A 109704-nucleotide genomic window follows, 5' to 3' on the forward strand; every position below is an offset into this window, starting at 1 on the left:
GCCGTCGGTGCTACTACCTTCGTCGCATAATCATAACCGTTCATCTTCATTCCCGGAGGAGGAACCTGCTGAAGTGGCTTTGGACATAAAACGACACCGTTTTGATGCGTTTGATGCTGTGGTTTCTGGTCAACAGCAACGGGTGCCCGACGAAACCTGGCGTGGCCCGTCCGAGCCCGACCCAGAAGTGAAATAACCTTCTTAAACCTGAAAACGGCGTCGTCTGCTACGGCTTGATAATTGGAATCATTCTCCATACTATTATTATTATTAGGAGGAGAGAGAAGATGAAGAAAATTATGAACACTTTGAAGACCAGCAGAAGTTTCATGAGCAATGGCTTCTTCCATTTGATGATGATTTGAAGAGGAGAGAGAAAGTGAGAGGTTTGAAGAAGATGAACCCAGCATTAGATCTACTGCCATTTTTCAAAAACCATTCCTTCAAAAAATAAATAAAAAAGAAGAGAATTAGAGAAGAGTAACGTTTATGTGTTTGTTGATTGATGAGGAAAAAAGAAAAGAAAAAAGAAAGAGAGAGTATGTATTTGATGGAGTTTCTTTTTTCTTTATAGATTGATGATGGATATGTGTTTGTCCTAAGTTTTGGTCAAATTAGATGCCATCGGCTATGTTTAAAAAAGGGAAGAGAGAGAGAGAAAAAAAGAAAGGGGGGGTCTACTGTTGGATGACTGACCTCATACTTTAAGACCAATTTTGATTTGGTTTTGTCAAACTTAGGTAAGAATTATGAACGATCAGATTCATATCATATCCCTATGTTTATGATTTTTTATACGGTGTTTGATTTTTTATGCGGTATAATAAAACATGGACTAATTGATATTCTTTCCCTTATTTATTGCTCGTTAGATGACATGTTTTGAGTTTCTTCTTGTAAGTAAAATATACTCCTTATTCACATTAACTTTTATATTCACTAGGGTAGCGATGCACACACATAGCTAGTCATATTCGAAACTCTTTCAATTGTATCTTACATTAAAACTTTAGTTGTTGTCAACAATAATGAAAGGAAATATGTAAATAAATATGTATAAGGGTATAAATGTCTACGCACTATTCTTAAGAATTAAAAAAAAAAATTAAAGTTAATTATCATAAATGAGGGTAAATGAGTAAATAAACATTTTAAAATATATAACTGTCCAAATAATATTGATTAGAAAAAACCTATACATATAATGAGGGTATATATGTAAATTAATATTTTGAAGGTATAATTGGCAACACACTATTCATAAGAGTAATCTTGTACTTTTTATAAGACAGGGATTCGTTTTGATTGACTTTAATCAATCAATCAATATAACTAAGGTAGTAGCTGAGGTATTTAGAATGAGATAGTACGGTTAAATTTTTATTGAAACAAGGGATTCTTACGCGCGCGATGTGGTTAGCCCTTTGAGGAATATTCTTACCGGTGGTCTTTATGCCTTATGCATATTTGTATGACATTTTATTATATCTATTTGCATATAAGTGATAAGAGTGTTGGGTGTTGTGTAACTGTGCAATGTTTGAAACTTTAGTAGATCTACTTTGATTTAGCAAGGGAACAGTTAAAAAAATATCGAGTTCTAGATGTATAAACGTCTAATAAATTTAATTACTTATTGAGATGAATTGAATAAATTAAACATGTTATCACACAATTATATACTCTGTAATTTTTAAGTGCTTATTGAGACAAATTAAATAAGTTAAACAAATCATCATACAATTATATACTCCGTAATTTTTGTACTCCATATGTATTAAAATTAATTTGGAATACTTTGTATTAAATAGTGTTTATATTCCAAATAGAAAAAACAAAAAAATGGAGAGACTAAAAGATGCTTTAAATATTAAAATAAACACAAATAATTAATCAATTTAGGAGATTCAAGAGACATTTTTAAGACATTTGAATTTAATGGCGGCAAATATGTAAAAGAACTTTTTTATGGATATAGATGTCCATGCACTAGTTATAAGAGTTTTGTTAAACTTTTTATAAGGTAGGGAAATAAGGTATGTATGAGAAGTAAACAAATACAAGTAATATGAAAAAAGTGACAGTGAATTTGAGTGGGAACCTTTTTTGACGGGAGGAAAATATAATAGTAAAATGTACATTTGTTTATCAAAAACGCAATTGTAACACGGCCACTTTTTAAAAACATAACACTTGCAAACAAAGGGAGTAGTCTTGCCCCCTTTTTTTTTTTTTAAACGGTATAACAGTAAGAAAAAAGGAAGGTATTAAGGAACTTATTGATACTCCGTAATAACTAATGATATCAACGGTTAGAGTTATGTGTCAACAAGCATGTCTAAAAAAATTACCCCCTCCGTTTCATTTTGTTAGTTTCAATTTGGGCGTTTCAAAATGATATAACCATATGAAATATTTTGGGTGTTAAAAATTTCACACACATTTTCATATTCTGTGAATAATTAATCTAATTGGGTGTTCAAAATGATATACCCATATAAAATATTTTGGGCGTTTAAAATTCACATATTTTCATAAACTGTGAATAATTAATCTAATTGGGTGTTTAAAGAGTCAAATAATTCTGATTGGTTAATATATGTGCTAGGGGATAGCTAACATGGCAAACTCTTCCAAATCAAGATTTATTATAGGCAATTTGATTACAAAGTTACAGCCAATTCCCATAAATAAAACAAATAAAATAGGAAAGGACAAAACATTAATTACAAAGCTGCAATCAAATTTCAGATTATTATAATTTTTCTTCTTTTAAGTGATTGATTCCAAAAGGGACTAATAAAGTGAAACGGAGGGAGTATCAATTAAGCAACAGATGAAATTTTCTTAATCAATAAGTTGTAAATTAAATGTGGGAATTATAATGAATTTATTCCAAAACCCAAATGTTCAATCGAAGTCAATTTTCATATACTACCTCCTTTTCTTTTTATTAACAACAAAATTAAATATGAGTAATTTATTTGTGAGATATAAAATATTTTTTTGTTGTAAAAAATAAGAAATAGAGGTAGTATAATCCCCTTGTAGTCCCACTCAAAAATTAAATAAATATACTCAAAAATTAAAAAGAAAAATAAAAATCATATCCCATCAAATCACCCACAAAAGATTTGAACATAAAAGGTCAACATTTGACCAAGTTATTAAGGCAAGATAAAGCAGCATTAATACCCTTAGTTATTCATGGGAAAAGGAATAAAGAGGTAGATTGAAAATCGATATCGAATAAAAGGCATATATAAAAATAAATAAATAAATAAATTAGAAAAAAATAAGGAAAAAAAGAAAAAGGAGTGTGCCAAATGGTACTTTAAAATGGCTTTACCTAAAAAAATTAATTGAACTGAAGGGTAATAATTAAGGGAAATTCAGTAAATAAAAAAAATATCAAATCAAAATCATTTCCGAAGAAATACGAGTACTAAACTGAATCGAATGATAATTTACTAATTTAATCGAATGATAATTTACTAATTTATGACAGTTAAATGAATCACGAAAATATCAAATGAAATCAATTTCAAGACATATGAAACAAGTGGAAGTTATTCTTTATAAGATATGCATGACATATAATTTCAGTTGCCAAAATAGTTGAGAACTTGTGATACCAAATCACACATTCTAGTGTATTGGCAATCAATAGTCAATTACTTGTCTTTTATCTATATTTAATCGTCTTTTTTATAAATTTTCTAAAAAAAAACATAAGCATTAGCTTGGACATGGAATAGTTTTATCTTAATCAAAAGTAAGGCCTTGTTATTTTGAGCTGCTGTGATTTTCTCTACTAAAATCTGCTCTTCTTACTATAAATAAATTGTTTTGTTCTGTTGACACCTGCTCTGCTGAAATCTGCTCTAAACTCAAAAGAAAAGGACCTAACAAGTTAGAACCCCTAGCCACGTGCCCCCGTTAATATTCATATAATACCGTTTGTTTTGGGGTTTTTAGAGTCCCTCGGAAGAATTACGACACTAAGCTTGGATTCTGGGCCTGTACCTGCAAGATAACGGAGGCTCCGGGTGGTAGGAGCTCCGCCTCCGACGATCAAGTTAGAACCGATCGAAGAATCTAAAAAGGTACGGAAAAGATAAAGTGAGATCTCCTCGGATTCCGAGATCAGGTGTTTTCTCTGATATAAGAGAATTTAGTGTTTGTAATAAATGAACGTGTCCCTGAAATGGGAAAAATCTCCCTATTTATAGGGTCATTGGAAAAGGTGCCTTTTCTTAGGTCATCTTGACGTAGATTTGGTGGACTGCGCCGTTTTACGGCTTTCTCGAGAATTGGGCCCTGAAGGCTGCCTTTTTCCTTTGCTAATTGGGGATGCCACGTGTTAGCTGGTGAGTGGCCCTTATTAGACCTGTCTTGGGGTGACACATGCCACGTAGCATGGGTATATTTACCCAAATCATTTGCCCCTCATAGAGTTGACGTGGCGTGCCACATGGTGCCTGTGACGCGTGTCACTCTGGAAGTGGTGAACAATTTTTAACTGTTCATCTTCCGAGGAAATTACAGGTATGCCTCCGTTTATACCCCTATATAAATAAGCATTTACCCCCCTTCCTCCCTCATCTTTGACATTTGAAAAAGTCTAGAGAGAGAATTCTAGAGAGCGAGACTCTGGTTGCCGCCTGCTGTAACTTCCACAAAAACTTTTGTCTGCTATTTTTGTCAACATAACCGATCAACGCTTGAGACTCGTTTCAGCAAGCTACATTAAGGTAACCGTCTCTCCCCTTCTCATATCTTTCAAGCTTTTACCGTTTGTATATATATATATAGCTTTCAATAAATGGATTCACCATCAGCACACACGACACAACCTAGGTCAATAATCAGTCGGTCTCCTGATACGGCTGAGTCTAGGACTGGGGGTGTCGTCTCTGGGCGTTTGGATCTGCCTTACTCATCCCCGAATCTGACCGTCTCTATGTCTGCGCAGGACACAATAGCGAGGGTCAAACAGACAGCTACAAGGCCAAGACATAGAAGGCACACTTTGGAAGTGCCGGCAGATGAGATTACGCCATCTGAGGAATATGATAGGCCGGATGAGCAAGAGGCAGATTCTTCTCCGGGTGCCCCCATCACTCCCAGTGATGGGATTTTAAATGAGACAGACGATGAGGAATCTGTCTCTGTCCCTAGTGCGCAAAATGAATCCGAACAGGAAGACGGCGAAGAGGTCGTCCAACGATCTGATTCTGAGGTATCAAGCTCCCTACAAGCGGATGACGACTGCCAAGAGGGTGAGTCATCAAAGGGGCCGTCTATGACCAACCCGACTGAGACACGCATGTCAGCTAGGGATAAAATTACCCTAGAAGCTAGCTTCGAAGCTTTCAGGGACAAGTGCCTAATGGGGAAAGGTTGGGAAATAATTGTGCCACCAGCAAAGGCGACTGTCGTCTGGGAGGACGATATTGACCATGCCGACAACTATTTTGGCTGCTATGAGGCGGCATTCAAAGTCGGCCTCCGCTTCCCCCTCCACAAAAGGAATTAGAGCCATCTAGAGGGGTTATGAGTTAGGCGTATGGCAACTCACACCAACTTATGGGTGAACATTCTGAGCTATATCGCCGCGTGCGAGATGCACAATCTTACGCCCAGCGTTGAGGCGTGCGCTCATATGCATTACATGAACCGGGCTCCAGGCGGCTGGGGGCGTGGTATACTCTGACCACACTCCCGGAATACATGATGACTTTGGACAAGCCGTCCAAGTGGACCAACTGGAAGAGCAAGTTTTATTTAGTCTCTGCGACACAACCGCTTCCTCCGCCGGTACAACAAGGAGCCGACTCACTTAGGGAAAAAGTGTGCCCTTCCACACGTTCCTGAGATAGCCTGGGCTGAAATAACTACACCCCTAGACGATGGCTCGGAAATAATATTGCCCAAGAATTGGGTACCCCATCCGGACTGGCTCAAGGATGAGGCGTTCCTCTCCGCCTGTGGTCCAGTACCATGTTTGAGAGACGTACGTTGACCATTTAGCCGGCGTTGTATTGCCGTTTCTATTATTGTGATTTTTGTTTTGTCTAATCAACCGGTTTCTTTTACAGAAAAAGGTCTAGAAATGGTGGATGCTGAAAAGACGCCTGCCAAGTCTGCGGCCCAAATTCGGAAAGATCAGCTTGAGAAGAAGAGGGCCCAACTGGCGGCCAAGAATGCTGGGGTAAGTTCTGCCTGCATCCCTTAACTTGTGTGAACTTTTATAAGCATCAGACGATTGTCACCGGCCTGTAACCCATTTGTTCCAATTTTAGGAGGGGGGCAAACACGTTCCACAATCCACTTCCAAAGTGAGGAAGGTAAATCCAACTCAGACGGATTCATCCCTGCTGCCTGTATAAAATTGACCAACAACCAGAGGCAAAGGTCCGGAAGGTTTGAAAGCGCTCAGTCTTAGCGCTGAGCTGGCTGGCAACCAGTCGGACGTCCCAAGGACGTCAAAGACTTGCAAGTCACTCGGTGCTGCAACCGGTTCTGTAACGGATGTGGGTGGAGAGACCCCTCAGTCTAAAAACCAAGGTATGGACGACTGTTTTGAACTCCCATGGCCACTGGAGCATATGCAAGTCAAATCTCAAGCTACCCAATCGAGAGATTCGTCATACAGCCGGCACAATATAGGTTCCGCTTATGCTGCTTTCTCACCACATCCTTCTTCTGGTGCATATCTCTCTCAAAGGTGGCTAGACCTCTAGCAATACTCCAAACGGATGTTGACGACCCTCACCCGGTCAGAGAAAGACCAGGTTCCCGGGCTGTAGCAGGTCAACTTTGATCGCATCCTCGCCTTACTGGCTGAGGTAACTTAGCTTTCTTTCAAATTCTTGATTTTAACAGTATATTAACTACCCCTCTTTTAACCGGCTGTGTTCTACCTGCGATGTTGAGGGTGGACGGGCTCAAAATCCCGTTTAGAAATAAGCAAGAGGAGGTAAGAGATGTCTGTGCTCAGCTCAATATAGCAACACGTTGAATGATTTAAAGTTTAAAGCCTGAGATATGAAATAGGAGAGACTGATTAAGGAGCTCACGACTGCTGTCCAGACGGCTAATAACAAGGCGTCTGATCTTGAACTTGAGCTGAAGAATGCCAAGTCAGACCTCAAGGCATTGGAGAGGGCTGACCAAAAGAATACCAAGCTTAGGGAAGACGTCAGCCGACTCCAAGTTGAGATGGTGCAGATGCAAAAAGACCACAAGGCTGAGCTTGCAAAGGAGCGGGATCAGCTGGTCGCGGAGAATGAGAGCAACTGCGAGGAGCGCATGAAAATGGCGTGGCAGCTCATTCATCCAAACACCGACTGGGAGTTCTTCAACTTCAGATATCAGCATGCCACTGAGGTATACGATGCCCAGACCCTAGGTCTGGCAGCGCTGGCTCCGTTCAAGGAGTGGGCTTGCATCGTCTCTGATGAAGAGGAAGAGGAGCTCGAGGAGCAGTAGGATGAACAGGCCCCGGTTGACTCTAACAAGTACAACCAGGTCAAACTAAAGGCGAGCTCCCCTCCGGCCAAGACCAGCCGGTGCCCTGCAGCAGCAGACTTAGAAGGATTAGATTTCTCTCGGCCAAGAGCCGTTTGTATTTCCGGCCTGTGAGCCGAGTATTTGAATGTAATTTCAAAAATCTTTATTTCCTGGTTGTGGGTCCGGTTTGACAATCACTCTCCCGACCCTTTGGTCGGGCTTTATTTTATGAAATTTCCGACTGAGTCGGTTTTGTTAAATTTGCTTCAATTTTTGCAATTTTTGATTTGATTTTATTTGTTATATATATATGCTTGAATTTTTCCTAACTTGTTAATTGCATGCGACAACTAACAAACCGGCTGGCTCTTTTGCCCCAAGGCGGCTGTGTGGTTGGTTTCAAAAACTTGATTGATTGACTTGGGGACTTTTGATAGTTTTAGGAGTATAATGAGTTCCTAAGTCAATCAATCACAACCATAATTGCACCAAACCAAGTATACAGCCGTCCAAGATTAAGGCGGTTTGAGCCTAGAACCCAGGCGGTCTTCGGAGATTGCTTAGTCTATTGGAATAAAATCATTTTAACCGTCTAGGGTATTTGTAACCCATTCATATACTCAGGCGCCCTTCTACCCCATGGGGGGACTTTCAAAAGTATATGATTCTTAATGCAATCTAAGTTGGAATAACGGTAGGTTACCGGCTAATGTCTACGGACACGTGATAAATGCGTAATATATCACATTTTATTCCTAATATTAGTCTTATAAATGGTCTTATAATAGTTATTTTATGAATGTATTTACCGTAGTCATTTTAGATTTTATTTTAAAGAGTTTTTATTTTATAGCTAATTTTTTACAATTAATACTTAATATTATTTTTATGTGTGTTTTTGTAGGAAGACAAGAAAAAGGAAATAAAGAAAAGCACGTGAAAGATAAGAAGGAAGTCATCAGATAAAAAGACTTAGCAACAAAGTCCACTAAAATAAGGAAGAAGCAAACCAAGATAAAGATGAAGTAGCAGCTCTTCCGTGAAAACCGAAGTCCAGCAACCTTCATCTTCATCATCAAAAAATTAACCACTTATCCTATCTAAAAGCAAGGGGATCCTTATCCTAATGAAGGATTTTTTCTTTCCAAATCCCAGAAAATCGATAGATTATAGGGTATATTAAAAACCCCTAAACAGACGAGAAGAAGGAAGCAAGACGGAGAGGAGCAGCGAAACAGAGGAGTACAGTGCAGGAGGAAGACGAGTTCATCTTGATTGGGAGTTTAATTCTTCCTCATTCTTTTTAACTGTTAAACTTTGATTAATTATTATGTCAAGTATTAATTTGTCATCGTTATACAATTGGGTTGAGTTGATTTTTATGGCTTGCTAGATTTCTTTGTTCTAGGTTAAAGGTGTAGTCTTTTATTAATTTATCAATGGATTGAAGTATTTTGTTTGGGTTTGATTTACATTATTGCAATTTGACAATCTTGATTTTAATTCGTATAATTTATTTGGCCAATTGATTGTACGTTTAAGGTATTAAATTATTAGCGGGAGTGAAAGTTTAATATTAGTTCGTGGGATTATCAACGTCAAGTAGAATAATTTTAGGAATAGTTATTCACTTGAGGTGGTCTTTTATATGAAATCATGTTCTTAATGAGTTTATGTTAATTGTTATGATCGCGGAAGTAGACATAAGATTGATATAGACATACGTATTCTACCTTGGGAGAGGAGAATATATACCATAGGAATTTCGATCATTGCAATATTTTATTTCAACCCTACATTTAGTTTATATTCATTGGTCGAAAAGTAAAAGGTGAACCCAAAACCTAGAACTCCTTCTCATATTTGATTACTTTTCCGTCTACATATTCAGTTTTTAGTTTTTAGTAGTAGTATTTTAATTTTAATCCAACCATATTTTTATCGTCTAAATAATATTATAGTTTCTTAATTTGGTATTTGATTAGACTTCCTTGAGGATACAATACCTTGCTCACCCTAAATTTACAGTAATTGACACGTCCACTTGCGGTAGATTTAGAAATCGACCAACACGCGATTTTAGTATACCGTCTAGGTTTCCTTTAGATTGCTTATGTGAAACGGCTATGAGTGCGCCTCATTCGGCTAATCAATCTTTGCCGTTTGCGATAAGTTTATAAAGTAATGTACCACCCGGATGGAGTCTCTGCGACGAATTCACCCAGATGGGCGTCGTCGGATGCCTACTCATGTTGGAGTAGACGATTGGTTTTAATAAAGGTTTGCACATTGCACAGACGGTATTCCCATTGGGAGATGTATATAATTAAAGCAATAAATAAACAGAGTTGAAAACAAAAAACAACTTTTTCATTGATAGGCTTTTTATTTACAAAAAATTACAATTCTTAGAAATAGTACTTTTTTAAATTATCTACATTCCAAGTTCTGGCTAGCTGTCTGCCGTCTGGAGTTTCCAGGCGGTAGGTGCCGCCTCTCACTTCTTCATAGATCCGGTAGGGGTCTTCCCAACTGGGAGTAAACTTTTTTTTATTCATTGGACCTATCGCTTGCCTCCATTTTCCGTAACACAAAGTCCCCTACTTTCTAGGGCTGCTTGTGTACTCTTTTGTTATAGGCTCTTGTCATTCTCAGACGGTAATCTCATGACGTAAGGAGGCATTGCCCCTGCGCTCCGGGAGTGAGTCCAATGCTAGCCGCATGGCCTCCCAGTTTGCCTCTTAGTCATATAGCTCGACTCGAAGAGTCGAATTATAATGTTCAATGGGCAAGATGGCTTTTGCGCCGTATGCCATGAGAAATGGGGTTTCACCGGTTGCCCCTTTTGCTGTTGTTCTGATGGGCCATAGGACATGTATTAACTCTTCTTCACATAGACCGCCAACCCTTTCAATTTTCTTTTTTATGTCGTCTGAGATAAGCTTGTTGAAGGCTTCAACCTTGTTGTTTTCTTGGGGACGGCCGACTGATGCAAAGCAGTGAGAGATCCGTTGGTCTCCCAACCAATTCTTGAAGGTAGGCGTTTCAAACTGAGGGCCATTGTCAAAGACCATAGACATAGGTACCCTAAACTGGGTGATGATATTCTTCCAGATGAAGGAGATAATATCATTTGTCTTAATGCCTTTGACCGCCTCTACTTCTACCCATTTGGTGAAGTAGTCAACAACGACTAGAATATACCACCGTTCGCCTGGCGCAGGCATATACGGACCCAGAATGTCCATGCCCCATTTAGCAAATGGTACTAGGCTATGAATGACCGTCATATCAGTGGCCAGACCGTATATGAGTCTGCTGAATCTTTGACACTTATCACACTTCTTCACCATTTCCATGGCGTCTGCCTCAAGAGTAGGCCAGAAGTAGCCTTGTCGTCTGACCCTTGCTGCTAGAGACCTGTCGCCTATGTGTGAGGCACAAAAGCCCGAATGTAAGTCCTCCAGAATTTATTGCCCTTTTTCAGAGGTGATACACTTTAATAGAGGCATCAAGAAGCCCTTCTTGAAGAGTACTCCGTCTTTGATCTTAAAGTTGGCCGCCCGTTTTTTCATTGCGACCATTTCTGGATTTGTATCTGGCAGAGTGTCGTCTATCAGATAGGCCCGGATGCCGTCCATCCAGGTTGAGCTTCGGTCAAGTACTCCAATGGGATCTTCTTCAATACTTCGCTTTTCCATTACTTCCCAGAAGAATGACCGAGACGTATCACATGAGGCAGATGAGGCCAATTTGGACAGAGCATCCGCCTAGTTGTTCTCAGATTTGGGCACCTGACTTAAGTGAAATTCATCAAGTATCACAGCTTCAGCTTTGACCGCCTGCAAGTATTTTATCATGGCCGGATGGGTGGCCTCATAGTCACCACGGTACTGGCTAACGACCAATTGTGTATCAGAGCAGTCGTTAATTTTTCTTGCCCCTGCGGATACCGGCTAGCAGGGCTTCATATTTTGCCTCGTTATTTAAGGCTTGAAACTGAGACCGTAGTACATATTCATACTTGTCCCCTTCAGAGGACTGTCATATAACCCCTGCACCATCGTCGTTTAAAGTAGAGCTCCCGTCTACATACACTTTCCAAACCTGGTCAAGATTATCCGGCTTAGCCGGCCTTGTCATTTTGACAATGAAGTTGGCAAACGCCTGACCCTTCACTGTCTTCCTTGGTTTGAAAGAGAGTTCAAGACTTTTCATTTAAATAGCCTATTTGAGCATCCTACTGGATGACTCCAAGGTTTTCATTAGCCGCTTGAGGGGTTGGTCTGTGTAGACCACAACCGGATGTGCCAAGAAGTAAGACTTCAACTTCTTGACTGCCATGAAAAGAGCCAGGCCAAATTTTTCAACCATTGGGTACCGTAGTTCAGCATTTCGAAGAACATGGCTAATGAAATAGATCAGAAGCTGGATGCCGTCTCTTTCAGCAAGGAGAACAGCACTGAGAGCATGGTCTGATACAACTAAGTACATGTAAAGCGTCTCCTTTGGCAGAGGGCTAACAAGCCTCGACAAAGAATGTAAATGTTCTTTCAATTTCTAATAAGTCACCTTAGCATCATCCCCCTATTCAAATCTAGTCTTCTTTCTGATAGCTTGGAAAAAATAGAGGCACTTGTCATCTGACCGGCTAAAGAATCTCCCCAATGCCGCCAGGCAACGTGTTAACTTCTGAACTTCTTTGACAGTGCGGGGTGACTTCATGTCAATGACCGACTGTATCTTCTTTAGGTTGGCCTCTATTCCCCTTTGATCAATCAAAAATCCGAGAAACTTCCCAGACACAACACCAAAGATGCAGTTCTTGGGATTGAGCGTGACCTTGTGCCGCCTGAGTGTGGTGAAGGTTTCTCAGAGATCAGCAAAATGATCTGTCTGTAGCTTGGATTTGACTATCATGTCATCAATGTACGCCTCTACATTCCTCCCAATTTAATTAATGAAGACTGTATTAATCATTCGTTGGAAAGTAGCAGGCGCAATTTTCAAGCCAAACGGAATCATAGTATAGCAGAATAACCCCGATCAGTGATGAATGTCGTCTTCTCTTGATCTATATTCCACAAGGGTATCTGATGAAAGCCTGAATAGGCGTCCATAAAGCTCATCAAAGCATGTACGACTGTAGAGTCGACTAGACTGCCGATCTTTGGAAGTGGAAAACTATCCTTCAAACATGCCTTGTTCAAGTTAGTGTAATCAACACACATGCGCCAAGTACCATTCGACTTCTTTACAAGCAAAACATTCGTAACCCAATCTGGAAAGTGACATTACCGAATGAACCCGACGTCTAACAACTTTTTCACTTTAGCCGTTGTTGCCTGACTTCTCTCCTCGCCGTGGTTTCTTCTATTTTGCCTAACCGGCTTCTTTTTGGGATCCACAACGAGATTGTGGACAGCTAGATCCGAGCTGTTGCCTGGCATTTCTTCCACTTCAAAGGCAAAGAATTCCTTCAACAAATTGTGCAAGTCTGCACCCAGCTTTGCAAGAGCAGCCGGCCCAACCTTAACAGTACGCTCCGAATGGCTAGAATCCAGAGCAATATCAACATGTTCACCAGCCGGCTGGGGACGGAGTTCATTTGACGATTCCCTGGTCAGTGATTGTTATTGCTTCTCTTTTTTAACGACCACCAACTAATCAGCCTTTCTGTTCTTGCCGGCTGCTGTTGGAGCAGGCTCGACTTCCTTGACATCGTCAAGGTCTATTTTCTCCTCACCCCGGCCAGCTGCGGCCACTGTAGACTTGACGTCTGAGAGGTAGCACTCTCTAGCCGTCTTCTGGTGCCCGTTCAGGGAGCTAACAGACCCATCATCCTTCTCAAATTTTAGCAGCATGAGGGATGGAACAATGACGGCCTTGGACTCGTCAGACGACCTAATATCAGATTATAAATAGTCATCTCCTCCACGACTAAGAACCAGACAACCATGTGGCGTCCCTCTCCTTTCTCCCCCAACTGGATGGGTAGTTCAATTCATCCGACGGGGTGCGCAACCCCACCCCCAAAACCAACCAAGAGGTGAGACACCTTGTGCATGCTGTCGGGCTTGTACTTCAGCTTTGACAAGCACTTGTAGCTGATGATGTCAGACGAGCTTCCGATGTCAATGAGGATCCGGCTGACCTTCAGGTTGGCCACTTTGCACTCAATGGAACTGGGGTCATCATGCTGTCGGCGAACCTTGCCCTGTCCTTTTCAATGATGATGAACTTAGAGATGATGTCAGTAGACGTCTAACCCACATCAACTGAACTCAACCAGCCGTCTGACATGGTCCTTAGTGCCCCTGATGGTTGGGCCTCCTCCAGCAAAGTCGCCTACTATTGTGTTGATCGGCTCTTTGTCAGTGTTCGAACTACTAGCAGGTTGGGCATCCTTTATGGACGACTGCCCGGGATTTGTCTTCAGGGTTACCTTAGAATTCAAGATGTAGGACTTCAACACCCCCTCATCAGACAGACGGTCCAACAGCCGCTTGAGATTATAGCAATCGTTGGTGTCGTGGCCAATATCCTCATGTAAGTGGAAGTACTTGTTTTTGTTCTGATTTTTGGCGAAACCTTTCATAGCGGCGGGCTTCTCTATGGTCACCCAATCCTTTATCTCCATGAGGATGGAGTACCAGTCTTTGTTAAACTCGTACTTTGGGACGTACGGTTTAAACTCTTTCTTTTTCTTTTGGGACGGCTAATCAGAGTTGTCAACCGCCCAGATCTCTTTTCTCTTCTTACTCTCTTCAGCTTTCTGAGCCGGTTGAGCTTGCCGACTCTCTTTTTTACCAGACTTCTTGGAGTTCGATTGCTTGCTGATGGAGCAGAGCTCGGTCGCCTGTATATAGGCTTCCAACTCCATCAGCGCTTCCTGGAGGGTGGCAATTAGGGGTGGCAAACAGATCAGGTCGGGTCATTTTAGTGTTCGAGCCATTTCGGGTTCATGTTGAAACCCGCCAACCTGAACCTGATCTGTTTAGCATTTTGGGTCAAAATTCTTAACCCTAACCTAATTTTTCTAGGTTCGGGTCAACCAGAAGTTGACCTGATATTTTTAATTTTTTTTTATATTGAAAAAAATTTATTACCAATAAAAATCATAAAAAAAAAACTACTAGTAAACAGGTCATTTCCGACAGAAATGAATTACCTTGAATTCCGTCGGAAAACCTTGTTCCGACGGAATTTCCGTCGGAAAGGGTTGTCGGAAAACCTGTTGTTGGAAAATCGACCTTTTCCGACGGAAATTTCGTCGAAATAGCTTTTCCGTCGGAAGAAGAATTTTGGTACCGAAAAAATCCGTCTAAAAATTCCTCCGGAAACTGGTGAAATAAAATAATAAAAAAAAAACAGGCCGCACTACTACCGGCGCGGCCTGTCACCATCTTCAGCCACCCAAAAACCCATTTCAACCCCACCCTCATTGTAACGCACCCAAACTACCACAACAACCATAAACAACACCAACCAAACCCACCCCAACTGCCCAGAATACCAAACCCACCCCATCTCCACCCATTAACCGTACCCACCACAAACACCAAAAACCTATATCCCCCAACCACCACCACCTAACCCATACCCACCAAACCCTAACCCCTAACCTGAACCCACCCAGCATACCCACCAAAAAACCACCCACAACCGCTCAAAAACCACCCATACCCACCCAAAAACCACAACCACAACCGCCCAAAACCACAACCACAACCCAAGCAACGGAACAATGTGTAAAAAAAATTAAAAAAAGAAAAGAAAACATGCCAAAAACCACCCACAACCGCCAAAAACCTCAAATTTGGTTTAATATGGCCAAATTCGACCATGAAACATCTAGATCTAGAGGTTTCATGGTCGAATTTGACCAAAAAAAACCATGAAACACCGCACCTCCATGATGCGAGAACCGCCACCGTAAAGCCACCGTAGAACCGCCACTGTAGGGTTATTTAATAGAATTTGATTGGAAAAATGTAATTACGCGACATACTTTAGCATTTGTTAACAAGAAATACGAGAAGAAGAGAGGGGAAATACGCGAAACCACAGAAAAAGGGAAATAGCATAAGAGGAAAGAGAAAGAGAAGAAGAGAGGGGAGAGAAAGAAAAGAAAGGCGGAGAGAAATGAGAAATAAAAGGGGAGAGGGGATTTCCAAGATTTTAGGGGTTTATTTTTTTGTTTTTTTTAAAAAAAAGCCATAATTCCGTCGGAAGGGCTTTAAATTCCGTCGGAAATTTCTGACGGAATTTAAATCCGTCGGAAAGTTCCTACGAATTTGAAATCCGTCGAAAATTAATTAACTTCCGACGGAAAATCCATCAGAAACTAAGTATTTTCTGACGAATTTTAATTCTGTCGGAATTTTCCGACGGACATTTTAGATTCGTCGGAAATCTCCGACGGACATTTTAGATTCGTCGGAAATCTCCGACGGAATTTAAATCCATCGGAAATGTCGTTTTTTCCGACGGATTTTTGAGTCCATTGGAACACGTCCGTTAAAAATTGACCTTTTTCTAGTAGTGCAAAATCAATACAAGTTGCATTTCAACTTAGATAAATCTGTAAATCACAAGTGAAAATAAACGTCTTAAATTTTCAGCCAAAACTTCAAATTAAAAGGATTTGAAACTTAAATTTACAACAAATTTTAACTTCTCAAAATCCTTCATATGCGTTCTCTGTAAATTGTTGTTCTTTCCTGCAAACAAGAACAAAAATACATTAATAAATATTCAAATCATCAATTTAGATTATACAAAATCAACTTTTAGTAATATGTATATTCAATTCCAAAATAAATCTTCTATTAACAATCATAACACCATAAACATTACGGCAAAGTAGTACATGTATTTATCACAAATTTCATAAACCTTCCTTGCATGCTTTGATTTAGAAATTGGTGACATAGATAGTCATCTTAAAACAAGAAGTATTAAATCAAACAAGTAGATCTAGATATTATAATACAAGCTAAGAACATCTTTTTAGTTAAATCAAAAAATTCAGATCTAAGTACAAGAACACAACATCAACAAACCATTAATAAGTTGATAATTATTTGCAAAAAAGTCGACCAAATTAACAAAAGAAAGACCAACCTTTTGTCACAAGGATTGAGTTGAGGACGTGGAGGTGGAGGTGACTTAAAGGAGAAATTTTTCGAGCTTCAACCGAGTATGCACAGAGTGTGGAGGGATTCAAACGTTTAATGGAAGAAAGAGATTAGAAAGAAGATAGGAGAGAGAAAAAAAAGGTATTTGTCTTTCAAACAAATGAAATGCAAGTCAAGAGGCAAGGAATGTGATAAGCTTTATATATATAGGGTTTATATTAGGTAAGGGCTTCAAGTATTCGTATTTGGGCTACTTTAGTTAGCCTAAATATTCAATAAATCACACCCTTTACTTCAGGTTATCAGGTCGGGTTCGGGTTGACCCGACTGGATTTTGACCCGAAGATAATTTCGGGTTAAGTCGGTTTTTTTTGGGGTTGGAATTTTCAACCTTAACCTAACCCATTTAATTTCAAGTCGGGTTTCGTGTCGACCCATTTAAGTTTTCGGGTCTAAAATCTCAACCCTAACCCGCTATTTTCAGGTCGGGTTCGGGTCGGGTCAGTTTTTGCCAGCCCTAGTGGCAACCCTCTTTCTGACGAGGTCAAACTTAAAAGTCAACCCGTCCTTCAGAACCTTGAAGAAGTCTGTATAAGCCACATCGTCAGACTGAACCACCTGACGTATGACCGAAGTCCTTCTCTATCCCTCTGCTGCACAGCACCCAAGTCAAGACTTGTTTTCTTGGCAGGTATATTCATAGAGAAGTTAGAAGCAAACAAAAACGCAAGCGTCTTGAAGCTATTGATACAACCGGCTGGCAAATTGCCAAACTGTTGTTGGGCGATGACCTTCAATGTAGCCGGGAAGCATCAGCACCAGGTGGCGTCATCCAACCCCTGCAAATACATGAGGTTGGTGTAGGCCATGAGGTGGTCTTTAGAGTTGGTGGTACCATCATAAGTACCCACCAAAACATTTTTAAACCTTGGCTAGTTGTGCCGCCTCGGTTATTTCCCTGGAGAACGCAGAAAGTTGTTCCCAAAGTTTTAGCAGACAGAGCTGCCAGTCCCAAGGTTGGACGTTTTGTGACGCCTGACCCCCAAAGAGGTCCGGTTGCATGTAAGGTTGTCCATTTGGCATGTATGGCTGCTGAGGCACATATGGGGCCGAATGGATCATCTGAGGGCGAGTGTGGACGGACGAGGCGCCTGACTGGCTCTCTCGTATAGATTGAGAATACCTCATCGAGGTATTCTTGAAGCTGTTTGGGAAACTCGACGTTGAAACCGACTCAGACAGTTATTGATTTTTCTTTTTCTAGGTGTAAAGGCGAGCATTAGAAAATGTCCTCTTGGTGCCATCTGACGAACATGCCGAATGACCTTCTTCTTCTCTTTCTCGGGGAAGCGGAACTTAGACAAATCAATCAAGGGCCGAGTCCCCTCGTTTGTGTTAGGATGTGGAGTGGGCTCTCGGTCCCTGACAGACTTGTTCTTCTCAGAATGAGAAGGCTTCTTGGCCAACTGACCCTTGTTGAGACCAACCGTCTTCTTGGAGATCAGGTCCTTCATTTTGTCATGAATTTCATGAACTCGTCTCGGGTGATGTGAGCAGACTGTCCTGTCGCTTGGGGCTGGTCGGATGACTTACTCGGACCTGCCTGACCATCGTCTCGTTCCTTGTTTTCTTTGGAACGGATGCGCCTTGTAATGAGGGATCCATCTGCGGCCGTATATGTTTCGACCTCTGATTCCGTATCATGGTCTGCCGTAGGCTGCTTATTCTCAGGAAGCGGTATAGTCTCTTGAGAAACCATCTTAGAGGTACTCTCCCCACAGACGACGCCAAATATTTCGGGGTTTTCTATGTCCCTCAGGAGAGTTACGTCACTAAGCCTGGATTCTAGGCACCTGTACCTGCAAGATAATGGAGACTGCAGGTGGTAGGAGATCCATTTCCGATGATCAAGTTAGAATCGGTCGAAGAATGTAAAAAGGTGTGGAAAAGGTAAAGTGAGATCAGGTGTTTTCTCTGATGTAAGAGAATTTAATGTTTGTAATAAATGAAAGTGTCCATGAAATGGGGAAAATCTCCCTATTTATAAGGTCATTGAAAAAGGTGTCCTTTCTTAGGTCATCTTGACCTAGATTTGGTGGGCTGGGCCGTTTTACGGCTTACTCGGGAATTGGGCCGTGAAGGCTGCCTCTTTCCTTTACTGATTGGGGATGTCACGTGTCAGCTAGTGAGTGGCCCTTATTGGACTTGTCTTGGGGTGACACGTGTCCCATTCTAATTGGGCCACATAACATGGGTATTTTTACCCAAATCACCATTAATATTCATATAATTTGTACGTAATGTCTTTTATTTTTTTGGTTTAATTTTTTTCATTTTTTTTTTTTTTTTGGTTTTTTTGAACCATCAATTTAGTTACAGTATCATAGTATGATCTAAAAAGTTATGTAGAGCATAATTATCAGCGGCAAATGTTTGCAAATCTTGAGCGTGAAAATTGAATACTAGTAGTAGTGCAGCAAATAATACTTTATTCTGTAATTCTGTTTAAGTGGACTAAACTTAAATTCTTAATTGCTGGAATACGGAGTATTAATCTGATTGCTGACAAGATTTGTCGGGTCTTTGACTAATGTTTTCAGTGGTGGGACCCACTAAAGTTGAATTTTATTTTTAATAAAATAAAACAAATCAAATGTAACGAAAGAAGTAGCGACAAACGACAAAGCATTGTGGGATGGGAGACTGCATGTTGACTTAAATTTGTCGTTTCAAATACGTAATTTTTTTTTTTTTTAAAATTAAGAAAAGGACTCAATTCCTTGTAAGTTTAGTCAGTACAGCTTCGCATGTCAATGTTTGAAAATAGAGAAAAAAATTAAGGAAATTGCTCTACTCTCAAACAAATGTAGTTGGGTGAGTCTCGAAATCGTGACCTTAAAACACAAGGTAAGTTTTCCACCGACAACACGAAGCTTTGCTTGGTCCAAACATATAAATTATGGAGTAGCTCTTTAATTTTTGGTTGTTCAATGCAGGGGCTATTTATAGTAAAATACTTATAATATGTTTTAACAAATAAGGAGTTTGAAAGGAAGACAAAGGGGTGAACCAACCAATAGAGTTAAAGAAATTAAGTCAGAGGAAATATGAATGAATTTAAGTTGGTTACATTTAATAAATTATTTAAAAGTACTTATTTTTATCATAAATTTTATACTTATACATTGTAAAAATTAGATTAAAAAAAGTAAAGGAGAGTATAACATGTGGTGCTATTTCTTTGCCTTATTATAGACTAGTATAGAGTAGTACTCCGTGATTTAGCACTATATATGTTTCATTATTCTCCTCATGTGTCATTCTTTTTAATGCATGTACTATGATTTTCAGTCATTTCAGATACTAGGCCATTATATGGAATTATGGAGTACATTCAATCCTCATGCTTTGAGATATTTGAAGAGTTCTGAAACAAATGTCAAAAAGATTTTATTGTTTTATTAGGTTTGACTGTTTGATTAATTGATCGATTTATAGTAGGTTGGTTGAACTTTTTCAACATTTCAACCATGCATGAAATTTTTGTAGTTGGGATTTAGAAGGAAGGATAGCAAGAATAATATCAAAGTCAAATAGCATAAGCTACTATTGTTATTATATATAGAGTTTGAATTCTTACACTCCCCTTTTTAAAAAAAGAAGTATGCATGGTAGATCGTACAAAGTAGTAATTAATTGCAATTATACTGTAATTAAATTTATGAAGTATGCATGGGATTTATAATCATGCACTATAATACTCGATCATATTATCGTTGACTTAGAGTTACTCAACTAATGCATCAAACTATTAATAGTGTTGTTATTTTTCCAATTTTCTATACTATAGAATGCCATACATAATTTTGAAATTTCATGTGGGTATTAAACTTGTTAATTTACTTTGTATATGGACTACAAAATATTTTAACAAACGATAGTTTCTTTTTTGACATATATACAAGTTTAAGTAATCAAATATTCAACAAGTATAATCATTTGATTGAATATGAAACTTTGATTTTTATACCTTTCTTTGTTATGACGCATCACGCATGATACCTAACTTTCGAGTTTTAATTTTATTTCATAAATTACACTTCTTAATATCATTTGCACAACGGCACAAGTGCATTATTTTACTCTGTTTTTGAGGAAAGTAGATGCGCTAATGTATAATGTGAACGTCTAATGCTTATGCTTAAGGAAAGGAGTTAACTTGCTTTATTAGAAACCCTCGATTTTAAATTTATAGATCATGTAGTTAAGCCGAAATTTATTTATTTGTACTAATAATTGGCCTCTTCTCTTAACATTTGTCACTTCGGTGAATAGAGAAGTAACTATTATAGCGCATATTTAGCTTTAAAATAGTATGACATCGTTGACTTTTTGCTTTTCTCGTGCCGAAGAGGGAGACATTAGTAGGGAAGACTCTTCTCATGGTAAAAAGAATTATCATATATTCTCAATTTAATATGGGATATATGAAAATTTATGGTCAAGTGGGGATTGATTGTTCGAGTCATCTGATCTATATATATTTTCATAATATTTATTTTTGTACACTTTTTAGCCTTTTATAAAATATATATAAAGATTAAGTGGATACTAAAAAAATGAAAAATAGTTGAACTATTTAGTAACGAAAGAAATACATCACTACTATATTATAGAGCGGTGAATAAGGATTTCTCTTTTAAAAAATTCTTCTAATTAACACATTAGACTAGATTATATAAATGAATTGTTTGGAGTTCAAGAATAATTTTGCTATCAAATATGATATAAAATTTTTTCATAAATATAAAATTATACTTCATATATATCAAACATGATTCAGGACGTACATACAATTAAATTTATAATATCGTATCACTATGTAGTGGATTTATTTTTAATTAATTATTCTTCATTCTAATTATATACATACTAATATACGGTATAATAAATAATAATGGTCCCCAAATCCGTGATTAAACTAATCAAGTGTGTGAAAGGCGTAGTCAAGTGCGCAACATGTTGGGTGGCTCAACCTTGAAGACATCGAGATGGAGAGGGATGTGTAAATGTGTAATAGATATGACCAAAAGGTCCACGTGATCCATGCACTATAAACATGACAAAACTTGCCTTAATAAAACTTTGTATTGGTCATCAGACAAAAATCTCAAGTCAAAGACGGCAAAGCATTCGTAAATTAAAAGCTGCGAAATTTCAAACTGCTCGCATATGTTTTTGTTTCAAAGAAATATATACGATGGCAGTGCCAGATTAATAAAGGAGTCTTCGTCGTCGTCGTAGAAATGCCGCCGAATTTGGAAAAGCGCGCAAAGAGAATACGTGATGGAGTTGGCTACTCCTACTCGTGTAACACCATGTCCAAATCGTCGAATGTTGTACATTTATTTTCGAGTAGGTCACTTCCAATTTAATATGCTTAACCCAAGTGATGGAAGTGGCATTCTTCATCCAAGAAATAAGCTTACATCATCTATCTGACTGTCTCTCTCCTAAATTAATATTTAGTACTCTGATGGAGTCTTAATATACATGACATGTACATGGATCGCACTGATTTGTACAAGTATAATAGTATAATAATTGTTAATTTTGAAGGTGCTTCTATCGGAATTTACCAGCGGAAAACCCAATTTTATTTTATTTTTTATTTATTTTATTTTTTACGTTTTTTTAGGTTATAATAATGTCTCCCTCGAAAGAAAGGGTTTATGTCTTTCGAAATACAATGTTTTTTTAACCTCCTTCGAAAAACAAGGTTTTATTTGCGCTTAATAGGGTCTCTAGTTGTACGGGGCTACGATTGATTATGGCTCGAATTCGGTTTATGAAATCAGCACAAGAAATTTCTTTCTCACAAAATTATGAAGCGGCGACGAATCCACTCAAAAAGTTGTATGATACCACGAATTGGAAATGTGCCGAAGTGTTGTATCTATGTATTAGGATTCTTAGCTCTTCCCCGATTAATTCTTGTTTGATTTTGTTATTTGTGTTTTCATTGTCATTAATTGTCAATTGTAGATGTCATATGGTTTTATTTTATGAAATTTAAGGTCCTTTAGGACTTCTTTCAAAAAAAAAAAAAAGGGTATAATAATATAGTATATATGACAATATGATATCATTTTTGAATTTTGACTGTTTATATCTCTAATTATGTCAATTGTAGAAAGTTATTGTTTTGATATGAAGTACTTTATAACATATATATATATATAGTTTCCCTACACATTGATATTCCTTTGGTTCTTTCTTTATAAATATTGTTATTTGATTAATTTGTTTGAATGAGTTACTAAGGCCCTATTCTTTTGAATTTTTGGGCAGAGCAGAGCAGGAGTTAGCAGAGCAAATTAGATTTCAGCACGGTAGAGCATTAATGTTGTTGTTGTTGTTGTTGTTGTTGTTGTTGTTGTTGTTGTTGTTGTTGTTGTTGTTGTTGTTGTTGTTGTTGTTATTATTATTATTATTATTATTATTATTATTAACAAGTGCACACCGCTGATTTAGGTGGATGAAATATTAAATATCAATAATTAATAATTATTATTATTGTTTTTTTAAACACATTATTTATTACCATTGATACAATATTAATTATTATTATTATTAAATATTAATTATTATTATTATTATTAATTATTATTTGAAAACAGAGCACAACAGAGTAAATTTGAGCAGAGCAGAGCAGCTCTAAAGAAAAGGGCCTAAGAGGAGAGATGATTCTAACCTATGATGCATACACGCCTACACGGTCTCTCAACCTTGATACGGACTACAAAATAGTATTTAGTACTTCATTCGTTTCTTAATATATGCAATAAGTTGACTTTTGAAATTAAGCAAGGAAAGAAGTAATTACTAAAAAAAACTTTTATTTAAGTTGAGCCAACAAGTGGATGCTGGATGTATATTTAAAAAAAAAAAAAGGCAACCTGGTATACCAGGCCATGTACCCTGTATAAACTCCTGGCCCTGGTTTATTAGCTGTATAATCCTTTAGCCATAATTTATTATGAGCACGAAGTAATACATTTAGTCACAAATAGTTGGACCTTGCCTGTCAGTCATTTGGTCATTACTCACTCATTGGGTCAAACGAGTAGGGTGGTCCAATAAAGATGTTACTTTTGCCGTTTACGAATATCAAATCCAAACAAAAAACGGGCCTGGGCTATTCTGTTTGTGTTGGCCCAGCCCATTGAATAAATCATTAATTTGTAGTTTGTATGATCTATGACTGTACTTCGACTACTTTTTTTTAATTATTTTTAAAAAAAATTTGATTTTCAATATTTTTAATTTATTTTTAATTAAATTTCTATGTTATATTGATCAATTAAAGCACTAAAAAAACAAATTGATAATTTTAGGCGACAAGGCGTTATGAAAGATTCAAATTCAATAAATTACTCGGTTAAAAATATAGAGTACTTTTTTTACCTTCGGTATGTCGTTCTTTATTTCTACTAATATATATCAATTGATAAGTTGTTTTTAACTTTTGATTCATACAAAGTACTGTATAAGCTTAGTAAAAGTGGAATTAATCAAGTGAAATTTGGAAAATGATTGAGGATAACTAAACATAATTATTGTTAAATTATGTATTTATTGATCATACTTTTTTTTCGTAGTTGATCATAAAATATTGTATTGCTATATGCCTATATGTACATCTTTTCCACACCAGCACATAAAATTAGCTAGGCTTTAGAACTAAGATAAGTGCGATATTGACTATGATGGTTGGGAATTTCTCAAGTTATGCCTAATGGGTTGTTATCAATAATCCAATGTAATGTGAATTAGAGATTCAATGATCCACGAGTATATTTTGTAGGGATGATATTAATTAAACCAAGTGAAATAAGTGTACTTAAGTTCCTGTGATTAAGACTGACCTATGGTTGTTTAAATAGATCTTTCTATTGGTAAGTTGAAACTTTGTTTTGTTCTGTAAAAAAAACATGAGCCTATTTGGCAATTAGTTATGAATTAACGTATAATAGTTGTTATTGCTTGTGTTTAAATGTATGGTAGATCGTTGTTAGTTGATAAATTCTTCATTGTGTAATAGGGCATTGGCATAATATGTATTACAGCTAGGTAAATTATAATGATTTTTGTTTAGTTTCAAACAAAAATGTTGTTTCACATTTGTAAACCTCTCCAAGTTTAACCTTTTGAAATCAAATCTTTCTCTAACTCCTCTTCTTACTAAAAAGTTTAATTTTTAATCTGTACCAATTAGTTTGGGCCTATATTTTTTACTAAAAGGCCCACACTTTTTCCACGAAAATGGCTTAACTCAGTCCATCAGTTGTGTTCAAGGAAAACGTATCGTTGTTTTAAGTGAAAAACAAACTTAAAGTAAAAAAACAAATGCACTTTAAAAATCTATATTTGCATTCATATTTTAGGCATTTAGGTTAACAAAAGCTCTCCAAACTCCTATGGCCAATATGTTCCCTTACAATTTACTCCGCATAGTCTATTTTTTACACTTGAATTTATTTTCTTCTTATATCTTAATTTATAGACATATTTACGTACCTCGAAGTAAAAGTTATTTTCCCAACTAATAATTTTCGTATGTGTTCAAAAATTTGTGCCCAACTCATTGTTTTATTAACAAAAGTATGGCTTAATTATGTAAAAAAAAACTGTGAATAGTAACCTTTGCATTGGAAATTTGCATTTTAGATAAAAAAAAATAAAAATAATAATAGCTTGCATCATCTATAATAATTGTTCTTAAAAAAAAAAAAAAAGAATCAGTTGCATGGATACAAACTACTAAAATAATTACGTAAATAATACAAATAAAGAATAATAGGATGCCAATTTAGATTATTGGACAGCAGGGTTTAGGACTTTGGGTCGAGCCGAATTTAATTTGAGTCATTCTAATATATTAAGGCAAAAAATTAATACCATATACGAAGTAGATCAAATTTCAAAATTTCATATTTGGCCGGAACTAATCGAATCAAGTGAGTATAAATGTATAATTAGAAACTAATGGACTCCTACTCCGTAACAAATTACTCGTACTAGCAAAATGTCGAAATTAGTACACGGAGTACATGTGAGTTGAGAGACTAGTGACTAAAAAAACCAACCCATTTTCATTTCAGTTTGATTGCTATTATCGCCACCCGAAATAAATTCTGGAAAATCTCTCTCCACTTTTGTCCGATTTCTTTCCTTATTTACAGATTTTCTTCCATGTCCAAATATTAAAAAAAAAAATCCCTTTTTTTGTTATTCAAACAATTTCTTCACCAATCTTAGCACAGACAATACCAGCAACAACACACAGAAAAGCAGTAGGTGCTAGAAAGTGACCATCAATCAAACTCCCCCCCAAATTCTCTCTCCTCCATTCTTAAATCTCAAGTTTTCTTCCAACAATTCTATTTTTCTGGTTGATTGCTTAATCTTACCCACCCACCTCTTTCCTACCGTCTCTTTAACTCCATCATCAACTTTCATCCGCCATTGTTATACCCTTCAAGCTCCCCCCATTAAAAATGAAGCAGCTCTCTCTGCTTCAACAACAACAAGCTACTCGCCGGAGTAACAGTTTCAGGTCAGTAGACGGCGGCGGAGTTGACGGAGCTATGAAATCTCCGGCGACATTATTCTGGGTTTTACTTCATGGGTTATGCTGCTTAATTAGTCTTGTTTTAGGTTTTCGATTTTCTCGTTTAATTTTTTTCCTTCTATTTTCATCGACTTCTACTTCTCCAAACTCTTCATCTTCTACTATTACAGTACCATTTTTCAGAACCCTAGAAACTCGATCTCCGGCGATTCTTCAACCGCCGATTCCGGCGAATCGGACGGTGGCGAGTCGGGTGGTTGTCGGGCGACATGGGATCTTGATCCGACCATGGCCGCACCCGAATCCGGAGGAAGTGATGCGCGCTCATCGGATTCTGGAAAGAGTTCAGAAAGAACAGAGGATGCAATATGGTGTGAAGGAACCTAGGACTGTAATTGTGGTCACTCCTACTTATGTTCGAACTTTCCAGGCTCTTCATTTGACTGGTGTTATGCATTCTCTTATGAATGCTCCTTACGACGTCGTTTGGATCGTCGTCGAGGCCGGTGGACCTACTAATGAGACTGCTACATTGATTGCCAAGTCCAGGTTGAAGACTATCCACACTGGATTTAACCGGCAGATGCCGGTGTCTTGGGCAGATCGTTACCGGGTGGAGGATCTTATGAGGGTTCAGGCATTGAGGTGAGTTGTTTGATTTTTAGTTGATTTATTGATTGATGTTTTGATTGGTGTTGGTAATGTTGAAAAATTTAGTGGCATATGATTTGAATTTTGTTGCTTTAATATATTTGTTGATTAATTGTATAATTCTCATTTGGAATTGGATAGATTCTGGAAATAGTATGAATTGTAATTTTTATAAATGTGGCATTTTGATTTTAATGTATCCAAGAGCATTGCTTATGTGATAATGTTAGAAAGTGTAATTGAATTTTGATGATGGTTAATTTTGTGCTGGAGGCAGATTGGTGAGAGACCGGAAATTGGATGGTCTAGTGGTTTTTGCTGATGATAGTAATATGCATAGTATGGAGTTCTTTGATGAGGTGCAGAAAGTGAACAATATTGGGGCTCTTTCTGTTGGGATTCTCGTGCATTCAGGTGATCCTAACGAGCCTTTGCAAACGGAGAAGATGGAGAACGAAGAGAGTTCATTGCCTATCCAGGGTCCATCATGTAATGCATCGGACAGTTTAGTAGGTTGGCACACTTTTGATACAAGTCCTTATGTAGAGAAGAGCTCGGTTCACATTGGAGACATAGGGACTGTTTTACCAAGGAAGGTTGAATGGGCTGGGTTTGTGTTAAATTCAAGGTTGCTTTGGAAGGATAATGTTGATGATAAGCCGGAATGGATGAAGGATTTGGATGTTTTGGCTGATGAGAGCGTAGAAAGCCCCCTTTCACTACTGAAAGATCCCTCTGTAGTAGAACCTCTTGGAAGCTGTGGCCGCAAGGTTTTGCTTTGGTGGCTTCGCGTAGAAGCTCGAGCTGATAGCAAATTTCCTCCTGGGTCAGTTGCTCACCTTTGCTTTTCTTTATTATAGTCATGTTATTGATGATTTTAAAATTATTATTTCATTTGACGTCCCTCCTTGCCTCAATTTACCCATAGTCCGTGCTTTGCTTTTGTTGAATCTTGAATAGCTGTTTAACCTTTTTAAATACCGGAACTGTTTATCATCTTATAAGATCTGGTTACCCCTGAACTGAAAAGGAAGGTAGAGGTTAGAAATATATTTCAGTTAAGATCAGCATTCAATGATTGTCCTTTTCAATTACTCCAGTTAAGATCATCTTGCAATTATTGGCCTTTTCAATTACTGTAGTTAGATCTAGGGGGTGAGCAAAGCGGGTACCCGGTCAAAAGTTTAGGATCCGAACCTGAAATTGGTTGGGACCGGGTCCTAATATTTGGAACCGGAATTGGAACCGGTACAACCGGGTCCTAAAATTTAGGAATTGGAATTGGTTCCACCGGGTAACGGTTCCGATTCCGGGTACCCACTTATATATATAAGTGTTGAAATATAATACAAATCATAATATTTTTTTTGGTGTATTTTTACTTTTAGCATTTAATACTTATATTTTTATATACATTAAACTATTTTAATTATATTAAATATTAATTTTTTTTTTTTATTTTACTAATTAGTTACGTTCAACATATTTTTTTGTTAAATATATTTTGTACAATATATGTTGGGTAACCGGTATTGTAGAGCGGAGAGAAAAATCTAGAAGTTTTAGGGTTTTGTTTGATAGTGGGTTCAGAGTTTTATAAGCAATTGGGCTTAGAAATTAAAATGGGTTGTACATAACTCTTTAGTTTCTTAAAAATACAAACAATCCACATACTATATCATATACAACCGGGTACCCAGTGGGTACCGGATCCAAAATTTTAGGATTTGGAACTAGAACCGGTTACGACTGGGTCCGAAATTTTAGACCCGGTCCTGGAACCGGTGAGACCAGTTCTGGGTCTGGACCCGGCGGGTCCTAACCGGTTCCGGGTCCAATACCGGTACCCTGGATCTTTGCTCACCCCTAGTTAGATCAGCTTGCAATTATTAATTGGCATAGCTTTTAACAATGTTTATGCATCTTATATTGTAAGGTAATAAAAAAAGCAATTATGAGTTAACTTGCTATTTGATATTACTTCTTTTTAGGGATGTGCACCCTTCTAACTCCCATTTAATTCTTGTAGATCTAGATAGAGCAGGAAAAATCTATATGATAAAGAATTAAAGATAAATTATATTGGTGGCTTGGGATTTGGTTCAATGAATATTTCAATGATGCTCAATGTTGTAATCCAACCTCTGAATGATTGATTACAAGGATACCCTGACTTTTGAGACTTTCATCTTATCTTTACTTGAGGTGGCATGACTAATGGGAGGGGTGGAGGGGAAGATGTTGACTAGAAATGATTCTATTGGTCGCGGGAAGTCGTTTGGTAATATTGTTGGTCTTGGTCATAAAAAGGTAAAATAAAATAAGATAATAGAATATGTGGATCACTCTAAAATGAGGTAGGCTAGGATGAAGTTGTTTAACTCGATAGCTGGAGAATTCAGTTGCTTGACTCTCAAACTCAAGCACCCCTAGGAGGAAATTGTGTTGTAAAGAAGGAAGTGGAAAATAAGTTGATATATGCTGTAGTATTTTGTAATTGCCAAAAAAAGGTTGACCCTTGGCTGTGATTGAAATGAAGCCATTAAGCTGACTTATAGTCTATATCTATCTAGAGAATTCTTAGCTTAGATGAGATCGTCTCACACTAATTTAAAATTATCAAGACTTTAAAAGTTACCCTTCAACATTGTAACAATCCTCCCCTGAAATTATATAAAGTCTCCCTCATATTAGAGACCATCTCATACAATCAATGTGGCGCTGCATGCTTATTCAAATATCACTCTTGTTTCTAGAAGAGACCGATCTGACAGTCATGTTTTCCAAATTTATATCCCTTAAAAAAATTAAGATTTCATCCATTTTACATATTCTGTCTAGAAATATATATATGCCCACGGTGTATGTGGATTTTATTTCTCGATGGAGTATATTAATGTGGCTTTGGTATGTAACATGGACTCGATTTCAGTGCATTCCGTTCTCGCTGGAATCTAGCCGAAATTAGACAGAGATTCCTTGTCACTTTGTGCGTGTGTTTTTTTTAATTATCTCGAATTGTTTTCTTGCCCTTTGGTTTTAGCTCTTAGGTTGATAACTGGGAAAATCCATTGTGAAATATTTGTCGACTCTTTAACAGAAGTCTATATCACCCTTGGATGTATTTTCCAGTACCTAATTTTTATGGCTCTCAATGTTTTCTTTTCCCATTTCATATCATTACATAGGCACTTAAGACTTTAGCTAAATTGGTTAGCCAAAGTACTTAACACATTTTCACCATCACGGAGCATCAAGGTCGTCTTTTGACAAGTCAGTTATTATTATAAAATAAATTTGGCAAATGCTTTGCATTTTTAGGATTTAGTACATATACTTTTTGTTTGATTTTCTCCATTTATGAAATATCAAATAGCCTACATGTGTAGCATTGAATGTTGATTACCTACTTTAAAGCCAATTTTATTAGATTTGTCTGGCTAACTTTAGACGAGATATGAACAATGAATAAAAAAAATTGTCATCTTTGAACGAGATCAAAGATTTCTCGTGTGCCCTTGGGCCTCATATTTGTAAATCTAGTGACATTTCAGATGTGCAACTAAATAAGGGCAGCTTTCTACGCATTCGGTGTGATATTTGTGCTTTTGGTGGTGATCTATCTTTGTAATTTTTAATTGATTGGAGATGAGTTGGATGACTCCTTCCTTAACGATGAATTTTATTTTGAAAAAAACACATCCCTGTTCCAAATTGACGTGTATGTATTGTTCTAATATTATGAACATATACTGATTTTAATTTAATGGTTGAGCACTTGAGCAGCAAAAATTAACATTCAACTCAAAAAATACGTACATAGCAATAAGTTTGTAACCTTTAAGCTATATGTTCATAATATTTGAACTAAATGATTATCTGGGACCAATGTCATGGTCCTGGGCTCATGATATAATAATTGGGTTTAATACATTGCCAATATGCGTCCCATTATATCGCTTGCTCCCAAGCCACTTCTTGTAAATATGTGAGCATTTGTCCTAGGCAAAAAAAAAAAAAAAAAAAAAAAAAAAAAAGTGTGCCAAGGCATGATAGCTAGTCTACCATCTAATTCAACGACTTCAAATTATTGAATTAATGTGTGGTATCTTTCAAAAATAATAATCATTGTGATAAACGGGCCTGGGCCGCACTCGCTACGAGTGTCCACTTACAAGTCCAAGAAGGTTCCTCCTCAAAACCATATAGCAATGAGGGAAGTAGCCCCTTAGCCTTATAAAGTGGACACAACTTTCTCTTTTCTTCGGATACACTTCCCAACACTTTTACACTCTTTTAATGTGGGACAACATTTTCACTAACATGTGGGTTTGCTCATGGGCTCAACACATTGAATAAATAATACCAAAAGACTCATTTCCTGTTTTTGCTAGATTTATTTCAAATTATTTATACTGCACATACACTATAAACATGTAGATTGACTGTCATTGACCATGCACATTTATCCTCCTTGCCATTGCTAGAGAATATGACAAAGGGCTTAGTTTGGAAATAACATATTCATACATACTAGTCTGGACTATAGACAGCCTGTTTTCACAAGAATTCTAAATGCCCTTGCATTTGCCTGAATGGGTTGAACAAGATTTTGAAATAATATGCTTACATGAGCACATGACTTTCAGCTAGTTGTTTGGAAATAATCGCCTGGTCAGAGGTAAAACATGTTCACCACCCTATATCTTCCTAGTAGTGAAACATTATTAGTTCTTGTTGTTGTATATTTGTGGATCTGTGTTTTATAATTCGGGATTTGGCTGCTCATATTCACTACTTGTAGTTGTTCTGCTTGATGGTTTGTTGCCTTGAGTGCTAAGGTCTAGAGATGGGTAGTGTTTATATAATGTGTGGTTTTGGGACGCTCTCTTAAAACTACCTCTAAAATGTTTGGCCTAATTACCTCATATACTGTGTTCCTAAAAATTATTTGCTGCTTTACCATCTTGTGTGTCATGTCAGGTATATCGTATGTGCTAAGAGTAGCTTGATATCTTGATAGGTCATTCATTATCTTAGCTTTGGGGAACTATCTTGCAGTTTGGCATTTTTTTTTTCTTCAGATTTTAACTGTGATGTTCGTTCTGTTTGCATGAGCCACACCTTTCACTGTAGTGTCATTGTTTGGAAAGCTACCTCTTGTGCAATGTTTGCAATCGTATACTCTTACTTGAGCTGGATAACGGTAGCCTAGTTGATAGTAAGACCCTTATAACCCGGTTATCACAGGAGAGGTGATAGATACTATACTTGGTGCTAGGGTGCCCTGAGCCTAGGAGAAGTGGGTTTTTTTTTTTCCTCTCCCTCTAGTATACCTTTGCCTTGTGATTATCAACTTTTCCAGTCTCCCAAACAATTAAAAACTGTAAGTTCCCCTTCTAAGGAGGTCTTCCAGTGTTGAGTGCGGATAGGGGTGCGTCCCTCATTCAACTCCTATTGTCAGTAATTGTATTGTAAATATTGAGGACATAAATATTGAGGACACTGCCTTCAGAATAAAAAAAATTATAATAATTAAAGGATGCTGCCTATAAATCCTAATTAGTTCACCTTGCCATCTATCTCATAATGTCTACTCTTCCTAGGAGCTATATGTTGGTAGAGCTTTGGCATAGAATGCAGGCAATTAAGATAATTTTCTTTCAATATTTGGTTATTGCTGAAAATGCTGCATATCCAAGGTGGATAATTAGTGAACTGTTCATGAAGTGTTTTCCCAAACATGATATGAAAGTGAAGCCAACTTTATGCCAAAATCATATTACCAACCAGCAGTTTAGCTGCCTCTGTCATCTGAGGACAGTTCAGCTGATTCCAGTTAGATGTATTTTTGATGTTCACACTGTTTATTGATGTCCCTTGGCATATCATATAACAATTCTTTGATTAGTAATTTAGTACGCCACTACATATTTGGGGGCTGTCTGTCTATTGAGAAGAATATGCTTTCCTTTTCTGCCTACATCTTCGTTCCAATCAGATATGAACATTTATTCAGTATATAATGTGGGGTTTTTTTTTTTTTTTTTTTTTTTTTTTTTTCTTTTTTTCATGCAGATGGGTAATTGATACTCCTTTAGAGATAACCGTCCCTGCTAAACATACACCATGGCCAGAAATTCCTCCTGAACTCCCGTCCAATGAGAAGGTGATAGCTACTGAACAGCAGCACTTTGTCGAAGAGCGTGTTGTGAAACGGCCTCCAAAAACTCGAACCAGAAAAAGAAGTTCACGCAGTAAGAAAAAGCGTGAAGCTAGAGTTGCAGAGACAAGATTTTCTTCTAGAAATACAGGAGATTAGTAAGAACCTTCTTTTTCAGGGATATCTTCTTATTGATTGCACCCTTATTGTTTAGTCCCATATTCCGAGCCCTCGTACATGAAAGAGATCCAGCGGAAAGCAGTCAAAACATATACAACCTAGTATATAAGCAGAAGTTCAAGATGAGGTTTTGTAAAATTGGGTTGGTTGATAGTGTGTATTTAGTTTTCATCCTCATTTGGTTAATTCTTTTTCTTTTTCTTTTCTTTTTTTAAATTTTTCTCCACCTTTCTGCATTTTTTATTTTAAATTTTGGTTGAGTGTTCTTAGGGTTCTTAAGCAAGGCCTGTCAACAAGTTAATCTACCTTCTTGCCCTAGGAAACCATTTGTATTCATACATCCTTCAAATCTATACATACCACCCCTTGATATACAGATTTACAGATTGGGCTTGCAAATTTCGATGAATGATTGATTATGCTGCTATGAATGAAAATTAGAAATGGGATTGTTTGTGCTCTTATTCCTCTTAATTAGAATGTTTGCATTGCTTTATTATATAGATTGGTACATGGTATATTACAAGCATAAAACGAAAGGGAGGCTACAAATTGCAACAAAATAAAAAAAAAAAAAAAAAGAAAGAAAGAAAGTTAACTACCTTAAACTTGAATACGATGTGTGCATTAAGTATTTCGTATTTGGTCATTGGGTCCAAATACCAATCATGAGTACATACTTCGTATGAATTATACATTAACTTGAGAATGGCATAAAAATTAATGAGAATTGAAATAATTGAGAAGAGTTGACGTTCGTTTTCTTTTTTAATGTTTTGGTATCAAAGTGTCCCACTATTTAAAGAGAGAACAGCGTTAAAAAGAGAACAACGTGTTTTCTATGTGGTAGACTGACACACATAACAAAACATTGACTGGGTAATCCCTGACTGAGTAATCCTTGACTGACCGAGTAATTCCTAACTGGATAATCGTTGACCGATCAAGTAATATTTGACCAAGTAACCCCTAACTAAGTAACCCTTGACCTACCGAGTGATCCCTAACCAATTAACCCCTGCCACATGAAACTTTGTGAATTCTTTTGAGTTGAAGATTTTGATAACCTTTTATTATTGTGTATCTAATTTTGTTAAATTACCAAATAAGGTTGGACTCACTTGGTATGCTTCTTGGGGGTAGAGATTCTTTTTCTTTCTCCTTTTTTTATTGGACAAATTCTTTCTCCATGTATTACAATTATAATATCTCCTTCATTTTTTTTTTTTGTTACATTAGCTTAAAAAATTGATACGGACAAATTATTAAGGCATACAAAAAGTTATGAGTAACTTGGCGAGATATTGCTATAAACTTAGTTTCCTTACAATAAAAATTTCCTGACCCTCAAAAAGTAAAGTATTTGAATTTATTTATTTAAATAAAGTTTCTTCACATAAAATGATAAGATATGATAATGTAATTTGAGCTACTAATGCGATAAATGAACATAAAATAATAAGAAAAGGTAATGTAATAGGTATATCAACCGGGGTAACCTAGAATCTCCAAGGAGGTTGATTTCCTTCACTAGGTTGTAAATCTATGGGAACCGACATATTGCAGATCAGAAGTTGCAGCGCATTTATTTAGCTAAATGCACAGGAAATCCAAATCCAGTTGCACCAGATGGGATCTCTATAGTGGGCACTTCAACTGATTTATATAAAACTTATAAAAAATAAAAAAATGAAATTATTTGTTACAGATCTTAGAAAAAATTATGGCAATAAGATAATTTAGTTGATAAAAAGAAAGTGGTTTATTGAAGTCAGTTTTTGGGAATGAACAACTAACTGCAGTTGTTTGCTGGGAAACACAGACAACGTTAGCAGCAGCCGCCCAAACTACACGATTGGCATGAAATTTAACAGACTGCAGAAAAATATAAAGATTTTTATAATAAGTAACCAAATAATAACGGTTGCTACACTTTCTGTTCAATTTGCTACTTGGTTGGGCGTGCCTTTGCAGACCAAAATAAGATGCACCGTCTCATATCACATGATCTTTTACCGAGTTTCATAAATACTTGTGTTCTTTTGGTGCATATTATCATCGTACGTGCATATATTTATAATCTAATTTTTTAATTCATGATTAAGATAAAAACATTATAATTGAAATTTTTATGAAGAAAGCGTACAATTTTTTTTAACATTTGGTCACTTATTGTATTTTGATCGAGTAAAATTGATAATAAGAGATAAAAATTGATAAGTCTATATGTTAGAAATGTAAGAGAAGAAAATATGACCATATAAGCAATTTTTTATAGCTTCAAGCAATATCTTTTTTGAAACTAGTGTAGATAGAGCAATGTTTTGAGGTCATTCACAAAAGATTATAATGCAAACAAAAGGAGTGGATGCAATACAGAATAGTTAAATAACTCACTACTTTTATTAGCCCATATCACATTATCTAAATGCTTCAATCTAATAGTATGATGTCATAATAATACATATCAAAAATTAATTATACTACATAGTCAACTATGACCCTAATACGTAAATACAACATACATATACATGATATAACAGGATGTACAATAGATACGTGCACACCAGACTAAGGAGTAACTAAAACAAAATCTTATATATGCAAATGGGTGAAGAAGGAGCTCGTTAATAGATTCAGAATCTATTTAATCCAATTATAGAAAGGATTCCATGAACATGGGGATGTCAGTTTATATGAAGAGCTTGTGAGTTGTGATGACGGCATGGTGGTTTTGTGTTTTATTTGCTTTGGAAGCTCATTTCTGACACTATTACATGCTTCTTGGACCTCATCTTTGCTCTTCGATCTCTTTCACAGTATATAGAAGATAATTGATACCCATACATTTACTCTAAAATCTTTTATTTACTTAATTAATGAAAAATAAAAAGATCTGCCGCCCATTAATAAAGATGGGTGAACTGAAATATTCATCCAAAATTTCATGAAAGATTCCAACAAATAGATAAGAGTAACACCAAAAGGAAGGGAAAAATTAGTCAGAATATATTAAAAAAATAAGGTGTATTATTAGTCATTTAATTAATTGATTAATTATGCATTTCTTGTTTGAAAATCATACTAAAATATACAAGTACATTTTCTTTTCTTTATTTTTTAATTGAAATGATATGGTTATTATTTTAGCGCAGTTTACAAAAGAAGTGATGCTCATAAAGTGCGAAGAAAGCAATAAATTGGTTAGCGCCAAACATTTTTTCTTATCAGTAGCTTACACGTAGATATAATAATATATTTTGAGGTGAGCCTGACGACCTAATAGCTACATTTGCTAAAAACGTAATCATTACTCATAAATAAGTGATCTTTTACCGATAAAATCATATTAAAAAGGTTAATAATACGAGTTTGTCTCTCAATTTATCTAGTCTAGTCATAAAATTAAGACATCCTTGCACGATTAAAGGACTTTGGATCCTTGGAAAGCTTCAACCAAACTCATCTAAGTAAATTGGATTGACTGAATCTGCAATCTACAATATGAAAGGTATGTAGTGATTTGGTTACAAGTGGGGAAGGTGGTGTAGTGAGCTTTGTGGATAGGATTCCCCCCAAACAGGTTGGGTTGCAGAGCTTCGTTGCAGTAAAAAATCTTTTTGTTGTAATTTATTTGGCTGCCGAAAGACTACTCTAACCCCAACTAACGTATGTAACCCTACTCTTTGGTTCAACGCTTGTTTATTTCACAAACAATGGGCGTGCTCTAACTTCCAACTAACACTGCAACGTCTGTAACTCTGAAATCTCTAGGCAATCATGCTATATGTATGCACGTCATATATAATAGTAAACTACGAACTCATAACCAAAAATTTACAAGGTAAATTTTGATATGGTAAAATTAATTACCATCTTTGACAAATTATTGTACTCTGTTTTATTGTTGCTTGGTAACTAAATGCGTCGTGCTGGTCAATTAACTTTTTGTCAAACAAAACTACTCCTTAGCTTGTTACAAAATACTCCCTCCGTCCCAATTGTACTTTTCACTTTTTTTTATGTACTTTATTCACTTTCTCCTTTCTAACTTTTGTCTATTATTGTAATTTTCACCTTTTTTTTATGTACTTCATCTATTTTTACCTCCCATTTCTTAAATATCGTGAAAAAAAACAAACAATAACTATATATTGGAACGGAGGTAGTAATTGTATTTTACTCATTATCTTAGAATTTTTCTAGGAAAATTTTGATAATCCTCCAAAATCCTAACCGTAGAACATAAGCGGTTAGTTAATGTGTGAGTCATACTCCAAAAAGGCATCCAAATTCACTTTCAAAATCGCATCACTATTGCGGACTTGCGGAGTACCGCTCTCCCCTTCCCACGTTACCAGCCTTTATACAAGTCCCTAGGGATATGCATATTTTATCTTCTCCCCCATTTCTTTTTAGGCAGTCTCATTTGAAATTTTTTTACTTGTAGATGTTTTTTTTTGAAAATTGAAGAATTACATACTGCCGTATTGGTATTTGGTAGTATTTGTTTGTTGTATTAACATTACTTTATACTTTTATATATATATATATGCAATTATTATGTATATTAATTAATCTATACTATAATTTTAAAACAGGAAGTTGAAAGGATACGTGTCTACTTTCTGTTTTTCATGATTAAAAAAAAATTAATCTCAGAGTGGTGTACTTTTCTGTTTTTTTTTTTTTTTCTTTTTTTTTTTTCCTTTTGAACCTATTATTTCTTTTTCTCTTATCAGTGTTCTTCATCTTATTTGGAAATTTGTTCTTTAATAGTCAGTTCCACATTCCCCTATCCTATTTATCTCACAATACACATGCAATTGATCTCTCCAACCAAATTTTGAGTTTTTGCTTGAAAGAAATTGGGTTTTCGTGATCGGTTTCATCTGATATGTTACAACAAGGTTTGTATTTTTACCAGTTTAAATTTTTGGTTTTAGACCTAAAATTGGGTTGTAGTGGTGAATTTCTTTGTATAGATTTGTGATATTATGAATTATTTCTTTTATTTTTTCAGAATTTATATTTTCTCACTCTCATTGTCTATCATTGTTAATTGATGCTTCTTTTTACTGTGTTTTAAGAACTTTTGGGTCGTCAAGTTTGTGGGATTGCTTTGGCTGATTTGGTCAGATTTTAGTTTATTTGCATGACAAAAATTGGGTTTATGGTATCTGACGACTAATGTGTTTGTGGGACGTTGAGAAGTTGTTTATTTTCCATCTCCAACTGTCACAAGTTTCATATCTGTTTGTGGGACGTTGAGAAGAAGTTGTTTATTTTCCATCTCCAATTATCACAAGTTTCGTATCCAATGGTCATAAATTCCGTCAAAAATTGTGAGTATTAGGGAATTGTTGTGATCATCTGATTATCCTTTTTCTTTGCAATGTTTATTTGGTAAGAATGTACATCTTTTTTGGTATTATGAATTTCGCTTACATATATTAATATTTTTGGGTAAAAATTTGCATCTTTTATGATTTAATGAAATTGGTTTCATATATTAATATTTTTGGGGATAAATGTTTAAATGGTATTGGTTGAATTTTTAAAATTTTATGAGAGTTTTTCGATCATTAAATCACTATACGTTCAAAAAAATATTATAATATATTAGACAGCCATGCATCACACGGGTTTAAGACTTGTTAATATTTAAACTTAGTCAAATAAGTTGATATATTATTTTGAGGATATATATATAGGCAATTTAGGAAACTACATAACAAAAGCTACTCGTATGTAGCTACGTTCTTAAACCATGATAACGAGAGATGGGCTAAGGCATAAATGGAACTTTTTCAAGCATCAAGTAAGACTCCTGGGGCTATTTGATGAAAAATTTTGGATACTCATATGCATAATCTTTCCAAGCCAAAAAAAAGTTATGCGGAGGCCAAAGTGTAGGTTGTACTTTACAAAACAAGGTCTATTTTTCAGAGATTTTGGGACCTAGTGTTGAAAACTTGAGTGATAAAAGGGATACATCTTGAGGTTATATAACGTTGTTTGAAACCAAATGCGACTATCAGTTGATTATCACATAAAGGTTCGTGATGATATTGAGTAATGGAAGAAGACACGTACGTTATCAACTAAATTGATAGTTTAAAGACAAAGTGGATTAACAAGAATAATCTTTATTGACGGAAAACCTCCATCAAACTTACTTTCTTTTCCCAACAATTCCCATTCATATTTCACTATTTTTCCCCATTTCTCCTCCATATTACAGACTATCAATTATTTCTTTTTTTAAAAAAATTATGGTTAATTTGAGTTAAAAAAAAAAAAAAAAACTTGAATTCCAATAAGTTCATATACTTTCCTTTTCCTCGGGAAAAGAAAAATCATACACTTTTTATATCTAATAGAGTATGGTGCCTTTCATGATATACTGAATTTTTTTTTTTTGAACAAAATTCATAATATACTAATCCATCCAGTATAAATATACATTAGATTAAATAGAGTCAATTTTTGCTAATCCAAATCATACTAGGACTATACACATCATCAATCATCCAGTTATATTTTAACATATATCTTGTTCATACTTCTAAAAATAATAATAATAAAAAAAAAAAAAAATTGTTGTAGAAACACCTATTCATACCAGGACTCATACATTCACGCCTATATAAACCTCCCTTCCAACACCTTCTCTTCATAACACAACAAACATCCTTAATCCTTTCCCTATTCTCCAAACATCTTTAATCCTTTCCTTTCCCAACATTCAAATCTCTCTTCTAACTTCTCCGACAACCATGAAATTCCGGCAAACATCCGCCGTGTTAACCACCATCCTTTTCTCTCTCCTCCTCTCACCACTAGCGTTAGCCGCGACGGAGCGGACTGACGCAGAGATCATGGGCTTGTACAAAAAGTGGCAGGCCCATCACAGAAAGGCCCGAAACGGCCTGCCAACCCCAGATGATCAAAAGAGGTTTGAGATATTTAAAGATAACTTGAATTTCATTGACGAGCATAACTCTGTGGACCGGACTTACAAACTTGGGCTTAACAAGTTTGCTGATCTGACTAATGAAGAGTACCGGTCCAGGTTCTTGGGTACCAGGCCCAAGTCCATTAGTATTAACCGGAAGGTTAGCCTTCGTTACTGGCCTCTTCCCGGTGACCGCTTGCCTATTGACGTCGATTGGAGGAAAACTGGTGCTGTTAACCACGTCAAAGATCAAGGCCAATGTGGTATGAATTCTTCACATTATTTTTATTTTTTCATTTAAAGATTCTTTATTTGTATTTAAACTCTTTAAAAAAGATTCGGTTTCCTTCTTATGGAGGTTTTTGTTTTTGCCTAGATTTTAAGTGGATGACGTTTTTTTTTTTTTTTTTTTTTTTTTTTTTTTTTTTTTTTTTTTTGGTTTCTTTCAATTAAGGTTAAACAATTAGATTTCCTTAAAAATAAGTTAAGTGATTAATTAGATTCCCTAAAAATAAGGATAAGCAATCAAATTGTGGACCTTAACTCAAATTACAAAGTATGTTTGATGAGTTGGTTTAATGTGATCAAGTATAGTTTGAACTAATTGTATTATATTGGAGCATTTTTTGATGGTATAGTTGTTAAGAAAAGATAAGTGATTCCTTTCTTGAAGGGATGAGTCCTTGAAATTAGGACACTTTTAATGGTAGTTTGTTTGTTGGAAATTGGAATTAAATAATCTCATTGAGAACTACTACAACTAATTTAATTCGAATGGTAAATTTACCAAAGCAAAACCTAACGAGAGTCTGGCGTTAGATAAGAGAACTAAATGTAAAAAATTCTAGTAAAATTAACATTAATTACACCGACACGTGATTTTGTCAAATATTTTTTTCAATTATATTGTTAGTATTCCTTATGGGCCGTGACCGGTCAGTTTAGACTTTTGGGCCATGAGTCATGACCTACCATTTTATACTTTTGGGCCGGCCCTATAGACATGTTTATCAGTATCAAATTAATTAACTGAACATCCTTTGCTTTGTTATTGTCCTGTTTTATCAGGTAGTTGCTGGGCATTCTCAACGGTAGCAACCGTAGAAGCCATCAACCAAATTGTGACAGGCAACCTGACCTCCTTGTCCGAGCAAGAGCTCGTCGACTGTGACCGAGCTGTTGATCAGGGCTGCAATGGCGGTCTCATGGACAACGCCTTTCAATTTATCCTTGAGAATGGCGGTCTAGACACCGAGGAAAGTTATCCTTACAAAGGTGTTGATGGCCAGTGTGATCTTAATAGGGTACGTGAATGCGACTAACTTTTAGTAGTCTGTTTCTTTACCCATCATTCCGAAGAAAAAATTGTATTCATCTCTTTGCAGTTTCGCTAATGTGTATTTTTTATCTTGGATTTACAGAAGAACAACAAAGTTGTGAGCATTGACGGATATGAAGATGTCCAGCCTTACAGCGAGAAAGCTTTGAAGAAAGCTGTTGCTCACCAGCCTGTTAGCGTTGCTATTGAGGCTGGTGGCAGAGCTCTCCAGCTCTACCAATCTGTAAGCATTTATTGATGTTTTTGGTCAAATTTGTCAGCTCTTTTATCATATATTTTACCTGTCATAGTAAAAACTGTTATGGATTCAGACTGTTTTTATGATTAAAAATCAATTTTTGTCAAGAAAAATTATTCAATCAATAACCGAATACTAGAAAAAACACAAGTGAATCAGTAAATTCACATCGTTGATATATGTAATATCAAAGATTTAATGAATATACATCCAAGTAATTTTATAACTAATCAGTTTTCGTTTGCTGTTCTTGTGTTGCAGGGTATATTTAATGGCCACTGTGGTACTCAACTCGACCACGCTGTAGTGGTGGTTGGATATGGAACGGAGAATGGGAAAGACTACTGGATAGTTAGGAATTCATGGGGCAGTGGATGGGGTGAGGAAGGATACTTTAGGATGCGCCGCAACACCCATACTTTCACAGGCAAATGTGGGATAGCAATGCAGCCATCTTACCCTGTAAAGCTAACCAAAGAACCCATCAAGCCTTTCTCCGTTGTCGAAAGTGATGATGGTAAAGTAAGCAGCTTCTGAAGAAAGAAGCTAGGAATTATTAAGGAAGTGGTTGAAAATATGAAGGGGATTACTATTTTTAAGCTCTTCTAAGAAGCCACTTTAATTCGAAACCAAGAATTATTTCCTGTTTTAGAGTATTAATAGGAGCCTACATGGCTGCCTCTATTTGTGTATATAAGCCTAAAGTTTTAGATTGCATCTCCTGGGGAAAAAATACAGAGGATGTTGCAAGCTTTTTAGTAGTTTAGGGTTCATTTGACATCGCTGCAGTTTTCTGTTTTTTAATTTTTTGTTTTTCAAAATCATAAGATATATGCCATATAATGAATAAAAAATTAGTCAAACTTATTAATATCATGGTAATTTTAACGATGCCAAATAAGCCCTAGCTCTCAGTTTCTTTTAATTAATGAAAGGTCACTTCTTTTCTATTTCATATATGAACAATGAACATGTTTTTATGTCCTGAGATTCTTCTATCTAATTCTATATATGAATCCAAAGATGAAAGATCAAGTTATAAAACAGAAAGAAGTAGAAATTCTCTTCAGTGCAGGAGAAGTTTATTTGGCAGTAAAGACCTCTTCTGTGCCGACTTAAGTTTAACATTAAGCAAAAGACGATGTCTTAACCCGAGTTAACATCCTAATTTTACATTAAGCAAAAGACATGTCTTAACCCGAGTTAACATCCTAATTTTACATAAGGAGTAATGTTTTCTCTCTACAACTCTAGGAGTAATGTTTTCTATCTACAACTCTTATCTCTTCTCTGTCTATAATGTCTGCACCTCGGCTTAATGTTCATCTTGAGCTAGAACGGAAGGAGGGAGATGAATTCATTTTAGTAAGGTTATCTGATCTAGGAACTAGGAAGGCATATTAAGTCGCTCTATCAGACTATCACTAAGCCTTATTTTCATCTCCTGGACTCCTATCCTATTCAATTTTATGCTAAATAGAATAATTAAAATTGCAAAAATGGAGATGCGGGGTATCGATCCCCGTACCTCTCGCATGCTAAGCGAGCGCTCTACCATCTGAGCTACATCCCCAAGTTGCTATTATAATTATTATTTAATTGATAGAGTAAAAGTAATTAAACTTTGAAATAGAATATGGGCTCAATATTACGGTATATGTCCAATGGCTAGGAAAAAAAAATGTATGGTCCCATAAACTAATAAACTACGTTCATGATATATCTTTTGTTCAGGACCAGAAGGTCAGCATGGAGCTGAGCTATTGATCAAACATGTTTTATTGTTTGTGATAATTACTCATATATAAACTTTCTAAGTTACTAGTATAGTAGTATGGACATACAATAAAAACCTAATGTTTTTAATATTGTGTTCCTCCATAAATTGATGTACCCGTGTATTGACATTGGTGCATTCTAGTTCACATTATTTGCAAGATGAGCATCTTTTAATTACGTTGACAAAATCATTTAAATCTACATAATACTATGTAAAAAAAGTCTTCTATAACAATCAATAAACCTTTTTTCATTTGCCCAAATATCAGACCTATAGCATTACATTGTGTACAGTAAAATCTGAAATTTTAGCCCTTTTTTACTTGCACAAATTCTAAGATCTTTTATCTCCAATCAATTTTATGCTTTCATGTGAAGTTGTCAATGTCATCACCCAATTACATCTAATTTTATAATTATAATTTTGGGGAGGTTACTTTCTTGTCTTTGTCTACAGGTATCATAACATATTGGATGAAATTAAACTTCATGTTAGTGTAGCATTATTGAATCATAAACGTGACAAATAATGCTGATTAATTATATAGAACCATATGGCTGTCTTAATCAATTGCACCTTCCTTTGATTGGGACAAATTATTTCCAGCTTGTAAACCAACCCTACCACAGTTGAGGAAGAAAGGAGGAACAAATTTTAAATTGTGATTCGAAACACAGCTGATCAACTCCTAGTTTCTTATCCTAATTACAAGAACTACCAACTCATTGAGCCGATTACTTAATATGGAAAATAAAATAAAGTCAATCTCCAAGAAAAATAATGTGTAAGCCATGGACATCATCTAAAGTGTCCAAAGTGTGTAAAATAAGCGGAATTGTGTTTTTGGTTTTCAATTTCTGTCCGTTTATTACTCTTGGTTATCATTACATTTATACACAAAGAGCTATGATAAATAAGGAAATACAGCTAAGCAGAATATATTCCTAACATAATTACAACCTAATTAACTCCTTTGATTAAGGAGAATCACTTATTTCCTACACTCCCCCTCAAGTTGGGCATCCAGTACTCCAATGCCTAACTTGCTAAGTGCTTCTTTAAAGGCCTCAGAGTTGACCGCTTTGGTCAAGATATCTGCCAGTTGATCTTTTGATCGAACAAATGGAAGTTCAACAATTCCCCCTTCTAATTTCTCTTTGATGAAGTGTCGATCAATTTCTACATGTTTCGTTCTATCATGTTGCACTGGATTTTCCGAAATCCTTATAGCTGCTTTGTTATCACAAAACAGTTTACATGCTGTCTTCTGAGGAAAGCCAAGTTCATTCATTAGCTTCCGAATCCATAGAATTTCAGTTATCCCTTTTGCAATTCCTCTGAATTCTGCTTCTGCGCTTGATAAGGCTACAACATTCTGCTTCTTACTTCTCCAAGTGACCAGATTTCCTCCTACCAAGGTAAAGTACCCTGAAGTCGATTTTCTACCATCCCGGTCTCCTGCCCAATCTGCATCAGTGTATGCAACTAAATCCAGGTTATCATTCTTGTCAAAGTAGATCCCAGTGGTGCTAGTATTTTTCAGGTATCTCAATATTCTCATTACAGCTGTCATGTGGTGAACTTGAGGCATATGCATAAATCTACTCACAACCCCTACTGCGTAGGCAATATCTGGCCTTGTGTGGGCTAGATAAATGAGTTTCCCTACAATCTTCTGATACTGTTCTCTGTTGGTTGCTTTCTCTCCTTCTAAGATTTGAAGTCCATGATTTGCAACAATCGGTGTTTCTGCTGGTTTACACCCTAACATTCCTGTTTCGGCCAATAGATCAAGTATATATTTCCTTTGATGAATAAAGATCCCTTGTTTAGATCTTAGTACTTCTATTCCTAGGAAATATTTCAGGTTACCCAAATCTTTCATTTCAAATTCCTGGAACAGTTTTTTCTTCAAATTAGTTATTTCTTCCTCATCGTCACCAGTAATGATCATATCATCCACATAGATGATTAAGCATGTGATTTTTCCCTTTGTTTTCTTCAAAAATAGAGTATGATCAGAGTTACTTTGAGAGTACCCAAAAACTTTCATGGCCTTTGTAAATCTCCCAAACCATGCCCTAGGAGATTGTTTTAAGCCATATAGAGCCTTCTTCAATCTGCACCCTTCTCCTACTTCAAATGTTTCAGCATATCCTGGGGGAGCTTCCATGTAGACTTCTTCAGCAAGGTTCCCGTGAAGGAAAGCGTTTTTTACATCGAATTGATAAAGAGGCCAATCTTGGTTTGCTGCAATAGAGAACAGAACCCGAATAGTATCTAATTTTGCTACTGGTGAAAAAGTCTCCGAATAGTCAATTCCATATGTCTGAGTGTAACCTTTTGCTACCAGCCTTGCTTTGTGTCTCTCAATTGTACCATCTGCCCGGTACTTCACAGTAAAAACCCACTTGCACCCCACAGTTCTTTTTCCCTTTGGGAGAACACATTTCTCCCAAGTTTCATTCTTCTCTAGAGCCAAGTATTCATCTTCCATAGCCTTTCTCCAATCCTTACTAGCAAGAGCTTCTTCCACTGTTTTAGGAATCTCAGTAGAGTATAGGGAAGCTGTAAATGCGATAGCATTACTGGCAAGATTCTCGTTGCTGATTTTTCCTATAGGATATCTGGATCGGGAATCCTCATATTCTGGATCATACCTCTTTGGAGGAACTCCTCTAGTTCTCCTAGGAGGTAACTCATATCTGTTCGGACAATTTTCACTAGGAACAACAGGATCAGTTATAGGTAAATCACAAAGGTCAGAATTTTCTGTGTTTACCTCACTTGATATAACTACATCCTCGGTTGGATGCTCAGTAGGTGAATCTGGTGTGGACTGAAGAGGAGATGAGGGAACTGTTACCTCTGGAGAAGCAACATCGGTGGTACTGTCTACTTGGGTTGTTGGATCCTCAAGGTCCATCACTTCTGGATATGTCAACCAGCTAAGGTCATCACTACTAGTCTCCCCCTGAGGACCAGGCTGGGTGTAATAATAGGATTTTTCAAAAAACTCACAGTCAAGGGTAGTGTGTATTTTCCTTGTAGTCGGATCATAGCATCGGTATCCTTTCTGGTGAACCCCATATCCGATAAAGACACATTTAATAGCCCTTGGTTCCAGTTTGTTTCTATAAATCTTTGGTAGGTGGACATATACAACACATCCAAACACTCTTGGTGGTAGGGAGTGAGAGGATGGGATGGTGGTGTGTGAAGAAAGGGTGTCAAGGGGAGTTTCGTAGTCAAGGGTTTTTGTGGGAAGTCTGTTTGTAAGGTATGTGGAGGTAGCTATGGCTTCAGGCCAAAGAAAAACAGGAACTCCCGATTCAATCATAATTGCCCTTGTAATTTCTAATAAAGTCCTGTTTTTCCTTTCTGCTACTCCATTTTGTTGAGGGGTATCACGACAGGATGTTTGGTGAACAAGTCCCTGGTCAGCAATATATTGTTCCATATCTAGGTTTATATATTCCCCCCCATTATCTGATCTAAGAATTTGTGGTTTTGCATTAAATTGGGTACGAATCATATTATAGTATTTAACAAATACATCAAATACTTCAGATTTGTGTTTCAAGAAATATACCCAACTCATACGAGTACAGTCATCCACAAATAAAACAAAGTATGAAAAATTATGGATTGCAAACTCTGGGGCAGGACCCCAAACATCTGAGTGAATAAGCATAAAAGGTTTGATAGCATGAGTCAAACTAGGAGAATAAGTATGTTTATGACTTTTGGCTAAGGCACACGATTCACAGTCCAAAGTTACATCAATGTTTTTAAAAGAAGGAAATAGTCGTTTAAGATAACCTACAGAAGGGTGACCTAGCCGGCGATGCCACATCCATAGTTGATATTCCGGGGACCCATGAGCAAGCAAAGCATTGCCGTGTTGAGTCGCCTCATCCAAGAAGTACAATCCTCCTCGTTCAGTACCACTCCCAATAATCCGTCCCGTCTGAGCTTCCTGTACCATACAACCAGAGGATGTTAGTAAAACAGTACAATCAAGTTCCTTAGTTAATTGACTAACAGATAAGAGTTTATGAGAAAGACTAGGAATTAAAAGACAGTCGTTTAAATGAATATTGGGTGAAACATCAACTTTTCCGGCTCGATCAATAGGAATTAATTCCCCATTAGCAGTTTGTATTTGGGTACGTTTAGTGGGATGGAAAGATATAAAGTCGGATGGGTCATAAGACATAGTGTCTGTTGCCCCACAATCTAAAATCCAGCCCATTGATTTACATAAGAGGCCCATATTTCCGGATTGGATAAATGAGTTTTCTGAATTTTTATCTGAATAAAAGGAATTTCTTGGTTGGGTTTCAATGTGGGTCGTGTGTTTTTGATGGGAATTAATAGGAGTTGAAATTGTGGGTTGTTTTATTGTGTGGGCCATAGGTTTTTGATGGAAATTCTTTGAGAAACCCTCAAATTCCTTTGCCTCCTCGTAAATAGTTTCTTTTCCAGAAACTTTCCCAAACCTTTCATCCTCTTCCGTCACTTTCCCTTTCTCTTTCATTGCTTCACCATGAAAATTGGCGATGAGGTTGATACCTGTACCTGTTGATTTTCCGGGTGTGTTTTTGGTTGTGGGTGAGCTTCCATCGTCACCGTTGATTTCCCTTTCAGAAGCAACAAAATTTGCCTTGCCACCGGTCCGGTTTCCGGTAGCCTTGGCGGCGGCTTTTCGTTGTCTCAATTCGTCCCACCACTCAGGGTAACCGATGAGTTTAAAACACCCACTCTTGGTGTGTTTGGTTCCCCCGCAGTGGCTGCATTTTAACATCGTCTTGTCTTCTAACCGGGATGACTTTTCCGACCGGTTTTGCGCCACCAAGCCACTCCCAATTTCTGAGGGACTCTGTCCCGATGATGAGTCGCCGGTCATTATGCCGCGACGGGCAATTTCCCGTCGAATTGTAGCATAAGCGGCATCTAGGGTTGGGAGTGGGTCTAAATACAGTAAATCCCTTTTCTCTTTGTCCAAAGAATTATCAATTCCGGCTAGGAATTGATAAAGCCGTTGTCTCTGAATGAAAGAATTGAACAGAGTAATGTCCTCTGAACATTTCATCGGATTTGGCATTCGTCTGTCAATTTCCTTCCATAATATATTCAGTTTACTGAAATACATTTCTATGGTGTCTCTCCCTTGTTTAATTGATGCTGCCTTCAAGTTCAGATCATAGATTTGAAGTTCGTCTCTCCCACTACTCAAGAGAGTCTCTATTCCTTTCCAGAGATCTCTGGAAGTTTTATAATCAAGGAATTGATTAACTAGATCTCCGTCGATATTCTCGATTATCCACGAGAACACTATTGAGTCCCGTTGGGCCCATTGGGCGTATTCTGGGTTGTCTGATGTTAAAGGGTTGCCTGTGATGTGGTCGAGTCTTCCTCGGCCACCAATTGCAATTTGCATCAACTTACACCATTTGGTGTAATTTGTGTAATTGAGTTTTTCTGAAATACGCACACTTTGTGCATTTCCAGATTCTGGGTTGATTGGGTTTTTGTTTAATTTTTGAAACATCTGGAACATTTGTTCCATCTGCTCTATTGAAATCAGTTTTTTGTTGTCGTCCGGTGAGTCCCCCATTTTAAGGTAACCTTCCGGTAGATGATGAGACTAAATAGGTTTCGGTTTCCCGAAGATCGGAACCTTACGGCTCTGATACCATGTGTAAAATAAGCGGAATTGTGTTTTTGGTTTTCAATTTCTGTCCGTTTATTACTCTTGGTTATCATTACATTTATACACAAAGAGCTATGATAAATAAGGAAATACAGCTAAGCAGAATATATTCCTAACATAATTACAACCTAATTAACTCCTTTGATTAAGGAGAATCACTTATTTCCTACACAAAGATCCAATTATGGCAACATCTCTTGTGTGGAGGGTATTCTAATGTTTTTATTTCCCCCCTAATCTTTAAAAAAGCTAAAGAGTGTAATGGCAAGATGCACAACTAAGGTGTATAATCTTTAAGTACTTAATTGCCCGTTTCTATACCAAAATTATTATCTCGAGATTTGACATAAATGCTCGATCCCTTGTAGTACCGTATTATGTCTCCAAAAAGTCCAAATGAAATGGAAGCTAATCTATAAACACACACATCACAACGACTTTTTGTCTAGGCAATATAAAAGGAGCCTAATTGCTTTATTTTCATGTAATTCATCTTCAGGTCCATTAAAATTTGTTGATCTTATCTTCAAATGGTACATTAGATCACACCTTTATTCTAATATTCCTATTAAAACCCTTTAAATCTCTCCTTTACATCTTACCTCCATTTTCAAAAAAAATCAGCTTAAGTTCTTTGTATAAGAACTTTTTAGAAAGAATCTGGAAAAAAAGTGGTCAGCAAAAGTAACTTCAAAAATAATTTAAGAGCTTAAAACCCCCTTTTTTTTTTCTTTTTTTTTAATGCTGAAAGAATAAAGGGCTCCTTTTAAAGTTTGTAGTGCTTTGGCTCTTTGGAGAAAAATAAAGAAAATGGTTGCTGTTTACAACAAAGAGCTATTGAGTTGGTATTTGATAACTCTAAAGCTCAGAGAAAAACTCCAAAATGCTGAAACATCAAAGCAACCTGAGCAGCAGCAGCAGCAGCAGCAGGCAAGGTTGCAACTCCCGTGCGAGCCGCTTCAAGTGATGATGGTCAATGGGGAGTGCAGAAAGCCAGAGGAGATGCAAATCTTGCAATCACCAGCAAATCCACAAGAGTCTGAATGGATAATCTCGATCAAGGAGAAACTCGAGCGAGCAAGTAATGATGATGTTGCTGGTTCATGGACTAAAATATGCATATACAGAATCCCACATTTCCTGAGGGATCAAGGGTTAGGGGAAGAAAAAGAAAAAGCCTATGTTCCACAAGTAGTTTCCATAGGGCCTTACCATCGTGGCAGTCAGCGTCTCCAATCGATGGAACGCCACAAATGGCGGGCCTTACACTATATGTTGAAGCGAAAGAGGCAAAGCATCAAGCTCTATCTTGAGGAAATGCAGGAGTTAGAAGACAAGGCGCGAGCTTGTTATGAAGGACCGTTGAGTCTAACAAGCAATGAATTTGTGGAAATGTTGGTGCTTGATGGTTGCTTCATTCTCGAGTTCTTTAGGGGGTATACCGAGGGGTTTGAGAACCTCGGTTATGAGAGGAATGATCCTATTTTTGCAATGAGGGGGATGATGTATTCCATAAGACGAGATATGATGATGATTGAGAATCAAATTCCTCTGTTTGTCCTGGATAAGCTCATTTTACTCCAACTGGGTGATCAAAACCAGAAGAGTGTTATTGCAGATTTAGCAATCATATTCTTTGATCCATTATCACCCATTGATGAGCCTTTAACTGCCAGGCAAATGACCAAGTTGAAATCATCTCTACACACGAACGCAGTGGCTTTTCATCCTTTGTCAGACCAGGCTGGCCTGCATTGCCTTGATGTGTTTCGGAGGAGTCTGCTCAGGAAAGGTCCCGAGGCAGTTCCTAGGCATTGGTTCAGGAAATGGTCCCGAAGAAACCTAGTGGCTGACCACCGCAGGACTCAGCTCATCCATTGTGTAACAGACCTTAAGGAGTCTGGTATTAAGTTCAAGAAGCGGAAGACTGATCGTTTTTGGGATATCAAGTTCAAAAACGGAGTCTTTCATATTCCTCGGCTACTAGTTCATGATGGGACAAAGTCATTGTTCCTCAACCTTGTGGCCTTCGAGCAAAGCCACCTAGATTGCACCAATGACATAACAGCTTATGTGGTGTTCATGGATAACTTGATCGACTCAGCACAGGATGTGAATTACCTTCACTACTGTGGGATACTTGAGCATTGGCTAGGGAATGATGCTGAGGTTGCAGACATGTTTAACCACCTTTGTCGAGAGGTGGTGTTTGACATAAATGATAGTTATCTCGCTAAGGTGTCTGAAGAGGTAAATAGGTATTATGATCATAGATGGAATGCCTGGCGTGCGAGCTTGAAGCACAAATACTTCTACAATCCCTGGGCTGTCATCTCATTCCTGGCTGCTGTTTTCTTACTGTTGCTGACTGGAGCACAGACCTTCTACTCTGTCTTTGCTTATTACGAGCCCCCCAATTGAACACAAAGAAGGCCCCTTTCTCCCTATTTTCTGAATTTCTGGCAGCAGTGATTAAATTTTTCCTGGAGTTGTACAACTACAGGTGATTTTGGTAGGATTTTACATGGATTGTTTGTGGTTCTTTAGCCTTATATATTGTTTATTTTTTTCATTAACTGTAAACAAGAGTATTTTTTCTGGATAATATTACCTCCATCAGCATTCCTTTCTAATACGAAATGTCATATCATGTACTCAGTACGTTTATACTCCCTTTCTAAGTAAATAATTGTCATTTCGTACCAATACTCCAAGGATTAAATATATAAATGATGACCATTTTACAAATGCATCATATCATCAATATTTTCAAGTAAAGGGAAACTCTGAGCAGATTTATCACCACACGGAAACTCTGAGCAGTCAATTGATGAAGAATTTCGAACTCACTATGTAAAAAAGACTAACCTGATTTCACTACCATGTTTTAGAATAGCAACTTGATGATTTGTAAGCCATTATTACAAGTCGAAAATGTTACAGCTACTTGAACAAATACTTGGCAAATATTTTCCCTTCTTGGATGCATTTTATGCACACACCTCCAAAACTCTCAGCAGCCTACCCATTGTCGGTTAAGGTTTTTCATAATGAACGAATGAAGCTAAAGGTTGAACCTAAGAAAATGCATGTCATGTGTTCACTCTCCGCTGCATGAGTCCAAAGCCGCAGAGTACAGAGTGCAAGCACAACATCCCATTGAGGATAAGATATGGAAAAAAATTTAAATGAAAAGCACATATCTGCAGCATATTTTTGTAATCTGTAATTGTACTTTTTCACTGTTTCACAATTGAAATAATGGTTATTTGCTCCAAAAAGAAGCTATGAAATCCATTAAGATTTGAAAAGCAACCTCATCAAGAATTGGTGATGTGGAGGAAAATGAAAGATATGTCATTTCATCTCCAATAAATCAAACTAAACGTTAAACGTTACAAGGCTTTTGAATAGAAATAAAATCACGATTCCTGTTGATACAGCCTACAAGAAACTCCTGATGTTTCCCTCTATACAAAATTGTAATGTCAAGAGGAAAGGAATAACATCAGCAGCCTCCTAGATTCAGTCAGATCAGTAATTGTTGCACAACGGAGCCTGCTTGAGTGATATGGATGACAATGAATCCTCTCAATTGCTAGAACCAGACACCAGAAAACTGTAGCTACCACTCCTAAAATTTTCCTGAGGTTCATTGAGCAGCAAGAACATATTCTTTCTGAGATAAGAGAACGAAATTCCAAGTGGGAGACATAAGGAACAGGAAAATTAGACCCATTACATAATATCATCCCTTTCATTTGAAATTCCAACCAACACATACAATGCAAAACTCCAGAAAAAACTCATGTTACAACTCATGCCTTGGGAATATTAACAACCACTTTATTACAATTTAACATTAAACATAATTAAAAGACAGAAAGAGGGAGGGAGGGGGGGAGGGGGATTATTTCACCTACCTAAAACATCAATCCCTGACAAGTGCAGCGCTATCTTCTGCAGCAGACTTCCTTCGATCATAACGCTGAGACTTACAGAGAGTGTTAAGATGACATTCCATAATATTCATATATACAAAGTAAAATAAAACATAGAGAATACATAAGGAATGAAGAGACAGAATATCAGATTAGCTATAAAGAGACAGATTAACATACCTTTTTCCCAAAGGAGAACGGGACATATCTGTATTTGATCATATGGTGTATTTGTCTTCTCATGGTGAGCGTGAACAAAACAACCCAGTAGAAGAGGAGTATTGGCCAAAATACGGGAACGTCAAACACACTTGAAAATGTCATGGCAAAAGCTATGCAGAAGGCTTTTGTTAGTGAGTACCTTCACAAATGAGAAGGGGAGATTCAGTCATTAAGTAAATATATGGAGTACTAAAATTCTCTGAGTAACAATATTTAAATTCTATACCAGGCCTCTATCATGTACTTTACAGTAGATACGTCTCATGAAAAAGAGTATTTCATATATGACCCTCGCATATGGAAAACTAGGAAAGTTGCAATTCCTCCCACCCAACCTTGGGAGGAGCCTTAAGAGGTATGGTAAGTGAATAATTCGGATCTGACGAAATTAAGGGAAATCATACCTAATTAAACTAAAAGCCCTTGATCCCCAATTTGTTCCTTAACATTTCTTTCTTTATCAAAATTGGCAAGTATAATTAAAAAAATAAAAAATAAAATAAAAATCTAATTGATCAGAAAAACATAATTTGTTGGACTGAAGCTTATGGGACGAGTCAGAGAGCAGCCAAGGTACCTCGGAATGCATGGACCACAAATCCAACCTTTTGTCTACCACAAAGGCAAGGTACAGAACTTGTTGCCTAAAAGTCTTACAATTCAAAAGAAGTTTTACCATACAGTATTGCACACAATTCAGCTTTGCCACCAACCTGCACTCCAATTTAATTCCAGAGATTTCTCTCATGTTGTTCCTTAAGACAAGATTGCTTCTCCTCACTTCTTACAAACCAGGTAGCCATAATCCTAGATTAATGAGCGTATGACATTAAAAAGAAACTAACAAAACACCATACTTCTAATCCTTCGAGTAATTGAAAACACTGTGTCAACAATCTTGATATACATGCCTTCCCTCCAAAAAATCTCCAATCTCCTTCCCACACCCCTCATCATTTCTCTAAGAAGATTTTACTTGCAATACTTCAGACAAATAAAACAAACATCGAGCAATAAATATTAAATAAGGCTACTACAGTTAGCCATAACCTTGAACAGATATGATCTGTTGCTGTCACAAACAGGTTCTCAGCCACACATTAGATCCCAACCAGTTTATCCATGAAGTGAAACTCCAGCTACATGTCATTCATCAACTAGCAAGGTGATACACACTTCAATAATACTTTGTTCTTCCACTCAAGCATCTAAAATCCTAAACTAATAAACTATGATCGGTACATACTCACTCCACTAACTACACATATCCTATTCAAAATTGAGCACAATCCATCAATCCCTGAATACTCAATAAAAGTCTTTACTTACAAACCATCATAACACTTACATCAACACTAATCAAACTAGACAAAATTGCTCTACACTCCCCAAAATTTAACTTCAAACTAGAATAGTAGAATGGTACGTCAACATTTCCCCATTAAATCAAAACCCATATCAAAATAAACTTGAAAAACAACCTAATCATACGGAGTAACCAAGATCTCAATTTCAACCTCAAACAAGAAAGAGACTTGATCAATCATTAAATCAAGTAATATCACATATTGTACTATCATAACTTCAAACACAGCATTCTATAACCAAGAATTATTTTACATCAACCCTAAATGCTAAATTACCAAATCTTTGCTTCAAATTATAGTGCAATCACATTCTATACATTGCATAAACTCTTTATTAAAATTTGAAAAAAAATAAATCAATAATCGACAGAAAGAATAGAGAACAGACCAGAATTTGAACTCAGGAAGTCGACGAACAAAGGGGCGAAACTCATCGGACCCCCGAGTTGGTAAAACGGGTCCATCAGTGAGTTCCTGGATCTCAGGGTCCACCTGAGGAGAGAGAAAGGCAATAAGAAGGTTAAGAATGTAAATTCCCAACCCATACGAGACGATGTAGAACCCTTGAACGAAGTAAACTCGAACAGCGTAGCCCAAAGCGATGGCGAAGAATGCGATCCAACGGTAGAGCATATGAGGCGTCGATTTGTCCAGATAATGCTGGAACCGCTGTGAAACCATGAAGCTCCACCGTGATGCGACGGTTGCGGGTGTGTCCGATGACGTTAGGGTTTCTCCGCCGCCGCTAACACCGCCGCCAGCCTCCATCATTTGGGATCCGAAGTGGGTTTACTCTCGGGAAACTAGATTGGGGTTGACGGGAGATTGCGAGGGGAATATGATTTGCAGATGTGAGGAGGAAGAGGGAGAAGAAATGGGATGCCGATATTTTTATTAATTAATTTTACTTTTTCTCCTTGCTTATTTTATTTTATTTTTTCCTTTCTTGTGCAGTTGTGCTAAAGAGGTGATTTTTGAGCTTTTGGAAGGTCTTGCATTCTTTCCTTTTTTTGGTCTTTGGTTTGGTACCTATGTGTCCATTTTGATTTTAGTTTCGGATTCTGAGTTCAATCTGATACGAAGCAATTTAACTTCGACGATAAAATTATATGTTGATCGGTGTATAATGTTATATCTCAGTTACAATTTCATTTTAGTTACTTAAAAGGAATAGATAGATCCCATCTGGTTGTTATATTCGTCAAAAACTTTTATTAGTGTATGTGACACATAAAAAACATAAAATTTTACCTAAAACCGCTACACAAACCAACATATGATAGTTCAATTCTTCCATATTTTCATATTAAGTCAATCTTTCATATTTTGTGGGACGAGCCACCCAACGTAACACAAGATGGTAGCGGTGCATAGACGCATAGTGACTTCGGCTCAAGGATATGGTTAGGAGTCGGGGCACAACCTTACAATATTGGACTAGGTTCCTTCCCTAACTGTTAACCGCACAGCCCATTTTCCGATTTCCGTGCGCGGTTGCCTACTCCGTACAACCAAGTAATTGGACAACAATATAAAATCCAAACTGGGTAATCCCTTAACAACGACACAAGTCCGCGCAATCAATTCAAAATCCTCTCTCCCTTCCCTCCCACATTCTCTCTCGACGGAGAAATAGCGCGCTTTTCCGGTCATAGTCGCCGCTCCAACCACCATTTCACATTCCAAGCATTGCCTGAACCCTAATTTTGCGATCATCTCAAGGATTCACTATTTCAACTGATCAACGCTGTCAAATCTCTGGTGAGTGATCTCTGAACTTGCTATCAGAATTTGCTTCTACCTACATTATGCCATTTTCTCTCTCCTCTTCAAGTGGATTAGCAATTGTTGATTGGATCATTGGATGGATGAGTCTTCATTGGAAAAGGGAGGGATTGTGGATGCTTTTTTTGGATCAGTTATAGTTAGCTCAAATATTAGATCATAGACAGAAATTAGATCGAATTTATTTTTTTAATTGCGTCGATTGATATTTTTTTTTTGTTGGAAGAAATGCTGTTTATAACGCCTTAATGTGGTTACATTTCATTGAAATTATGTTTTTTTTTTAGAATCAGAATTGTGGATTTGATAATGTCATGAGGTAGCTGCATTCTGGCATTCAATTGGAGAATTGGAGTAATTTGTGTGAACTTCTAGAATTTTATTTTTAAAATTTTCTGGTCAAATTCTATGTAATGGTTTATGTTGCCTGAATTATGCTTAAGAATCTTATCAACTTAATTAATATATGTTGGATTTAAGGGTTTAGTAATAGGTTACTATCAATATAAGGAGGATATGCAAGTAATGTGGCTTTAGGCATTGTTAATATGATGCGGTGTAAATAATAGTACCGTGTCACCGTGCATGATAAACATTACCATTATAGAGCTTACACAGCCATTATACCTGACAGAAAAATCTGAGCTTGAAGTTGCAAGGTATTTTAAATTTTATGTTTAGAATCTTTGCACAATTAGCTGATCATCAGATACGTTTAGTATATTTACATTTATGAGAGGCACATTTTAAGGATATTACTAAGTTTGCAGACCATTTAGCTCATTGGTTAACAGTTCAAGGCAATTTTTGCAATCTCCACTCATGAGAAAGGATATCATGTATTCTTATACAGAAAAAATAATTGTCAAATGTAGATTCTTACCACTTTTTGAATAAAAAGTTGTGGAGGGGAGGAGAAAGGCATCACTAAGTATTACTGCCACAAATGAGTGTAATTGACATTGGATTTCAAGCCGTTGGCAGTTAGGACTTGTATAGTTTGTATCTTGTATGTTCCTTTGATGTACTCTGTATTGATATCTAAGTTATCCTTACTACCTGCTACTTGGAAGTTCGGAAATGTATGTTCATTTTATAGACAACCTCGTTTTGTCCTTTTTAGTGAATAGCCTATTGGTTTCCTTTTTGTAATGAAAATGATAATTAGTGAATTGTTGTAGCCACTTCTCTTTGGACAGGATATCTTTCACTTATTTATCATATTAACATATTGTTAGATCTGTCATATCAGTGTTGGGCACCTAGGATCTTTGACTATATAGATCATTTTCCATATGAAATTGAGCTTGAAGTGCTTACATGGATATCATGCTTTCTTGCAGGGAACATGGAAACTGCAGATTCCCCGTCTCCACCACAGGAGAAAATTTTAGGTGTTCAAACTTCTGCTCCTGCTGCAAATTTTCCATCATCAGCATCATCATCTGCGTCTGGTATAGATTCTTGGGCCAAAAGCTTTAAAATACCACAGGCTTCAGGGGAGACTGTGGGAGAATCACAATCTGGAAGTGGTGCAAGATCGACCTTTGCACGTTTAACAAGTGGTCTTGGATTACGCTCACCTGCATCAAATCCTGTGGCTAGTGGAGATGCTCCAGCAGATACAGCACCTGCCCGAGCTGGTGTTTTTGATTCATTAACAAAAGGGTTAGTTGACTCATCTCGCAGTGCTGTAAAGGCTGTGCAGGCCAAAGCACGCCATATGGTCTCGCAAAATAAGCGGAGGTACCAGGTAGCCTTTCGTCTGATTTGTGATGCTAAGGTGTTGGGCTGATGGCATGGAATATGGGTCGTATACTTGGGTTTTTTTTATATTTTTATTACTATTGATCTCTTCTTTGTCTTCAATTTTTGTTTCTAGAAAGGAGGATTTGATTTGGATTTGACATACATCACGGAAAATATTATTGCCATGGGATTCCCTGCTGGTGACATCAGTTCTGGAATTTTTGGATATGTTGAGGTAGAATATTTGACCAGTTAACATGATTATCATGGCTAATGTTATTATGTTTAATACAATAGGGGCTTGATGCAGGGGCTCTACAGAAATCATATGGAAGAGGTGATTAGGTTTTTTGAGACTCACCACCAGGTATATGCCGCAATTTGAATTGAATCTTTGGTTTAGTGCCATAAATTTCTTTTACAAAGAAGCTCTCAAATGGTGTCTTAATTTCAAAATACTTTGGAATGGAGATTGAAGAATAAGGGTATATAATCTCATCACTGTAAAATTATTATATCTTCAAATAGATAATTTTTTTGGGTATGCATCTGGTAGGATAAGGACAATGTCACAATGATTAAAGTTGTAAATATACTTTGTATGTGCCATGATCTGATTTAAATTAACTGTGCATAATGTGGCCCTTTTCCTCCTTTGCTTGATAAAAGAATTAGTTCACATTGGAAGGGGGAGGGTTGGGGAAGGGGTGTGGGGGTGAAGGTGGGGGTGGGGGTGGGGGTGGAGGGAGTCTTTTATAACTGGATCATTGTAGATAAAACTTGAGATGGATCCTAACTATATCTTATTGGCTGGCTAATGTGCTTATATAAGGGGCCTAAGTCTTTTATAACTCATGCTCATTGTTTCCTTCTCTTTTTTGTTGAAAATGTTTTATGTAAATGTGTATGTGATTTCATGCAGGGCAAATACAAAGTCTATAATCTTTGCTCAGAGAGGTTGTACGATGCATCACTTTTTGAGGGGAAGGTCAGGATTTTCTCCTCCCATTAGAGTGTGAATTGCGTATGCTTGTATCATGCATGCATATATTAAGTAGGTTATATATTGAGATCTCACATGCACATTGCACACACGTTCACCTTCATCTTTACACTTAGTTTGGATAACAAGATAGTAGAGAAAGAAAGGGGAAGGAAAGAGGAGTAGGAAGGTGGAGCTCCCTCCAAATATTTCCAATTTTGTTAGATTGGTGTTTATTAAAAAAAGGGTGGGAAAACCCCTCCCTTTCCCCTAACTTCTTATCCTAGGTTCCTAAGAAAGTATTAGTTTCTTATTATGCCACTTTTCATGGATGTACTAAGATTGAGAAACTTGTTACTATGACAGAATCATAACATCCAATTTGGTGGATTTTGTGTCTCTGTTATGTTTTGGTTTTCACAACTAACAGTCTTAGTATAGATTTGACTTTTTCTAAATGGATGCTGTTCTCATCATCTATTTTGTCTTCTGTTCCACAGGCTGCATCATTCCCATTTGATGATCATAACTGTCCACCTATTCACCTCATCTCCTTATTTTGTCAAAGTGCCTATACATGGTTGAAGGCGGATGTTGACAATGTAGTTGTAGTTCACTGTAAAGCTGGTTTAGGGAGAACAGGACTAATGATTTCTTGCCTACTTCTGTACCTGAAGGTATAAATTCGGCTATACTGTTTCTGGAAGCATAACACGAATCCTGTTTCTAAATTGTATACTTACTGGCTTTGCAGTTTTGCCCAACAGCTGAAGAATCTATTGACTTGTTCAATCAGAAAAGATGTGTAGATGGAAAGGGTCTTGTTCATCCAAGTCAGATTGTTAGTTAACTGCTTCTAATAAATTTTTCATGATTTATGGCTTGAATCTTTCAAGATAGTAACTCTTTTACGTTTCTTATAGAGATATGTCAAATATTTCGAGCGCATCTTAAAAGACTTTCAAGGTGAAAATCCATCCAAACGCAGGTATATCTTTTGAAATTTATGTCCATGCTGCATCTTATTTAATATTTCCTCCATCCACTAAGATTGCCCCATACATTTTTGTTCACTGTTTTAAGAGTTGGTTCATTTGACAGCATGTAAGGTTCCTATTCTGTCCTTTTGTGGTTTCACATGGGTAGTCAAGCTGTAAAAATTTCTATAAAGGTTGTGTGTAAAAACTCATTAGGACGTCCATTTTTAGTATACGGAGCAATCTTAGTGGGATGTAGTACTTGTACAATATCAATTATGAGCTAATATAAATGCTGGCTCAGGTGCATGCTCAGAGGATTTCGACTTCACAAGTGTCCATATTGGATTAGGCCATCTATTACCATCTCTGATCACAACGGTAATTCTGAATTTCCCACCAACTTTCATTATTTATAGACATGATAGAGTTTAAATCTATGAAAAACATTTGTAATTTTGAAAGTATCTACTAGCCTTGCAACTATCATATATCGGCAAAGGATAGTGTATCTAACTTCTAAAATCAAGGCCCAAAATCCACTGAGATCCGGCCTCATGTCACTTCTATTCATCTCTGTTCCCACCCTAATCCCTAAGAACACCTATGTTTGGCTAAACGTGGATAGCATAATGCTTTAGGTGCTAAAAAAAACTTAGAATAAGAGAGAGCCGTTCAAGGTGGTTGATATCGCTTCCGTGAACATATCCATCCAAGGCGCACTGCCTGGGGCTATTGTTGCACGCTGCCAAAGAATGGGCGATATTGTTGCTACGCTACCAAGGCACGAGTCCTGCTGCTCAGTCAAGACACGCATCAAAACACCTCATCATAAAAAATAAAATTATAAAAAAAAACCCATCTATTTTTGGCAATTAAGGGTTTTGGCTTGACATAGGGCCAAGGCAAGGCAACGCTAAAGGTAAGCCAATGCAACACAAGGCCAAGGCAAGGCATTTTAAGACATGATCACGAGGGATGGTCTAGGCATGAATGAGATGGTTTCGGGTACCAAGTACTTTTTGAACCCATGGAAGCACTTGATGCATAACCTAGGTAGGTCCAAAAATGTTTTTCGGAGGCTAAATTTGGGATCCGGGGTTAGCCAAAAACTCAAGTGATGGTAGGAGAGGCATCCCAAAGTCTTATTATTGTTGTTTGGAACCATATCCAACCATTAGTCGATCACATACAAGCCGTGGCAGCCTTAGCCTTGAGATAATGAAAGGAGGCGTGTATGTAATCGACTAAATTGACAGTTTAAAGGCAAAGTAAATGGTTCTAAGTTTCTAATTACCCAAATGACCTTCCGAGGTCTCGTGAAGTCCATTACAAGCACCAAGACGTCTTTCCTTTTCAGATCCAGAATAGTCGAAAATTGTTCAAAACTTAAGGTATCCACGATTTGGATCAATTTCGGGAAGTTCTTTCAAATTTGAAGTGAATGTTAAATTGACAATTTAAAGGAAAAGTGAACGATTCTAACCACCCAAATGGCTTCCCAGAGTCTCGTGGGGTCAATAAGAAGCATCCAAACCTCTTTCCTTTTCGGGCTATGATTAGTTGAAAATTGGGCAAAATTGAAGGCTATAATCCACGCTTTTGGACCAATTTCGAGTTTTTTTTTTTCCCCAAAATTGAAGTGAATGTGTGGGGTGTCCCCTATGATCATAAAAGTTGGTTTGGAATTTTTATTGGTCTACTAAAAGTTCTATAAAGTCATGAGAATGAGTTAGGTTCAATTATAATGTTTTGAAATTTTGTTGCCTTGGTATTCAAGAGCTACAAGAGATGATTTCAATCGCCAACTTGGTATCATGAGGTCCTATTAAGGCGTTAGGATTCTTTCATTGGGTTATCAAACCGAACTCACCATTACTTACAATTTACATACTATTATTGATGCATGCATTACATGGTTTGTTTAAATCATACTTTCTGTTCCACAAATATTGCAACAAGGATGAAATTACGCATCCCAAAGCACATTTTATATGTTAAATACCCATAATTATATAAGAGTAAAAATTATAAAAAGTTGATATTATGAAAGTATTTTACGAGACGAATCTAACAAGACCCACATGACTATATTTTACTTTATGTATAAATTATAATATGTGGTCAAACAAGCGTGATAAATAGTGCAAAAGTTCGGTTGTTGCAATATTACTAGAACGGAGGAAGTAGTATATTAGTGTTTATGATGCACCCCATCACCCCATTATTGATGCATGCATTACATGGTTTGTTTATAATACATAACAAATGAAACCTTATCTCAAATAATCATCATAGATGGAGAATTGTCACAATTTCCCTGCTGCTCACCCAGCTAAGGCATGGGCATTATTGCTGCTGCCTGCTAGGCTTTGGGGTGCTGCTGCTCACACTGCCAAGGCGTGGGTGTTGTTGCTAACGCTACCATAGGCACTGCTGCTGTTAGCCAAGGCACGCTGCCGAGACACAAATGCATCTATTTTTGGAAATTAAGGGTCTTGGCATGCAAGGCAACCCTCGAGATCAAGCCAAGGCAACACAAGGCCAAGGTAAAGCAAGGCATCATAAGACATTATCACGAGGCTAAGCCAAGGCGTGAATGAGATGGTTCTAGACTTCTAGGCACCAAATAGGCCTCCCGAGGCCCTTTGGGAACCGATGTTACTTGGACTCGGGTACCCATATCCGACACGGATATGTGTCCAAGTGTGTCCAAGTGTCCGACCCAGCTATTTTTTGAAATTTTTTAATAATTTAAACTAAAATGAAGTGTCCAAGTGTCCCACCCATCTCCGAGTGTCGAGGGTCCGACATGGGTACGTGATGTAAATGAAGAGTCCGAGCAACATAGTTGGGAACTCATGGTAGTATCTTGATGGACAACCTAGCTTGGTCCAAAAATGTTCCCCCTCAAGGACAAATTTGAAAGCTATACATGAAATCGGATCATTTTTTGAGATTTTGAGATTCAGCTTCAAAAACTTAAGTAATGGTAGGGAAGACATCTTAGGGTCACATAATGTTGTTTGGATCCATATACGATCTCTATTCGGTCACATTAAAGCCTTTGGTGACCTTGAGTTTATGAAAGGAGGCGTGTACTTAACCGGCTAAAGTAATTGTTTAAAGGAAAAGTGGATGAATCTAACCACCCAAATGGGCTCCCAGGGTCTCATGGAGTTCATGGAAAACACCTCGACCTTTTTCCTTTTTGAACTAGAATGGTTGAAAAGTGAAGGCTATAATCCACGCTTTTGGATCAAATTGACTTTTTTTCAAAATTAAATTGAAAGTAGGGGGTGACCCTAGGGTCATAAAGTTTGTTTTAGTCACATAACAAGCCTACCAATATGTCCAGAAAATCTCAAGAATGAATTTGGTTTAAATATATGCAACATGAAATCAAACCATATTTGGAGATTTAGGGACTCAAAAACTCAAATGAAGTTAGGGAAGTTATCTTGGGGGTCATATAATGTTATTTGGAATCATATGCACCTACTAGTCGGTCACATAAAGGCTTGTTGTGACTTTTAGTTAATGAAGGGAGACGTGTATGTAAATGGTGAAATTGACAATTTAAAGGCAAAGAGAACGGTTTCAATAACTTAAATGGCCTTTGAGGGTCGCGTAGGTTCCATGGGAGGCACCCAAACTTGTCTCCTCTTCGGGCTTAGAATATTCGAAAATTGTGCAAAATCAAAGGCTATAATCTACAATTTTGGACCAATTTCATGATTTTTTTCCAAAATTGAAGTGAACGTGTGGGGTATCCCCTATGGTCATAAAAGTTGGTTTGGAATCATACTAAGTCTACTAATAAGTTTGTAAATGTTTCGAAATTTGCATTGGTAGTGAAAAGTGTTGCAAGAGATGATTTCAATTGCCAACTTGGTATCATGGGGTCCTATTAAGGCGTCAGGAGTCTTTCATTCGGTATGAAACCCAAGCTCACCATTTATTTACCATAACATTGTTGTTGCATGCATTTCATGGGTTGTTTATATTATAGTATCATGGGGTCCTGTGATTTTTTTTTTTAAATAAAAAAATTACGGAAAATTATCCATAACAAATGACACCTTATCTCAAATAATTATCATTGATGGAAATTTTCACTTATTTTATCCCCAACATTCCCATTGTTCTCTTATTTTTTTCTTCTTCTTATTCTCCCCATTTCTCCGGCCTTTTTTGTTTATAAAATAAATTACATAAATAAACACTATATTTTATGAGTAAAATATAGTTGTATTCTATATGTAAAAGATGCCAAAATGTCAAATAATCATTCCTATATTTTTCCCAAACTTATCCTTTTTTTTGGGGATTTTCCCCTAATTTTCTCACTTTCTCCCTTTTTACCCCCAATTTTCACCTTGTTAATATGGAAAAAATATATTTTTTAGATAAAAATTGTCCAAATTAAGCTGAATACCTGTATGTAGTAAATTTCTTAAACAAGCCTTGTATAATTGATAGGACATCTCTGCTGCTAACAGCAAATGGAGCTGCTTAAGAAAGTAAAACATCATTTAAGGCTTGCAAGGAGTGAATTCTGTCACGTAGCTGGTAAAGAGAAGTAAATCATTAACATATTCTTAGCTGACAGAGAAATGTGGGTTGATATAATAAATAATCTTTCCTGAAGTGTTGGTATAGTTCATATTTGGGACAAAAGGTAATCAGAGACTCTCTTCTCATAGGCTTTAGTTATTAAATCATATGGACTCATTCAGGTTTTATTTGGATATAATAATACTTTTCCTGCGTATGGATTGCCTCTTGCTTTCTGCAATGCCCTGTTTGTAGTATGACTGATGTCGCTATGTCCATGTACAGGGATTCTATTCACCACAAAAAAACATGCAAAGACCAAGGATCTACTGGTAATTTTTATTTGGATCTCTTTACTGACATTTCAGTGAGTTTCTAATACTGCTAATTGCTACATTGGACAAATTTCTGCAAATCTCACTTAGTTGAATGCAGCCAGAAGATTTTTGGATGAACTCTTCTAGGAAGGGGATAGTAGTGTTTGCTTTACCAGGAGAGCCAGGTCTGACAGAGTTGGCAGGTGACTTTAAAGTTCACTTTCAAGATCGGCATGGAGATTTCTACTGGTTTGTACTCGTATATGCCTTACCCTTTTCCCTTCTAATATTTCAGAGTTAATCTGATACTGAATTTTATGTGTTTCTGTTGCTAATGTCGCATTGAACATCTGTGAGAAAGCAATTTGTACATTAATAACAAAAAGTTAATAGTCTCTCTTTAATTGTATGGACAATATATTGATGGTTTGGTTATTGGCTTGGGATTGATATGGGCAGTGGAAGGACTTCTATGCCTTTTAGAAATGTTTAAATTTTGTCGGGTTCAATGGCAATAACATCCATATTATTTATCTATAGTACTACCAGTTATTCCCACTCAAGAATTTATATAGCCATGTCTATGGCCCTGTTCTATTCACCTAATTTTTAAAGCTGTAAAGGACAGGGCCTATGTCCAATGAATATTTGGCAATCTAAATAGAAAAGATAATTGTGTCTGATTAGTAGAAAAAACATAATAAGCTTCCAGACTTCCGGTATACATGTTGGATGCTTTTAACATTTTCTTCATTTGAAGAGTCCAGAGTAACCTAGATTCTGTTGCCTTTTTATTCTTTTCCTAATTGGAATCTTATCAGAGAACGACATTCTAAGTTTGTTGATCACCTTAGTTTATGAGTATTAATTACTACTACCTCTGTCCCTTATTGTTTGTCACATATTCCATTTGAGGCCATACTTAAATTGCCTCGTTTCTATTTTTGATCCCGAGGACCAGAACTTTTACATTTGCTTTTGTCTCATATGATACTCTACTCAACCAAAAATTGACAATGTAAAAAATGGTTAAGAGGCAAACAATTGGCGATGAAGGGAGTATTTATTGACAATCATACTTTTATCTAAAGACTAAAGTCAATTGATATGTGGAACGGAGTATTTATTGACAATCATACTTTTATCTAAAGACTAAAGTCGATTGACATGTGGAACACTAAGCGTATTTGTTTTTTCAGTTGGTTTAATACAACTATGACGGAAAACAGAATTATCATAAATAGTGATGATCTTGATGGGTTTGACAAGGTAACACTTATCTACCAGGAATTTTGAAACTCAACACTTTCATTATTAATTGCTTAAACTCTTTATACTTCATTTTTATCTAATTTTGAACTTTTGCTTACAGAGAAAGCTTCCTTCACCTACATTCCAGGTGGAGATAGTGATGAATGATTATGATGGTACACTTGCAAAAAAGCCAAACACTGAACAAGAAAAAACAAGGTCTGATGCAAGCGCAGAGCAGATTGCATCCAGCAACAATGGTGGTGCTGTCATACCAAAGACAGAGGGATCATCTGAGAAAGAAGAAAAAGATGATGTATTCTCTGACAGTGATGGAGAAGGTGGATCTTCCAAAACTACCCAGGTTCATGCTTCTGTAGCTGGACCTGCTAGCAGTAATCAAGTTTCTAGTATAACACAGAGGACTCATCAGATGTCTGTCAGCAATACAAAACCAGCTCAAAATAGCAGTGGTAACTCCTACACTGATAGTGTTGGAAAATCTGGATCAAGTGTTGAAACACCTAAGCTCGGTTCATCTACCACTAATGATTTCAAGGCCATTGCAGCTGATGCTTCTGTTTTCAGTTTTGGGGATGAAGACTCTGAAAGTGAATGAAATAAGAAGACCCATATTATTTTTTTTTGGTACTCCCTGCGAGACCCTTGTAATTTCTTGAATTACTTGAGCATGCACTGTGACAGAAACCCAAACTTTCAGCCTTAGTGGTGATTTTCTGATACTCAAATAGTCAAATGTTTCAGTTCCTGCTGCAGTTAGTTAAATTCTTTCTGAAGGCATTCAACGTCATTGCTTTACAAGATGTAACAACATTTTTCAAAATAACTATTGTAAAACACAAGTTTATGTTCTCTAGTTCTTTCAGCCACCTCTTAAAAGATTTAACAGAATGAGAACTCAAAAATCATTAAACGATTATCCTATCAGCATACCAATGTAGCAGCTAATGTCATACACCACTAGTAAGTGAATTAGTGAACATTATAGCAGACTTGGGCTAAATATTAAGCCTAGGTAATTTGACCCTTCCTATATATTGCTTGAAACAAATTTGTTAAATATGAAAAAATTAAAGCATGCAATCATACAAATTATTGCGTGAAAACCAAAAAAAAAATCCTCAGGATGCAATATCTACTACTAGGCGGTAAACCAAAACTTTACAAATGGCTGGGGAATCAACTCCTGCACAAAAAATCTCTGTTGTCACTTGTTTCTTGATCATGCATAACCTCAAATAATAGGCCCTTTCAAAATTTGCAGAGCCCCAAATTAACCAGCTGGGGATCTAAATTAGAGATTTAAAATTTAGAGCCCTTGTTTCCTTGTAAGAGCTGCTACAATCTTATGCAGGCTAGAAATCTCTTGATCCCTTTGGCTAACCAAATCCTTCAACCTTTCAATCTCCTTCACATGATCAAAACAGAGAATCTGCTGAGCAGCTTCAGAAGTTCGCTCGATCTTTAACTTCTTTGATTCATTTACTGGTCCCTCTGTTGGATGTGCTCGTTTCGCAGAAACTTTGTCAAGAGGAGTGTCAGGTAACATTTTCCGAACACATATAATAGCTGTTGAGCCATTTTTAAGCTGGACAGAGACAAGTTTCTGAGACCGCCCATAAGTGTCCTGAAAAAGAGTAACGCACAGTTCAGCTCACATTTCAGAGCTAGATTGTTAAAACCTTTACCCCCCCCCCCCCCCCCTCTTTCTTCTATTCTTGCAGACAAGCAGCATCACGATATTCACGAAGGTAAAAATTTGGGATAAAGTTGAGACCTTTTCTTCGTCTCCTTCCAGATTTTCATACGTACAAAGTGCCTCCTGTGGACTTTTGAAAGTAGCTAAGGCAGAATACTTGTCACCTCGAACTTTCTTACTAGCCTGCCAAAAAGTTTAATTATGCAAGGCAAATTCTAGGTCAGGAACAAGTAGCCAGATCAATACCCTACATTGAGATTAGCACAACAGTAACATAGAGAAAATTAGAAAGTCGATTCATTATGTGTCTGATTCATGAATTAATATGAAGAAAAAAAAAAATCTGCATATAACCCTCTATCCCAAAAAAGGCCCTAAAAAGCAACGACGCAAGAAATAGACAGGAGAACCATGGCGTAGCAAGGGTCCATTTGGCTCAAACTTATTCAACTATATTCAGGCAAAATATGTACAATGTTTGAGCAAAATAAGCTTTTTTCAAACACTTTTGGATTAAATAAAAAAATAATAATAATAAAAAAAAAAATAAAAAAAAAAAAAAAACATTTTTTTCAGACAATTTCACACAATCATGTAATTTTAGGGAAAATAAGTTCAGATAAGACAAGTTCTTAAAGTTGAACCAAACAGAGTCCAGATAACAGTTTCACTACAAGGAAGTGTTCACGATAATTTACTTATAAATGCAAGATTCAAAATTTAAAAAAAGCATGTTTCACTAGCCAAAGATTTAACTCGCCCTAAAAAAGAGATACTTCCTCCGTTCTACAATGATGTTCCTGTTTGGAATCTTTTGACTTTAAAAATAAGAGAGAATCTTCTAAATTTCTCTTAATCTATAAGAACAAATATAGTCATATGGGGTCTAGTTTGATTCGACTTCGTGAGTACATTATTAATATCTAACTTTTATAATATTTGCTAATGTGAGATTAAAGATATTTGCAGTCAAAGATTCGCAAAAACCTGCATTGATTTACGTAATCAGGAACATCATTTTGAAACGGAGGGAGTAGTAAAGAACAAAGGAAATGGAATACTGCACACCAACCTGAATTTCAATGGTGAAGTCTCCAGGGATGATCTGACCTAGTTCTTCATTTGGAAGATCCTTCGGTATTCTGTGTATAAGGAGCTTTGATTTTTCACTGTCTGGCACCTACAAGTATGGCGTTTAGTTCAAGGAGACAAACTATATAATTACAGAATCTAAACATTTGGACTTACATCATCCTGAACTACAGGAATTGTGCTGTCAAATCCATCCTTTATCTTTGCTAGCACTAATTTCATAGCAGCACATGCATCATCAACACAATTATGCGGAGCACCCTTCTTGCGAAGTTCAAAACCCAACACAAACTGCAAAGACAATTGTCGAATAAGTTAGACAATTGAGCTTTTATAGCAACACTAAGCATCCTTCAAAGTAAATTTAGCGAGTGCAAATTTCCATTCATAATTTGCATATTGACAATCTAGTAGAGCGGGAAGATAGTAACATGCCTTGCACAAATCGTTCAAGGAAGGTCTTCTTTTCGTTGATCCATCTCCAAGTTTGAAGACAAAAGAGGTGTCAATGATTCTTGCATGATCAACCTTCAAAGCTGTGGAAAGAATTTATGACAATAGAATAAATCAACTCAATAGCACATATTAATAGAACAGTAGCACAAAAACAAGATAGAACACTAAACAGCTTACTTTATAATGCACTAACCTTTCAGATCATTACTGAGACTGTGCCCAACTAAAATAGCCCCTTGGGACAATAGCTTCTTCAACTTTTTCTTTAAATATACCAAAAAGAAAATTTTGAGTCAGTACTGGGAGTATCATAGTATGATAAGCCACACTCAATCACAATAAGGACTTGGGAAAACAAAATAGAAGACATATCTGACCTGTATATCAGCAAGAAAACAAGTGATGCCATCCAAATCTTCTGGAGAAACACCAGTAATTTGTGTCCTAAAATCTGCTACTGCTTTATTAGGATTGACAAATTCATGGAGTTTTACCTGATATATCAACAGATAAACATGGGAGTTATGATTCAAATACAGATACAAAAGCATAGATTTCCTATAGATATACCAGTAAAAAATTTCATACAAGATCGAGAAACCAAATAGTACAGTGGTACCTCTAAATCCTGATCTACCACGCATATTTTAACCAAGGCTTCAGTTCCATCCTCACAGAGAACCATCTCACAATCAACAGCCAGCAATGTCTCTGACGTTGCCAACTTTGACTTCTTACCAAGTTTTGTAACAACCCAATCCTGTTGACCACAAATTGGATTTTCAGTAAAGTTCCAGCTCTTTCATGGAATCATAATCATTACGTGCAACAAAAATTAAGGAGAATAAAAGGAAATTTCTAAAATTGACCTCCTTATATGATGGAAATGTATACTCAATTGGATACTGTGGATGTTCAAGTGTCAAACGAACCAACTTCTGCACTGCCACAATGATAAAACATGAGAGTTATAACGTTGAAGTTAGAAACTCAACTACCTATTTATGCAAAAGACCAAGGATTCAAAGCCACAGTTGAGATTGTCCAAAAAGCTATAATGTATAGCATTACTAGTAAACTTATAAATCTTGCTCTCACAAGAGGACAGAGGATGGAGAAAATTAGTGTTGTATAAGTATAACAAATCTATAGCAAGTTACAGAAAGCAACAATAAAACCAAAACCCTATTCCCAAAAAGGATGGGATTTGCTGCATGAAACATCCTCCATCGCAGCATTAAATCTACTCAATGCTATATGCTTTGGCAGCCCCACTTTCTTTAGGTCACTATTCTTTCCATTCATGTCACCTATAGGAACTATAGAATAGATATCAAAGTATTCCTAAGAGAAAAAAGTGCAAACGTAAGGAATTTGAAGCTCTTTGCAGCAGCATGACATAGGCAGCATACCATGTCTAAAGTTTTTTTCCAGGTGATTTAAACACTTTTGGTCACGCCAAAATGAAAATTGCCACAAGCCAAGTAACTAAAACATTCAAGCCCATACATATATTCGGAAGTTTTGAGTTGCAAACTTGCAGCATTGAATTAAACTATAACTGATGCATAATAGGCTAATAGCCAAACTTAATCAGAATGAGATAGCATCACTACTTTATGAGCTCTTGGTTTAATCCCTGACTACCACAAGTCACTTAAACTTTATCAAGAATGTCAAATTACCTGTACAGGTGATTCAGCATCTTCTGATTTCGCTACTTGTTTCACTAGGTCCCGGTTAGAATGACATATTAAGAGTTTATCAAAGTACTGCACAACACGAGTACCCATTACACAATGTCAGAATAATGCAGCAGAAATGACACAAAAATCAAAAGAGGGGTTAAATATGATACATTTAAGTCTTCCTCTTTCTTAAATGTATCTAAGAAAGCGCGTAACACTTCCGGGGTCCTCCGAGCTGGATCACTCATGCTTGCACCAAATTTTTTATCATGAACTTTCAAAAAATCCTTCCATCCTCCATTATCACCCTCCATTCCCTTCTTTTGTGACAACTTAACAATTTGAACAAGAACCTTCACAAATCAGTGTAAACAAAACAAAAATCAGATACCAAAGCAAACCATAATTTTGTATTAGCATCTTACAATATAGCACATATTTAATGTATTTACAGCCATTTTATAGTATATTCTTCAATTATAGTAAAAGTACATAACAACACTAAATTTTGAATACCCGTGTTTTTTTTTTCCAACAATACAAGTATCAAACAAATGATAAACCACACTAACTTAAGTATGGTTAACATAAGCATACAAATTATACACAGGCTTGAGCATTATAATAATTAGTTGCACAATGTATAAGAACTTTAAATCAGAGCAAAAATTCTGAAAAACCCAGTTTAAGAAAACACAAGAATAAACTAATTCAATCAGAAATTGATGAAAAATTCAACATAAATTCATTTTACATATATTAGCATTGCATTTGTAACAACCAAAAAAATCCCTAAAACAAGACCCAAAACAAGATTATAATTAAGAACTCAAAACGAATTGAAGAGAAGAGGAGAGAGAAAACAAAACTAACATCTTTAGAAGCAGTAGCAAGCTTCTGGTCCATGATAAAAGAACAAGAAGAAGAAGGTGAGAATGGCGGCACCTCCAGTAAGTGCAGAGACGCAAAAACAATTCAGGGATTTGTGTTTCAGTTTCTCTCTCCTCCTTGTTTTGGTTGGGGTTAACTAAACCTCGGCGTAAACCTGGTAATTGGGCGGGTCAATTACGAACCGGGTCGAATAGCAGTATTGCATGAAATTAATCAAAAGTATTAATGGGTTGGGCTGTTGTGTATCACTTGGGTTTCTTGTGTTCTGGATTGGTTAAAGCGGGTCATGACTCATGAGTGAAAATTTACAGGGCATTTGGTACGTGGAAATGAGAATTGGAGGACTTGACGATGGGGTATAAATTCGGGCTTGACAAATTTCCATCCAATTAACGCTAGGTTACACTACCCTTGGTACGGAGTATAAAATTTCTATTATGATTTTATGAGTTATGAGTCTTATAACAATGAGTCCATGAGATTGTTAAGCTAGTTATATTATGATGATATTAATATTATTGATAGATTTGTTTTGAAATTGATGTGTTTGATGCAAAGTTTTATTAAGAATTTTATAATTTTGATGAATTTACTAAGTATGGAAAATTATGGGTCATCAAGAATATTTCTTGTACCTTGGATCATCTTTATAGACATTATTGTTATTTGTCAATGGAAATGTTATCTTACTTCATACTGCCTCTTTTTTTTTCACTTAACATGTGTTTCTTTTTGAGAATTTTTTTTAGTCGACAAGTTTCTTTTTATGGTACAGTTTTGTTAGGTACAATTCCTACTTTACCTTTACTACCCCCATCCAATTTTGAGTTGGTACGACTCGTAGGTGTATAATTGTCTTTTTCACACCTTAATATGTGTGTCAAAATCAAGTGTTTCAATTAATAAAAAATAGAGGAAGGATAGAGTACTGAATCTTGCATGATATCTTATAATCATTCCGTATCTAATAACTTTAACAATGTTATGTATATGCATAAATAAGGAGTAAGAATGTGTGCATGAAAGATGGAGATCAACTCCTTATTTTATCTAAACAAACTAGGGCACTAATTAGTGTATTATAGGAGTTGGTGAGAATGTGAGATAGAAAAGTGAAAAAAAAAAAAAAGAAAAAGGAAATAGTTGTCATGTTCCAACTCTAGTGAATTACAACAATATGGTAGTCTAGTTTGATTATTCAACCATCAATATCATACCCAAAAACACAAGTATAATTTGTGGATGAGTTTTTTTTTTTTTTTTTGGTGTTCCACCCACTTCACCCTTTGGGCTAATTTGGATTCAGGGATCAGTTATAGGTGGTTAGGTTACAATCCCCTCCCAATTATTATTGCGGAAGATCGAACACAGGTTCTCCCTACCAAGTACAGTCCCAATCACCACTACACCAACACCCAATTGGTATAATTTGTGGATGAGTTTAATTAGTGTTACCTATGATAGTGTGAAACCTTTGTCATTTCTATATGCCATGGTGAATATTAATATCACTAAATTCATATATCTCTATTGTGTCAAAAAAAAAAAAAAAATTGTGGGTAAATAATAATCATTGATACCGATTATTTCATCATCATATACCACGAATGCACCAGATATATTGCAATATCTTGAATGTATAGGCGATCAATATCTAAAAGACTAAAAATGTACCATTGTTTCGGGCAATGCATATACAGTAATACAGCAGACAGAAATTGAAAAGTATAACCCACATGCCATATTTCATACAGGCTATTTACAGTTACACAGCATGTCAAAATAAAATGCATACTTAAACACTCAAAGCTCAAATTGTATTATGGTATACAGATTTCAGACTTTGACTCAGCAATTTTCAAGCCTATTATTGTTAATATTTAGTAGTCAAACTAATTTGCAACTTGAACTCACCTTTGTCCTTATTTCTGTCAAATTTAGGATTTGAACTTGTCAAAGTTTATACACCTTAAAACCAGAAATAACTAATAACTCAAGGAAACACAATAAAAAAAAAAAAAAAAAAAAGAAGACGAAAAAAGCAGCCAAAAGTCGTCTATCCAAGTCTTTTCTAGTCTTTACGTTTGATTCTACAGATTCTAGAAGCTTGGACCACTCTTATTATTTGGGTTAACCTAGATTGAGATTGAACCAGGCTTTCCAGGCAGTGCTTGACCTCGTTAAACCGACTCACACCCCATTACTTGACCCTAGCTGATACATGATCGACAAATTGACCTTAACTGAACCAGTTTAGTTCATGTGACTAAAGTTGTAATGACTGAATTTTCAAAACCACAATATTTATGTGCCTGCATCTTTTACTTATTCATGCCGTCATATGCCGGATACCCATTTTAGTACAATCAGAACATAGCCAACACAAACAAAGTTGAGCAATTAAAAGCTTCTGGGTTCTTAACTGCTATTATAGAATGTATGACCAGCTTCTTAATGAACAATCATAAAGGCCTTAAGATAACTGATGTTAGTTATGTGTACAACTTCCGGAAGTTAGTTTGACCAAAATTATTGATATGATCATTCTCACATCCATATAATGCAGTGGTTCAGAATCAATCAAACTTCCAGCCCATTTCCAGGGCAAATAAATAATGCACTTCTAACAGGCTGATAATCCTAAAGTAGCCTTCAAAGTTGGCTACAGAATCTGTAAACTTGCCATAATTGGGACAAGCAACAGGTGACTGTAAACTAAGCAACAGGTTGATCGAGCTGGAAATCTGATTCAATATTGAATTGAAAACTTTCTAGCATGTCTCTATTAACTGTACTCAAATATCCCTCATTCAATGTCAGGTCAGAGTTGTATAAGGCAAGAGGCAACTCGAATACTATGCCTGTCTAGCCTCAAATTAATATGGTGGTTACCAATGAGTGCAGGCTGGGATTGTTCTGTATTTTTATGTCTGTTGTATCAGCCCGAAATAGCTGGACTTCGCAAAAATTAGCCTCGAACGGACATAAAAAATACAGAACAATCCCAGCCTGCATTCATCCCGAGTTTCAATTTTGCAAAGTACAGCGATTTCGGGCTCACTTTCCCATGAATGCTATGAAATCATAAGCTCAAAAATAAAGGCAAATTGATTGAAGGAATCACAGGAAAGGATGGGGACAATGAACACTCATGAGAAATTATTGAGTACAACTTTCTATCCATTGGTAACCACCAGCAAACAAAAGGAGCGTCATTTTCCAACCAATTGATGTCTCATGACCACACTTTACAGTCACATAGTCACATACAAAGTTCATACATCACAAGAGGCCTTAACTTCTAAGGTAGATGTTAGGTCAACTACCCTTTCTTCTCCTAACAGTTCATCAAATAACTCCCCTTGCTAATATTTAAGTTTAATCCAGAGTAACCACCGTCCAACAATGCACATAATCTATTAATCCTGGACAATGATAAATTGACCCCAAGGACGGGAGCTTGTCAATGTACTGGCACATTGTATAAAAAAAGTGTGTACAAATTCAATTTGGCTCCCTCTCATGGATAAAGAACTCTGTGATTGAGACAATATTTCCTGTGAAACATCCTATTTTTAGCGAACAATAATAGCCTTGTTCAAAGTGGCAATCAATCAAAGATATAATGCACGTTTGTGGATAAATAAATGAATGTGCAAGTCCAAAAAAGTGCTGTAAAAAATAATTGAATCAATCCGATAAAAAAACTCAGAGAAGTAAGAACAGGTGAAAACCAATCACTACCTAACTACTTATTTAAGTGTAGAAGTCAAGAAAACACAAGATATTAAGTAAACTTCTTTCCAAATTTAGTTGAAAAAGGGTAGATTATCTGGACAAGAAACAACCAGATACGTCTGAAAGGCAAATAGAATGTACTGACATAATATTAATTTATGCAAGACAGTCAATTATCCCAAACCAATGGTACTCTAATTCGAGTACTCATGCCAAACATAAGTATGTGTTGCCACTCTGATACTCTGCTATGATGTATTTCCAATTTTTAGATCCAAAACAAGTTTCATGCATCTATACTACTATACCCACGAGGACTCGACACTACTTGAGGTGAAATGGTGAGTTCGACCAACATAGTCTCAAACACAAATGCAAAGCTGCACTATCAAAACAGAGAAACTGTATGCATAAAGGTCAGCATCAATTACTCTTTCAGTGGAAGCAGCAAACAACAGCTAAGATTATACAGCTATTGGAAGCATCAAAAGAAATCCATCAGCAGAAAATTAAACATCGTTTTATGCAGATTTTAATCAGTTGACAGTTGCAAATGCACCTTAGCAATTTAGCAGTATAAATGGCAGCCGATAAGGCCAAAGTAGTACATAAGTAAGACTGAACAATGTGAACATATATCTAAAGTAAATATCCAAAACACATCTTCCTAAACAAATGTAGCAATTTTGAATTCTGCACATTCACATTCAACTGGAATGAACAACTTCTTGAAACTACAGATAGATAAATAAACAAGCAGAAAGCATGTAATGTATCATATATAAATACCATAAAAAGGATGGAATGAAATAATTAAACTTCCTTTCTGTGAACTGCTTTGCTGCTTGAATTGTTCATTGATTTCCATTGGTATTACTGCTACCAGTCGACCACCTTCTCAAAGCACAAGCTGCTATATTTCTACCAAACAAGAAGCTAAACTTTGTCCTGAACAAAGACCCGCGGCCATTGCTCCTAGGAGGAGCCTGAACAGATGTTACATCAGTGTCCACTGCTGGAAAATCGGCACCATCTTCCTGAGCTCCTCCCGCTTCACTTGCACTAGCATCAACAGCCTCCATCTCATCAGCATCCAAATTAACAATCAATGACTCCCTCTTCTCCCTTAACCACTCAACAACATCTCGAGTCACATCCCTACACTTCTTAACCTTAATCTTGACCAAGTTGGGGCACCCCCAAGCCAATGCCTCCAACCCATTATCCGAAATGGGGCAACTCTTGATGCAAAACTTCTTCAATGCCGAGCATTTAGAAGCAATGCACGACATCTCCATATCGCCAATAGTCTCACTACTACAAAGCGCCAACCTCTCCAAATTCCGACAATTAGAAGCAATCACCTCCAAACTCGTGTTCGTGGGATTAATGCCAATCAACACCAGTTCTTGCAAATTAACACAATTCTTCCCTAATACAACCAACCCCTCATCCCCAATCTTATTAGTCCTCCACCCATCAATGTGAACCTTCCTCAGCAACTTACACCGCTCCGCCACCGATATAATCCCTATATTAGTACACTCAGGTGTCTTAACAAGATGCAGAATCTCCAAACTAGCACAATTAGACAGCGCAGATAACCCAAAATCAGTAACCTGTATCCTCTCAAGATGAATTTCAACTAACCCATTAAAATTACTATTATCACTACTATTATTATTATAATTGTAATTGTAATTAGATTTATCAGTAGCCATCATTTCCAAAACCCTATCCCATTCCCCCAAACACCGAATCAATTTCAAAGTCTTGAGATTTTTAGACCCGACAATCAAAGGCCCAAACAACTGCCCATTATAAAGCTCCTTCAAACAAATACTCTTCAAAGACTTCGCCGCCAGGCCCGGCCCGATGGGCTCGGCGGCAGCCTCTGAATCACCATCGTTGTTAATCCCACGAAGACGCTTAATCGAAATCTCTTCCAGCAAAACACAGTGCTCAAAAACAGCGTTTAGACCCTTAGCACCAAAAACGCAGGACCCACAAGAGAGCTTTTTAAGGGACTTACAGTTCTGCGCAAAAGCAGCGATTCCGAGGTCGGTGAGCTCGCGGCAACCCCGGAGTTTCAGGCGGGTCAAGTTCCGGCACCGGAGAGAGATTAACACAAGGGCGTCGTCGCTAATACTGATGGATCGACGGTCGCATCGAAGAGCGAGCTTCGTAACCGAGTCAAATCGGGAGAATAACGACGGTAAGTGAGCCGAGATCTCAAAGTTAGCGTTGAGAGAAAGACGACAACGACTTTGACCTTCAACGAGGAACCACCGTTTACAGACAAGGGAGCAGCGTTTACGGTCGCCAGAGGAGAGAGAAAGGAAGATGTGGGCCAGACATTCGTCAGGGATATCTGATGTTGGGTCAGGGAAGATGGGCCCAGGCCCACCTTCGGATTCAACAACTGGGCAGTGGGTTACCGGAGGAGGTGGCGGAGGATGCGGCGGAGAAGGTGGGTGAGTGGTGGTGGTTTTTGACATAGGGATTGTTGATTTTTTACGGGAAGAAGAGGTGAAGCGAGTTGTAAAGGAGAAGGAACGAGAAGGATGGCGAGTCAACTCGGATGAGTTAGTTGGAACGGAGGGTGATTGGCCCATCCAGAGTGGCGGTTGAGGATCACGCGCCGTCGCAGAAGGTGGTGGTGGTGAATTGAAGATGGGATAGGGAGGAAAGAGAGGGAGTTATCATGAGAAGAAGAGCCGTTGGCATTTCTCCGGAAGATGTGTAGTAGTGGTTATTATCATACACATTGGTTTTAAATTTATTTTTATTTTATTTTTTTAGAATTTTTGGATTTTTTTTTTTTTTTTTTTAATGAGAGTGGGAAAATAAATAATGGATTATGAGGAGGAGAGAGAAAGAAATGGGTCAAAGCTCAAGAGGGAAAAAGCCTAGATTGGCCAATCAAAGTTTAAAGTTCAAAGGTCTATAAAAGAAGATAATTAAGGAAAAGTTGAAGCAAAATCACAAAGTTTTCTCTATTTGATTAAGTAAATACAAGTATAATTTATTTTATTTCAAGAAATGACTACGTACTTGTATAAAATGCTTCGTAATTTATTTTTTTTTTTGGATAGGCGGTATATCACTAAGGGTATGTTATATTCATCTGATTTTCACTTATTTGAACTTATCTTATCATACCTAAACTTACTTTAACTAAGCATTATTGATCTGGTCAGGAGCCTCTGAGAGGAAATTGGCTGTGAGGAGATGTGGTCAAACGCTAATGAACTAAGCATTATTGATCTGGTGGCTTCGTGGGATTAGGTGGACAGTAAGAAACGCCAACTTGGGGTTGCTTTGATATGATGTGGCAAATCTGGTGCAGAAGGAACGAGAAGGTTTTCAATAACAAAGACACTCCTCACTTGCTCATCCTTGACAGAGTCCATAGACTTGTTGTTGACTATAACAAGTATGCTACCAGAATTTATAATTGTGGCTCCCAAGCGCAGCCCTAAGAGATAGATGGCTCCATGTGGTGAGGTAATTAAAATTAATTGTAATGCTTCTCTTAGCGACGAGGGGGTGGATGGTCTTGGGGCTGTTGCTAGGTACAAAAAGGAAGAGGTTCTTTTTGCTGGAAGCATGCATATGAGGGGCAGGTGGCCTCCTTATGTGGCTGAAGGTATGGCCATGAGGTTTGCAGTGACTCTAGGGCGTAGATATGGGATCAAGAAAGTTGTTATGGAATCAGTTGCAAGGGTCTTGTTTCAAAAATTGAATGTTGCTGCCACTTACTTCTCGGATCTAGACAAGATTTTGGATGACAGGTTAATGTTAAGTTTGCATTTTGATTCCATTAGTTGGTCTCATGTAAATCGCGAGGGCAATTTCGCTGCACACCACCTTGCTTAATTAGTGCCATTTGGGGTAGAGCAAGTTTGGAAAAACCATTGTCCAAACGAAACATCCCAGTATGTAAAAATATATATATATATATATATATATATATATATATATATATATAATAAAATTAATTTAACTTATTTGAAGTTATTGAATCTCATTAAAACTTATTTTAGTTGTAATTAGTACTTGGTAACCCTTATTCTAACATATTTTTCCTGAACTTAATTTTTTTATTTTTTTATTTTTTTTAATAGGAACTGAATTTATCTGAAGTTAACTAAACTTATTACACTTGGAATAAGTGAAGAAAAAAAAAGATGAACAAAGAACAAGCCTGCACCATCGATTATGATCGGTTTTCTATGTTTTTTGCAAACGTATGACCATTTTCTTTATTGAAAATCTTATCATATTTTTTATTAGGAGTACACATCTCTTTATTCTAGCTAGCGCGTCTTGTGTGCAGCTGGTCACATCATGTGATTGATTGTAAAAGAACAATTTAACCCTTATAACACTAATCGAGTAACCCCTATAATACCGACCAATAAACTCTATAACATTGTCGAGTAACCCCTATAACACTGACTGAATAACCCTTATAATATTAACGAAGTAACCGATGACTAGTCACACCGTGTGGTCAGCCACATATAAGAATTTGTGTCTTTAGTTCTTAACTCATACTTCCTCCGTTCCATATTAGATGACACAGTTTGACTTTGTGCACTATTTACATGAATTGCTTTGATATTGTTTTGTGATTTCATGTTGAGAAAAAGTGTAGTCATGTGGGGTTTTCTTAGATTTGTCTAAGCATCTATTTTTTAAATATCAATTTTTCATAGTTTTTGTTATATATAAATATATATATATATATATATATATATATATATATATATTACTCTATATTGGAGTGAAACTGTGTACAATTATAAGATTTATCTAATTTGCAAAGAAAGATCGATAAAGTCAACAAAATGAAAATTATTAATGCAAAATATTTCTTATAATTTATATTTTGAAATCATTTAAATATAAGTGCAAAACTACGCAACTCTGTTCCATTAACGATTTAGGGTGGGGGGTTTAGCAAGTTGCACACTAAAAATTGGGTTTGAAGGGAGGACATAGATGAATAAGATGATGGATGTCTTTGGAAAAGGAATCTAGAATGGGCCAAATGACGACCAGCTGACCAAGCGTGTCTTAAAGAGTATTATTGGCATGGGTTTGAACGTTCCCCTTTGGACTAACCCCATCAATCTATCATCATCCTCCTTTTCTTTTGAATTTTGAATTTTATCTTCCCATTTCATTACAAGTCTAATACCCATACCAACCTTCTTAATTATTTCCTCGCCAAAAGTTGAATAAAAAGGACTTTAAACATCTATATAAGACAATGGGTCAATGTAGATCTTTTCTCCCAAGGGGTTAATCTAATCTGTTTAATTTAATAATATTATTCCTATTCTAGACAAATAATTTTATTAGGTCTGGATAAACATATTGATCAAGGAATTTATGGACATGTTTGTATTTTGATAATAAAAAGGAATTTATGCTAAATCATACGGAGTTTTTGCTTATTGATTGATGATATTCTTAAACTTGCTTTGTCTTTTGCTAATTTATAAGTTTCGCATGTGAAACATGTAGGGAATATGGTGGTCCATTTAATTGCTAGATGGGACACTCGTGAAAACAATGAAGTAGTTTGTATGAATTCTTTTTTCCAAAACGATTCTACTTTGGTGAAAAATTATTTAATATATAGCCCGCCCTAATGTTTCCCCTCCCTAATCCCCCCCCCCCCAAAAAAAAAATAAGTATTTGCTCATATTTTACGTATAAGAGTGTCAAGGCTTCCTCTAAATGTTGATTAATCATTTCACTTTTATATGACGACATCAAGTGCTTGTTATGTACTTGTATTATTCATTTTTTCATATCATTATATCATAAATAAGTTCACAAAACTTTATTTTATTTTATTTTTTTATAATAAAGATTGATTTATAAATAAAAAGTCATACGACATCTACAAAACAGATTTAAATTTAATAAATACATGACAATTGAATCAAATAAAAACATCCTTTCAGCAAATCTACGATCGTTGTTGCAAATCATACATCTTTCATACCCTCTTTCATATCGCTGTGATTGATAGCCTTCTTCGTTGAGGAGGTCTATTGATCTGTTATAGTTGTGAAGAAAACTTTTGTTTGATTCATTTGATTGTAATCGAAGGATTAATTTCTTTATCGATCCCACACAAATCTTTATCTATGGAACAACTTGTACCATACTAAACTCAAAAAACAAAAATAAAACTAGAACAACCCACTATAGGGGTACTTAATATCTTCAAAGAGTGTAGATTTATATAATTCAATAACAAAAACACAAATAAATTAAAGGAAAAGGGTCGAAAATAGTCAAATTTTCGCCGACCTGTGAAACACTTTTTATTGAAGAACCCTTCAAAACTTCTTTTGTTGCAATATTAGACTTGTTTAAATTGTAGATTGAATTTGGATAATGACTATCAAAAGCTATATTAAAAATCTAATCTAATATTATATAAATAAAGTAAGCATTTTTGGAGAGCATTCGTCGCGCCACATAAGCAAAGGTATATTCTCAACCAATTAAAAATTAGATTTCTATTTTATTTTAGAATTAAAAAATTCGTTTGCCACCTAAACAAAAGTGACGAATGAGATTTAAGAATTTTGCCACGTAAGTAAAAACAACGAATATTGATTTATTAGGATTTAATTTATTTAAAAAACTAAAAAATATCTTTTAAAATAATCATCTTTAGATATAGGATTTATATACTTACTATTATAAGATAAATTTTGATAGTGTTTATGATAAGAAATAAAAATTATTCCTTAATTATAATTAAATTAAATTTTATGATATTTACCATTATAAATTGACGCATCATATGACACCAACAAAATTTCGTATCAATACAAAACCAAACCAAGCAAATTTTGTGTCAGTTTCAGTTTTATTAGGTCATCAATGGCCGGGTAATTCTTAGCCTAATTTTTAAAACCCATGTTTAAATGTATATTTGTGATTATTGCTTAAATTGTGTTTATTTGGGATACTTAATGATTATATGTTTATGTTTTGTTTACTGAATTTTGTTTTTATATGCAGATCTAATTTAATCAGAGAATTATATTCGAGCAAATATCTTTGGAATACCAAAGTACGAGTTTCTCACCTGATGATCCTATTGGATGAGGAGGTATTATATCTTTATAAATCGTTTACATTTATTAAATCTTTTAATGAACCTTTTAGTTTTTATCAATTAATTTATGATTAAAACAAATTTTTTGTGATTTAGGTAACTTAATTAAGTCATAAAATTAACTTAATCTTTTATTTTTAATTACAGGGTAATTATGTTCATGCCTCAATTAAAGTCAACTTTATTCTACAATTTTGTTCAAAATTGATTGAAGGAAAAGTTTACTCCATTAGATACTTTTCAGTCGTTACAAATAAGAAGCAATATCTCACACATTGTCATCGACATCAAAATAATGATTCAATTTTCCAAAATACTATTGTTTGGGTGATTGGGGACGATGAAAAAATTCCAATGCATAGATTTAATTTTGTATATTTACAATTTTTAGATTAATTTCACAACAATTATTCACTTTTTGGTAAATAAACTATAAAGATTAATTTTATATAAAGTTTATTTTTGCTAACATGTTCTAATTATCCACTTTTATTAGATGGAAGAGATATGGGTGTGAACAAAGTTGGTGATCCTATCGAAATTTTTTTAATTTTACATCGAAATATTACATCTAATAACTATTATTTTTAATGTTCTTACAAAATATTTATTAGGAGAATAAATTACATAAAATTAATAAAAAATTACCCTTGACAAAAAATAGCAAAGTAATAAAAAATATTATGAGTATGAACTAATTACAAAAATTATTTTTATATAAAAAACCGTGGGATATTAGGATTTAAATTATTAAAAAAATAAAAATTATCTTACGAAATTAATTGTTTTATCTAAATACCCGATTAATAAGATGTTTTTTTCATAAAAAAATTTAAAACTTATAAAGCAATAAAAAACTTTACCTTCTTTAAACATTTTATGTCTAAAAATTGAAAAGACAGATAATTTGTTAGAGATCAAGAGATCACAAGAAATATACAAAATGATATAGATTTGAGAGCTTAATTTCAAGTGTAAAAAGCAACGAATAATGATTTAGGATTTAAATTATTTTTAAAATAAAAAATTATTATCTTTTCACATTAAAGATTTTATCCTAATATGTAATCAATGAAATATCATATTTACAATTTTTTTTTTTTGAAAGATATCATATTATTGTCATATAACTAAAAACAATGAATAAATTACAAAATAACAATAAATAAAGTCGCATTATAAATTACATAAAAAAAAATTATACTTTTGTAATTGGAAATATCATTTTAATTAAATTATTATTTGTTTTTTTTTTTGTCTGAAATTATTAAATTGTAAAATAATCAAATAATTATAAAAAAAATTAAAAAAAAAACTTAGAGTATATAGGAAAATATCATTTCTTGAGATATATATATAATATAATATATATATAAATAAAGTAGGCATTTTTGTAGAGCATTCGGAGCGCCACATAAGAAATATACTTATTTCGACCAATAAGAAGAAAGATTTGTATTTTATTTTTGAATTAAAAAATTATGTCGCCACCTAGATAAAAGTAACGAATTAGATTTGATATATCTAAAATTTTAATGCCACGTAGATTATAATCTACGAATTAAATTCTTTTAATGAAAAAAATAAAGTAAAAATATAGGAAAAGATAAATTTATTAATTCAAAACTACGAGTATAAGAAATCCTAAAAAAAAATATACTAAAAAATATTTAAATGATAAATGCTTATAATAAAGTTTGATACCTATCATTATAAGATAAATTTTGATAGTATTTATGATAAGAAATACAAATTGTTTGTTAATTATAATTAAATTAAAATTCGTGATACCTACCATTATAAATTGACACATCATACAACACAAACAAAATTTCGTATCAATAAAAAGATCCCATCAACCGAATTTTGTGTTAATTTTTGGTCATCAATGGCCGGATAATTTTTAGCTTAATTTTTAAAATCCTATGTTTAAATTAGTATTTCTAATTATTGCTTACATTGTATTAATTTGGGATACTCAACGATTATGTGTTTAAGTTTTATTTACTAAATGTATTTTTACTTGCAGATTTAACAAATCATACGACACAAATAAAATTTCGTATCAATACAAAACCCCATCAAGCGAATTTTGCGTTAGTAATTTTGTGTTAGTCTTAGGTCATCAATGTCCGGGTAATTTTTAAAATCTTATGTCTAAATTTATATTTGTAATTATTAGTTACATTGTATTTATTTAGGATACTTAACGATTATTTGTTCATGTAATGGCATACGATTAGATGTTGTATACTTAATATATGGACGGCTTTGGTTATTTTTGGAGATGATGAAAAAATTTCAATGCATAGATTTGATTTTATATCACAACAATTTTTCATTTAGTAGTAAACATATTGATTTATTTTATATAAATGTAAAGATTTAATTTATATCAATTTCAGTTTTGCCAACATTTCACAGTTCAATTTATCCATTGATGTAGTAGGTTGGTTGTGGACGAGGTTGGTGATTCTATCGAAATAAAAGATATGGTAAAACAATGAATAATGATTTAGGATTTAAATTGTAAAAAATTATCATTTCACATTAAAAATTTTATATAACGGAAAAAATATCATATTTACAATTTATTTATGTTTAATAAATTCATTATAAATTATAGTAAAAAAAATATTAAACTTTTGTAATTTTGTCTGAAATTATTAAATACAATAAATCAAATTAAATCTCAGATGAAAAAACCGTGCATCGCACGGGCTTCCATCTAGTATATATAAATAAAGTAGGCATTTTTCGAGAGCATTTGGCGCCCCACATAAGCAAAGGTATTATTTCGACCAATTAAAAGTTAGATTTGTATTTTATTTTAGAATAAAAAAATTCACTCGCCACATAAGCAAAAGTGACGAATGAAATTTAAAATTTTTGCCACGTAGGTAAAAACGACGAATAATGATTTATTAAGATTTAAATTATTCCTTTAAAAAAAAGATTTAAATTATTTTAAAACTAAAAATTATCTTTTTTAAAAGATGATATTTTTTTATTAGGATTTAATTTTTAAAAAACTATAAATTATACAATTATTATATACAAGCACTTTAAAATTAAATATTTGAAAAACGTTCAATCATTTTTTTAAAAAAAAACATTTTAAAAGAAATATAAATTATTAATAATTAACTAATATTCTTCAATTTTTTTTAAAAAAATCAATATTCTTAAAAAAAATAAATAACAATAACGTTCAGTCTTTATCAATATTATTCAAAAAAAAAACAATAATGTTCAATTTTTATTTTATTTAGCAACCCATTTCATGATTAGATAAAAAAATTTATAATAGATTTAAAGGCCGCTGCGGGAACTTCCTTTTCTGAATTTGCTACTCTACAAATATATAAGATAGAATGATATTAAAGATTGTATACATCCTCTCAAAAATATAATTTTGATTTTTTTTCAATTGTAAATAGACAATATATATATACTATACAAAAACACAAACAAGTGAATATTATTTATCTACACTTCTTCATGGTGTGAATTTTTTTCAGGTCTAATTCGTTGATTAACAAAAAATATTGGAAATAATGTAAGTATATCAAGGCTTTCTGATGGTAAACAAAATAAATTGATTGTTATTCATTATTTTATAAGATGTATGTTTTGTTTTATTTTACCTAATCTAATTATGTTACTTATCGTGTTAATTTTTGTTAAACAACTTAATTGTAACTTAATATTAATTATTCTGTATTTGAAGAGATTATGTCCATGCTCCAATTGAAAGAAATTTCTTCAAACACTTATAAATCCAAAAGAGAAATGTGTGGATTGGAAAAGTAAGGGTCTGTTCTCTTCAACTTATTTTCAGTTTAGTTTATTTCAGTTCCTAATTTCCTTCTCTCATAAAATATTCAGTTCAGTTCAGCTTCAATCACTTCAGTTCAGCTTAGTTCAATAAATCAGAACGGGCCCTAAGTCAACTATAATGTTACAATAGTAGGGAAAAAAAAATTCAAAGATTGTAAGAGATGTCTCTGATAATTTTGATTTTTTATGTATTATAGTTTCTGGTAGAATATCTATATTATTATTGTAAATATATTTGTAGTAGTGTATACATATAACTCTATTATTAAGGATATTTGATAATGAAATTTCATTATAAAGATTTAATTTTATTCAATTAGATTAATTTTAGTAATGCAACACTCTTGGTAGTATATAAATATTTCATTTAACTATTTAAAAATTTATAAAGTCATATCTTTTACTATTACTCCCACCGTCTTTATTTTAACCTTGTAGTTTTGGGTTTACTTTATTAATTTTTCATTGTATAAAGTTGATACGGAGTAAAAAAATAATGTGATCTAAGCTATTGTTTGTGAAAGAAAAATAGTGATTCTATAACTATATATGTATAGTGAACAACATGGTTTCGTTGTACAAATGAATCATAGGTTAAAAAAATACGAATAGGATTAAAATTTTATTCTAATATTTATCATACTTATAATTTTCATATAACTAATATTAAGTAAATTAAGGTCGCATTATAAGTCGCATAAAAATAAAACAAATTATCCATTTTCTAACAAGCAAAATAATAAAAAAAATATAGGGTTAAATTAAGAAAATAATCTTTTCATGAGATTTATGTATAAAAAATCGTACATCGCACGGGCTTCCATCTAGTATATAAATAAAAGCGTGAAATTTGAAGAGTTTTGATTAGTTGGCAACCAACAACTTAGATACAAACTAGACTGATAATCCTTAAATTAATTATTATTAAAATATTTTCCTGTTTAATGCGTAATGTCATGTTCATAAGATTTACCTTAAAGTGTTGTTTGGTTGTCATGGGAAATGAGTTTTCATAGAAAATTATATTTCATGGGAAATAATTTCCCTTGCCCATTTCCTAGGAAGACCTAAGCTTAGTGCTTGTTTGGTTGGATGATATTTTCCTTGGAAATGGAAATTCCTAGGCAATAGCTAAAATATGTTGTGTTTGATTAGAAATTTCCTAGGAAATAAAATTTCCAAGGGAAATGTAAATTCCCACATATTCCCACATAGCATGGGAAATAACTCACCAACCCCCACCCCCCTAAGTGAGTAAATTCCTACAATACATAAGAAGTTATTTCCTAGAAAATACTAATTCCCGTGATGTCAACCAAACACTTTTGTTAAATTTTTATGCAATTAGCAAGAGAAATAACTTCCCATGATATATGATTTCAAGTGAGAATTTATTTCCCATGTTGAACCAAACAAACACATATTTGGTTGATAACAGAATAACTTAAATTTTCTGGGAATTGATTTCCTAAGCTTGTTTGGTTGATAACATAGGAACTTAAATTTTCTAGGAAATGATTTCCTATGTCTTATTTAGTAATTTTGATTAACTTAGAGAGAGAAAAAAAAAGTCTAAATTATTAATGCTAATAATGCAAGTAGGCCCCACAATAATTATGGGACTTTTAAAGAGGGGGGGGGGACTTGGTAAGTAAATTCCCATGATCCATGGGAATTGAAACTTCCCTTGAAAATTCCATTTCCCCCAATTTGATAATTTTGTGTCAACTAAACAACACCTCCACATCCTATTTCCTAAAAAATGGAATTTTCCATGTCTTTTACCTCTAAACAAACAACACTAAGTCTTTAAATTATACATGAATTGTGTTAACTTTGCATGAACATATATATACTTGGTATTTATTTAGTATGGAGCATTCACTGAGTTCTACACACAGAAAGTTATTACCAAACTTATTTTCATTTCTAAGATCTCCATCACATACATATCACCATTAGCAAAACTCATTCATTATGTATACATAGAAATTATGAGTGATTGATATTTATTTTGAATATAGACATTAAGATGAATCATCAAAGTTCTATATGATAATATCTTTTACTAATAAATAAATTGTTGTAATGCTGACCACATAAATAATAAATAATTAAGAAGATATTTAAGGAGTGGAAGATGTAATGAACTTTTGTAAGAGGTTATTAAATTGTATGTCGACGTTGGTTTAAAGGATCAAATAATAAAAATATGTATATGAGACCATTTCCTATAAATGCCAATGACTGAAAAAAAAAAAAAAATCCTTTTTAATTTTTTTTATACAGACAACTATATACATGTATAAAACTTTAGGGTGCTGTTATTGCTAAGGCAAAAAAGTTCACTTCCAAGGTATATTATTTACCCGTTGTCCGTAATCTTTGAAAATTTGATTATGTCAAACTTATTATTAATACAATAAATTATTTTTTGAATTTGGTTGTTATTAGCAATAAAATATTATTAAAAGATTATAAATTTATTTTTTTTAAATATGAGTATGACGAGGATTTAAAATCTACCTTCATTTTTTAATTTTTTTTTCTTTTTGAAAACCTTCATCTTATTATTGAGTATTTTTTAATTTTTTGGTAGTCCTACTTATTGGGTTCATTTTTGTATTTTTATTTTTGAGATAAAATATAAGAAAATTTGCGAGGAAGGTCCTTTTAAGTGCTCGACCTTGTGTGGAAGGTCTTTTTATGAAAAAAGGTGGCACTAAAGGTCCTTATATGGAGATTGGGATGTGGGGAGGGTCCTTTGACCAAACTCCGGCGTTGACCAAAATTTTCCGGCAAAAAAAAGTCACGTAACTTAAGTGGCCCTTTTTTGTTTTTTTTTTTTCCTTTTTTTCCCTTTCCCTCTTCTTCCTCGATTTTCAGTTTTCCCCCTCTTCTCCAAAACTTTCTACCTTCATCTCTAACCAGCAACCCCACCCCCACCCTCACCCTCACCCTCACCCTCACCTTTGTTTAGTCCACCACCACAACTGCAAATTTGTCCACTGCTCATCACTTTCTCCCACAAACTAAGTAATGAACTATGGTTTTCATGAGCCCCGTTGATTGGTTACCATCTAAAATTAAGGCCATCTGTTTCTCCTATTGCTTAGTCAACCACGACTTACCGAAATCGTTGACTCATACAAATTACAGCAAATTGGTTAATAGATCTCCATCCCACCCATCATCTTCAACATGGCCGGAAAATTTTGGTCAACGCTGAAATTTGGTCAAATGACCCTCCTCACAACCCAATCTCTATATAAGGACGTTTAGTGCCACATTTTTCGTAGAAGCACCTTCCACACAAGATCGAGCATCTAAAAGGACCTTCCTCCCAATTTTTCATAAAATATATTCAATATTCAGGTTTGTTTTCATTCATTGTCTGAACTACTACATACTTCGTATATTCACATACACAAGTACTTTTGTTATAGAAAAACTGTTTTGAAACTAATCCTTAAGAATAATGCTCGGCCAACATCTGCATTTTAAGTGTTTGATTATAGAAGTACCCCACGTGAATATACAGGCATAATGCCTTTTATTTTATTTTATTTTTTTATTTCATTGATGTTAATTTTCTTACACCAAAAAAGTATAATTAGAATTGTTTTAATGGAATATTTAACAGTAAAGTTAGAACATAGGTGTTTCGGGTGAAAACAATGGGACCTTGCCGAAGGTCCGCTGAAATGGAGAAGGCTGGATTCGGTCCAAGTTATGTTGGGCCGAAGGTTTCCTGCACAATAAACACACGTAAACTAGCCTCGGGGGTGTTGCCGAGGAAGGCCCCTCCGATGCTAAAGTCAGTACAATGTGTAAGAAGAAGACACTATGCAAGAGAGTTTGTTGCTTGAGGCTTTTATGGAATATATCAGAATATATGAATGAACACATGAATCTATGAATCAATCAGAATGAATCCCCCCTTTGAATGTATCAATATGATGGCTTTTATACCTCATCATACATGGAGAGGTTGGGCCTTAGCCCAATTAGCTTGCTTTGTGGGCTGACCTTTGACTTTAGCACAATTGGAGAGTTGAACCTTGACCTTGGGCTTTTAATTGGATCATTTAGTGCTTAGGCCCAATTGGACTAAATTGGACCCAAACAACTTGCCCCCCAGACCCGATTTGGAAGGATGACGGGTCGGGTTTGATTTAATTCAGAAAAGGAGGGAAGTAAATGATTTAATTAATCCAAAAATTTGAATTTAAACCGTATTTAATGAGATAACAACGGTTAATGATTGTGGAAGTTGGACGGATAATGGGCAGTTTAATCACAAGATCATGTGTTTAACGGTTACTTAGTGGAGTATTTAAGAGAAATTAAAACGCAGACTCCTCGTATCCCATACCTGGAGATATAAACAGAGGCGCGTCATCTCTCCTCACTTATTCACCAACACAAACCCAGAATTCTCGAGAGAGAAACCAAGAACCCGCATCAAAACTTCGCAAATTCCCCGAGCATTAAGCTTAGAAACTGAGACTTGCCACTACGAACTCGTAAATCGGCAACTTTCGCTTCAGATTAAGGTAAATTCCTTTGATTTCAGTTTATTTTTCTTCGAATTCGAACTCCTTCCCCTTTTCTTTCGACTTTTTTCTTCGAAATAATCAATGGCAAGAGGAGTTAGAGGTAGAGCCCGTGCTCCAAGAAGAGCAAGGCCGATTCCCGATCCTAGGAACAGGATTGTGACCTGGAATGGACAAAGGCCAGAGTCTGACCCTGCTGAAAGGATTAGGGCGACTCCCCTTTCCTCGGCTCCTCCTCAGAGAACGGAGGAGCCGAGCGCTTCTGGACGGGATGATGAAGTTCCCGCTGTCCTTTGGGATATCCTCCCCGGGTTTTCAGAATGGGAGAATGCCGAAGTTGCTTCGGCCATGATAAAAAACTGCCCCTACCCATGGTGGGTGGAGAATGCCGATCAATATCGATTTGCCGAGCAAATTGAGTTGCATTACGGCATTTTTGAAGCTGATGGGTATTGGTGCCGAATGGCCTCGGCATCCGATAGAATCCATCGTCCACCCCCGGGGTATGTGGGGGTGTACACAAGACAGCTTCAGTACGGGCTGAGGTTCCCTTTGGACGTATTCGTCCGAGACTTGCTGATCCATTACAACATCTCTCTATGTCAGTTAACTCCCACCAGCATCCGAAGGGTGATGACATACTTATGGGTCTGCAAGTTCTTCAAGTACGTGCCGAACCTGCACTGCTTCAAAAAGCTCCATCGGCTAGTGCCAAATATTCAAAGTGGGCACGGAAGCCATGGTTCTGGGTGGTACCGGATTGAGTCCCGGCCCCAATACCTAACCATGTGGCCAAACGACTCTTCAGACAAGGGCTGGAGAGGTCAATGGATTTGGGTTAGGGCACCCACAGATCCGGGCCACCCTTGCGTCTTCAGCGCTCCCCGGTACCTCGCTGAGCCTGATCCCGAAATGGGAAGTCTAGGTCCCCCCGCAGATAACGGGGCGGATCCGAACCTGGATCAGCAACATATCTTCGGCAAGCTGCCAAACCGGGGGGGCAGTGGCCGAATGCAGCATATCCCGGAGACTTGGCTCCCCGATACGCATTACGTTTTCCAAGAGAACATGCTAGCAGCTGTTGGCCTCAGCCGAAAGTTTAAGGATGGTAAGCTTCTTCGGCTGGGGCCGAGGCTTTTTAACTATCTATTTTTCTTCTCTCGCTTTGCTTTTTTATGCTGTGCCAACCTATCTGAGCTAACCTTTCCCCTTTCCTTTTTTCAGAGCGGGACGAGACCAACGTTGGCATTAACTACGCTCGTCTTGGTGTCAACCGAGAACGAGTTGTAACTGAACGGGCCCCGTCTATCACTGAGCCGAGGCATAGGGAAGTTCATCTAGACTCTTCCCACTTCCAAATTGAGGTTGTTTCTCTGTATCAGAGGCAGAAGCCTTGGTGGAAGAAGAGAGACCCCTGGTTTCAGCTGCTGGACGAAGAAGCTGAAGCTGCCCGCACAGCCGAAGAGGTTGCACGGGTTCTCGAAGCTTGCGAAGGAGGAGAAGGGTCCTCCAGAGCTGCTGAAGCAGAAGCTGCAGCTAGAGCAGCTGAAGAAGACGAGGCTTTGCTGAAGACCTCGGTGAGCTTTCAGACTTAACTTTTTCTTTTTTCTTTTCTTCTTTTTTTTTTTTACTTACATTCTTCCTCCCCCCTGTCTGTTACAGTCTGAAGAGAGTAACAGACACAGAGAAGTGAAAGCTCCTGTTCGTCCCGAAGACCAAATACAAGGAGAGTCTTCAGACTCAGATATGGACGAGCAGCCCCTTCTGAAAAGGCGCCGAAGGATGGCCATCATCGGCCCTCATGACTTTCAGAGGAGGCCGATGACCATCGGCGTTGCAATAAGGGAACCCGAGGAAGGCAATGGATCGCCGAGGGTTCCCCGGCCACCACCCCAATCACCTCAAAAGACCCCTCCGCCACCTCCTGAGATGGAGGTGGATCAGAGAACTCCCGAATCTAAGGGAGGGGTCCAAGAAGAAATTAAGGAGAGTGCTGCTGAGCACGAAAACAAGGATGCCGTGATGTCAAGTGCTGAGGGCTTCACGACAGACATTGCAAGAGAGGTTGAGGCTTTCGTCCTCACCCCTGAAGAAGAGGAGGTCATAGTAATTGACTCCTCTGAGAAGGATGATGCTGAGCCATCCAAAGCTAATCAAGCTCCATCGTCATCCTTCCCTTCTTTCCAGACTCTGCAATCTGGAGAAATGGGTTTCTCGGCCCCCCGAATTCCAATCCCAGACCACATCTGGGACCTCATATGGGGTCAGAACCGAGAAGGAGCTGCAGCCTACTTCGGCGATTTTGCTGGCATGTCCGAAGTAGATAGGGCAAGGATCTGGTCGCTGAAGGCCACTGCTGGGATGGGCGAATCCAGCAGATCAGTTCCTGACCCAGCCAGGTCTAATCAACTGCTGATGATGCAGGTAATTTTCCTTGTCTTCATTTCCTCTGAAATTCAGCTCTATATATTTTTTATTTATTTTTTTTTTTTGTCTTCCTGTTTTCAGTTCGTGCACAATCAGACTCTCACTGTAGAGCTGATAGATACCCTACAAGATAGGGTAGACGCTGCTGTGCACGACAAGAAGGTAGCTGAAGAGGAATTAAAGCTTGTTAAGCTGAAGCAAGCAGCAGCTGAAGAGAAGCAGCAGAAGGGTGAGGAGTATGAGAAAAGAGATGCTGAAGCCCTCAAAACCTTCTGCGACGCTATGGAGAAGGAAGTTTTTCCCCCACTGATGGAAGGGGAAAAATTCCTCCAGGAGCATATGGGAGTGGACGTCTCCAAATTCAAGGCTGCTGTTGAGAGCCGTATTCAGGAAAGAGCTGCTGCACAAGCTGAAGTGCAGCAACGTCTAGAGGCTCTTGAAGCCAGCCGAATGGCTGCTGAAGAGCTGCTCCAGGCCAAAGATGTCCAACTCTCAGAGGCTGCTGCTGCTGCCGAAGCTCAGAGAGTTAAACTCCATGAGGCTGAGGATCAACTGATGACCCAAAAAGTTGAAGTGGCCCAAGCTCAGACAAAGGCTTCCCAAGTTCAGCAGGAGCTGAATGAGCTGAAAGGTTCCTCCTCCAAGCTCGCTGATGAGCTGAAGAAATCCAAGGAAGACTTGGAGGAGACCCAGAAGAAGCTGGTTGATGCTGAGGCTCTACTCAAAGTCCGTGTCTATACCCAAGAGGAATATGAGATGGGTTTCAGAAACGGGTTCAGAGTATGCCGAAGAGTCTGCCTTCATGCTGAACCGAAGCTGGACTGGTCTAAATGTGCTGAATGGGTCCAGAATCCCGAAGACCCTCATATGAAGTATGCAACTCCAGTCGAAGCTGAAATCCTTAAGGCTGAGGAAGCCGAAGAGGAAGCTGAGAGAATGGAGTTGGAAGCTGAACAGAGGGAAAGGGAGGCTCGACAGAGTGCAAAGCCCGCTTCTTCTGCTGCTGGGGCTGAGGCCACCATGGGGCTCAACGCTGATCAGTCTGATCCTCAGGCTGAAGCATAGGAACTCGGGCAGTCGTCTTCAGAATCTTGCGGTTCATCATGTGCTTAACTTTAGACTTGCCGCTTTCTGAATTTTTTGCCTTGTTTTTTGCTTCAGCTTGCCTTGTCGTACAGCAGTTTATTTTTTTTTGCTTATGTACGTATTTCGGCAGCTGTTATTTTCCGCTTGTGGGCGGCTGCTGATACAGTTTAATTGAACTTGTAGCTCAATTTCTGAGCATGAATTATATATCTGATGCTCTTTTCTTCAGTTGCTTTGTTTTTGAATGCTTTACTGTTTCTGTTTCTTCAATTCTGCCATACATACTTGCACTGAGAGTGCTTCTTGCCCCCCAGAAATTGAAGTATGACTTCAGCGGAATAAGCAATTTCTTCACTTCTTCAAAATGGGTATCCGAAACACAGGGCCAACTGAAGGCAATGCTTCTGGGATACAAGTCTTACTGAAGATTGACTTCATCTGAAAGTTGGATATCCGAAACACAGGGCCAACTGAAGGCAATGCTTTGGATATTAGCTTTCTGGGATACAAGGCTCAGTTAAGGCAATATCCCAGAATTGTCCATGGACTAATGTCTTTGGAGAACAAGTCTTACTGAAGTTTGACTTCAGCTGAAAGACCAGTGTTCTTTAAAAAGACGCATATCCGAAACACAGGGCCAACTTAAGGCAATGTTTCGGATAATGGCTCTCTGGGATACAAGGCTCAGTTAAGGCAATATCCCAGAATTGTCCATGGACTAATGTCTTTGGAGAACAAGTCTTACTGAAATTTGACTTCAGCTGAAAGACCAGTGTTCTTGAAAAAGACGAGTTTTGTCAGCAATCTGAAACCCAGTTACCCGAAGGCGAAGGTTTCAGACGAGGCTGATATAAAAATTTTCAACTGTTGTTGTTATCCTTGATTTTCTGTCTATCTTTGAAAAATGGATACCCGAAACACAGGGCCAACTTAAGGCAATGTTTCGGATAATGGCTCTCTGGGATACAAGGCTCAGTTAAGGCAATATCCCAGAATTGTCCATGGACTCATGTCTTTGGAGAACAAGTCTTACTGAAGTTTGACTTCAGCTGAAAGACCAGTGTTCTTTAAAAAGACGAGTTTTGTCAGTAATCTGAAACCCAGTTACCCGAAGGCGAAGGTTTCAGACGAGGCTGATATAAAAAACCCTTAAAGAGTAGATAGAACAAAGAAAATTTTGAAAGGATAAAAAGTTGTAAACATTTATATAAATGGCGGCTCCAAGGCCTTTCATTAGTTCAAAATGTACTTACAAAGATTGTTCTGCCCCGAAGGGTTTACACATGGTATTTTTTCAGTACATCAGCGTTCCAGTGATTTTTCAACTCAGTTCCATCCAACTGCCGAAGTCGGTATGTCCCTGGCTGGAGCTAATCATAAATTTCATAAGGTCCTTCCCATGCAGCTGAGAGTTTCCCATGGATTCGGCCTTTCTGAACTGCAGCAGCATTCCGAAGGACAAGGTCTCCAATTTTGAGAGGCCTTGCATGGACCCTTCGGTTATAAAATTTGCTGATTCTCTGCTTATAGGCGGCCATTCTATCTCGGGCTGAGTCTCTTACTTCGTCGAGGAAATCGAGAGATTCCCTCATCAGTCGCTCATTCTCAACCGAGAAGTGGTGCACTCGAAGGCTCTCAGAGCCAATTTCCACTGGAAGGACGGCTTCGGCACCATACACCAGTTCAAAAGGTGAGTGGCCCGTTGCCTCTTTTTCAGTTGTCCGAAGGGACCAAAGGGTTCCAGGGAGCTCCTCTAGCCATTTGGACTTTTGATCTTCCACCCTCTTCTTGAGGGCATTTAAGATCTGTTTATTTGCAGCTTCGGCTTGTCCGTTACTTTGCGGGTGGCATACCGCTGAATATGCCAGTCTGATGCCGAACTGATCTGTATACCGCTTCAGCGGTAAGTTATCAAATTGCCTCCCATGATCGAAGACAAATACTCTCGGGATGCCAAAGCGAGTGATGATATTCTACCAGATAAATTTTCTGACAGTTTGCTCTGTAATGTTCGAGGCTGCTTCGGCCTCGATCCATTTACTGAAGTAGTCGACACCAACTATCAGCCATTTTTTCTGGTACACAGCCTCTGGAAATGGTCCCAGTATATCCAGTCCCCATTGGGCAAACGGGAGTGGATTGAGGATCGGCTGAAGATCCCTTGCTGGCTGATGGATAACTGGAGCGTATTTTTGACATTTTTCGCATTTCCGAACCAGCTCCTTAGCATCTGCGATCATGGTGGGCCAGTAATATCCAGCCCTCAATGCCTTGTGGGCTAAGGTTCTTCCCCCAATGTGGTTCCCACAGATGCCGAGGTGAATCTCCCGTAGGATATAATCTGCATCTGTTGGTCCCACGCATTTCAGCAATGGGGCTGAGAAGGACTTTTTCAGAAGTTCCCCCCTGAAGACAATGAACCTAGAGCTGGTTCTCTTCATCTTGGAGGCCAAAGCTTTATCCTCAGGAGTTTCCCCCCGAAGCTTGAAAGCTAGGATGGGGTCCATCCAACTAGGCTCTGGGTCAGCGCAGCACACTTCAGGTGCTTCGTCGACACTTCTCTCTCGACGCACTTCTACATATACAGATCTGTTCAGCTCGGTAAAAGATGAACTAGCAAGTTTGGAGAGTGCATCGGCTTGAGTATTCTGACCCCTTGGGATCAGCTGAACCTCAAAAGTTTTCAGCTCTGCAATGACTGATTTGATCTTGGCAAGATAAGCTATCATGGAGGGCTCTTTGGCCTCATAGCTGCCACTGATCTGATATGCAACTAGCTGAGAGTCTGTTTTTAAGCAGACATGATCGGCTTCCAAGGAGATGCACAATTTTAGGCCGGCGATTGCTGCCTCATACTCGGCTTCATTGTTCGAGGCCTTAAAAGAAAACTTTAGTGCATACTCAAAGGATTTGCCTTCGGGAGAAGTTATCACTACCCCTGCCCCCGAACCGTTTTCGGTAGAAGATCCATCCGTAAACACGGTCCATACTTTCTTTTCACTGTCTAGCGCTTCTTGGTATGAGCATTCGGCCAAGAAATCCGCTAGAGCTTGAGCCTTAATGGCAGCCCTCGGACGGTAGCTGATGCTGAATTCGGTGAGCTCAAAAGCCCACTTGGCTAGCCTACCAGATTTTTCAACCTTGCCGAGAACTTTTTCCAACGGTTGATCAGTTAAGACCACTATCTGATGGCAATCAAAATAGGGCCTCAGCTTCCGAGCAGCCACTACTACCGCGAAAGCAACTTTCTCGAGTAGAGGATAGCGAGTCTCGGCATCCGTCAGTGTATGACTGACGAAATAGATCGGTTGCTGACTCTTACTCTCTTCCTTCAGCAATACTGCGCTGATGGTGGCTGGGCTAACGACCACATATAGGTATAAAGTTTCTCCTTCAGCTGGGATAGTCAGCGTTGGGAGTTGAGCCAGATGCTCCCGAAGCTGTTTAAAGGCGTCTTTTTGCTCTTCCTCCCAGACGAGCTCTTTTGTTTTCGGGAGTTTCAGGGCTTTGAAGAATGGTAACCCCTTATCCGAAGCTCTGGAAATGAACCTCGAGAGGGCTGCCATTCTTCTGGTGAGCCGCTGAACATCCCGCTTCGTTTTCGGCTCAGGAAGGTCGAGCGCCGCTTTGACTTTAGAGGGATTGGCATCAATCCCCCTTTTGCTGACCATGAACCCAAGGAATTTCCCTGACTTCACGCCGAAGACACACTTCTTTGGATTCAGCTTCATTTGATGCTTTCTCAAGGTGGCGAAAGTTTCAGCCATGTCCTTTACATGGTCCTCTAGTTTTTTGCTTTTGACGATCGAATCGTCAACATAGACTTCCATGTTTCGGCCCTTTTGATCGGCGAAAACTTGATCCACCAGCCTTTGATAGGTTGCCCCCGCATTTTTCAATCCGAAGGGCATCATTTTGTAATTGTACACCCCAGCGTTCGTGACGAATGCTGTCTTGGCTCGATCGTCGGGGTGCGTAAAGATCTGATGATACCCCGAGAATGCGTCCATGAAGCTAAGCAAGGCATGGCCACTTGTCGAATCGACTAGCTGATCGATTCTCGGCAAGGGATAGAAATCCTTTGGACAAGCCTTATTTAGGTCCGTGAAGTCAACGCACATCCTCCAGGTACCATTGGGCTTCTGAACCATCACCACATTTGCCAGCCATTCTGGATATTGGCAAGGTTCAATGAATCCTGCCTCCAATAATTTTTTGACCTCGGCTGCGATGTCTCGGTTCTTATTGGCGGAGTAATTCCGCTTCTTTTGCTTAACTGGTCGACACGTCGGGTCAACATTAAGCTTATGGGAGATGAGGTCTGAACTTATCCCGGGCATATCAGCTGCCGAGAAAGCAAACACATCTCTGTTGTCCCGAAGGAGCTGAATAAGTTCACAACGGGTGTTCGGATCAAGGTCCATCCCAATTGCTACACATTTCTCACCGTCTCCTTCGGCCAACTCAACTGTTTCTGTCTGTTGGTCCATGTCCATTGCCGATGGACTGGACTCTTCAGAATCTGGCCTGCTGCCAATGTCAGCAGGTGTCCCAGTCTTTTTGTTCTTCGGCTGGCTCTCTGAGTCTTGCGGCTCAGCTGAAGAGCTAGCCTTTTCCCTTTCGGGCCCTTTTTCTCTGGGCACAGATCCTTGGGCCGAAGCACTTAGGCCTTTCGGCTTTTTTGTGCTTGGCTCTCTTTCTTTCTCCTCCTCATCCTTGTCGTCATCTGGGCGACTACTGGATGGCTTGAGGTAGTTGCACCTTCGGGCGTCCTTTTGGTTGCCCTGTATCCTTTCGTGGAAGCCGGCGTCTGAGACGTAAATCATCAGCTGATGATAAGTTGAGACGACCCCTTGGATCTCGTGAATTATGGGTCTCCCCAAAATCACGTTGTACACTGAAGGAGCGTCGATGACCAAAAATTCAATCATGACGTTCCGGGTTGCCTCATCGCAACCGATGGTGACAGGAAGTGTCACCTTCCCATCTGGATAAGTTGAAGCCCCATTGAACCCGGATACCGGATAGGGTACCGGCGTAAGGTGCTTGGGCTTTAGCTTAATTTGATTGTAGGCCTTTCGGAACAGAATGTTTGCTCCACTGCCACCGTCAACAAGGACCTTACAGACGTCGAGGTTGGCCACCGTGGCGATGATCACCAACGGATCCTCGTGAGGGAACGTAATCCCCCGGCAGTCGGCGGCTGTGAACGTCATGTTCGGCACCGGCGACTGGGGATATTGAATGTCAGCGTTGTTCACCTGGTGAGTCAAAGCTCTAAGGTGGCGCTTGTGCTCCCTCCGAGAGTATATTCCTCCCGAGATAACATTGATCGGAGGGAATTTCCCCTCCGGCTTTTTACTGTTTTTCCGGGGGAAGTCAAGGTCCTGCCGAGGGTCCTTTGCTGACCTCTCGGATTCTTTTTTCTCGCGGTGATCCGCGATGTATTTTTTCAAGTATCCCTTCCGGACCATGTCCTCTATCTGGTCCTTCAGTTGGATACACTCCTCAGTGTTGTGGCCCGAAGACTCGTGGAACTCACACCACTGATTTTTATTTTTTCGCTGATACCACTCTGGGAGTGGTCTCGGCTTTCGGTAACTCTGCTCCTCCTTCGTCACACTGTAAATTTTGGCGCGTGGAAGAGAGAGCGGAGTGTAGGACTCGTATCTGCCTGTGTATGAGGCAAATCTTTCCTTCTTTGGGTCGTTGGCCAAAGATTGCTCCGGGGCCTTCGACTTTCCCTTTGCCTTATGGCCTTGGCCTTCAGACAAGGGTATTTGCCTCTGTTTCCCTCCCCCGGATTGAGGTTGGGTTTTCGCTTTGTTCCATTCTTCGGCTCGGATGAACTTATCCGAAGCACTAAGAGCTTCCTCCAAGGTCTGCGGGGTATGCATGACCATGAAGTCTAGGAACTTTCCTGGCTGAAGGCCATTCTGCATTGCGAAAACGGCTAGCCCCTGGTCCAGCTGGGAGACGCTTGATGACTCGTTACTGAAACGGGTCAAGTAGTCTCGGAGGCTTTCGGTTTCCCCCTGTTGCAGACTCATGAGCTCTGCGGTAGTCTTCTCTCGGTGGTTTGCCGTGGAAAACTTGCTCCTGAACTTGGAGGACAGATCATCCCACCCTGTTACGGAGCCTTGCCTTACTCCCTTGGAGATCCACGCTTGCGCGACCCCCTTGAGAGTGGTTGGGAAATATTTGCACCAAGTCGCCTCGGATCTGGGGCAAAGATGCATATGAGTCTCATACGAGGCCACGTGATCCTTCGGATCCGTGGTCCCGTCATATGTGATGTGCGACGGTATTTTAACCGTGGGTACGCGCTCTTCCAGTATCCATTGCTCGAATGGTGAACTAGCGGGTAGCATAACGGCCTTGCCCTTGTTCCTGGCCGAAGGGACCGCGCTCCGCCCTCTTAGAGAGGTAGGAGTGGTTTTCGTCCCTGGCTGGGAAGTCTGGGCCTCGGCTGCAGAGAACGAGAGGCGACTACGCACGCTCGGTTCCTGGCCGCCGAGTCGGTCAAGGACGCTTCTGCGAACAGTCTCAGGTTCTCGGTGAGTAGATTCTGGCCGAGAAGCTGAGCTGCTGCTCTTATGCGCTTCTGGTCTTGAGGATGAGGATCCTTTTAAAAATTGAGGGTTCTTTTTCCTCTGTTTTTCATTTTTCCAAGAATCCTCCTCCCACTCTTCCAGTTCCCGGAAGGAAGGAAGCTTCCCACCATCATGGTCTAACTTCCTCCGCTGATGCCGGGTATGCGGAGGAGTTCGATCACGAGGTGGTGGCATATTTTGTGCCCTCATCGCCTCCATGAGTACTGCCAGCGCTCTTGCCACCTCTTCCGAGCTGGGCCCCGTCAAAGGGGTCCTCGGCCGAGTGTGGGAATGAGGGCGCGCAGCCGATGGTTGGCTTTGGGACACTGAATATGTCCTATGATCGGACTCACCCCTGCTAGACCGAGAGTGGCCCGGCCTATATTGAGAGTCATGAATTACGGGAGATAGGGAATCCTCCTTGTATGATCCTCCCCCCGAGCCGGCACCCTTGGGAGAGTTCCGGTCCGGCGAGGGCGATGGTGTAGGGGTTTTAGGCTTTTCGCCCGCTCCTTGACGGAGGCTTTTGCTCTTGCGGTTCTTAGCCATTGCTGCTAAGATAATTGCAAGATGATCTTGGTTAGGTATTTAGCTTAAAGATTTTTGAAAGCCTTCCCCACAGACGGCGCCAAATTGTTTCGGGTGAAAATAATGGGACCTTGCCGAAGGTCCGCTGAAATGGAGAAGGCTGGATTCGGTCCAAGTTATGTTGGGCCGAAGGTTTCCTGCACAATAAACACACGTAAACTAGCCTCGGGGGTGTTGCCGAGGAAGGCCCCTCCGATGCTAAAGTCAGTACAATGTGTAAGAAGAAGACACTATGCAAGAGAGTTTGTTGCTTGAGGCTTTTATGGAATATATCAGAATATATGAATGAACACATGAATCTATGAATCAATCAGAATGAATCCCCCCTTTGAATGTATCAATATGATGGCTTTTATACCTCATCATACATGGAGAGGTTGGGCCTTAGCCCAATTGGCTTGCTTTGTGGGCTGACCTTTGACTTTAGCACAATTGGAGAGTTGAACCTTGACCTTGGGCTTTTAATTGGATCATTTAGTGCTTAGGCCCAATTGGACTAAATTGGACCCAAACAATAGGTAAGTATTAAAATAACATGAAAAGACCTTTACTAATGGCTACAAGCTAATCACGGGCTTGATAAATGAATGGAATCAATTAATAAAACCAGTTTAGAGGTAGCTAATAGCTAATACTGGTAAATTAATAAAGCTGTGATGATAGTGTCGCTTCCAATAAAGGTTAAATTTAATACTTGTGTGAGGATTATATTGATGAGTCTATGATAATGAATAATCTAATTATTCGCGGATATTGACGAGAATAATTAGTAGTTAGTGTTGGAAAGATTTAATCACAATATTTAGCTACTAATTTTATAGGCAACAAAAGATACAAATTTTTTTATTGAATTAATAATAAATTTAACATATTTAGATTTTCAAAGATTATAGACAGCGGGTAGATTATTTGCCTTAAAAGTAACTTTTTTTTGCCTTGACAATATCAGCACCCAAACTTTATTATGTGCGGCTATCGCTTTCAAAAGGAAATTTGTTTGATTTACAAGTGATTAACAAATAAATCCGGGTTTGGTCGTTTGGATGTCGATTTTGTTTCTAACTGTACGCTAAATCTTCAATGATTGTCTATAAATGTTTGTTTGAGTTTTTACTACTCCACAATTATTGACTTAGTTATGTTTCACAAGTTTAAACAACTTAACTGATACCCTCTAATTAATCAAGTTTTGCAATAATAGGTTAGTACATGACACACCTATTAGCTACGTATCAGCCACACTTAATTGCAATTATTCAAAAATTGATTATGATTGAGATCATAGAGTCTATTATATCCCTACCTTATAAAAAGTACAAGATTACTCTTATAAATAGTGTGCTACCAATTATAACCTTCAAAATATGCATTTACATGTTTACCCTCATTAATATGTACATGTTTTATTTTGCCTTTTTTAAAACTATTTATAATAGTTTTAGAACATTTATACCCCTAAAGTATTTGTTTATATATTTTTCCTCATTAATGTAACTAACAACTGAAAAAGCTCCCCTAATAAGCCTAGCTATGGTGCGCGCGATCCACCCTAGTGTGTGTATATATATATATATATATATATATATATATATATATATATATATATATAAATGGAGTTTATTCCCTAGTTTTTAGACCGCCACCTATGATTTTATTTTTTAAAAAAATTATTAGAGTGCCACTTAGGATTAATATTTTTAAAACGCTACGATTAGATTATGCCACATAAGATTAGTTTTTTTTAAAGCGCTATGTAGGATAATAATACAAAAGCGCCACGTAGGATTAATAATTTTAAAATACTACAATAGGATTATGCCACATAAGATTAATTTTGAAGTATCACATGGGAAAATGTTATATTTTGCCAATGAAAAAAAAAAGAATTGCAATTTATTTTTGATCAATTTTTTTTTTATTAATTATAAAAATACAATTAGCGCGTTTTTTGTGTGACTGGTCATATCGTGTGGCCGGATGAGACACACCCAAACACTGGCCGAATAACTCCTAATCGATTGAGTAACCCTTGATCAAGTAATCCCGACCACACGGTGTGACCAGCCACATATGAAACTTTGTAAAATAAAATATTATCTATTTATATTACAAATTTTATCTAAATATGAGGAAAAAAAAAGTTAATTCATTTTATAATAAAACAATTCAAGTAGTAAGCAAGCGAATATCACAAAGTTTATTAGATAATTTTATATATTTAGTAAAATATTTTATTTGAAAAATATAAACAAACCGTGCATCGCACGGGCTTCATTAAGTATTACTAAAGGCGAAACTAAAAGTGACTTAACAACATTACATTAAAAGTTTTTCCTCCAAAAATATTTGCTAAAAGAATTTTTTTTTTTTTAAATTTTATATAAATATATAATTCATACGAGTACTTTTTAAAAATTAGTGTGTTGGGCCTGATTTTTTATATTGTTCTTATAATTTTGTTGTCATTAAAATTATTTAACAATCGTGCATCTATTGCACGGGATTTAATCTAGTTCAAAACTAAAATGACAACTCCCTCGTTTTTTTATAAGAGTTGGTCTTTTTCAAACCCTTTGTAAGTGCACATTAGTATGGGAATATAAATAAGCGATAACATGGGATAGAAAAACCTATATAAGAGTAAAATCAATAAGAATGGAATGTATATAGTTCTAGCTAGGCCAAGTTAAATGAACATTGCATACTATTACAAATTATGTAAAAGTAATTAAATTAAAAACTAACCCACGACAAATTGACAAATGGAAATTACTAATTTCCAAATACGGAGTATGCACTAAAACAAACTCGTTATTAGAGAGTACGCTCGCTGAAAGATAAAAGGTTAAGTTTAAGAGTTTATCTTAGACCATCTTTATTGATGAAACTCAACTTTGAGTATTGAAATACAAACTGAGTTGTTTTTTACCTCCTATGGTGATACCCAACCCACTTCTCAATTTAGCAACTAATGTGAAATCTAATTTCCCAATGGTGAAACTCTCTAAAGTATACTAATTGTAAGTTTTTTTTTTTTTTTTTTTTTTTTTAAAAAAAAACCCTTAAATAAATTACAAAATATATTATAATATTGATAAGGGCCCACACTTTTTGTCAAATGAGACTCAAAGTTAGGTATCTAAACTTCGCAACTTTTTTTTGGAGTTGCTAATTTTAGATACCAACTTATTGGTATATTTTGTAAAAAAATACTTTCTCTCTCCTAAAAAAAACTCCCTCAAGTCTCACCATTGGAGATGGTCTGTGACGGACCTTTTGTTAGGCTCACAGGGGCTTGGCCCCCCAAAACATTTGGTGAAAAAAATTAGTTGAGCTATAAGTCTATAATATTGTAAAATACTTGTTAAACTTTAACTAAGCCCATTAAAGAGGAGATAAGAGGATATATGACAAAACTGTAATGCTCTAATGAGGAAATAATTTTTTTTATATACATTTTTTTATAAATCAATTTGAATATGTATATTTAAATTTGTGTTTTTCATTTTTAATATGACATTTGTTAATAACACTCATTAATATGAACTAAGATCGAACTATAACCGTTAACATGAAATTTTATCATAAACAGATTGACATTAATTTAGTAGGTAATTAAAAACATTATTTATACTCATTGATATTTCTAATGACGATATTAATTTCATTTTTTTATTAAATTCATATCACGGGGTGTATTTAGTGTCCATTCTCAAATCAATTTAAAAATACGACAATTTTGTGTCAATAGTTTAAGTTGAGTCATATTTTGAGTCAATTAGTGTAATTTTGTTATTTGTTTAACTCTTATGGATTTACATAGTTACTTTTATATTACAAAAATTTGGCCCCCGATAGAGAAAGTTTCAAGATCCGCCACTGGAGATGGTGTTATATTATCACTAAAAATATTCAGTTTCATATTGTAAATTTTTTTCAAAATAGTTATTTTTTTAACCAATATTATTTTTAACACTCTATTAAATCAGTATAATCTCAAAATATCTTGAAAAGTGAGTTTTAAATTCAATTTTCAGGAATGAATTTATCATTCATACTCTTGAATACAAATTATTGCATGCATTTGAAAAGCATAAAAAATGGTGCTTCCATTAAAGCGTATACTACACGTGAAACATGTAACAAAAACAAGTGTGCAAATCCTTCATTAGACGCAAGATGGTTGCATGCCTTTTTGGAGCTCTAAAATGGAACGTTCATAAGCACATATAAGAGACATACACGAGGCACAAATGTAATCCCTCGTTTAGAATTAGGAGTCATATAAGTCACAACTTACAACGTTACAAGTTACAACCCTTTGCACGTGTGCATAATATTAGATCAGTTAATTGTAAACGAATGAAGAAACTACACGTATAACAGGGCTTAATCATAAGAAATAAAGAACACATTACCAAACACGTAATCTAATCCTATAGATTAAAAAACATATCATGATCATGATTATCATTTTTTCCAGGTTGAGTTGTAAGGAGATTAAGCCCTTTAGAATTGGGCCAATGTTTGTGTTTTCTAGTCTCACATCGGCCCACATGCATTCTCTAGTTTTGGAGCCCAATGGAAATTTAAGCCCAGTAAAAACAAGGGCTCATTAGGATTCTTCTAGCTTTCATTTTGCTTTCAGATTTGTTATTTCTGAGTAATTGCACATTAGACAACAACGTTAAGTTATCAACTAATTTTTTGAAGAATGGGATCATGGAATATTAATTGAGATTTTGTTGTCATATTATGGAGTAGTTTTGATTACGAATACGTTGTGATAATATGATACCGCTCTCAATCATATTTGTGTTAATTCTATCAATTACTTAACAATTTCATAAATACTTTGTATAGAACATTCACGTGTTACTTTACTATTTCAAATTGAATTACCAATGCTGTCTATACGTGACAGCTAATTCCAACGATACACGAGTATGATTGTTTAAACCTCAATGAAAATTCAATTTCCGCCAATGAGTTAAGTTGTCATGGACATAGATAGATCCAAAATAGAGTAGATTCAGCACGAAGCAAATCTCATGTGCAACAAAAGGTAAGTCTTTACTCTTTAGGTGTCAGCAAAGTTACATAAAATGGTACATAAAGCCAATACTAAAGTAATGTAAATGACAATCAAATACAACATTGAGACTAGCCAAGCTTCTAGCAGTGAAAATGGAGTTACTATTATCTTGTTTGGACAAGATTATTCATCAATACGGCTGAAACCAGCTGTTTGTGTAAGAGATTTCATGTGTACGTATCCTGACAATCATCGATACGACACAAATTACTTCATTTTAAGTGAATAAATGATGTAGGGAGACCTGTTTAGGAGAAGATGCGTCTGATAGTAGTATCTAGTTATTCTAGTACTAGTACTGTTGATATAACCTCACATTCACTTGATAGAAGTTAAATCGTACTTTGGTCAAATATTAAACTCATGTACCGAGTAATTTAGTTTTGTCGTGTCTCTTATGAAGTACTTTGTAGAAAAAAAAGAAGTAAAGTTTTTAATATAAATACGGAATTTGATCCCACCTGTCAACAAAAAAAAAAAAAAAAAAAAAAAAAAAAGCCCTCAGCAGAAGCCAAACACAACTAAGGCCCTTAGCCTAAAATGTTTGTCTCTCTTCTTATGTTAATGTAAGATACCTACTTGTATTGTTTGGGAAGACGCCTTATAAAATATTTGACTCTCTCTTCTTTCGTTAATGTTAGACACTTACATGTATTGTTTGGGAAGACGATTTAATAATTGTTTAACTCTCTCCTCTTTCGTTAATGTTAGACACTTACATGTATTGTTTGGGAAGACGCTTTAATAATTGTTTAACTCTCTCCTCTTTCGTTAATGTGAGACACATGTATTGTTTGGGAAGAAACCTTATAAAGTATTTAATTCTCTCTTCTTTCGTTGATGTGAAACACTTACATGTATTGTTTAGGAAGACGCCTAATAAAGTGTTTAACTCTCTCTTATTAGAAAGAAAATCTCTTTGGCATAAAACCAATGAAATTCCATCTCAAAATCATATGGCAATAAAAAATAACAGTCTTTTTAATCTTTTAAAGTATTTAACTTTTTCTTCTTTTTATCAATATGAAACACTTATATGTGGCTTTTAAAAGGGTTACGCTTCAACATCATGTTACTACATCGCTTGCTTGACACATTGAAAGTGGGAAAAAAAAAAACCTTCTGATTTCCCTACGAACCACTCGGCCAAGGGTAGGGGTGAAAGTTCGGTTTTCGGTTTGGTTTATAGGCCAAACCGAAACCGAACCACCCTAATTCGGTTTTTGGTTTTTGGAAACCAAACCGCACCACTTTACTTTTGAAACCAAACCAAACCAAACCATATAAATTTCGGTTTCAAAAGAAAAAACCGAACCAAACCGAATTTTTTTGGGCCTTGTTTATTTGGGCTTTAATCTGCAATTTTTGTGGGCTTAATCATATAAATATTATATTCAGCAACATATGTAGTAGCATAAATGCTTAATGAGATTTAAACAACATTAACAAGTTCTAAAACTTCAAAGTTATAATTCAAAGTTTTAAAAGTTCAACACTTCATCCAAAAAAAAATAAAATTGTTCAACATTACAACTTTAACAATTGTTTAACAGCAGTAGCAACAAGCAGCATAGACCAAGTTCTAAAAGGCAGTAAAAAAATTGTTTAACAGCAGTAGCAACAAGCAGCAGGGCAGCAGCAGCATCATAACAGCAGGTCAGCAGCAAAAGCAGGTCAACACTCAGCAGCATAGACTAAGGCAGTAGCAGTGATAGAGCAAGGCAGTAGCAAGTCTGGCAAGTGGCAACAACAAGTCAGCAATGAGCAAAGAGCCACATCAGTCTATTATTTCAAGCACTTCATCAATATCAGCATCACCAACTGCCATATTCTTCAAGTCTATCATAATTCATAACAAAAATAACCAAGTTAAAATATATACACATAATGAAAATAAGTAACTTATGATGAGATGTTCTTATATATTACCCTCTTCAAGAAGCTCAACTTCCTCTAAACATTCTTCAATACTTGGAAATGGTGAAGCACGTAACCAATTTTGAGCACAAACAAGACCTTCTACAACTCGAGGAGTTAATGAGCTCCTAAACTGATCTAGAACCCTGCCCCCAGTGTTGAATGCACTCTCAGAAGCTACTGTCGAAACAGGGACAGCAAGAACATCACGGGCAATTCTCCCCAAAGTAGGAAACCTTGAACAATTGAACTTCCACCAGCTCAAAATGTCAAATTCATCAATATCCTCCGCTGTATCCTCCTCCAAATATTTGTCTAACTCTATTTTTGCATCTCCATCTCTCTCACACTTGTGTTTCTTATACTTACTCTTTAAGACTTCAATCTTTTTATGTTTGGGAC

At 36.7% G+C, this 109704-nt stretch overlaps 8 protein-coding genes, 1 long non-coding RNA gene and 1 other non-coding gene across 13 annotated transcripts in view; 4 read left to right on the plus strand and 6 right to left on the minus strand.

The window, feature by feature from the left end:
• The window catches only part of LOC110701719 (probable WRKY transcription factor 15), a 3410-nt gene extending 2756 nt beyond the window's left edge, over positions 1 to 654 (minus strand). The window contains exon 1 of the mRNA XM_021879348.1: positions 1 to 654. This exon is cut by the window's left edge and continues 306 nt beyond it. Within this exon, the coding sequence (XP_021735040.1) occupies positions 1 to 425 (425 nt within the window). The 5' untranslated portion in view covers positions 426 to 654.
• Positions 655 to 16069: 15415 nt separating this feature from the next.
• Positions 16070 to 16897, minus strand: LOC110701695. The gene is made up of 2 exons (XR_002507373.1): positions 16642 to 16897; positions 16070 to 16238 (listed from the first exon to the last, which is right to left on the minus strand). It is a non-coding gene; the product is annotated as an uncharacterized LOC110701695 (long non-coding RNA).
• Positions 16898 to 25724: 8827 nt separating this feature from the next.
• On the plus strand, positions 25725 to 33743 carry LOC110701720 (probable beta-1,4-xylosyltransferase IRX14). The gene is made up of 3 exons (XM_021879349.1): positions 25725 to 26934; positions 27218 to 27766; positions 33019 to 33743. Exons 1-3 carry the CDS (start codon positions 26216 to 26218, stop codon positions 33260 to 33262), a joined length of 1512 nt encoding a protein of 503 aa, XP_021735041.1. The 5' UTR covers positions 25725 to 26215; the 3' UTR covers positions 33263 to 33743.
• Positions 33744 to 39331: 5588 nt separating this feature from the next.
• LOC110701722 (cysteine proteinase COT44-like) lies at positions 39332 to 42777 on the plus strand. Its single transcript, XM_021879350.1, has 4 exons — positions 39332 to 40504; positions 41310 to 41545; positions 41663 to 41803; positions 42080 to 42777. The coding sequence occupies exons 1-4, from the start codon at positions 40063 to 40065 to the stop codon at positions 42353 to 42355; spliced, it is 1095 nt and encodes a 364-aa protein (XP_021735042.1). The 5' UTR covers positions 39332 to 40062; the 3' UTR covers positions 42356 to 42777.
• A 541-nt stretch (positions 42778 to 43318) lies between these two features.
• Positions 43319 to 43391, minus strand: TRNAA-AGC. Its single transcript has one exon. It is a non-coding gene; the product is annotated as a tRNA-Ala (tRNA).
• Positions 43392 to 49526: 6135 nt separating this feature from the next.
• LOC110701723 (UPF0481 protein At3g47200-like) lies at positions 49527 to 52010 on the plus strand. The gene has a single exon (XM_021879351.1). It carries the CDS (start codon positions 50125 to 50127, stop codon positions 51733 to 51735), a length of 1611 nt encoding a protein of 536 aa, XP_021735043.1. The 5' UTR covers positions 49527 to 50124; the 3' UTR covers positions 51736 to 52010.
• Positions 52011 to 52650: 640 nt separating this feature from the next.
• LOC110701726 (protein RER1A-like) lies at positions 52651 to 55794 on the minus strand. Of its 4 annotated transcripts, none has more exons than XM_021879355.1 (4): positions 55233 to 55794; positions 53436 to 53616; positions 53238 to 53308; positions 52651 to 52959 (listed from the first exon to the last, which is right to left on the minus strand). In XM_021879355.1, the coding sequence occupies exons 1-3, from the start codon at positions 55613 to 55615 to the stop codon at positions 53246 to 53248; spliced, it is 627 nt and encodes a 208-aa protein (XP_021735047.1). In that variant the 5' UTR covers positions 55616 to 55794; the 3' UTR covers positions 52651 to 52959; positions 53238 to 53245. The 4 variants fall into 4 exon arrangements, with proteins under 4 accessions (XP_021735047.1, XP_021735046.1, XP_021735049.1 ...); XM_021879354.1 differs by having other exon boundaries at positions 52651 to 52993; XM_021879357.1 differs by having other exon boundaries at positions 52651 to 52993; positions 53238 to 53302; positions 55233 to 55787.
• A 276-nt stretch (positions 55795 to 56070) lies between these two features.
• LOC110701724 (phosphatidylinositol 3,4,5-trisphosphate 3-phosphatase and protein-tyrosine-phosphatase PTEN2A-like) lies at positions 56071 to 67335 on the plus strand. Its single transcript, XM_021879352.1, has 13 exons — positions 56071 to 56605; positions 57973 to 58382; positions 58512 to 58613; positions 58689 to 58745; positions 59301 to 59366; positions 59861 to 60037; positions 60115 to 60201; positions 60284 to 60348; positions 60642 to 60718; positions 65180 to 65226; positions 65330 to 65460; positions 66411 to 66480; positions 66584 to 67335. Exons 2-13 carry the CDS (start codon positions 57978 to 57980, stop codon positions 67079 to 67081), a joined length of 1782 nt encoding a protein of 593 aa, XP_021735044.1. The 5' UTR covers positions 56071 to 56605; positions 57973 to 57977; the 3' UTR covers positions 67082 to 67335.
• Positions 67336 to 67388: 53 nt separating this feature from the next.
• LOC110701725 (small RNA degrading nuclease 1-like) lies at positions 67389 to 72441 on the minus strand. The gene is made up of 12 exons (XM_021879353.1): positions 72292 to 72441; positions 71589 to 71771; positions 71416 to 71502; positions 70600 to 70668; positions 70350 to 70490; positions 70108 to 70224; positions 69924 to 69993; positions 69710 to 69810; positions 69431 to 69565; positions 69255 to 69362; positions 68261 to 68365; positions 67389 to 68110 (listed from the first exon to the last, which is right to left on the minus strand). Exons 1-12 carry the CDS (start codon positions 72322 to 72324, stop codon positions 67793 to 67795), a joined length of 1467 nt encoding a protein of 488 aa, XP_021735045.1. The 5' UTR covers positions 72325 to 72441; the 3' UTR covers positions 67389 to 67792.
• Positions 72442 to 76587: 4146 nt separating this feature from the next.
• Positions 76588 to 78856, minus strand: LOC110701728 (F-box protein SKIP2). Its single transcript, XM_021879358.1, has one exon. The coding sequence runs from the start codon at positions 78660 to 78662 to the stop codon at positions 76902 to 76904; it is 1761 nt and encodes a 586-aa protein (XP_021735050.1). The 5' UTR covers positions 78663 to 78856; the 3' UTR covers positions 76588 to 76901.
• Positions 78857 to 109704: the final 30848 nt, after the last annotated feature.

This window comes from Chenopodium quinoa, unplaced genomic scaffold (assembly GCF_001683475.1).
Source record: "Chenopodium quinoa cultivar QQ74 unplaced genomic scaffold, ASM168347v1, whole genome shotgun sequence".
Taxonomy (NCBI): Eukaryota; Viridiplantae; Streptophyta; class Magnoliopsida; order Caryophyllales; family Amaranthaceae; genus Chenopodium; species Chenopodium quinoa.

Coding starts and splice junctions, on each gene's coding strand:
- LOC110701720 (XM_021879349.1), top strand. CDS start 26,216: ATGAAGCAGCTCTCTCTGCTTCAACAACAACAAGCTACTCGCCGGAGT. Junction 26,935..27,217: donor ATGAGGGTTCAGGCATTGAG/GTGAGTTGTTTG, acceptor TGCTGGAGGCAG/ATTGGTGAGAGACCGGAAAT. Junction 27,767..33,018: donor GATAGCAAATTTCCTCCTGG/GTCAGTTGCTCA, acceptor TTTTTCATGCAG/ATGGGTAATTGATACTCCTT.
- LOC110701722 (XM_021879350.1), top strand. CDS start 40,063: ATGAAATTCCGGCAAACATCCGCCGTGTTAACCACCATCCTTTTCTCT. Junction 40,505..41,309: donor CAAAGATCAAGGCCAATGTG/GTATGAATTCTT, acceptor CTGTTTTATCAG/GTAGTTGCTGGGCATTCTCA. Junction 41,804..42,079: donor CTCTCCAGCTCTACCAATCT/GTAAGCATTTAT, acceptor CTTGTGTTGCAG/GGTATATTTAATGGCCACTG.
- LOC110701723 (XM_021879351.1), top strand. CDS start 50,125: ATGGTTGCTGTTTACAACAAAGAGCTATTGAGTTGGTATTTGATAACT.
- LOC110701726 (XM_021879355.1), bottom strand. CDS start 55,615: ATGATGGAGGCTGGCGGCGGTGTTAGCGGCGGCGGAGAAACCCTAACG. Junction 53,617..55,232: donor CTTCCTGAGTTCAAATTCTG/GTCTGTTCTCTA, acceptor TCATTTGTGAAG/GTACTCACTAACAAAAGCCT. Junction 53,309..53,435: donor CGTTCTCCTTTGGGAAAAAG/GTATGTTAATCT, acceptor ACTCTCTGTAAG/TCTCAGCGTTATGATCGAAG.
- LOC110701724 (XM_021879352.1), top strand. CDS start 57,978: ATGGAAACTGCAGATTCCCCGTCTCCACCACAGGAGAAAATTTTAGGT. Junction 60,349..60,641: donor GAAAATCCATCCAAACGCAG/GTATATCTTTTG, acceptor ATGCTGGCTCAG/GTGCATGCTCAGAGGATTTC. Junction 65,461..66,410: donor CGGCATGGAGATTTCTACTG/GTTTGTACTCGT, acceptor TTGTTTTTTCAG/TTGGTTTAATACAACTATGA.
- LOC110701725 (XM_021879353.1), bottom strand. CDS start 72,324: ATGGACCAGAAGCTTGCTACTGCTTCTAAAGAT. Junction 71,772..72,291: donor TTGCTACTGCTTCTAAAGAT/GTTAGTTTTGTT, acceptor TGATTTGTGAAG/GTTCTTGTTCAAATTGTTAA. Junction 69,994..70,107: donor GTTTTCTTGCTGATATACAG/GTCAGATATGTC, acceptor GTATATTTAAAG/AAAAAGTTGAAGAAGCTATT.
- LOC110701728 (XM_021879358.1), bottom strand. CDS start 78,662: ATGGGCCAATCACCCTCCGTTCCAACTAACTCATCCGAGTTGACTCGC.